Below are 144,179 nucleotides of genomic sequence, written 5' to 3'. Positions count from 1 at the left end.
AATGTTTGAATACCTAGTCATGCCTTTCGGACTTTCGGGGGCTCCCAGTGTGTTTATGCAATTAATTAATGAGGTTTTGCATGATTTGCTATTTCGGGGGTGGTGGTATTTCTCGATGACATCCTTATTTACTCTGAAACCATGGAAGAACATGTGCGCCTAGTGCGAGAAGTGCTCCAGCGGCTGCGGGAGCACAAACTATATGCTAAGGTGTCCAAATGTGAGTTCCACCAACCTTCCATTACATTTCTTGGGTACGTGATTTCCCACCAAGGGTTAGAAATGGACCCCGCAAAGGTCCAGGCGGTGCGGGATTGGGAACCCCCCACTACCCGCCGCCAGCTTCAGCAGTTTTTGGGATTCGCCAACTTTTACCGCAACTTCATTCCCAACTTTGCCCAAGTTGCGCTTCCCCTCACTGCCCTGTTGCGTACCAAGGACAAGGGGGCTAGCGCCGCGCTTCCCTCAGCCCGTTTGCAATGGTCCCCCCAGTGCCAGCAAGCTTTTGAACGTTTAAAGCTGCTTTTTTCATCCGAACCCGTGTTGGCTCACCCGGATTGCACCAAGCCTTTTGTGGTGCAGGTGGATGCCTCGGATGTGGCCACGGGCGGGGCCCTATTGCAGAGGGATGAAGGGGGGCGGTTGAGACCATGCGCCTACTTCTCCAAGAAGTTTTCCCAGTCCGAAATCAACTGGGCCATTTGGGAGAAGGAGGCGGCGGCGGTCAAACATGCCCTCACCATATGGAGGCACTTTTTAGAAGGTGCCGAGCTGCCGTTTGAAGTGTGTACCGATCACAAGAATCTCGAGGCTCTCAAGGGAGCTAGAAAGCTCAACGCCAAACAAATTCGGTGGGCCCAATTCTTCGCAAAATTCCGGTTCACCCTCAAGCATGTCCCTGGCAAAGAGAATGCCCTAGCCGACGCTTTGTCACGACTTCCCCAGTATCGCAACGATTTCGATCGCCCAGTCGACTCCCTGTTCACTCCCGAGCAGCGAGGGGAGGTTCCTAGCTTAGCCGTCACTACCCGGTCCCAAGCCCAACAACCTGACACCCCCCCTACGCTCAAAGGTATCCCGGAAGCCTTTCAACAGCGGCTCCGGGACGCCTCCTTACAGGAGGAGGAGCACCATCTCCTCCCCATGGGCTTGGAACGAACCAACACCTGGTGGGTGCAAGGGGGAAAACTATATGTCCCATCCTCCCTTCGTAAAGAGGTATTGGGACTTGTACATGGTGCCAGGTTGGCGGGTCATTTTGGTTTCATAAAAACTCTTCACCTGGTACGGAGGCAGTTCTGGTGGCCCGGTATGAGATCCGATGTAGAGCTGTACGTGCGCAGCTGCCCCACTTGCGCCACAGCTAAAAGACGGATGGGAAAACCCCCAGGGCTTCTCAAACCGCTTGAGAACCCCTCCCGTCCCTGGGAAGTCATCGCCATGGATTTTATCACCGACCTACCTCCAAGTCGGGGAAAGACGGTTCTCTGGGTAATCACGGACCTCTTTTCCAAACAGGTCCATTTCGTTCCATGTGCAGGTCTTCCTTCAGCCCAGGGCTTGGCTAAACTGTTCGTCACACACGTCCTCAGGCTACACTCGATCCCGAGGAAGGTCCTCTCCGACCGGGGGGTCCAGTTTGTTGCCAAATTTTGGCGAGCCTTCCTAAAGCTAATGGGGGTGGAGGAACAGGGCCTTTCTTCCGCCTATCACCCCCAGACGGATGGTCAAACTGAACGAGTAAACGCGGTGGTAGAATGTTATTTGCGTTGCTATGTAAATTTCCACCAGGACGACTGGGTCGACCTGCTGCCATTTGCCGAATATGCGTACAACAATGCGCCTCATTCCTCTACCGGCTTTAGTCCCTTCCAAGTAATATACGGGACGGAATTCGGTCCTTTCGGTTCCGCTCCCGTCACGCCAGAGCTCCAGTCCACCCCTGATCTTCAGGAATGGATTCAGGTAGTCAAATCTACCTGGCCATGGCTGCTCAAGAATCTTGAGAGGGCAAAAAGCAAGTACAAGGAACAGGCAGACAAACACCGGTCTCCGGGATGGGAACTTAAGGTGGGAGAGCAAGTCTATCTGTCCACTAAAAACCTCCGCTCTCTGCGTCCCTGCAAAAAATTGAGCGACCGTTATGTGGGACCTTTCCCCATTACCAGAGTAATCAACGAGGTTACCGTGGAACTGGAACTCCCCAAGACCCTCAAGGGGGTCCATCCAGTCTTTCATATAAGCCTCCTCAAACCTTATGTGCCAGCTCCCCAGTTCCACCCCCCTCCCGCACACGAGATTCCTACCGTGGTAGGGGGGGATACCCATTTGGAAATATCCAAGGTTTTAGATTCCAAATGGAAGAAAGGGAAACTGTTTTACTTTGTTCGTTGGAAAAACCTTGGGTCCGCTCACGACGAGTGGGTGGCCGCACCCCACATGGGCGGCCCCTCGCTTGATCCGAGAATTCCACCTCGCTTATCCCGATAAGCCTCGCCCTCTCGAGGACCCTGGAGGGGGGCCTTAAGGGGGGCAGAATGTGAGGGTCTCTGTCTATGTGTCTCTGCTTCCCATCACCTGCTTTGTTATCAGTGAACTCGTAAAAGCAGTTCACACCTTCTGGTCTCAGGCGCCAGGCCTGATTGCCCCTAGTATCTTCCCCCCCCGCTGTTCTTCCTGTCAGTACTCCCTCAGGCCGATGCGGCCTTGGAAGTGTGATAGCTTCACCAGACTTCCTGGGACTCGTCTGATGTTTTGTATTATGCCAAGCTTGTAACTTCCCATAACAATAAGTGTGAACCCCAGTGCCCCAGTGCCCTGGAGTCAATATATTCTGTAAACCCGAATAGCCCCTCACTTGCAACTTTCTACCTGTGCCTGTCTCATCTCCTGATGTCTTCAATAAATCCTTTGTTTCTTTATCAACGTCTGAACATTTGATTTGGAGAAGTAAACTCAGAGAGAGGGGATCTCTCACACTTACCCTCATGAAACGTCAGAAATGGGGGATTGCATCTAACGGCAGCTAATTCACCGACCCTTCTTGCAAAAGTGACAGCAACTAAGACTGCTTTTTAAGACACATCAGCCAAATCACGAGTGGCCAACGGTTCGAAGGGGGCAAGCATCAATTGAACCAAAACTAGACTAAGGGACCATGGTGGGACTATGTGGGCCTGGGGAGGAAACATATTCAGCATGCCCTTCAAAACTTGTTTGGATATCCTATGAGAGAACACTGTTTCCCCCTCTATTAGGGCATATACAGCTGGAATCGCCACTGAATAAACCTTCAGGCCCGGTACTTTTAAAGATGGGCAAAGGGCAAGAGGAAGGCTTGAAACCCCAAGTTTTAGCCCCCGCCCCCAAGTTTCCATTTCAGCTGATAGGACAGACGTGTCAAGCATACTCCAGCCTCCAGCAGTACCCTTTGAACCTCCACTGAAAAATTTAGTCCAAAGGAAAATGTCCAAGCGTAGTCTGCGGACATCGTGGTAAAAATACCTCTCCTCAGTAGTAAGTTCGGCAACTCCAGAAAGTGTATGGAATGATTTCTCACTAGCTGCCTCAGAATTGTAGACCAACGCTGGTGGGGCCCAAAGGGTGCTATTAATATACAATTGGCCTTCTCTAGGCATATTTTGAACAGGACCTTGCCTATAACAGGGAATGGTGGGAACGTGTAAAAGAGCACTCCTCACCACGTGATCTGCAAAACAGCCTCAAGAGACTGAGAATCGATTCCTGCTATGGAGCAAAACGGGGGGCTTGGTGTTGTCCCTGTTGTGAAAAGGTCCACATCTGGTAGTTCCCACAACTGGAAAATAGGTTGGAGGTAGGTGTCGTGAAGAGACCATTCGTGTTGTGATAACTGGACCCTGCTCAATACATCTGCTCTTGTGTTTGCTGATCCAGCAACACAGATGGCCTATAGCACCATATGGTGTTGAGAAGCTCATTCCCAGATAGTCATAGCTTCTCTGCAAAGACTCACTGAAGCAGTACCAACCTGTTTGTTGATGTAGTACATTGCTGTGGTGTTGTCCGTGAGGATTTGCACGACTTTGCCCTGTAAGAAAGCTGCAGAGGAAACAAGCACATAATGCACAGCATGCAACTGAAGAACATTAAAGTGCAATTTACAGTCCACATCTTGCCAAACATTGTATACTAAAAAATCGTAACAGTGAGCTCCCCAGCCATCTAAGGAGGCATCAGTAGTGGCAGTATCCTGTGGCAAAAGAGGTTGCATTCACCAAGCTGCAGAGAGGTACAGAATAGAAGCTCATAATCAAAACATTAGCTCCTCTCTCCTCCACCCCTCCCTGGATTCCTGGTTTTAGGAAGATAGATCCAGAAAGGTAGAGACTAACAACATTAAAAGGCTGATTTTAAAGGAAATGGGTGTGCCACAGAATCTGATTGTTTTGATGCACAACCTGTGCTCTGCACAAGAGGCTACTGTCAGGACAGAATATGGAGAAACAGAATAGTTTCCAATTGGCAAAGGTGTTAGACAAGGCTTTTTAAAATCTCCCTGACTCTTCAATCTGATGCAGAACATATCATAAGGAAAGCTGGATTAGATTTAGATGAAAGTGGAGTGGATATTGGAGGGGAGGAACATTAACAACTTAAAATATGCCGATGATACTTTACTGGCAAAAAATAACAAAGACTTGAAACGACTACTGGTGAAAGTTAAAGGAGAAAGTGCCAAAGAAGGAATACAACTGAACATCAAGAAGAGAAAAGTAATGACTACAGGAGAATTATACAACTTTAAGGTTCACAAAGAGGAAAGAGAAATAGAAAATTGTTCAAGACTTTCTATTCCTTAGCTCCATCACCAATCAAAAGGGAGACTGCCGCCAAGAAATCAGGAGATTAAGAGTCCATTCCTAAAGGGGAGGGAACTCCTCTGGAGCTGGTGTGCCTTTGAGCCGGCGCCACCTTATCATGGAATAAGGTGGCACCTACAGTGGCATGGGGGCAAGCACGTCAGCCCCAGGGTGCTGCCGGGCTTTCCTGGAAGGCTTGGGGGGGGGTGTTCCCAGGGGGTGGGGCTGCCTTTAGACAGCTTCCACAGCCCTTTTGCCCTGGGAACACACCCTTGAGTGGCAGTGGAGCGCTGTACCACCTTCTTTGCAGGTGCAGCCCTCGCTGTCTTCCATGGGGCATTTCCCCCCTTTTAAAAACCTTTTTAGACCTTGCAGCAGCCAGGAAGCCTCTGAGGAGGCAGTGTGGCTCCGCCATTTCTGGCCACCACGGATCTACGCCCCCGCCCTTTTAGGATTGTGCTCTGAGACTAGGAAGGGCAGCCCAGGGTTTTTTCGAAAAACAACTGGCGAGAAGCTCCATGGGCATAGTTTGAAATTGCAGTGATGTGAGAGCTGCTCTAAGACTATAAGTCTTATCTACCTTATCTTATCTATCAGATAAGAAGATCTGAGATGATCTTTTTTTATCATTTTATACCACGGGGCTGATTTCATTTGGGCAATTAGATGGCTATCAATTAGAGCATCTTCCTTGTAAATCCATTCCTGTAGGTCTAAATTATTCCCTGTGGGCTGGAGCATGTCATCTGGGATGATAGTGGGAAGTAATAATTTAAAGGAAATCTGAACACTCTGTAACCTTGTTGTGAGGGTCCCGATCCAGCTGTGCTAACTTCGCAAAATCACTTGCTCAGACTTAGATGCAGAAACAAAGGATTTATTGAAGGCTTCAGTTGAAACAAGGCAGACACGGTCAAAAGTTACAAGTGAGCTTTGCTATCAGGGTTACACAATATATCTCCTACGGGGCACTAAGGTTCACACCTCTATTGTGGGAAGTAGCAAGATAGATGGGTACAACACAAACATCAAACGGTCCCAGAGAGACTGTTAGGGCTATCAGATCTTCAAGGCCGAATCTGGCCTGAGGGAGTGAAAGCAAAAGGCACGGCAGGGGAGGGGAAGGCGGCACCTGGGACTGGCAGATATGGCGCCTGAACCCAGGAAAGCGTAGGAAGGTGTGAACTGCTTTTACGAGTTCAAAGGGGACCGGGGAGAGAGATAGACAAAGGGGAGTCAGAGATACATGGCTCTCACACTTGTTTTGCAATAACTGAAAACTACATTATTTATTGTTATTTAAGTTAGACTTTTTCAGTGTCTTTAAGATGATAAACTGAGTCTGGGCTTTAATCAAAGGAAGACCACATTCTGCCCTCATCAGTGCCGCAGGTGTTCCTTTTGGCAATGCCAAAATGCCCCGCAGGAACATATTTTGAGTAGTTTCTAGGCTGGATAAGATTTGTTCTTTCCACCCCCAAATTTCAACACCATACACTGGGTGAGGGATGACTTTGCTGGTGTAAAGTTCAACTACCGGATCAATAAGAAATCCTCCCCTGGTATAATAAAATCTCATGATAGCTCCTATAGTCTTTAAAGATGAGGATGTAGTGATTGAGGGCAGTATTGATAACTTTTGTTAGCCAACAAAAGTTGGATCCGTTAGCTTCGACACTATGTCGTTTATATACAGATTGAAGAGAAGGGGCACTAAAACACACCCGTTTTACTCCGTTCCCTGTTGAGATTTCATTTGTTAGTGAGCCACTCTAAGTTTTGCATATGTATCTGAATGAAGCTCCCTTAGGAGAAGCAACAGTCTCCTAAGGGAGAATCCTGTTGTAACCCATGTCGTTTTGTCAAACTCCAGTAACTCGTTGCATTTCTTTCATAGGGAACTTCACTCCAGACGTAGTCGCGAGTTTAAAGTTTTATTAAGAAAGCCAGCGAGCTCAGTAGATCCATAGAAACATAAGGCCAGAATACAGACATGAGAACTACCGGTACATTTATAGGATACATACAAAGGGATTGATTCAGTTTAGAGCATAACACAAAAGGACGAGGTGCGGCAGATCTGTCTTAATTGATCGGATACAAGGTTTCAGTAAGAACAGTGTCCACCGGTAATTGTCCATTAAGCCCCATACATGAAATTGACAAGTGAATGGCAGGGCAATCTTCCGTGCTCCCAGGCATTGTTCTGCGGCCCCTGGTATCATACTAGCGAATCTCAGGGCGGGTTCCCCTTGAGGTACAGCTGCCGGGCGTGTGATAGAATGCAAATGGAACTAACCTAAACTCCATTTTGTTTTGACGAAGAACCATCTTGTTTATCCGGGGTCGACTGCAAGCCCTAGCTGACACGTTTGCACGTTATTTCTATTGGAAGGTTTGTACTTTAGGGCCTTGGGAGCTCACCGAGCAAGGGCATTCAGTAAGGTTTCTCCCATATTACTTACTGCAAGAGCTCCATCCCCTCGTCAGTCTGGCCTATAGTAGGAGAGGGAAGGTCCGGAGCGTGACTGTGGGAATTGCCAATTTCCTTGCAGGTGCGTGATGAGCCCAATGAAGGAGAAAGGGTATATTAGAATTTCCCCTTTAGTTGTTGTTATAATGAAAGGGTTTAGTAAGCTGTTGGTTGAGCTGTGGTTAAAGACGTGGTTTAAAACTCTTTCCCCTGAGAGCGAGCGCAAGCCTGGCCTGCAGCAGGAGAGGGGAGGCCCGGAGCTTTAACCGAGGGAATGGCCAATTCCCTGCAGGCCCAAACCAGAGAAAGATCTAGAGCAGCAGCAGAAGAGAGGGACAGATGGGGAAGAGGCAGCCGGGCACTTCAGGCTGACATTTTGGACTTTCTTTTCTTTGTACGGCTGGCCGTTTGCTGTCTGCCATTGTCCTGCGTGCCCTTCCTTCCTGAAGGGCACTGGAGATCCCGGCTTCCTTCAATTCGTAGCCGGTGTTCATAGCCATTACGATAAGAGTTTTACTTCTAGTTGTATGATAAATACTTTTTACCCTGAACGCTTTCCCTTGTTTGAAGCGATTTTATATTTGTTTACCTGGCCACGAGGGTGCTGCATTTACTGATTTGAAGCCTTCCCCCACCCCCGGGGAACTCTCCCAATGGGGGGGGGCCCGCCTCTGTCGCGGCGCTTCGGCCGGCTCCCTTTTCCGCGCGCCCAGCCAGGAGTTGGGGGGCGTCGCACCGCCTGGCCCTCTCCAGAGTGGGAGCTTCCCAAAGACTTCAGGAAGGCCAAAGGACCCTTCCGCGGCGACCTGCGTGTGTGAACGTGTGGGGCGCCCCCCCTCACGTGCATGGGAAACCCCGCGGGCTTCAGCGCGCCCCCCTCCCCCCCGGGAGTCAACGAAGGGCTGAGAGAAGAGAAGCGCCCCTCGTGGGCACGGACGGCCTCTCTCTCCGCCGGAAGCGCCTCCCCCCACGGGGCAGCCGCCGCCGCGCTCGGGACGCGTTTCCCGCGCGCCGAGGGCGGTCGCGCGGCCCGTGCTTGTGACGCGTCGTCGGATCCGCCCCTCCGCCGGAAGCTTCCGAGCGAGAGACCGAGCGAGCGAGCGCGCGTGCGCGGCGGCCGCAGTGACGCCTGCGAGCCTCCAGGGGGAGCCCGCGGCCGGGCCGCCGCGGCCCTGGCTACGGAAGCCGGCAGGGCCAGTCCCGCGGCCGCTCCCCCCCCGCCCCTCGCGCGCGCGGCCCGTCCCGTCCCGTCGCCGGCCTGCCGGGTTCTGGCGCCTCCCGTGTTGCTGCCGCCGCCGCCGGTCCGCGCGCGTCATCCGGGCAACATGGAGACCGCCGAGGAAGGTAACGGCCGAGACCCCCCTCCCTTTTTCTGGCGGGTGGCGGGCGCGGCAGTGGGGGGGGGGCTGGGCGGCGCCCCGAGGCTGTGGGGCGGAGCGGTTAGGGACACGGAGGGGAGGGGGGCTGCGAGGAAACGTTGCGCGTGAGGCGGGGGCGAGCGGGCCCTGTCGTCCCCGGATTTGAAAACGGGGCCCCCCGCGCTGCGTGTGCGTGCGTGCGTGGGGGGGGGGCTGGGTGTGTGTGTGTGCCGCGGGGGGGCGCTTGTGGTTCCGGCAGAGGCGGGGGCGCGTCTCTCTCTCTCTCTCCCTCCCCCCCCCGCGGCTCAACCTCCAGCCACAGAGGCTTCGGGGGGGGGCGCGGGCGCTGCAGCCCCCCCCCCCAGGGCCCCACACGGGCGGCGGCGGTTCGCGTGTGCGATGGAGCCCGGGGGAGGGGGGGGGGAGAATGACAGCCTTCTGTGTTCAAAAAACCAGCCTCCCCCCCGCTTTGCCAGGAGAGCTCGCATGGGAAACGGCTCAGGTTTTCAGGTGGACAGACCTGCGTATCAAGCTTGATGGTATTCAGCCTCTTGAGCTCCTTTTACTTCTACAGGGCCGTTTTTTCTGATAAGTAAATGATACCCAAATTATTTATGATAAACAATGCCCCAGGCTACGTGGTGGGATTCGAAGAAGAAGAAGAAGAGTTGGTTTTTATATGCCAACTTTCTCTACCGCTTAAGGGAGTCTCAAACCGGCCTACAATCCCCTTCCCTTCCCCTCCCCACAACAGACACCCTGTGAGGTAGGTGGGGCTGAGAGAGCTGTGACTAGCCCAAGGTCACCCAGCCTTTTTCGTGTGGAGGAGTGGGGAATCAAACCGGTTCTCCAGATTAGAGTCCCCCGCTCTAAACTACCGCTCTTAACCACGACACCGTGCTTGTCCAAGGACGCTCTCACTTTAGTAAACTGACCCCAGGTTAGCCAACACATGCATAGAGAGTAAAACATTCTGAAACCAGCAGCTGGTTGTGGTGAGGAACAGAAGAAGGTAGTTTATGGCAGCCTTTTAACCATGAATTCATAACTGAAGGTAGAAAATGCTTTTCTTGCTTTTTCACACAAAGAAGATACAGTAGACAGAACTGGAGAGAAGTAGGCTACTTATCCTTCCTTCTTTTGGGGGCTCCAAAACAAATTGTACATCTTTGTAGTTCTGTCTTGGTAGGAAACAAAACATTTGAGGTTTCCTTGCCTAAGTTAATTTCTCTTATCCCGTCTTATTTCATGATAAATATCAGTCGTAGGGCTTAATGCCTGTTCATTTAAAATTAACTTTCTAAACCACTGCCTTCTCTCTCTTATAGTCACCATCTGTTTTTTTTTTTTTTTAAAGGTTTTGCGCAGGGCTGAAAAGATCTGGAAAATATCCAGCATCTTAAAATCTTTATGGATCTAAGAGCATTTTTATTTGACTAATCAAAACTAAAAAGTACTCAGTGTCAACTTAACGTGCTGTATAACCATCTCAGAAGTTTTTCCAATAGTGAAAAGTGAGTAAATTAAAATCTTTGATTGGGCTTTAAAAAATTGCTACAGTGCACTTACTGAAGAAAACTAGTTGCAATTTTAAAATTTCATACTTTGACTCATATCCATTCATGTGGTTACTAATAGCTTTTTATGAAACACTGCATTTGTAGATATGGAAATTTTTTTGTAAAAACCATTTCTAGCAAGATTCTCATCACGGAAAATTTTCTACTCCATTTCACTGCCTTAGGGAGCAAGCCTAAGCAGGTCTACTCAAAAGTAAGTCCCGTTTCATTCAGCCAGAGATGATTTTTCACGTGCACTTTCTCCCCACACTTCTTTTAAGCTCAAGTTCTCCCCTCAGTTTGAAGTAGGCGGCCTGTGAGGTAGGTCAGGCCGGTGTGACTGGGCTACAAGGGCACAGAGTGAGCTTCATGCAACAGTAAAGGAATTCTGAGGGCTCACGTGATGAAGAAGCAAACATGTCAAAGTCAGAGGCCTGGGCAAAGGTGTGGTTGTATTTAATAGAAACAGTGAGCTGGAAGGGACTGCAAGGGGACGCCTGTGGCCTAGTGACAAGATTTGCTTGCCTTTAAGGCTTTTCAAAATGTCATATGCATAGCTGTTTCATCAGCTGTTCTGCAAAACCTCCCACTGTGCTCTGATGATCCATCTCAGGACTCCAGTCCAGTCGACATCATGGAGATCCTGTCCTAAACTTGGGCTGTGAGAGAAAGAATGGGAGGATTGAGTTTGACCCCCAGCCTCCTCCAATCAAGATCCCAGTTGATTTTTTAAAAATTCATTTACCTCATTTATGCCCTACTTTTCTCCCAATGGGGACCTGAACTGGCTTACAACATTCTTCCCATCTCCATTTTATCCGCACAACAACTCTGTGAAGTAGGTTAGGCTGAGTGTGTTTGTCTGGCTCAAGCAAGCTTTCATGGCAGAGTGGGGATTTTAACATTGATCTCCCAGATCTTAGTCTGCCATTTTATCTTCTACACCACGCTGGCTCTGTTTTTTTGTACCTGTGCGCAGAAGTGAGGTAAAGAAGACTTCAGGTATAGCCATAAATTTGGCAAAGCTGCCTCTTTGTCACCTGTTTGGCATTGGTTTATAATATTTAGAGTTCTACGCATATTATCGACTGGCGTTTAGGGATGAAACCAGTCTTCCTTGATATAATAGTGAATAAATTTATTAAGTCTGGCTGCTAAGAGTGCAGTGAATATTTTTGAAACTGAGTTTCTTTTACAGTCTGCTGCCATTATACATTTTCTCCTCCAGGGAGATAGTAATATGATAAACCTCAGGCTATACACACAAAGATCCCAAGACTTGTGAAGTATTCTGCTCAGAAGGTTTCACTTTCATTTTAACTGCTTGCCCCTCTCTCCTCACACTTAGCTCCTTGTGCAGACCTGTTCCATTCCAAACAATCTTCTATTCATTGAACTTGAAACTTAGCACTAAAGAGGTAAGGAGTTGATTCTGTGTACGTAGGTTTGCAAAGGATCAATAGTCTTTTTCTCAGCTCTGTGCGTTTATTTTATAACATTTTTGCTGTGAAGAAGAAGTACGTTATCTCTGCAGTCACAAATTCACAGTTTTGAGAACTGCAAAACCAAGCATCTGTGAGAATTATCTTCCAGATAGAAAAATGGCCCAAAATAATATTACAGAAACTTCTGGACTCTGCGTGGGTTAATGGAATTAATTTACCAAAAAAATTAAACATTGCATAAATATACAGCCTCATGCTACATAATTAAAAACTAATCCTTATTTCATGAGGAATACCCTTTGGACTATAATGTATCTTAAATCGAAAATTATCTTTAGATAGATTTTTCTTCAAAAAGCATTTTATTTTAAAAAATCATTTATTTTTTTAAGAAAATCATTTATTTTTATCCACCCTGCTATGTATGAACCTACTCAAGAGTTGTGGCTGGCCTGAAATTGTGTCTCGACAGGGAGCTGGTATCTAGAAAAAATAGGAAAAATCCAGATTCCCCTCAAAAAGCCTGTTGGTAAAATGCTTAGGGAATTTTTAGCTGAGTAGTACTGACCTGAATAGCCCCAGGCCAGCCATATCTCATCAGATCTCAGATGCTAAGCAGTGTGAGCCCTAGTTAGTATTTGGATGGGCAACCTCCAAGGAAAACCAAGGTCGTGAGGCAGAAGAAGGCAATTGCAAACTACCTCCAAAAGTCTCTTTCCTTGAAAACCTGAAGGGGGTTGGCCCATAAGTCAGCTGTGACTTGATAACAAATCTCTCTCTCTCTCTCTCTCTCTCTCTCTCTCTCTCTCTCTCTCTCTCTCTCTCTCCCTCCCCCTCCCCCTCCCCCTAGCTACCCCGATTGTTATGATATTGGTGTAGTGGTTAAGGTGTCGGACTACAATCTGGGAAACCTAGGTTCGAATGAGAGCTGAGGCAGCTGTGGTGTGAGTCACAGCAGGAGGCAGAGCTGCTACAGAGTTGTTGCTGAGAGAAGAGGGGAGGGCTTGTGTGACTGAGGTTAATTGCTGGCCCTGCCCTCAGCTGTTGGTTGTTAAGGGGTGGGGCTGAGAGCCTTTAATTAACAAGGCTCCTCTCGCCAGAGGCAGTGCTGTGGCATGAGTTGGAGCAGGAGACAGAGCTGCTAAAGGGTTTCAGGTTCTCCGCATCCGTCATTACCCTCGTAGTAAATTCTTTCACTCTAGAAAGACCTTGATGTGTAGGTCTAACCTGAAACCCTTTAGCAGCTCTGTCTCCTGCTCCCAGTCGCCTGCAGGGAGTGTACCATGTTTGTTTTCCTCCCTGAGGACAAGATGGACTTTACCTGTCAGAAGTGTAAGTTGATAGGGCTCTTAGAGGACAAGGTTCAGAGCCCGGAGGAAACGATTCACACTCTCTATGATATCAAGGAAGGAGAGGATTTTATTAACAGAAGCCTCGAGGCCCCGCATAGGAAAGGGGAGATGATTCAGAGGGACAACAGTGTGGTTGCCTGCCCTAACAAGACTCCCCAGAGTGCCACAGCATGTCCCCATAGGCATCGAGCGAGATGGCATACAGCGCCATTAGAACTCAGGAATCGAATCCAGGCCCATACAGTGGTGGAAGAGCTGGATCAAACAGCAGAGGCCCACCTGGGAGGGCAGGTCTAAAGGAGCCAAAGGTGCGGGGCTTCAGATGTCTGTGTACCAATGCCCAAAGCTTAGGCAATAAGAAAGAAGACCTTACCTTGCCAACTACTTCCTTCATCAAATGGTGGAGTTAGCTTTGAAGGGCTCAGCCATACTCGACTTAATATTGACCATCAGGCGAAAGATGGTAGATGAGGTAAAGGTGGTGGGGACCTTAGGGGGAAGTGACCATGTCCTCCTAGAATGCCTTTTGCTGTGGGGGACCAAGGAAGTTTGTAGCCACAAGGTCTGTTAGGTTTTGGTAGGGCAGATTTTAGTCAACTCATGATGAGAATCCTTCCATGAGCAAGATTACTGGAATGGAAAGGAGCAAGTGAAGGATGGGCTCTTCTAAAGAAGAAGAAGAGTTGGTTTTTATATGCCGACTTTCTCTGCCACTTAAGGGAGAATCAAACCGGCTTACAATCACCTTCCCTTCCCCTCAACAGACACCCTGTGATGTAGGTGAGGCTGAGAGAGAATGACTTGCCCAAGGTCACCCAGCTGGCTTTGTGTGTAGGAGTGGGGAAATAAATCCAGTTCTCCAGATTAGACTCCACTGCTCCAAACCACTGTTCTTACCCACTACACCACGCTGGCTCTTGCAAGCTCAAGCGCTTGGTATTCCAACAAGAAGGAAACATGGTCGAAGATCCAAGAAGCCAATGTAGATGAACAAAGAACTCCATTATGAGCTAAGGGAGAAAAAGGAAATGTTCAAGAAATGGAGGCAAGGACATACTTCTAAAGAAGAGTATCTGTGGGTTGCTAGGCACTGTTGGTCAGCCATCAGAGAGGCCAAAGCTCAAAGAGCTGAGGCTGGCCAGGGAGGCTCGCTACAACAAGGAAAGTTTCTTTAGGTATGTGAGGAGAAAATGCAAGGGAAAAGAGGCCATAGGGTGAAAATGGAAAAACTCTGACAGAAGACAGAGAAAGCAGAAAGGCTCAATGCCTATTTTGCTTCAGTTTTTACCCTGAAAAAGAGAGCGGGCTCATCTAGAGATGATAGTAGGAAAGTCACAGCATCCTGGCTGCAGGTTGACATGAACAGAGAGGTAGTTGAGAAGAAAATTCTTCCTAAGATTGCATTTGCCTTTTTAGCTATCGCACCACACTGCTGACTCATGTTCAGTGTTTGGTCTGCTAAGACCCCAAGATCCTTTTTGCCCACATTACTGCTGAGACAAGTCTCCCCCATCCTATAATTATGCATTTGATTTTTCCTACCTAAATGCAGAACTTTACATTTATCTCTGTTGAAATGCATTTTTTTGGTTTTAGCCCAATTCTCCAGCCTGTCAAGATCATCATGTATTTCTCTAGTATCATCTGCAAATTTAATAAGCATCCCCTCTATTCCTTCATCCAAATCATTTATAAGGATGTTGAACAATGCAGGGCCCAGCACATCCCTGAGTAAAGTATTATTTTGTTTCTTTGTTTGCTGTATGAGTAGTGATTGATTGATAGATAGATAGTGTCAGGCCTTTGCTGCTAACTGGATTAAAGGCTTGACAGGAACAGGCCAGCTTCTGGCCACAGACTACAACCTGGATTCACATGCCTGTAAACTCTGTGTACAGTTTCCTTTTGCTCCTAATAAAGTCTTACTACTTCAGGATCACCTGCGTGAATGCGTTTGCTTACGGGATGCTAGGGACAGATGCCTGCATTCTAGGGACAGCCTGAGCCTGACATTAGGCTCGTAATCCCATCCTTTTTTATTTTAAATTTCGACGGTCTTCGGGCGGCGGGGTCACCTTCCCCCCCCAATGCCATGGTGGGGGATTTAGAGGACATTCGGCAGCTTCTCCTGGCCGCTGCCGAGCTGGACGCCGCCAAAATGGCTGAGCGGACCACTGCCAAGGAGGCCAAGCGGGCCGCCGCCACAGAAGCCAAGTGGCGCGCACGAGAGGAGACCGAGCCGCTCATTGAGGAGAAGTTCGGACGACCCACCGGGAATGGGGCCCCCGGAACCACTGAGGCGGGAACCGTCGGCAACAGCTCGGTGTCCCTAGAGGGGAAGCTTTTGGAACCCCAACCGGGCCGACCTCTGCTTCCGGAGGTGGACTTGTCAACGAGTGAGACCAGGTCCTGAGACACTATACCCCAACCCTCTGGCTTCTTGGATCTTTACGCCCAGCCATGGAAGCACAACTCCCGAGAGGAGATACCTTCCAGGCTCCGCAAGTGCCTGCTCCTCTGCAAGCGCCCGCTGCTCCGCCCGCTCCCCAGCCGCAACCACCAGCTCCGCGGAGGGAGCGGCGAGCCTCCTTTGATGACTCCGGGGACAAGCTCCCGTACTTTTTGCTACAAGTGGACGGTTTCATGAGGGAGCAGGGGACTACGTTCGCATCGGAGGAGAGTCGGGTGCGATACATGGTATCGTTACTGGACGGAGAAGTGGCGGCCTGGATGGTCCAACAGTTCGACCTTCGTTCCTGTGCGCTGCGATCCCTAGATGACTTTATGTTTGCGTTCAGAAGGCACTTCGAAGATCCCTACCAGAGCAAGCGAGCTAAGACTGCTCTCTTGCAACTTCGCCAGGGATCCAGGTCAGTGATGCAGTATGCGAGTGAGTTCCAGTTGCTGGCAAGCAAAGTTGTGGACTGGAGTGAAGCCACACGGGTGCAGTACTTCCGAGAAGGACTGAACTCTGAGGTGCTCCACTGGGCTTTCATGCAAGGAGACCCTCCTGATCTAGAGGGGTGGATTCTGCTGGCGGTGGAAAATCGCCAGCAGATATTGCACTTATCTAAGCAACGAAAAGCGCAAGACTTGGGGCCGCGGCCTGAGCGAGCAGCCCCGAGAGGGGGCTCTCGGCTGCCTGGGAGGTTGGCCGCCCCAGCTACGGAGAAAGTAAAGCTGTTTCAGAGCGGGGCATGCTTGGTTTGTGGCGGAATGGGACATTTCGCTGCCGCTTGCCCTTCCCGCCCCGAGGGGCTGCCAACGGCTCCATGCTCAACCAAGGAGGAGGAGGCGCGGCCCGGAGGCAAAGAGCATCCGAAGAGTGACGCTCCCAGAAAACGAGGACCCTCCGCTCTCAACCTCGCACCGACTAGCCGAGAGGAACATCATACCTCACAATTCGATCCAACGGGGTCGCAGATTACAAATGTGCCGGGGCCGAGCCAAGACAGCATGTCAACCTCGGAGGAGGAGGAGGCATGGAATTGCCAGCAAAAAACGTCCCCGGTCTGCTGTAGAAGGGGCTCCTCAGCAGACCGCTACCAACCAAGAGCAGGGAGCTCCAGTGATGGTGAGAGACATGGGGGAAACCCTATTTTTAGACGTTGTCCTCCAACGTTACAAGAGGGGGCCTCAGGTTTCTGTGGAGGCTTTAGTTGACTCTGGGTGCGCACGAACTTTAATCAGTGAGGAGACTTTCAAGGCTTTAAAAGTGAAAGCGGTGGACCTTCCCCAAGCCATCCACTTCCCTCAAATGGATGGCAGTGACTTTAGGGGAGGGGGCATTCACCAGCGCACAAGCCGAGTAGCGTTGGGAGTTGGGACTCACTGGGAGCAAATGCATTTTACAATAGTGCCAAACATCCAGTACTCGGTAGTACTTGGAGCAAATTGGTTACAGGGACACACTCCCACAATAGATTGGGTGGTTCGGACCATTGCCTTCGCTCAGCCGCAGTGTGCCTGACACAGGAGGGAAGTAGCCGTGCGGGGGTGCACTGCAATGGCGACAAAAGATCGGGATCCTAATCCTATCCCTCAGCAACTTCCCATTGAGTATGCTCACTTTGCAGATGTGTTTAATGAAAAGGACTGCGATGTTCTACCCCACCACCGCAAAACAGATTGTGCCATTGAGTTGGTGGGGGAAGGCAGGCTACCCAAGGGGAAGATTTACCCCATGAGCCCAAAAGAGAAATCAGTGCTTCGGGACTTTTTGGACAAAAATATAGCTTGTGGTTTCATCCGGCCTTCATAGGCACCTTGCTTGGCGCCCTCTTTCTTCGTGCATAAGAAAACGGGGGATCTGCGCCTGTGTATCGATTTTCGTAGACTCAGTGCAATCACCCACACTAATGCATACCCCATTCTACTGATTTCAGATCTGCTCAGCCAATTGAAGGAGGGTCACATCTTCACTAAATTGGATTTGGTTGAAGCTTATTACCGTGTTTGAATAAGGGAAGGCAACGAATGGAAGACGGCCTTCTCTAGCTGTTTTGGGGTGTTCGAGTACCTGGTTATGCCCTTCGGCTTAAGTGGCACCCCTAGTGTCTTCATGCAAATGATTAACGAGGTGTTACATGACCTTCTGTTCAAAGGGGTGATTGTGTATCTAGATGACATTTTGATCTATTCAAAAACTCGTGAAGAGCATGTAAAATTGGTCAAAGAGGTGCTGAAACGCCTCCGGGACAATCACCTATTTGCCAAAGTGTCCAAATGTGAGTTCCATCAGGACCCCCTACCTTTCCTGGGGTCTGTAATTAGGCACAAGGGCCTGGCGATGGATTCTGACAAAGTAAGGGCGGTTTTGGAGTGGGGGCCACCAACCACGCACAAACAGTTGCAGTGGTTTCTCAGGTTCGCCAATTTCTACAGTGTGTTTCTCAATAACTTTGCACAAGTGGCATTGCCCTTAACGGACCTGTTAGAAACAAAGGGGAGAGGGAGCTTCTTAGCTCTACTTTCCGCCCGGTTGGATTGGACCCCTGAATATCAACAGGCTTTTGACACTCTAAAGAAACTATTTACTTCGGAACCTATACTAAAACATCCGGACTGTGAGAAACCTTTCAGTGTTCAAGTAGATGCTTCTGATATGGCTATGCGGGGGGGGGGGCACTGCTGCAAATGGGAGAAGCGGGACACCTGCCAACAATTCTTTATTACGAGCCTTACCTGCGCGTAAGCAGTCAGCTTCTTTTATCTGCCTTTTGCTCCTAATAAAGGCTTACTACTTCAGGATCACCTGCCTGAATGCGTTTGCTTATGGGTTGCTAGGGGCAGACGCCTGAGCCTGACAGACAGACAGACAGACAGATAGATAGATAGATAGATAGATAGATAGATAGCGGCAAGGTCGATACAACTGATGTCCCTGACCCATCTTTAAGGCCTCATGATATCATGCATAGGGTCAGACCAGTGGGCACGCCTCGATGTCAGATAGTAACAATGGTTCCTTTGTCCACATCAGCAGGAGTTATTAGAAAAGAGGAACAAAAGGCTCTGGCTTCCTCTAGAATTCAAGAAGAGCCTGACCTGGTCTTGACCCAATGAACCAGAAATCACCACAGAGACAGTCAGAATCCAAGCAGATGGCTTTTACTGGTCAAACAGGTATTACAGTGCATATAGAATAAGATGACAGCTATGAGGGTCTTGCTCGTTAGTTGGCAATATAAGGCTTGAAAAAGGCGGGTGATTATAGAACACACAAAGCATAAACAGAGCACACTTTCCCAGGAGTAGCGTTCCCAGGCTTTGGTATGTGAAGCTGTCCTTGAAGTCTGGACGGTTCAGCAAAGGAACAGAGGCAACAGAGAAACCGAGATAACAGCCTGACATCCTGCTCCCCTTAAGGCCCCCTCCCATCCTGCAAGGGGGCTGGTCTGTCTGGGTAGGCAATGTGGAAGGCGTTGACGAGCTTGGGGGCGGAGACATCTCGTGCGCGAACCCACTCATCATAGGCAGGGGGGAAGTGTTTCCAGCGAACTAGGTATTGTAAAATTCCATGGTGAATACGGGAGTCTAGGACCTTGGAGACCTCGAAATGTTCTCCCCCCCCACCATTATGGGCTGCTCGGGAGGCAGTTCTGGATGCCATTGCGGAGAAGCAATATGGGGTTTCAGGAGGCTGATGTGGAAAACGGGGTGCACACGTCTTAAGGTTTTGGGGAGAGATAGTTCCACTGTGACAGGATTTATGATGCGAGTGATAGGAAACGGGCCAATGTACTTAGCGTTGGGCTTATGGCACGGTCAGGTGGAACGCAAATTCTTGGTGGATAGGTAGACCAGGTTACCTACTTGTGGATCCCCACCGGGGGACCGATGCTTATCGGCTTGTGCTTTGTATAAGCGCTTGGCTCGGGCAAGATTGCTAATCAGCCAGGGCCACGTAGTGCGGAGGGTGTGTGCCCAAGAGGCAATGTCGGCATCTCCCTCCCCTTCCACATCCTTCACAGGGGGGATAGGACCGAAGTCCTGTCCATATATTGCATAAAACGGGCTGAAACCAGTGGACTGATGTACAGCATTATTGTAAGCATATTCTGCAAAAGGTAACAGTTCTACCCAGTTATCTTGGTGGTAATTGACATAACAGCGCAAATAACATTCAAGTACAGCATTAACACGTTCGGTCTGGCCATCCGTTTGGGGATGGTATGCACTAGACAATCCCTGCTCCACCCCCACCAATTTGAGAAAAGCTTTCCAAAACTTTGCAACAAAGCTACTGCCGCGGTCGCAGATTATTTTGCGCGGAAACGAATGTAGTCTAAAGACATGTGACACGAAGAGGCGGGCCAATTTCTGAGCGGAGGGGATTCCTGCGCATGGAACCAAATGTATTTGCTTGGAAAATAAGTCAGTGATAACCCATAGTACAGTTTTTCCCCCGCTGAGAGGGAGATCCGTCATAAAATCCATAGCAATCACTTCCCAGGGTTTGGAGGGTATTTCAAGCGGTTGCAGTAGTCCTGGGAGCTTGCCTTGAGATCGTTTGACTGTGGCGCAAATAGGACAGCTGCGAATAAAAGAGTCAATATCAGAACGCATTCCCCCCCACCAAAACTGTCTGCGCAACAAGTGAAGGGTTTTTAGAAACCCAAAGTGCCCTGCGGTTTTCATTCCATGGGCCAAGTGCAAGACGTTTTTTCGGAGCGCTTTGGGTACATACAATTTTGAGTCTTTGTACCAAGAGCCCCCTTGTTCAATAACACCAGGAGGCAGGGTTTGATTAGAATGTTCCATAAGGCAGTGTTCCCGCAGGGACTTTATGAAAGAATCAGAGACGGGAACCCCTCCCCTCGTTTAAAATAGTAGTCGGAGCAGGTAGGGGGGTTGGCGAGGGGGAAACGCTTACGTGTTGCGGTGCGTAGACTTCAGGCAGCCGGGCGGCCGGTTGAGTTGGAGGAGTTGGAGCCGGAGCCATCGTGGTGTCCCGTCGCGGAGGTAGGAGAGTAGCCGGTAGGGTTGGAGGAGTTTGCCCGCTGGTGACTGTGTTGTCGCTGGGGCAGCGTTTGGGATCGGGTTTGTACAGCCAATACGGGCAGGGCTTCTCTTTGTGAGGGCGTAAATAGAGAGTCTGTTGGCCGATCGAGTTTTGCTGGGTATTGAGGCAATCGGGAGAGAGCATCCGCGAGAACGTTTTGTTTTCCTGGGACATGCTTCAGGACAAAACGAAACTGAGCAAAGAATTCCGCCCAACGTTGTTGTTTTGCGGATAATTTATGGGTTCCTGTGAGAGCGGCCAGATTCTTGTGATCGGTCCAAACTTCGAAGGGGACTTTGGACCCTTCCAGGAACTGTCGCCAAAGGGTAAGAGCATGGTGAACAGCTGAGGCTTCTTTCTCCCAAATAGGCCAGTTCAATTGGGAGTGCGCAAACTTCTTAGAGAAATAAGCGCAAGGATGAAGGAGACCATTAGGTCCTTTTTGCAGCAGGGCCCCCCCCATAGCTACGTCGGAGGCATCGACTTGCACAATGAACATTCGATTAGGGTCTGGGTGCCGTAGCACCGGTTCTGATGTGAAAAGCCGTTTGAGAGCTACAAAAGCGGCTTGGCATTGATCAGTCCACAGTATTTTAGCGGAGGGCAATGTGGCAGAGTTTTCTTTACCTTTGGTTTTTAGAAGGTCGGTGATGGGCAGTGCTATTTGGGCGAAGTTTGGAATAAATCCGCGGTAGAAATTAGCAAAGCCCAGGAATTGTTGTACTTGCTTGCGGTTGGAGGGAGGTGCCCATTCGAGGACGGAACGGACCTTGTCCGGGTCCATGCTAAGGCCATGGTGGGAGATTATGTATCCCAAGAAAGTTATTTTGCTTTGGTGAAATTCGCATTTAGCCAGCTTTGCGAAGAGTTGGTGGGTGCGTAGGCGGCGTAGAACTTCTCGGACCAATGTGACATGCTCGTCCATGGTTTTTGAATAAATGAGAATGTCGTCTAAATAAACCACCACTCCGCGGTACAGCAAATCATGAAGGATTTCATTGATGAGTTGCATGAAGACCCCCGGGGCCCCTTTTAACCCGAAGGGCATCACAAGGAATTCAAACATTCCAAAGCAGCTAGAGAAGGCAGTGAGGGGTTCGTCCCCCTCTCAGATGCGGACGCGGTAGTAGGCTTCTACCAGGTCCAATTTAGAAAAAATACGTCCTTCTTGTAATTGTCCCAAGATATCTGAAATTAATGGTATAGGATAGGCGTTGGTTTGAGTAACTGCATTGAGTTTTCGGAAGTCAATGCAGAGGCGTAGGTCGCCCTCCTTTTTTCGGACAAAAAACGCGGGGGCTGAGTTGGGAGCATTCGATGGGCGAATGAACCCTCTGACAAGGTTTTTGTCCAAAAAGTCCCGAAGCACAGTGCGCTCGGAAGTGCTCATTGGGTAGATTTTACTTTTGGTTAATGTGCAGTCTTTCACCACTTCAATTGCACAGTCGGTAGCCCGGTGAGGGGGTAAGGCATCACATTCTTTAATGTTAAAAACATCCACGAAGTCTTGGTATATTTCAGGGAGGGCTGGTGTTGATGGGATCTCGGAGAGTAATGCCGGAGCGGGTGGAGACAGCATTGCAACTTGCTGTTGGTGTTGATCGCATTTAGGATTGTTAAAGGAGATTGTGTTCGTGTCCCAATCGATACTGGGACAATGACCTTTAATCCAGTTAATTCCCAGGACCACCTCGAATCGAATAGGGGCTATGGTAAAGTCGATTTGTTCCCAGTGGGAGCCAATTCCCATCGCCACCCCTATAGTGCGATGATCAACTGGACCCCCTTTGAAATGGCTCCCATCCATTTGGGCAAATTGGATGGGGGCTGGTAAAGCCTCGGACTCAACTTTGAGTGCTGCAAATGTGGCTGCGCTTATGAGAGTGCGACTGCAACCAGAGTCAATAAGTGCTTTAACGGGTAGTTGGGGGCCACCTTCGTGATGTTGTAGAATGGCGTCTACATAAACGGTGGTTTCTACTTCCTTTACTTTAGTGGGAGCTGTCGGTTTAGCAGGAGAATCTGCAGAGGTCTGTGGAGACGCTCCACTCACCACAGACCGGAGCCGTTTTTTGACAAATCAAGGGGAGATTCTAGGTTTAAAGCCGGAGAAGTCCATGGATTCTCTTCGTCCGAAGAGGGAAAGTTGTCCCCCAATGGGGCACTTGTAATCCGAGACCCGGCTGGGTCAGTTGATGCAGGCAGAACGGATGAGTCTCCCGCGTGAAGTGCAGAGGGTGTGGGTCTTCCCGGCGCTGCGCTGTGGGTGGCCGCGGTGCCTCTGCGTTGTGGTCGTCCCCTAGCTCGAGTTGCCGTGCTGGGACGAAAGGGTTCAGGGCGGTAAGGGCAGACCGCTGCAAAGTGGCCCTGTTCCCCACAAATGAGGCAGGCACCCCTTTGAAATCGGGTTTCGCGATCCTGGAGTGGACGCGTCGGCTTCCGTATAGCGGGGGGTGGTGCCTTGGGCTGGGGCTTTGGGGCGCTTTTCTCCTTGTGTTTTTGGCGGACAAGGGAAATGAAGCGCCGGCGGCTTTCTACTTCTTCGGCTAATAGAATCCAATCCTCGAGAGTATCGGGATCGCCCTGCATGTACGACCAGTTCAGGACGTCAGGGTGTAAGGCTTCCCTGAAATGGTGAATTAGGGTGGCCTCGGGCCAGCCCACAATTTTGCTCGCCAGTCTTTGAAATTCATCGGCAAACTCTCGGACTGGAGTAGAGCCCTGTCTTAGTTGTAGCAGTTCGGCTTTGGCCCGTTCCCCCAGAAAGGGGTCCTCAAACCTCCTACGTAAAGCAGTCATGAAATTGTTGAGGGAACGGATAGAGCGGGATCGGGTGTCGAATTGGAGCACCATCCAGTCGGCCGCTTTGCCTGTCAGAAGGGAAGCTACGTAGCGCACCCGGCTGTCCTCGGTAGGGAACAATTGTCCCTCTTCTCGCATATAACTGTCCACCTGGTGTAAGAAACAGGGTAGAGCTTCAAGAGATCCATCATACGTAGTTTTCAACTTGAGCTGTTTCCAAGGACCGGGTATGGGTTGACCCGGTTGCACAGGCTGACCCGGTTGCACAGGTGCTCCGGGTGCAGGTAGAACGGGAGCTCCGGGAGGTGGAGGTGGTGCAGGAGGTTGGACTGGTCCCCCCTGACCCGGGACGGGCTGTGCTTGGGCTATCAGGGCTTGCTGCAACTGCCTGTTGTCCTGCAGCATTTGTTCCATTAACTCTTGGAGTTGATCGACACGGTCGGATAACTCTCGATTCTGGGCTCGTAACAGGTGAACATCCTCTCCTGGGCCGCCGGTACGATGAGATTTACTTGTCCGGAAACTCGTGGCCCATTGAGAACTGTCCCCATATAAGTCCTCGTCTGCAGACTCTCCGGAGTCTTGGCGTCGGTCTGCAAGGCGGCGTGCGCGTTGGGTCATGCGCGACGGGACAAACACCGGGGAAAAAGACAGACCTAACGGAGGGCCGCTCTTTACAGTGTCCTTAGGGTGACCGCCGGTCCGCGCACGATCCGCAGCCAACTGTAACTCCTTATCCCTTGCGGCTTGGGCTTCGGCCGCCGCCTTAGCCGCTTCAGCAGCTTCTTTATCCTCGAGAACCTTTCGGGCTTCGAGTTTCAGAGCTTCAGTTGCGGTAACGTGCGGTAAAAGTTCTGTTTCCAGGAGCGAGAGTATGGGGTCGGGTTCCCCGCCCAGCAATGGTTGTATCCGAACCGCGATAGCGGGTGCGTCGGCCCCAAATGTCGAGGCCAAACGTTGGGCCAAGGTGGCTACCGTAGTATCCTTTGTACAATCCGCAAAGAGGAGGGCCGTATGGACAGCGACCCGCTTGGCTTCAGCTTGACAACTAGCTGCATCGGGTATCGGAAAGACCTGAGGCTCCTGCCATGGTACCTTTTCCCAGGGTAGTAGGGGCCGTGAATGGGAGAGACTCACGGGCAATAAGTTCGTCCAATAATCCGGTTAGTACCTGTAAGTCCTCAGTTGCCAGCCGGGCATCATCCAGCAACTGATCAAAATCCTGGAGATCTAAACGAGTATTAGTATCATCCGAGGTTAACATCCAGAGAACTTTCACTAGAGATTGCCACTGTGTCTGTACTAGTCCCTCCAAGCGGCAAGCCTCTAGAGTAGTCCTAAAAAGTTCAGCGACTATGTCCTGTAGAAGGGTAGGATCCCCACATGAGCACAGGAAGTAGCAGTCCCGGTTCACTCGGAGAGCGACCTCCGAGTGGCAGGCGAACCCTCCAGGGCTCTAGCCTGACTAGGGGATCGTTGAAGAAGAGTTGTAGTGATAGCTGTCATAATGTCAGCTCTTGACCCAATGAACCAGAAATCACCACAGAGACAGTCAGAATCCAAGGAGATGGCTTTTACTGGTCAAATAGGTATTACAGTGCATATAGAATAAGATGACAGCTATGAGGATCTTGCTCGTTAGTTGGCAATATAAGGCTTGAAAAAGGCGGGTGATTATAGAACACACAAAGCATAAACAGAGCACACTTTCCCAGGAGTAGCGTTCCCAGGCTTTGGTATGTGAAGCTGTCCTTGAAGTCTGGACGGTTCAGCAAAGGAACAGAGGCAACAGAGAAACCGAGATAACAGCCTGACAGTGGACCAGAGCCAGCAACAGTAGAGGTCAACAGTACCTCCATGAGCCACCATTACAGACGTTTTACAGATGCCAGCCTCATAGGCTGGGAGGCAGCACTACTAGATCGGCCTGCCCGAAAAGAATGAGCATCAATATTCTGGAGCCCAGGGCTATCAAGAGGGCACTGCTGGAGTTCCAGCATCAAATTAAAGGTAGACATGTTCTAATCAGGACGGACAGCATCTCGGCCAAGGCGCACATAAGCAAGGGTCCTCCTCCCTACACTGAGAAGCCAAAGGCATCCTGTCATGGGCCGAACCCAATCTGCAGTGAATATGCGCAAAACACATTCCGGGAGTCCTGAATGTACAGACTGGCTGAACAGGCAGACCATAGACGACAACTAGTGGTCCCTAAAACAGGAGATCTTCCAGTTGTTGTGTGTGATCAGTACTCTGACAGTGGATTTGTTTGCTAGATGCTTTTTCTCCGCTACTGATCATTCCAAAGGCATTGAGGAAGATACAACAGGAAGAGGCATTGGTCATTTTTGTGCCTCTGGACTGGCTCTGCAGACCCTGGTTCTTGTGTCTGATGGAGCTGTCAATACTAGAGCCATGGCACATCCCGGTGTGCCAGGACATGCTTCAGCAGAGACCTCTATGACATCTGGATCCAAAGTGGCTTTGGCTGACCACCTGGTTATTGAAAAGAACCTGTTGCTAGAGCTGGGATATAATCTTGAGGTAACCAACACGATCCTAGCCTCTAGAAGTGTATCTGCCAGAAGGATCTACAACTCTACCTCAAAGGCCTTTGTCAGATGGTGCTAGTGCAAATGCGTGGATCCATTAAGATCAGGCTTGCCTCACTTGCTAGCCTTTTTACAGGTTGGCGTACACCAAAACATCTAAGCATCCATCTTATGCCGACAAGTGGCAGCTATAGCAATGGTCAACCCTCATCTGGCTGGCTACCCCCTGATGAAGCATCTGCAAGTCATGTCATTTCTCAAAGGGGTACCTCAGACCAATCCTCTGACCATCCAAAATTTTCCCACTTGGAGGTTGCACTTAGTACTTTCAGCCCCCTTCAAGCCTTTATGGGAGGTGTCCTGGGCAGGCCAGCAGCCCCCAGGACTCCACGACGCCCTGGCACCTACCTGGTGATCCGGAGGGCCGGGCACCGCCGCCAGGAAGAAGGGGGACAAGCCACAGCCCCAGCCGCCGGCTTGCCCAGAACCCGCAGGAGACGCGGGAGCGTTGGGGAAGCTGGGCGGGGCAATCTTGGGGCCACCGGCGGCTTGCTGCGCCAGCCCCGATCCAGCCGCAGCCCAGCTGATCAGCGGCCGACCGAACGCCGCACCGAGGAGGATGGCAGTGGGAGGAGGTGGGTCATGCCGTGCTAGCCCCGGTCAACCGCAACCCCGCTGATGGGCGGCGAAGCGCACACTGGAGCCAGGGAGCCGGGCGGAGCCGCCAACCGGTGATTCGGCCACGTAGGTACCACCCCTGCCCCATCTCCAGCCCAGATGACGGGTGGTAAAGTTCGGATGGGGCGGGGACGGGGCTACAGGGTTGGAGGAAGGACGGACCCAAAGGACGGGCAGGTAAGGCCAAGCCCTCTTTATGGCCTCAGGGGAGAGCACAGGGGGGTGGGTCTAGCCGATGGCGAGGCGGACCAAGGGTGGAGGGAAGGGATAAAAGCCGGGGTGAGCGGAGGCCAAGGGGGAGAGTGAATGTAGTGGCTGACTATTGGCTGTGTGACTGGCCAGGAGTCAAGCTGGCTACGACCGACGGGGAGGACAGTTCAGACTCCCCGTCGGACTGGTCTGAGGCCGAGGAAGCTCCGGCACCGGCCGGGTTGATGGATTTCTCGAGGCTTTTGAACGCACCACCGAGGCTGCCAGATGGCCTTGTGACAGGTAGTCCTTCACTATCGGTCCGTATCTGGCCGGGGAGGCCCAGGTGGAGTTAAAAGCCCTGCCCAAGGAAGACAGCGCTAACTATGACCAACTTAAACCGGCAATATTGGATCGTTACGAGATCTTGCCGGACTCCTATAGGCAGAAGTTTAGGTTGATGACCTGGAAGAAGGGGGGCCGCCCCCGGGCTTTCGTAACAGCCTTGCGGGATGCCGCCTATCGATGGCTAAAGCCAACGGTCCCCGAGAGCAGGGCGATAGTGGATCAAGTCTTGCTAGACCAGCTGCTTCAGGTAGCACCAGCCCGTGCTAAGGAGTGCCTCAATTACAACAAAAGTGGACAGCCCTAAACCAGCTGGACCTTCTCCGGAAGCCTGAGAAGGAAGGCGACGGGGGGGGGGGGGCGAAGGTGGTGGAACCCTGCTTCACCTGCTGCCAATGGGGGCATTTTCGCAAAGACTGCCCCCTCATGGAATGCGGCCTAGGCAGGGAGGAGACAATGCAAGTGTCGGCGCCTGGCCAACCACCCCCACCTTAGCCAAGGTGGAGGTGCTAAGGAGGCAGGTGCCGGCCCTGTTGGACAGCGGGTCCTCTATTTCTATGGCCCTCACAACGTTGCTGCTGGAGGGACTTCCCGTGGTACGGCTAGCCAGAGTGGCTTGCTTTCACCAACACGTGGAAGAATATCCGGTAGTCTGAGTAGAAATACGCTGGGCCAGGCAGGCATATGTCGTAGAGGTAGCCCGTTTCCAGGTCCTGCCCCGATGCTGATTGGCCAAGACGCCCCTTGTTTTCAAGACATGATATGAGCCCTGACCAGCGAGGACCAGGCGGACCAGTGGGCTGGGCCTATTGAGGCCGTTGATCAGGAGCAACCTGGACCATCCCACGACCCTCTTCCTGCCTAACCAGGCGATGCACCAGGGGACCCTGCGGGTGAGATCAGGGAGAGATGGACCAAGGAGAATGCCTTTCTACAAGCCAAAGCTGAAGATGTCTCCCTGGCTGCCTGTAGGGGCATGGTAGCAGTAAGTGATGGGGTCATCATTGATAACTGGCGGGCTGGAAGGTTCCCCCACATAGTAAAAGAACAGGAGGTCTGGTACCGTCTGACGGGTTGGCCAGAGAGGGTCCTAAGACAACTTTTAGTGCCCCAGTAATTTAGAGAGCACGTGCTGCAGTTGAGTCACGACCACTCCTGGGCCGGGCACCAAGGGATGAAGAACACCCCGGCCTGGATTGAAGCCCGATTCTTTTGGCCCGCCGTATCTAAGGACGTCAAGCGATTCTGTCGGTCATGCCCTCAGTGTCAGAAGCTCGGGGGAAGGGGTCCCCCACGGGTCCCTTTGAACCCTTTGCCAATAATCCAGATGCCTTTCGAGAGGATCGCCATGTATTTTATAGGGCCCTTCCCACGGACTCCACGGGGATTTCGGTTTGTGCTAGTCCTGTTGGACTATGCAATGCGCTACCCAGAGGCCAACCTCTGCGTACGATGCAAGCCCCGGGTGTTTGCCGCGCCCTAGTGCACTTCTTCACCCATGTCGGGCTGCCCAGGGAGATATTAACGGACCAGGGCACCTTGTTTACAGCAACCATGACACGGCAGCTGTGCAAGACCCTAGGGATACGTCAGGTCTTTACGTCGGTGGCCCATCCTCAGACCAATGGGTTGGTAGAACACTTTAATCAGACCTTAAAAGCGATGCTCCAGAAGTTCGTCGGCAATAAACCCAACCAGTGGGACCTAAACCTAGTCCCGGTCCTCTTCGCAGTCCGAGATATGCCGCAAGCCTCCACGGGCTATGCTCCTTTTGAGCTATTGTACAGCCGTTGGCCGCACAGGATCCTAGAGGTAGTGGAGGAACAACGGGTACCTCGGGAAACCACCCCGGGCCTGGAAGTTCCTGAGTACATGCAGCAGCTCAAGGACAGACTAAAGGTGGCACGGGAACTCGTGGCTTGCAATTTAGGACAAGCCCAGAAGGCCTACTATGACCGAGGGACTCGACCCAGGTCCCTGTCAGAGGGGGCGCAGGTGCTAATAAACAGCCGAGCGTTTGGGCCCGGCAAGGGAGACCGATGGCGGGGTCCGTATGAGGTCCTGAAGTTAATGGCCTCACACCTACGAGGTAAAATGTGGCCCCACTAGGCGGCAATGCAAAAAAACCTACATAAATGACCTTAAAGAGTGGCAAGCCAGGGCTCCCGATGACTGGGCGTGCCATTTGGGCGAGGAGCCGTTGGAATTGACGGAGGACGAACCTCCGTGGGACCCCGAGGCAAAACCCAATGACCAGCCCCAGATTGATGGGGGTCTGTCCCTGCTGCAGAAACAACAAGTTCAAGAGCTGCTGTGTCACCTACCCCGGTCTTCTCACAGAGCTCTGGATGCACGTCCTGGGTAACTCACGCCATCAGGACCCCTCCCCAGGGCAAGTCGCCCACACTCCCTGGTGTCCCATCCCTAGGCAACGATGGGAGGCGGTGCAGAGGGAAGTAGAGAAAATGCTGGCCATGGGTGTCATACAGCCCTCCCACAGTGCGTGGCGTAGCCCGGTGGTTTTAGTACCCAAGCAGGATGGGAGTGTAATATTCTGCGTTGAGTGCAGGGAAGTCAATAAAATTGCCCAGTTCGACACATACCCCATGCCCTGCGCAGACCTCATCAATCAGTTGGGAGCAGCCCAGTACCTCTCTGCCATCGAATTGACAAAGGGCTACTGGCAGGTTTCCATGCACCCCGGGGATGAGGAGAAGATGGCTTTTGCAACCCCCGCTGGCCATTCGGGTTGCATGGGGCCGCCGCTACCTTTCAGAGGCTAGTGGATCGTGCGTTAGCCCAGTGTCAGGGGTATTCGTTGGCTTGTATCGATGATAGTATTATTTTTAGCCCTGATTGGGAGTTACACTTGAAGCATATCAGCTCTGCATGCAGCTGGCCTCAAAGCCAACCCCGACAAGAGCTGGATCGGGTTTCGTGAGCTCAAATACCTAGGCTACCTAGTGGGGAAGGGGCAATTGCGGCCCCTACCGGATAAAATAAGCACCTTAGAGGAGGCCCCACAGCCGCTGACCAAACAACAGCTCCGGTGTTTCCTTGGCCTCGTGGGATACTATAGCCGTTTTATCCCGCACTTTGCCACAAGAGCCAGTCCGTTAACCGACTGTCTAAAGAAAGACCAGCCAAACCTTGTGCGGTGGGGGGAAGCCCAGGTGAATGGCTTTCGGGACCTCCGCAGAGCTCTCTCCCAGGGCCCGGTGCTGCGTAACCCTGATTTTAGTTGCCCCTTCCTGGTCCAAACGGATGCCTCAACCTCTGGCTTGGGAGCGGTCCTCGCTCAGGAAGTGGAGGGAACGGAATTTCCTATCATGTTCCTCAGCCGTAAGCTCCAGCCCGCAGAACGACGGTATGCCATGGTGGAATTGGAAGCCCTAGCGGTGAAATGGGCTGTTGGAATCACCCATCAATCAAGATGCCCTCCTTACCTCAGAGCAGAAGGATCCTGCATGGAAAATAATCCAAAATTCGTTTTTCCTGTAGCCTCATCCTCTCAGCTGTTTGTCACTGCCCCAGGGCTGTAGCACAAAGGACATATTTTTGGGTAATCATGTTAGAATGCATGAGCAGGGGACCATCCAGAGTTTGCTTGGAGAAACTTCAGTTAATTTTCACAAAACCCTGTCTCTTGTGCTGTCCAAATTTGCTTCACGTATTTTAACATTTGCTTCGTGTATTTTAAAAAGCTGTAAAAGTGAGGAATTATCTTTTTGTAGCTGGTACAGTGTGAGCTAGAAGTGCCAGTGTGTTGAAGTGGTTAGCGTATTAGATCAGGATTGGGAAGACCCAGGTTCGAATCCCCAGTCTACCCTGGAAGCTTGGGGCAGAGATAGACACTCAGCAGCTTTGAATCCCCATTGGGAAATGAAGCACATAAATAAATAAATAATACCTGGTTCAAATCTTATGTCACAAACTTATTGGGTGGTCTTATTTAGGGCTTCATTTTCAGCCGTAATTTCTTTTAATGAATTCATGAGTAGTTGCGTGGACCAAGCTCTGAGGTATGATTTGCCGATTCATTAGTATATTAGTAATTCGAGCGCTGAAGCTTTCCTGGTGCCTACCACCCTGCCTTTTGGGCACCCAGGCAACACATTAATTTTTGCCCAGGCTCCCTTGTAATGAGAGGGTTGATCTTTTGAAATTGTTTTTATAGTCTGCTCCTAGTGTGAGGCCTGTACTTATAAGAATCATTTCTGGTTGCTGAATGTTTTATTCTGTTTTTATGCTCTGGCTAGGTTTTTAACAGTTTAGTTTTTAGTGTTTTATTATTTTATCATGTTATCGTGAGAGCCAGTATGCTGTAGTGCTTAGTGTTGGACTAGGACCTGGACAACAAAGTTTTAAATCCCCATTCACTATGAAACTCACTGGGTAACCTTGGGCTGTTCACTTTCCCACAGTCTAACCTGCCTCACAGGGTTGTTGTGAGGGTAAGATGGAGGCGCAGTGAACCACGTATGCCACCCTGAGTTTCTTGATGTAAGGAAGGGCAGGATAAATATGTGCTAAGTAAACAAATGTTTTGACTTCTAAGCCACCGTGAGCAGGTTCTTTGGAGAGGTGGCCCATGCACATTTTCTTAAAATATAAATTGAAGACAACATTTTAAAGGTTGGTTGCAACAAAACATCGGTGTTATCCTCTCAGGTGTAAAAATGTCATGCTTTGCTGTTTTATCTCATCATGTCATCCATATTGAGATTCATTACTTTTCTGACACCAAATGACTTATGTGTACATCTAAGCTGATGTTTGCTCAGCTTAAAATAGCTCTTATAAAAATCTAGATTGTTTGTGCAAGGATGCTAACATCTTTTTTTCAATTTTGAATAGGTAGATTTTCCTGTCAATTTTAGACTGTGGGAAGTATGTTAGTCAAGTATGGTGCTTGTCAAAAGCCACAATTGCTGCCCAGCTTTGCCCCTGTAAATATTTCCTCTCTGTTCTGAGTTTACATGTAAAAACCCTTATCAATAAGTTTTGCTTCTGGCTGGTTCTTTTCATAACTCCTAATCCCTTTTTTTAATTAGATGGATCACTCTATTGTCTTTCACCCCAGATAACACATTTATTTTCCCTGCGAGATTCTGCCTTAACAGTAAAGCTCCTCCCAAGCAGCTGCGTCACTTTTCTTTTTCGTAGAGCACTATGAAAAGTACTATTGGCAGCGCTGGTCAGGGACACCACGGACGCCCAGCCTCTTGAAATGTGGGTGTAATTAAAACTTCCTAGTTTGATTCTGGGTTGCTGATACTGGGCTGGTTTTGTATTCAACAGATATATGCCGGGTATGTCGATCTGAGGGAACTCCCGAGAAGCCTCTCTATCATCCGTGCGTATGCACTGGCAGTATTAAATTCATTCATCAAGAATGGTAAGCTTCCTTTCCCTGTGATACTTGTCCGTCTCTGTTTAGAAAGCGACCTGTGTGTGTGTGTGTGAGAGAGAGAGACTAGGCACAGTTATAAACGTTAGAGCAGTTGAGTAGGGAAACAATACTTTGTTTTTTCTCTTGCTGAGTTGCACATTAGTGGCTTGTATAAAGTTTCACCCCAGATTTTACAAGATAAGAAAAACTGTGATTAAGGGGTTGTATAACTTAACAAGCTTTCACACAAGCAGGGGCTTAAATATCAAGGAAGCAGCCAGATGTCACAGGGGAAGTAAGAATGCTTATTATGCTGGTCTCATCCTCAGATAGTCAATGGAGTGATTCAAGGGGTCAGTGGAAATCTCTTGTCTTTATAATTACCACATGTAAATGGTTGTGATTTATTTACTTACAAGGGTTACATTGTTAATGCAGGTATGTATTTCACTCTTAACGTTTACATTTTATACGATTAGTTCATATTTACTGTGGCCAGAATCCAAAGAGGCTCTGGAGAGTGTTGATTTTTCTGGCAACGGCCCCTTGACCGTTGTGGATTGCTGCTCTGGAAGGTCCTTCGATCTTTGGGTACAGCTTTTCAGGCACTGTGGGGGCAGTGAGAGGGCTGCTGCCAGAAAGGAAAGGTTGACCCCCCCTTCCCCATGTACCTGACCATTTGGAAGTTGCCCTCCCCATGTGTTTTTATAACCCCGTTTTAGCAGCTGTGCTGGTGGTTTCTGGAGAGCAGAAGTCCTTGATCTGCAAGTTCAAGCGCCACAAATGTGCTCACTGCCAGTGAGGAGGTGTTTAAAGAACCTGCTTGCCTTTCCTTATGCATATATAACTGTTTAATGGTGCCTTGTCAGAAAAAGATCCATATGTTCTTTTAAAAATATATTTTACTAATTTTACTTATGCTTTTGAATGGCAGAAATTTTTAAAAAGTTACTACTTAAACTGTGAATACATTTTAGCAATATATCTTTTAATTGCAGCTTAGTTCAGTGGCTCAAACACAGCAGAAAAGAATACTGTGAGCTATGTAAACACAGATTTGCTTTTACACCAAGTAAGTATACAGTATGAATTTGTGTTCTGTTTTGCCTTTATGTGTTTGCCTTTATGAATGCCTGAAAACACAGAAGGAATTTATCTGGATTTGTAGATTCCTTGCAATTGCGCTTGCACCCAGACAATGAAACCCAGAGGCAGTCTTAGTGATTCTGGGGCCCTGGACAAAGTCAAGGCTGGAGCTTCTCGCACTCCCTGTATTTCCATGCAGCCTACTGATTTTAGCCTGCCTCACAGGGTTGTGGTAAGGATAAAATGGAGAATGGGAATGCATGACATGTGGCCTGCTGAGCTAAATTCTGCTCACCAGCCACGTCCCTGACAACTCCGGTGTGTTGCCTTGGGCAGATGGTACAAAAAATTGAGGCTTATTGGGCTCCCGAAGCCATGATACAAGTCTGGGGGTTGTGTTCAGGTTGGTTGCCACAAGGCATTCATGCCCCTTACAGCCCTTATTGTCCGGAAGGGCAATTTAAATTTTCAGAATAGGTATGAAAAGCAAGGACACTGTGCATTATATTTCTGCAAAGCAACATGAACAGTCTGTTTCTGAAATCTACTGCTACGAGAAAGGCCAGTATACATCCTGTGAGAAACAGTATGCCAGCCTACCATTTGCACTTGCCATTTCCCCCTTCCCCCACCCCGCCTTGGTTTTTGAAGCTGGAACCACACTACTTAGGGAAACATTTATTTGGAAATACCATGGAAACAGCGTAATCTAGAATTGTAAAGTCCCCTGATCTGGGAGAACTTGGGCCAGTCTCTCTCTCTCCCTCTCTCCCTCTCTCTCCCCCTCCCCATCTTTCCCCCTCCCCCCTCTCCCTAACCTACCTCATAGGATTGTTGGTAGAGTAAAATGGAGACGGAATGCCACCCTAAGTCCTGTGGAGGAAAGTCAGGATTGAAATGGCCGTTTAGCTTAGTAGTAGAGCACCTGCTTAGCAAGCAGAAGGTCCCAGATTCAGTCCTTGGTATCTTCAGTGAAAAGGATTGAGCTATAGGTGATGGGAAAGACTCTATCTGAGACAATGAACAGCGGCTGCCAGTCAGAGTAGACAGTACTGACTGATAGACCTCAGTATAAGGCAGCTTCTGGTGTTTGCTAAAAAAAAAAAAAAGCAAACCCAGAATAAACACAAAAAAAGAAGCACCCTGTACCTATCCGCTTTACTTATTGTGCCCCCCCCCAAGGATGAACAGCCCCCTCCAAATCATGCCTAGGACTGTATCTTGAGTGAAGGGGAGGCTTCAGGACGGGTGGAACAGGGCTCAACCTCACACAACAAAAGGCCAGAGGAGGGGCAGTAGGGAGACAAAGGCAAATCTTAAGGAACAACCAGGAGGAATGGGCACCTCAGCAGAGAAAGGGGCAAATATGAGGAAACCTCATCAGAAAACACATGCTTGGGCTGGACAGGCGCCTGCCGCCTGCCTGTCCAGGGGCCTGCCAGCCACAGGGCCACAGCCGCCAAGAGCTGCAGTCTCTCCATACACTCACCCACCTCTGTGCAGCCATATGGAAAAACTGCGGCTCCCCCAGGCCTCTCAGGAAGATCTGCGCATTTCCAAACCCTGCAGAGCAATGGAAGTGGAAAAGCAGGGCTGCCGCTGTGTCCCTCTCCTGCTCTGAAGCCCTCCTCTCTGCCACTCTAGAGATAAGGGCAGCAGGAGTGGGAGTGAGGTGGACAGCTTCAGCCTGCCACTGTCCAGCAGGGTGGTGTGAGGGACGGCTGAAGCTCCACCCCACTCCCTCCTGATGGCCACGCAGTACGTGCAGATACACCCTCCCCCCACCTCGCAGCTGGTGGCTGCCTAACTCCCAGGCTGTCCACGGTGGCAGAGGCAGCACAAGGCCATGATTGCCCCATAATTAAGGCCGCCCCTGATGAAACCCGAGGAAGTCAGGTCTCATGCTGTTTGGCCTCTGGGAACAGTATGGTTGGCCAGGGCTGGCTGAAGTTGGACGGTATAAGAAGCCTCTTCATGTAAAGGGCTTCCCATATAATACAGCATTTTGTCACCTTGATACTAGGAAAGATAGTTAAACCTGACCTGGCAGCAGTTTTTTAAGTGAACCACGTTTTGTGTACAACAGTTTTAACTAGCCTAAGGGATGTCTGTGCCTTTTCTGCCTGTCAAAGACGGGGCTTCCGGCCTACCATGTCTTTGGAAGGATGATTTATTTCCTCTGCCCTAAACCTGGGACCCTGCAGCTGGTTGACAGATTGTACCCAAAGAGTGTTGGTTAATGGTTCCTCATCCACTTGAAGAGAAGTGACTAGTGGAGTTCCTCAGGGATCTGTGCTGGGCCCTATGTTGTTCAACATCTTTATAAATGATTTGGATGAAGGAATAGAGGGGATGCTTATTAAATTTGCAGATGATACTAAATTGGGTGGGGTAGCAAATACAGTAGAAGACAGAGCCAAGATGCAGGATGATCTTGACAGGCTGGAGAAGTGGGCTAGAACTAATAAAATGCACTTCAACAAAGACAAATGTAAAGTTCTGCATTTAGGTAGGAAAAATCAAATACATAATTATAGGATGGGGGAGACTTGTCTGAGCAGTAGTGTGTGTGAAAAGGATCTTGGGGACTTAGTAGACCAAACACTGAACATGAGTCAGCAGTGTGATGCGATAGCTAAAAAGGCAAATGCAGTCTTGGGCTGCATGAACAGAAGTATAGCGTCCAGATCACACGAAGTGATGGTATCGCTTTACTCCGCTCTGGTTAGACCTCAACTAAAGTACTGTGTTCAGTTTTGGGCACCACAATTTAAAAAAAGATGTAGACAAGCTGGAACGTGTCCAGAGGAGAGCAACAAAGATGGTGAGGGGTCTGGATACCAAGTCCTATGAGGAAAGGTTGAAGGAGCTGGGTATGTTTAGCCTGAAGATGAAAAGACTGAGAGGGGATATGATAACCATGTTCAAGTACTTGAGGGGCTGTCATATTGAGGATGGTGCCGAGTTGTTTTCTGTTGCCCAAGAAGGTCGGACCAGAACCAACGGGTTGAAATTAAATCAAAAGAGTTTCCGTCTAGACATTAGGAAGAATTTTCTAACAGAGCGGTTCCTCAGTGGAACAGGCTTCCTCGGGAGGTGGTAAGCTCTCCTTCCCTGGAGGTTTTTAAGAAGAGGTTAGATGGCCATCTGTCAGCAGTGCTGATTCTGTGACCTTAGGCAGAATCACTAGGTGTGTGGGGGAGGTAGTTGTGAATTTCCTGCATTGTGCAGGGGGTTGGGCTTGATGACCCTGGTGGTCCCTTCCAACTCTATGATTCTATTCTATATCTCCTTCTGAGAGTTTGACCAGTACTGGGTTTGGACTCTTAAACATGCAGCATTACACAACAAAAAAAGCAACAGGCTTTATTGAAAAGACTAAAGAACAGGTTCAGGCTTAAGCATAAGAGAAGAATAAGCAGGTGCAATAAAATAACAACTCTAGCTTCCTAAGATACACTTTCAGGCGTGAAGGCAAGCAAGTTACAACATCTTCAAATCAGCATAAGTAACAAAGCAGCAGGTAGGAGATGCAGCAAGGTGGCCCCTCACTGGTCCGGATGTTATCATTGGGCCATGGTTGGAAAACTTGTGCCAGATGGTTGTAGGCTACCTTTACAGGAAACTGGACCACTGACCCCCCACCACCACCAGTATAGGCCAATCAAGAACGTGATCAAAAGATGGTTCTCAAAGAGGAGCAAGATTTCCCCCTCCCATCTGACATCACTGAGAACAGTTAAGTCAGATCGCTTTGAAATTCAGAGATGCGACCTCAAGCTTTTCATAGATTGGGAACAGCGGAAGTGTTATTCTTTAACACTTGGATGACATATCAGGAAACAGGCTATTGCTTTAAATTTATGGCATGGCCAAACCCTAATGTTTAAAGTGTCAGGTTGATTAATACAGAGGTGACCATTTCTCTTTGGCATTAGACAAAATTAAGTATTTACACCAACTTTTTGATTTAAACTGATCCTTGTGTGTCATGTCTATTTTATTGGGATAGCTGATCTTGGAGAACTGTTAGGATGTTCTTTGTGAAAGTATCTAGGAATGCTGGAAGGGAAACTACTTGAAAGCAGCTCAAGAGGGCAGGAAGAAAACAAAAAGCAGTCTGATTTTACCTATTCAAGATTTTATGATTGTAGGTGAGAGGAGTTGCTTCCCTATGACTGGCACTAGGCTCCTTTCCCTCCCCCATGAATGTATTAGATTTCAGTTTTCTGTAGCAACTTCCAAGTGTGTAAAAAGAGGTCTGCTAAAACCACCTTATACCCCATGCAGCAGTGAAACAAGGGGACATTTCCTGGGTCTTTGAAAAGTGTTTCCTTTTTATAAGCAACGTTAGCAAAACTTGGTTGTTGTTTTCTTAATGCAAAGGAACCAACAGAAACAGCCACAGCAGCATCTCTCATGGAAGCGGCTCACCTTCAGGGATTAAAAACCGCAGTGGCAGGCACTGGTTGGGAAGGGAAGCTGCCGCCATGAGCAGCACTCTGGTAGTACGAGTGGCTGAAAATGGTGCCCTGGCTAAACTGGCAAAATGACAACCTCTCCCTGAGGAGGGAGCTTTTGCATTCTCTTGGCTTCTGCAGGGCTTTGTCATGGCAGGAGAAAATGATAGGACCAGAGCCCTCCATCTCCAGGGTCAAGATCTGCCTGATTTGTTTTCCTGTCACTTACAAAGCTTGTAAATGGAACAGGTGTGCTGTCGGGTTTCACCTTGGATGCTGTTGCCATGTTCTATTTGCTGCCTGTGTGTGAACTCCGCATCTGTACAACAGTTTTTATAGTCCTCTTGTCAGCCTTGGTTCTTTCTCCCAGCCTCATGAGTGTGTCTAGTTAGGGATTCATCTTGCCTTCACTTCCTTATCTCAGATTGGAGAAGTTGAGAGGTGCTCACAGTAATTTCAAAAAAATGTTTTCCTTTCTTTTCTTTTATCCCTTAGAAGCTCCTTGATCCATTGATCTTGAGCAGCATATATCTAATGTTTGAGGGATATAAGGACTAAAACAAATCTTACTAATAACAATGTAGCCTTGGGACCCCTGTAAATAAATGTTTTAGAAAATCCAATATAACTCCTCCGGCTTATTTATTATGTGTGGTAATGTTCCATTTATAATCCTTTCATGTTCTGTGACTGTTCCCCCCCCCCCCCCCCCGTTAGTTTATTCCCCAGATATGCCTTCCCGGCTTCCAATCCAAGATATATTTGCTGGACTGGTTACAAGTATTGGCACAGCAATACGATACTGGTTTCACTATACGCTTGTGGCCTTTGCATGGTTGGGGGTCGTACCCCTCACAGCATGTAAGTACTGCTTTTTATTTTGATATGGTTTCTAATGCAAGGGCAGTAGGGATCGCATGGTGGCTGTCCGTGATGATAGTGGCCATCAGCAAGGTGAGATCGCTTGCTGCAGAAGCAGCAGTTGGGCCAGTCTAAGATATGAAAAGCATCCTTGCTACCGGCCTCACCTGGGCTTGTGACGCTGACTTCAGAGACAGTCGCATCAGTCCTTGAGTCATTCTTGCCTTCCTTTTGACCCAATGATTGTGCGGCTGGCTGCACAGGGGAGAAGGCCGGGTTGGCAGTGAGGAGGGTGTGGCAGCGCTTGATGGGGAGGGGCTATTGCCTTAAAAGTGGCACTGGTGGATTTCTTGAACACGTGTTTAAAATCTCGTTGGCTGCTATAAAACATTAGATAATAAAAAGTTAGTGGTGGTTGGGTGGCTTCAACCTGCTGCTTCTTTTCACAGCTTCTGCCAGGATCCTATAGCAAAAATTTCCTAAATAGTATGCCAGTACTTCTGTGTTGGTTGCTCAAGAATTCTCTGGGTTAGCTTTGTTTTCTTTTTTGAGTGCTAGTAAAAACTGGATTAGGGAATATAATTGAGTGTGGAATAGATAAGGTCATTTGATTGAAATGTGATTATCCATTGGAATCCATGTAAATCCATCTCTTTCAATGGAAAGGTGTAATGATTAACAAATTGATGAGAGTTGGAACTTCTGATATTTATTATGAGTCTTCGGATGTCATGAACAAACACAAATTTATCATAACAACCAAAAACCTGGCTCACTCTGCTCGTGTGCTCTGACCCTCCTTGTTTCATCCTCTGTGGCTTAGCAGTAGAGCATCTGCTTGGTGTGCAGAGGGTGCCAGCTTTGTTTGGTGTCGTGATCTTGCAGTTGAAAGTATTGGCACGGAGGAGGCCTTGGTGTTTCCAATTAAAAGGACCAGGGAGTGGTTGATGCAAAAGACCTCTGCTTGAGAGCTCCTGTCAGTCTGAGTAGACAGTACTAATCTTGATGAATCAATGATCTGATGCAGTGTAAGGCAGCTTCATGTGTGGAGTGCATTTGAAGGCTTCCTGCGTCTGAAATGCAGTGTGTGGCGTGTGGAGTGCATTTGAAGGCTTCCCTACAAATTGAGTTAATTTGTAGGGAAGCCCGTGGGCACTTGGATTCTTTCTCCACAGTTCAGAGTTGGCGTTTTCTCCACAAACCAGAAACCCAGGTTGTGGAGAAGGCACCAACTCCCATATTTCCAGGTTCCTGCACTTGGACCTCCTAACAAGTTGAAGTTAGGCTGAAGATATCTGAAAGCAGGAAGTTTATAGTCATGCTGCATGTATGAGGAGAGGGGAGGAAGGAAGGGACACAGAAGCATAACAACCCAGATTAATTCCTGACCTGAATAAATTTCGGCTTATCCATGCAGTCCAACACACACATCTTCCAGCCCCCCCATTCTGTGAAATAAAAATGTCTTTGCTTAAATGAGAGCAAATTAGAAACCAGGGGAGTGTTACACAGAGGAGTGCCACTGCTGGAAAACCTCTGGTCTAGGAGGGCAGGGGCACAGGCCAGGCCTTTGGATGCTGGCCTTGACTGGCAGGCGAGTCGGTATAGAAGCGGGTGGTCTTTCCTGGTCTGGAAGGCTTCAGCACTCAGAACTAGCACTTTGATTCCTCCTCCCTCAGTGTACTAAAAGTGTAACTTGAACAGAGGACTGGTATAGAATGAAACACAATCCAGCGATGAGGGTCAGGCTGCTGGAGCAAACAGTCTTCCCCACACACACCCATGGCTCTTCTGAATTCATCTCCACCCTCACCACATCCATGTGACCTTCATTGACCATGGTGAAAACAAACCTCTGGATACTCCTTAACTCTCAGAACTCAGGTTTTAATGAGCAGAAAGTTTGAATTTTCCTTTCTTCACTCTTTAGGCCGTATCTACAAGTGCTTGTTTACTGGCTCTGTGAGCTCACTACTGACACTACCATTAGATATGCTGTCCACGTAAGTATTGGCTTCCTGTAAGTGTATTTCTGTGCTGTTGCTTCTGAAATCAAATCGGTTGCTGCCCCAATTTCTCAGAAACTAGAAAACCAAAACTAATTATTCCCCCAGATTATGTACTTCATTGAGTAACAAGAAAAGTGGTGAGTGCGAGTACACATGAAACGTGTGACAGTTTTTGCTTTAAGCAACCATGTTTCTGTATTTGCCTGTCTTTAAAGGATTGCCATGGACTGATTTCAGCAGGGCTGTGTCTGTTTCTTTTAAAAAAACTGAGCAAAACATGTAGGATTTCTGCTCCAGTTGCCTTAGTTACCTACCCTGCTCTTTGCCAAGAATCCTTTCTACTTCTGCACTTGATAAAAGTACCTGATTATTTTGATATTGATCAAATCTGCGTATTGATCTAATTCAGATTTCTACTTACTATTTTTATGCATTCATTGCTAGCCACCTTGAGGGGCTAAGTCAGGAAAGTGGCCTATTCGGTTTTAACTAAACAGAGTACATTGAAATCAAATAGACCCCTATTAAAATCAAAGTTAAAAAAAAATGGCACCAATGCAAGGTTCCAACTTAACGTACAAAGTAAAATGTTATTAAAGATTATTGTTTATAGTTAATTTCCGTATACATGGATGGTATCTGGAGTCTGCAGTGACTTACAGTGTTGGTTCCTTTGGCATCTTGCCATCCCCAAGCTCAGGAATCCCCAATGTTTTTGAGCCCATGGGTACCTTTGGAATGCTAATGCAGAGTGGTGGATGCAGCCACAAAATGGTGGCCCCAAGAGACAGAGCCAGCCTCCAAATTGCCACCACAGGAGACAGAGCCACACACACAGAGTGCAGGGGACAAGAGGAGTAAAAAGTATACTGGGAGAGAGGAATGAGAGAGAGAATAAAACCAACATGGTTGATGGCAGCTACCACAGAAACAAGATTATTTTAATCGGCACAGCCAGTCACATCTCAAGCGGCCAGTCCGAAGCCTCTGCTTTGGAGGAGCCTTGTCCACTTCCTAAAATACTTCAGAGGTGCCATCTGGTGCCCATGAAGATCACATTGGGGGCCCTTGCCCTAACTCATGCATGTCTTTTGTTTCAGCAGAAATCTTCAGTTGGTATAAATAATAAAAACAGTTAATGTTTTCTCCTCTTTCTTGGTCCTGATCTGTTAGCATAATAAGTGCTGTCCCCCAGAGAACTCTTAGATCATCCAACACCAATCTTCTGGTGGTCCCAGAAGAAAGGAACCCTTAAAGAGTTCCGCAGGGCCTGCAAGACAGAGCTGTTCTGCCAGGCTTATGGTTGAGGCCAGTAACGGTTCCCTTCTTTATAAATGCTGGCCTCCCTAACCTTCCACTGCTGCTTAATTTTCCACAGCTACCTCCCCCTCTTTGCTATGCTTTTGGGGAGTTACCCATCTGTCCACCTGGCTGTAGCTCAGATGCTGTGATTTAAGGGCGCCATCAGACACATATGTCCTTTATTTAATTATTTTAGAGGGATATTTTAGTGATGGTTTTAAGATGGTTTTATCTTAATGTATCGTGTGTTCATTTGGTTTGTGAGCCACCCTGAGCCTGGCCTTAGCCAGGGTGGGCAGGCTAGAAATGTGATCAAATAAATAAATTACCAGATCAGATTCATTACATGAATAAATAAGGGAAACATGAAAATAATTATTTTAATAGAATTGGCATGAAGCTCAAGAGACAACAGACCACAGCAGTTGAATTTTAAATAGCTGAAGGCTTCCACACTATGAAGCTGGAGAACTTGTCTCTGTTCACAGCGTTGTTATCCTTAGAGGCCTTAGTTAAGTGAGGGAGTTTGTGGAATGCAGAGGGCTGCTGGGGAAGGAAACACTTGCAATAACACTTGTAAATAATATGTTGGCTGTTTCTTCACTAGAGAGAATTTACTGGCAGACTGCTTGCAAGGTTGTTTTGTGGTGACATGCACACTCTGTGCGTTTATCAGCCTGGTATGGTTACGTGAACAAATTGTCCATGGAGGAGCACCGCAGTGGCTGGAACAAAACCAACAGCAAGCCATTAATGGCATTGGGCAACAGAACGAGGTAATATGTCACTCACCTTACCAGTTGCACCTTTCAGAATGATTTTTTCTTTTAATATTACCCATCACTTTCTCTCCCTTCACCTTCCCAGATTTGGAAATGTTTGTAAAATCAGTTAGATTAAGACACGTAGTCTGATGTGCAGACCATTGTTCTGGAAATAGCCTCGTGGATGCAACTTGGATTTGACCCAGGAGTTTGCTACAAATACCAGTTCTACATTCAAGTGTTGATCTGAACCATTATCAAGTTAACACCACAATCCCAAGCAGAGTTGCGCCCTTCTAAGCCCATTAACTTCAGTGGATTTGGAAGGGAGTCCATCTGTTTGGGACTGCACCATAAGTGTCTTGCAGAATTACTTTGTCCAGTAGGCTTGATTTCAGTAGGCTTGGTCTGGTGTAACTGCAGAGGATTACACTTTTAGGATCTTGTGGAATTTGGGAAATTGATCTATCAGCTGTGGTACTGCAGCGTTCACTGAAGTGTTGTCAGGATAAACTCTTGTAAGATTATGGTTTTCTACGTGAAATTAACTTACCTTGAGAAGCTGGTGTTATAGGTTACAGGTACCTCAATGCTCTGTTGTGCTGTCTCCTCGATTTGTACTATTTAAGTATGCTTTGTGCTTTTCCATTTCAGCAACTATTCATACAGTGAGGATGAGAGGAATTTGCATGCCTTGAAGATTTTTTGTTTAACAGTCAGTGAGACATGAATCTTATAGCTTATACTGTGTGGCAGCACAACAATAGCGGACAACCACTGATTCAGCAAAAGTCTGACAAAAGCTTCATGCACACAAAGCTGTTATATTAGAGCATTGCATGCAGTAAACTACTACTTTAGAATTTCCAAAAGTGAAGTTTCCTGGCTTTCAAGGAACTGTCTTAATAGGTCTGCACATTGCTACAGATAGATATTTAAAAATTGGCATTGGTTTGGATCCTTTAAAAAATGCATGAAGAAGTCAGTTTGTGAAAGGTGTTTTTTTTTTGTTTTTTAACCAAATCCCACTGCCCTCCCCGGTTGTTTCATAAGGATTGGGGGCAGATGGGAATAATGTGGGATGGAGGGGCTGCCGCCAGAGAGGAGAATTGGCAGAAATTGCCATTCCCCTTATGTTAGCATGCCCCTCATGCAAGCGATGGGGAAGGGCGATTTCTGCTGATTTCCCCCTTCTGTCTGGAACCACCGATGTTGTATTCTGTGATGTCCTTAAGAGCCCCAAGATTCTTGGGGTGGTATCACTGGGAACAGCAGTAGGAAGAAACTACAGTTCATTAGGACCCCAACCCACTGATAACTTTTCATATTGCAGGTTCTCAGGGCATAGCAGAACCCTGAATTCTCCTGGACTTGCTTTGACTTTTCTCTGTGCAGGTTCAGGATGTGGGAAATGGAGGAGCTGAAAATGCTGCATTGGACCAGCCTGCAGACCAGCCTGCCGAGAATGCAGTTGTGGGTGAAAACCCAGAAATCCCAGAAGAACAACCAGATGAGGAAGAGGAAGACAATGAAGATGAAGAAGATGTAGTGGTAGAAGACGCAGCAGATGCAAACAATGGAGCACAAGGTATGTTTGCCTGTTAGCAGCAATATTTGTACCTCTTTCTAGAGCTGTATTTGGGCACCTGCTAAGGACATACTGGTTGACCCAGGCTAAGGACATACTGGTTGACTAAGGCTATCTGATGAACACATTTTTATATGTGAGTTTAATTTGTAATTGTCGTGTGTTTATTGTCTGTAAGTTTCCTTGAGTGCCTGTTTCCTAAGCACTCTTAAACACAGACTTTCACCAAAAGCTTTAGGGGGGCTCATTTTTTTAATGCAAGCCTAGGTTTTTAAAAAATGCATTGTGTTAGGAAGGATTTTTTGTGAACAAACAGACTGTGGTTTTTCAGGATGGCTGTTTAAATTTAACCAGCAGACTATGTAGCTGACCTTTCTCTGAAACAACCATCATGTTGTTTTTATTTTTGTTAGAACACCTTTGGGGCTCAAAATGGTCACAAGAAGCCTGACTAATTATGCAAGTTGTGTTGTCCTGGTCAGGTTCTTCCTCTAGCAATCTTAAAATGTTAATTATCTGTTTAGATGACATGAACTGGAATGCTTTGGAGTGGGATCGAGCAGCAGAAGAGCTTACCTGGGAAAGAGTAAGACATATATTTCAGAATTTCTGTCATGCAGAATTAAGGTAAAGGTAGTCCCCTGTGCAAGCACCGGGTCATTCCTGACCCATGGGGTGACATCACATCCTGACGTTTACTAGGCAGACTATGTTTTCCAGTTTGCCAGTGCCTTCCCCAGTCATCTACACTTTACCCCCCAGCAAGCTGGGTACTCATTTTACCAACTTCGGAAGGATGGAAGGCTGAGTCAACCTTGAGCCAGCTACCTGAAACCAACTTCCGTTGGGATCAAACTCAGGTCACGAGCAAAGCTTTTGACTGCAGTACTGCAGCTGACCACTCTGCGCCACGGGGCTCATGCAGAATTGGGGTGCCCTAAATGATGACGATCTGCTTTAAAAACCAATTGATGATGATTTTTCATACTTAGACTTCAGTCAGACACCCTTGTACCTGCCTCTTCCACTTTCTGTGTTACACTTTTATGGGTAGCCTGGTGGCTCTTTTTTAACAGTAAAAGCAAATTTTGGGAAGGCAGGATGTCCCTGAGGAGTGGAAAAAGCCACTGGAGGAGTGTTTGTGGTCGGGGGTGGGGAAATAGGCAAACAAACTGCAGTTCCCCCTCTCAGTTCCTCATTTGTTCCCCTCCCAAAGCAGCTTTTCCTCTCTTTTTTTAAAGCCCTGTTACATATGCTTATACATAACATGTAGCCTGAGTCCCTGTTGCTTGTATTGCTGTGTCTAGTATTTCACCCCTGTCACATTTGGGCTCAGAGAAGCTTTTGTGAATAAGGGGCCTGTTTGGGCATTATCTACCCCACTGCCAGCACCACAGACATGTCTGGTGAGATGGGAGGCAGTTCTGATGCTCGCAAACTCCCTCTTCTCTTTACCTCCCCATGCAGTGAAGATTCTGTCTGAACCCGAACATTCTGTGACAGTTGAATTTTCCTGGCCCTGAGTGTTGCCCCTGCATTCAATTGTAGCCACAGTAACATTTGATGATGATATTTTGGAAGTAAGATTAAGGATGCATGCTGGGTCCAGATAGCTTTGAGGAGTAAAAACTTTCAAAAAGGGAAAAAATGAAATTTGAGACATGTTACTATTTGTTTTTCCAAAAGAAAACTTATTTGTCTTGGTTAACCAAGCAACTGTGTTCTTATGTTTCTAATTATAATTGCCTAAAGTACATTACATTCTTCGCAGAATGCAGAAAAACCATGTGTAGGTTACTTGGATTACTGGGGAAAATACGTTACCTTTGTGAGTGGACAACCCCATCATTTGAACTATGTAGTCATCAAGGATTCTCTCAGCTAAGAGATAATTTGTCCCTTTCTTCTGTTTGCCCTCTCAGTTTTATTAATTTACTCCTGAATACCGTATTTTTCCGTGTATAAAACGATGTTTTTTTCTTTAAAAATTGGGGGTCTTATACATGGAAGGTCACCGCTCTCTTCCCTGCCTGTCAGCTGACAGGCGGGGAAGAGCCCAGTCGCCCTGGCCAACTGGCAACCGGCCTTCTGATGGTCCCCGCCCACCAGCTGATGGGCGGGGGGAAGAGAGTGGGTGGGGAAGAGCCCAGTCGCCTTGGCCAGCGTCCAGCCTTCCGATGGTCCCCGCTCTCTTCCCCGCCTATATTTTTCCGTACACGCCCCCATGTATAAGACGACCCCTGATTTCAAAAAAATAGGTGTTGTCTTATACGTGGGGGCGTCTTATACACGGAAAAATACGGTATATAACTTTCTGCATCTGCTATTTAACCTTTATTTACTGTACTATAGTAATGCAAGAGAAAACATTCAAGTAGCACAGTTCTTGCAAGTAAAACTTGTGAAACTTGGGCCTCTTCTAAATTTTCTCTACCGTGAGGGACGCCCCAGATCACTTGCCAACTGTTTGTTAGGTGTGTGTGTGGAGAATTTCCCATGCAGCAGCAAACAACCTGCTGGTGGATACTAAAGATATTTTTTTGCATGAGTTCAGCTCATTCCCATCATCCATCTGCCTCTTGGCAACAAAATCTACCTGTCCTTAAGCAGAATCTAGACCAAAGGACAGAAGCTCCCAGCTGCTACTTGCAGAATTTTTCCCTGAGACAGGGAAGGCCTTGCTGCTGCTTATTTTCCAGCAACGGTTCCTTATTCCTGGAATCTCACTCCTTGCAACTTTCTTGTAAGTTCTTGTGACCTTTTGGGGGGGGGGTATCTTGACCCACAATTTGCTAACTTCATTTCAGAGGGTAGCCATGTTGGTCTGCAGTAGAACAGTTAGATTTGAACCCAGTAGCACCTTAGGGACCAAAAAGACTTTCAGGGTATGAGCTATCAAGAGTCAGAGCTCCCTTCATCAGACACACCTTTGAGAACTTGTGGCTTGTTGTCTCAGCTGTATGGAACAGATGTAGAATCTGAGAAACTGATGACTAGCGGTGAAGGACAGGATTAAACAGTCTTGTGCCTATGTGCTAACTAGGCACTTTTGCCTAGTCATCTCCTCCAGATTAATCTGAGCCACTAATTACTGCTTCCTTCTCATATACTCAGGACTCCTTGCTCAGGAATCCAGCTATGGACTCCTTGCTGTCACTCATGGGCAGGACACCTGCTTTCTTCTCTTCCATAGGTGAGGGTGCCAGATACGGAAGCAGTTATGCCACCCTTAACTTTATATCTCTTCCCACAGCTGTACAGCTTGTTCACACATTAACTGTCACAGTGTGTGTATGTGTGTGTACTTTTTCATGGTCTGATCCTTTAATGGTAATATGGGTTTGATGAAGAACACATTTCTATCATTTCTATCTCACATTCTTGCTGATGTTTGACTTTGAAACTGTGGTAGAATTGCCACAGTTTACTAAATGAGTGAACAATCCGTGGGAGTGATTGTAAGATGAAATATCTGCTTGGTGTTTAGGCCCCATACAGTGACTTGTGGCTGTTTTGCATTGGCGAGCTGGTATCGTCCCCGGTCTGCAAATGCATTGCTCACTTCCCTCAGTCCTTGAATGCTTGCTGATTCACTGGTGTGGCATTATCTGAATCTGCAGCTTTTGGCCTCTCTGACAGTTGTTATTAGGCTTCTTTTGCAACTAGAATGTAGTGTGTGATATACGTTCCTGTGAAAGGAAGAACACAGGGTTGTGGAAGTGGTGGTGAGAATTAGTTCCTTGAATCTGGGGAGAATGTTGATGCTGGTGGAGACGCAGAAAAGAGCATCCATTGACTTTAAAAATCCTCTTGTTTCTAGATGCTTGGTCTTGATGGATCCCTGGTTTTTCTAGTAAGTGAACTTTTACTGTATTAAGCGTTCACTGTAATAGGATTCTGTCTGAGAGCAACTCTCTGTGTGTCTTCATCTAGGAAATAGAATCCAAATGTATGTTAAATGCCAATGTTTAATTATATGTGACCATAGGGGAGTGAGCAGTATTGATGGGAACTCTGTAAGAATTTCAAATAGAGATGACAATACTCAAACCGATTTCTGTTCCCCTTTCTCCCCTCAGGAACATGTCTTCTGGGTGGTGTCACTAAACACACTATTCATACTTGTCTTTGGTAAGTGACTGTATTTGCAGATAACTGCTGAGTGTGTGTGCTCAAATTAAAGTGGTGTTTTCTCTTGACAAGATGACAGTTTTTAAAAAATTAAGTCCCACAATTCACTTGCACAGCTTTTTTGATAATCAGTGGCAGCCTTTGATTGCCAACTAAACTAATCTTGACAGCAAACCCTCCCCCCAAAAGAAAACCCTAATATGATGAAATATATCCAACATTCCTGTGTTTTCCAAGGACCTGTGGAGCATGGTAACTCTGGGATGCATCCATCTGGCTTTTTTGCTGGATTCAGTTCTCCTCTACCACAGCTCCCGTCCCACATGGCTTTTGCCCATGTCAGTCCCATACTCCCCAGCATACCTTTTTTGGTGGTCCTCTCTCACCATTGGAAAAGCTGGTTGGATCTAACCCAGTTGCCTTGCCCCCTGCAAAGAAAAAGGGCAACAAGACATGGCAACAAGACAAAGGTTTCTTGCAGAAATGTAGCCATTTTGTTATTGTTTAAGAACTTTCTTTAACAGACATGTGCTCTGCCTTTTCTCAGCACTTGAGCACACTTCCCCTGCAGCAGTGTCTGTCCCTTGCCCAACATCTGTGTAAGCAGGTCAAGCTGCTGCTGCTACTGCCTCTGGATTCAGTGTCGTGGTAGTGGGAGGCCCACCCGTTGAGGCCCCTTGCAGAATCCACCTCTATTGGGATTGCTATTTGATTATTACAACACATTCCTGGGAGAGAAGCAATTCTAAGTAACACTGTTATGGGTCCAAGCCAGTTATCGTTGAAATCCTTACATTCACTGTAAAGAAACTGTTTTAACAGAAATGTACAGGGATAACAATTCTTCACAAAGGCCTTCTGCAATAAAAGTTTTCTGTTGTCTCCAGAAAGCTTGTAAGGAAGGGGATAAGTGTAGGTCGGGGGTTTGTGTGTGTGTGTGTTGTGTGTGTGCCATCGAGTCACAGCTGACTTAGTGTTTTCAAGGCAAGAGATGTTCAGGGGTGGGTTGCCATTGCCTGCCTCTGCCTCATGACCCTGGTAGTCCTTGGAGATTGCCCATCCAGATTCTAACCAGGGCCGACCAAGCTTAGCTTCTTAGATCTTTTTTATTTTTTTATTTTTTTATTATTTTTCAAACTTATTCTCATTCAATTGTATCATTCCAATCATAGTCTATAATATGAACAATTTCTATCTTATCACTATATATATATATATATATATATATATATATATAACTTCCCCTCCTCTATCCATTTAATATCTTTATTTCTCTCTTTGTAATTAAAGCCTAATTCATTATAATAACCCACATTTATCATTTTCTTAAAATCTAATCTTTAACTTTGGTATCTTAATTACTTCAAACAATCTGAATTAGATCAAAACATATCCCTTAATATTTCCCAAGTTAAGTTCATTTACACAGTATGTTGTCCATGCCTCCCATTCTCCCACAAATTCCGTGTTTTCCTTTTGGTTTTTTAATGCAGTAAGTCTTGCCATTTCAGCCAGTTCCATCATTTTATCTATCTAGGCAGTCTTATCTGGTATCTCAGACATTTTGTTGCATAGACCAGTCTTGCAGCCGTAGTGGCATGTATCAAAAATGATCTCTGAGTCACTATAGACTCAGACTATAGAGTCTGGTATTATACTTAGCAACATCATTTCCGGTGTTTTAGGGATATTATATTGTACTATCAACCTTAATTCGTTGTAAATCATATCCCAAAAGTTTTTTGCCTTTTCACACAGCCACCAGACGTGGTGAAAAGAACCAACTTCTTCTTGACATGTCCAACATTTTGGTGACATTGCTCCGTACATTTTGGCTAGTTTCTTTGGTGTCAAATACCATCTATAGATCATTTTATAAATATTCTCTCTCAATGATTGTGAAAGTATGTTTCATATCTTTCGACCAAAGTCTTTCCCATTTATTCAAAGGAATATCATGACCCAATGTCTGTGCCCAAGTTATCATCGTTGGTTTGATTTGATCTTGTTCCGTATATGGTATCAATGACATCTTATACATTTTTGAAATTAAATGTTCACTATTTTCCAATAACATTCATTGAAAAGTTGATTTATCTTTAGTAAAGCCAGTCTTCATGTCTTGTAAATATACTGATTGTATCTGATGATATTGAAACCAAGTCATATATTCCTTCAATTTTCCATGTTCCTTTAGGGCACATTTATTATCTTTCCATACCAAAAGGTCTTGATTCTTGACAAATTGAGATGGTCTCAATGGTCGCAATGTTAACATCTCTTGTGCGGAGATCCATAGAGTTGTTCTAGGTTCTAAAAGATGTTTGTACTTTAACCAGGTTTTTATTAATGAAGATTTTATAATATGATGTTGAAAAGTCTTGTGGTTTTTAAGTTTATCATACCATAAGTAACCATGCCACCCATATCTGTTATCGAAACCTTCTAAGTCCAGTAGCCGGTTGTTCTTTAGTTGTATCCAGTCTTTTAGCCATACTAAGGCTGATGCTTCTGCATATAGACTAAAATTTGGAAGGGGAAATCCTCCTCTTTCTTTAGCATCAACCAAATATTTATAGGCAATTCTAGGTTTTTTCCCTTGCCATATAAAATTCAATAAATCTTTCCTCCACACGTCAAAATATTTTGTTTGCTCCACTATTGGTAAATTCTGAAATAAAAATAGTAACCTTTGTATTACTGAAATACGACCCAAAAGTGAAATATTTTTATTAGACCATGATATCATATCTTTTTTAACTAATTCCCATAATTTCACATAGTTATTCACCATTAAGTCTTTATTTTTATTTGTAATTCAAACACCTAGGTACTTTACTTTGTTAGTTTTCTCCCATCTAGTAATGTCCACAAAATCTTTTTGTTCTTCTTTTGAAAGATTTTTAAGTAAAGTCTGAGTCTTATCTTGGTTTATCCTAAATCCTGAGACTTCTCCATATTGCTTCAATAAATCTAATAATTAGTTTATAGACTGATTTGGATCATTCAAAATAAGTAGTAAATCATCTGCAAAGGCTCTCATTTTAAATTCTTGTTTGTTTTTTTAAAACCGTGGATTGCATCTAAGGTATTTTACAACATAAAGTTTCCAAAGTCAAAATAAAAAGCAAAGGTGAAAGCGGACATCCTTGTCTAGTTCCTTTTTGTATTTCACAATTTTCTGATATTGATTCATTTACTAAAATTTTAGCTTTTTGAGTATTGTATATAGCATCTATCCTGGTCCAGAATCTTACACCAAAGTTCCTTTTTTCCAAAACTTTTTTCATATATCCCCAAGAGACCATATCAAAAGCTTTCTCTGCGTCCAAAAAAATAAAAGCTGCTTTGTGTTGATTATTCTGTTCATAGTATTCCTTTGCATCCAATAAAATCCTCAAGTTATCTTTTATCTGTCATCCAGGAACAAAGCCCGCTTTTTCTTCATGAATCAAAGTTGTAATATATTGCTTTAAACAATTGGATAAAATAGAAACATATATTTTGTAATCCACGTTTAGGAGAGATATTGGTCTGTAGTTCGTTACTCTTTCCAGATTTATGGATCAACAATGTATAAGCATGTGACCATGTCTCTGGAGAAAGTCCTGTGTCTAAAATTGTGTTGCATACCTGTAAGAATGGATTCTTCAAGTCGTCCTTGAATAGTCTATAGAACAAAGCTGTAATTCCATCTGGGCCTGGTGTTTTATCTATCTTCTGTTTAGATATTGCATCTTCTATTTCTGTTGTTGTAATTGGAGCATCCATAATTCTACGCTGTTCAGAGGATAACTTGTTGACCTGTACACTGCTCAAGTATTTATCCATTTTCCCCCCGAAATAAAATCCTTTTGATATAATCTAGTGTAAAATAGTTCAAATTCTTTCAATATATCAGTTGTAGTATAAACCGGTCCTTTTGTAGTCTGTATTTTACTGATTATCTTCTTCTGCATGGAGTCTCTTAATTGACTAGCTAAAGATTTGCCCGGGCGATTTGCATGTTCAAAGTATCTCTGTTTTGCTCATTTCATATTTTTATTCATTTCCTCCATAACCACCAAATTTAATTGATGTTTAGCAACCTTGATCTTTAACATAATATGCTTCCTCTGATTTTCTTCAATTTCCAAGATATGTTGTTGTTCTAAGTTTTGTAATTCCCAAAGTATGTCATTTGTTTGTTGTAGTTGTTTTTTCTTCCATGCAGTATTCTTCTGAATCATAAATCCTCTTAACACTGCCTTAAAAGCATCCCAAATTGTATTCAGACTAGTTCCTCCATTCATATTGATCTCAAAAAAGTCCTTAATGAGAGTGTGTATTTCTTTTCTCATTTTATCATCTCTCAAAAGTCTGTCATTTAACCTTCATCTGAATGCTTGTCTATTATTCCATTCCAAAGAGATTGGATTATGGTCTGAGAAAGTTCTCGGTATTACTTGTACCTTACGCAGTTGTGTAAATATAGATTTGCTCGCCCATATCATGACTATTCGAGAGTGTGAATTGTGTCTTGCAAAATAAAAAGTAAATTATTTCGATGAGGTATTCATTGTTCTCTCTCTGAGTTCAGGGGACATCTTCAGTGATGGGTGTTCCCGTTCCTATGCTCAGGGAGAGGCAGGATCTTAAACTTGCAGCTTCCCGCCCTTGTCCTGCAACGCCCCCTAACATCCAATTCTATTCCTGCCTCACAGGGAGAAGCTGTGTCGAGAGCGAGCTCTTGAGCTAAGCTTCGTGTTATAACTTCTTAATTCCATTCTAAACCCCTTCTTTCCAACATTTTTACCTGTCTCTAGTTCTAATTCCTGTTCTTACTTAGTGTGTGTCTTAGTAGTCTTTTAACTCTCTGTCTGACTGCCTAACCTTCCCCCCCCCCTTCCTCCGCCTCTTCCCGACCGAGGAAAATGGCGGACGCAGAAAATCACTCTGGAGAGGAGATCCTCTCCGGAGATGAAATCGTTGTTGAGGGGATCCTTCCCCCGGGAAAACGCAAGATGGCGGATCAAGGAGGGGAAAAACAAAGAAAGCGCCGGGAAGCAGCCGCGACTAAAAAACGAAAGCTGGCGGAGGCGGCAAAGGCAGGAGCCAAAAAAGTGCACGAAGAGGAAGCTGCCGTCGTGTCCCCCCGTTCGGCCCTGGGCTACGAGGGTGAGGACGAAGGAGAAGGAGATCCTGCTACAGGCTCCACTGAGGTCTCGAATGCGGGCACAGGAGGTGGTAAAGTACCTTCCCCCTTTCCCCTTTTTTCGGCGGGGGGGGGGCTTCAGAGAGGAGCTTGATTGATATTATGAGAAAAGCCCTGAGGGAAGAATTTGCCTTTCTTGGGGAACCATCTCCCCAAGAGGCCTGTGTTATCTAGGGCCTCCTCCCCCTCCAGGAGTTCTCTCCATTCAGAGCCCACTTCATCTACCTCAGGCAAGCCTTGGCCTACCAAGGCTGCCAGGAAATCCCATTCTGTAAATCCTCCCAGAACCAGCCAAGAGGATTTCTCACCAGATGAAGCGGATGAGAGGGAGGAAAGGGAATTCTCCTCTGAAGAGGAGCAGGAAGGGGCGCAGCCTGGTCAAGATCTCCACCCTAGGCTGTTTGCAGGGGAGGATTATCAAACCTTCTTATCTAAGGTCATGGCGGCCCTTGATCTCCATGAGGACGAGGACACAGAGGCCATAAAAAGCAAGACTAAGTTTAGAGGTTCCAAGGAATTTTTTACCAGGCTGCAATCTAAGTCTTTAGCAGTGCCCTTCCCAGAGTACTTTGAGGACTTGGTTAAAGCTGAATGGCAAAAACCAATGTCAGGCAAGCAGATACCAGCATCCACGAAAAGGCTTTATATCTTAGAGCCCAGGGCCATGTCATTGTTGCAGGTTCCTTTAGTGGAGGCACCTGTAGCTGATTTACAGTCTTCAGGATTTATTTCCCAAGATGGAGGGGGGGACATCAAAGATACCCTAGACAGAAAAATTGACTACGCCACGAAGAAGGCCCATGAGTCAGCAGCCTTGTCTATCCAGGCTTCAGCAACTGCGGCCCTGGTGGCTTGAGCTAGTATCATGTGGGTGAGAAAAATCATTGATTTAACACCACAACAGAACAAGCGTGTTCTTAATGGACTCAGCAGTCTACTTAAGGCTTCCAATTTCTTGGCAGATGCTACCTTGGACGCTATGTCTTTCTCGGCCAGATCTCTGGCGGCTTCCTCTGTTGCTAGGAGAGCCGCATGGATTAGGGCCTGGTCAGCTGATAGTGGATCCAAATCTATCTTACTGGGATATCCTTTTGAAGATGATCGTCTTTTCGGACCAAAACTGGACGACATACTTATAGAGACGAAGGACAAGAAGAAGGCCCTTCCAAAATTCATCAAGAGGGATGGAAAACCCTCTTCCTCCTCTTCCTTTCGTCCCTTCAGGACATCGCATTTTCTTCAGAGACCCAGACCAGACGGTAGGCGTCACAACTGGAGTCAACCCAGAGGATCATTCAGACGAGGATCCAGATTTAATAGAGGATTCCAATCCTTCAACCAGGGTTCAGACAAGTCTGGCCGATTTGGGGATAAATCCAACAAACAATGACTCCGAGTCCAGCCCGGTGGGGGGGAAGACTTCAGCTATTCGCAAAAACTTGGGGACTATCAAAACCGGATGTTTGGGTGCAGAATACAATATCCCAGGGCTGCGAAATAGAATTTTACAAAGAACCCCCAGATCGGTTCTTGGTCTCCCCCGTCCCTCAGAATTCAGAAAAGGCTCTACGCACGCAAAAGGCCATTCAACACCTGTTAAACATCCAGACAATAGAACATGTACCCAACTCACAACAGCACAATGGGGTCTACTCGTTTTTCTTCACCGTGCCAAAGAAAAACAAAGAATGGAGAGCCATTTTAGACCTCAAATTTCTGAACCGCTTCGTGTGCAAAAAACGCTTCAGGATGGAGACCCTCCGTTCAATCGTGGAGGCGCTGCGTCCTCAGGTCTTCATGACATCCTTAGACCTGAAGGAGGCTTACATGCACATCATGATTCACCCACATTTCCTCAAATACCTGAGGTATTTGCGCACCTGCAGTTCAGGGCGTTGCCCTTCGGGTTGACTTCAGTTCCGAGAATATTCACCAAAGTGTTGGTCACTTTGGTGGCTTCATTGAGGGAACAAGGGATTCACATCTTTCCTTACCTCGACGACATACTAGTGACTGCACCGTCAAGGTCATTAGCCAGCCACCATACAGCCATAGTCATCAGAACATTGCAACAACACGGTTTCTTGGTAAATTTGGCCAAGAGCTGCTTAATTCCAATGCGGTCCATTCACCATCTAGGGGCCGTCATAGACTTAGCCCAGGGCAGCCTTTTTCTTTTAGCGGACAAAATTTCCAAGTTAATTACACTGACAAGAACCATCATAGCCTCCAGGAGGATAGGACTCTCATCTTTAGCGAGATTACAAGGCCTCATGGTGGCGTGCATAAGCGTGGTTCCATGGACACGTCTTCATATGCAAGATCTTCAGTGGTTCCTAAAACCATACCAGCTCCAGATTTCCCAGAAGAGGAATCCTCTCCTCGTCCTTTCTTGTCAGGTCAGGGACAGCCTACAGTGGTGGGCCAAGAGATCCAACCTCAAAAAAGGTCTGCCATACTTACAAGGTCAGACGACATAAATCTTCACCGACGCCAGCCTAGAGGGATGGGGAGCTACCCTTCACCATCACCTAGCCACAGGGACGGTGGAATCAGAACGAGGCGCGATTACACATCAATCGACTAGAGCTACGAGCGGTTTACAACGTGCTACTACAATTCCAACCCTTAATAGAGAATCAACATACTGGTGAAGACCGACAATGTGGCCACCAAGGCCTACTTAAACAGACAAGAAGGGTCGCGTTCATCCTCCCTCCACGCAGAGGCTCTGAAGATTCTTCACTGGGCGGAAAAACATCTAGCGTCCGTCAAATCGGAGCACATCAAGGGAGTGCAAAACCTTCAAGCAGACTGGCTAAGCCAGCAACGAGTGGACGAGGGCGAATGGTCACTCAACAAGGGGACGTTCCATCTACTTCAAGCAAAATTTGGCCACCCAGAGATGGACCTGTTTGCATCACATGAAAACAAGCAGATGAGCAGGTTCCTTTCACTGTTTTTCCACCCCGAAGCGGAGGGAGTGGACGCACTGGAGACCCCTTGGCCACGGGGACTACTTTATGCTTTTCCACCTCTCCCAATTCTCCCCAAGGTGCTACGGAAGATTCGTAAGGAGAAGGCTCTAGTTATACTAATCGCTCCACATTGGCCTCGTCGTCCGTGGTTCCCAACACTAAAAGAACTCTCAGTACAGCAACCATGGGAACTACCTGTAACAAGGGACTTACTGCACCAAGGGCCCATTCTACACCCGGATCCAGCGTGGCTAAAACTGACCTCCTGGGTCTTGAAAGGCAGCGGTTGTTAGACCTGGGTTATTCTCAAGAAGTCATCTTAACCATGTTAGAGGCCAGAAAACTTTCTACGAAGCGTATATATAACTTTACATGGAAGGCCTTCATGCGATGGTGCAACAGAAAACATCTAAACCAGTGGTTCTCAACCTGGGGGTCGGGACCCCCAAGGGGGTCGCGAAGTGTTTTCTGGGGAGTCGCCGCCACTGTCCTGGGACAGCCCCCATCCCGGGCTGTCCAGGACTAACCCAGACGCCCTGTAACCCTGATCCGTCCGCGAGGGCAGGGAAGACCCCAAGCAGAGAGGTGAGGAACTGGCCGACCGACAGCCAGAAGGAGCTGGGCTGCAGAGACGGTGCGGCGTGCCGCCGCACACCAGCTGTAGCCCCACTACCCAGCTGAGAGGTGGGCGGGCCAGCCCTGGGCGCGGTCGCACCTGCGCCGGGCGGATGATGCGGCAGGATGTGTGGGAGGCCGAGGAAGCTCCCCTGGCTCAGCCAGTTCAGGTCTTGGAGGAGAAGAGGGCGGTCCCCCTTGAGGCCGCTACAGCCACATTGTTTTTACTTTTAGCCGTTCTCGGGTGGGGCGGGAGCTTCAGCCTGGAATCCAAGTGCACATGTCTGTAGTGTGGCTTTGCTTTTCTGCCCTGAGTCATCAGTTCCGCTCTGGCAAGGCCAAGGGGGAGAGAGTCGAGGTGCATGCGCAGTTCGGGATTTCCCCCTCGAGCGCGCAGGTTCGGTGAGGCGCAGAAGGAGCTGTGACTGGCGGAGGGGGAAAAAAGGCACGAAAAGTCCGAGCAGGATAAGTGGCCCTCGGCTCTTTCCTGGCCCTTCGCTCTTGTGAGGTGATTAAACGGAGCTCTGCTTTGAGGGATAACTGCAGTTCTGTGCACAAGCAGTGTCCCAGTCACAAGAGAGGGGGTTTCCTCGCGAGAGCCCCGGCCTGCTTGGAAGAGTTTTTGGGGAGAGAGGGGAAGACAAGGAACGCAGTGCATGCTCAGAGGCACTCTTTACTCCGTGCCAGGAAAGGTTGCCGCGCCACACAATCACAGCCGCTGCGCAACAGGTGGTAGTACCTTGTTTGTTTGTTTGCTTGTTTGTTTTAAGCTTTAAAATTTAAAGTAATTATATATATGGATACCCTGGACTGCCAAAAAAACAAATGTGTTTTCTTTATCCGATTGAAAATGTCATTAATGCAAATTTATGCAAATGTGACGAGGGTCGCAGGTTACTTGGCTATTGTAAAAGGGGGTCGCGACTCAAAAAGGTTGAGAACCACTGATCTAGACCCTCTCACCATTTCGATGGCCAGCCTTCTAGCGTTTCTTCAGGACGGCATAATTCAGAATTTGAAACCATCCACGCTACGGAGGCAAGTGGCTGCAATAGCCACAGTAGTCACCCACCTAGATGGATACGCAAGCATCCGCATATAGCTTCTTTTCTAAAAGGGGCGTCATACCTATCGCCACCAACTGTGCACAGATTTCCTACATGGCGGCTCAACCTGGTACTTAACTCGTTGACTGGGCCTCCTTTTGAACCTTTGAGAGACGTTTCACTTTCCTTTCTAAACATGAAGGTTCTGTTTCTTGTGGCAGTGACATCGGCAAGAAGAGTGTCAGAATTGGGAACACTCTCATCAAGGGACAGTCTATGTATTTTCCATGCTGACAAGGTTGTCCTTAGGTTAGACCCGACCTTCACGCCTAAAGTAAACACACATTTCCACAGGCAACAGGAAATTATCCTTCCCTCCTTTTTCCAAAGCCACAGCATCCAAGGGAAAAGAACTGGCATCTCTTGGATCTAAGGAGAGCCATTCGAATCTACATCAAGCGTACTAAGTCTTTCAGAAGGTCTGAAGCCCTCTTCGTCTCCATATCGCCTCCTAACAAAGGGCTCAAGTTATCTAATGCCTCCATCAGTAGAGGTATTCGACAGTGCATACAGTTATGTTACCATCATTCAGGCACTCCATGTCCACAAGGGATTACTGCGCACTCAGTTCGTGGAGCAGCGACGTCGGCGGCCTTCGACTCACAAGCTTCTCCGTCAGAGATCTGCAAAGCGGCCACTTGGTCAAGTCTCTCAACGTTCGCAAAGCACTACAAAATCGACGCGTATGCTTCAGCAGATGCAGCATTTGGGAGAAGAGTGTTACAGCAAGTAGTGTGCAGCCGTGATCCCACCCAGATGGAGCAGCTTTAGAAGATCCCATCGCTGAAGATGTCCCCTGAACTCAGAGAGAGAACAGAGCCTTGGCTTACCTGTGAGGGCACCTTCTTCTCTGAGGGAAGGGGACATCTTGCCCAGGGCAAAGTAAAAAAAAAAAAAAAAGAGGATGAAAGAAAAGAAGATAAAACAATACAGTAGAGGGAGCGTGAGACTTGATGATTCACAGCACCTGAGAAGTGATGGGCTTGTCATCTGATCAAAATAGGTTCCCACTAAAATAGGCAACTAACACCTTGTTGTGTGTTACATGCATGTCGTTTCATGTGAGGTCTCGTCAACAAGTTGTCTTTTAGGTCCGAGTTGGCGAGCCAACAAGTTTTTTGACTGTGTGTATTTGTATTTGTTCTGTTTAACATGTTATGTGCTTCCTGTCTTCTACCTGCTTTGGAAGTCCTCGAATTGGATGTTAGGGGGTGTTGCAGGACAAGGGCGGGAAGCTGCAAGTTTAAGATCCTGCCTCTCCCTGAGCATAGGAATGAAAACACCCATCGCTGAAGATGTCCCCTTCCCTCAGAGAAGAAGGAGCCCTCACAGGTAAGCCAAGGCTCCGATCTCCGTATGTCTTGTATTTTAAATTCTTCAGTAAGTTGAAAAAAGGTCTTAGGAAGGCAGCCTTCCTTTTCTTCCTTGGCCATTGATTTCTTGTCTATTGCACTATCTATAACTCCATTGAAGTCCCCCATTAACAACATTTGTTCCTCCACATGTTGTAATAAAACATCATGAAGGCGCTTATAGAATTGTGCTTTCCCCTCGTTAGGTTCATAGATCCCTACCACCAATGTCTTTTGTCCAAGTATTTTAGCTCTTATCATAAGTATTCTGCCCTCTTCATCTTTGTACACTAATTCTGGAGCAAATGAAGCCTGAGCATAAATAACTAGTCCTTTAGTTTTTTGTTTTTGCTGATGAAATGAAGGATTGCCCCAAAGATTTCCTTTCCAAATATTTTTTATCTTTCTTGAAAATATGAGTTTCCTGCAAATATATCAATGAGTACTTTTGTTTTTGTAAAAATTTAAAAATCCGTCCCCTCTTTACTATTCCATTCAAACCATTTACACTCCACGAAATAACTTTGGCCATGTTGTCAGAGTTTTAACATAATAATTTTATAATCCGCCTACTGCTCCTTTTGCCATATCATCATCATCTTCTTCTTGACTTAAATCTTGCTTCTGTTCCGGTGTAAGGCCTATAAGTTCCTTCCTGTATTTTCTCAAAAATTTCCCAACGTCGTCTTTTGTAGTAATTGTGTACTTCACATCTTTGTAAGTAAATGCCAGTCCTTGTGGTAGCAACCACCTATATTTTATTCCACTTTTTCTTAGAGATGTTGTGAATCTTTGAAAATATTTCTTTTTGACATCAGGTGTCTTGGTATATCCTTTAAGAGTATCAATGTATTACCTTCCAAAACTATTGGATCTTGATAGTGCTGTTGCATTTTTATGTCTTTCATTCTGATGTCATAGAAGGCTATCATGACCTCTTGCTTTTGCTCTTTTCAGTTTAGGGGGCAAGGGCATCCTGTAGATTCTATTGATTGCATGGCTTAGCTTCTTAGATCTGACTCGATCAGGCTATCGAGGGGTTATCCAGGTCAGGAGGGGGGAATCTAAAGGTGTGTTTAGCAATGAACCAAATGTTATGTGCTGTGGTGAATCACTAAATGCTGAATTATTACTGCTACTTGTGTAGTAGACTGAACGGGATGAACACAGAAATATTTCTATCAACCTGGTGATAAATTATCAGTTTTAAGCCATGTTACGGTAGGAAGGGGCAATAGTGCCTTTCCTTGGGAGGAAATTCCCTTAGACCAAGGGTTCTCTGGAAAACACTCTTGTAACCAGTCGTGACCACTCAGGACCTCTTGAGCACATCTAGAATGACCCGCTGAGAAGGTACTTTCCTAGCGCAGAGCTGGAGCAATAACGAAGCAACAGGGTGGAAACCCTGGAAGTTACCTGATAACCAACTATGTCATTCCTGTGCAGTCTAGCACACAAGGAAGAGATTTAGAGAAATAGCTCAGGGAAATAAATTGTACTAAGCAAAGCCAAAAAAATCTTTATTAAAAATTTATTATAAAAGAGGGCGGGGGGGGGAGGAAAAAGTGGGTTGGGTTCAAAAAAAGTGCTGGAAAAAGGACAAAATGCAGGGGGAAAGCACCCAGTGACGACAGCACAGAGATGTTCAAATAAAAAGCAATACAGTCAAACTAAGTAACAGGTTCCTCAGAGCGTGTGCAGAGTTCCTTGCAGTAATAAGATGTTGGAGGAGTCCTTAACCCCTAACCAACCTCCTGTGGACTCAGTTTCTGCTGAAGAATGAAAACTGAAGACCAGGGAAAATATCAAGATGTTCAGATATGTATGGTCGATGGAATTGGACCTGAGCCAGCCTCCTCTCTAAGAGCAATGAACTGATTTAGTGAGTCCCACGCAGACCCCCATCTTTGATGTCAGAGGCTTTGATGACCAGTCAGAGACGTATAATGTACAGTCCCAACCTTTGTCAGGCATCTAGTAATGGCTCTGAACTTCCATGGCAAATAGGTGGTCTGTTCCAAACCCGATTGTCCTTTGTTCAAAAGGGATTAAGTTTGCCAGGAATGGAAATGAATGGGTCATTCTAATGTAAACCCCCAGGGGTCCAAGATCCCAGACACTCTAGGTAATTCTCTTGACCTAGTAAGGTTTTAGGGTTTCTGTCACAAGCCACACATTAAAGATTTGCCAAAGTGAGCCGACTGTTCTTTTCTTCTTTTTATTCTAGCATTTTGTCCTTATCACATCGGTCACTTCTCTATTGTGGGGCTGGGTTTTGAGGAATACGTAAGTACTTTCATTTTGCCAGTTCAAATTTAAAAAGTGAATGTCTTTTTAATAACAATATGATTCTTCAAATATTTAAATAATTTTAAACATTGGAATTGGAAAATTTCCTGGAAGATTTTCCAATTCAAATTTTCCCAGAAAAATCCACACTACTGCCTACCTCACACAGTGGTTGTGGGGATAAAATGGAGGACAGGAGAACAGTGTAAGCTGCTTTGGTTCCCCAATGGAGAGAAAAGCAGAGGAAATAAGTGTACATGATTGTGCCCCATGGAACTTCCATACAAATAAAAAGGTTTTGTCCTTTCCAGGTTCAAGCATCTCATTTTGAAGGCCTAATCACAACCATCGTGGGCTACGTGCTGTTGGCAGTCTCACTGATTGTTTGCCATGTATCCTTTCATAAGTACCTGCTGGCCTCTGTGGTCACTATTTGATCTATGGATGCTCGCTATAAAAATACATTATTCCTAGAGGTGTTGTGTTCTGCTCTGCCCCTTTGAGGAAAATATATGGTCGAATTGGCTCAGGGATCTTTTAACTGTGCCTAAGAGGTTAGGGGCACAATTCAGACCCTTCCTTTTGGAGCACAGTTTCTTCCCCACCCTTTCACTGTATGCTTTAATTGTAGTTAAGTGCTATATCAGCACCAGAGTTCAGATAATCGACGTACGCTCTTAATAAGAATTTGAAACCAGCTTCAAACTCTTCCTTCAGAGGGGAAACTAATTAGTCTTAACCATAGTTAATTGTAGTACAGGTGTAAAATTAAAGATTTTGGGTGGAGGCTTAGTTTGTTGCAGAAAGAGCAGCAGTTGAATGGAGGAGATGTGTGATGCTGCTGTTAACCCTGCTGGTTCTATAATGACTGGGTATGTCAGGAACTGTGTTTACACTATGCCTGTTGTCCGTGCTGAGCAAATCAACCGGATGAAGCGAGGAAAAGCAGCGAGGCCGGACTTGATCCCCTTAGAGCTTTTCCTAGTTAACCCCGAATGGTGGGCTGCCCGTTTGGCCCCCACTTTTTTCGGATATCAATCAAGCAGCCGCCATTCCGGAGGTCTGGAGGACAGCTACACTCGTTCCAATACACAAAAGTGGAGACGCCAGCAACCCTGGGAATTATAGGCCGATTAGTCTCATTGCCATTCCGGGTAAGATCTATACTGCACTCCTTTTGGAGAGGCTCCAGGACTGGCTTGACGAAGAGGCTTATCTCTACCCCGAGCAGTGTGGCTTTCGACAAGGTTTTTCCACCATAGACCATTGTCTGATCCTCTTCCAGTTGGCCTCTAAGTGTTCTCTTTGTCCAAGGGGATGCTTATATGTGGCCTTTATGGACCTAAGGGCTGCGTTCAATTCCATCCCTCAACGCAGACTTTGGAGGAAATTGATGAACACTAGTATAGACCATAGACTTTTGGCTCTGATTATGGCTCTTTACTCTAGAACATCTGCCTTAGTGCGGGTCGATCCTATTGGAACACTGACGGACCCATTCCCAGTTCAAAAGGGGGTAAGACAGGGATGCCTGCTTGCTCCCTCCCTGTTTAACATCTTTATTAACGATCTGGTGCCACGTCTCAAGGAGGGAGCTAAACACCCCCCCTTATCTTGCTGGCCATCCCATATCACTTTTACTGTATCCGGATGATGCGGTTCGTCTATAGGAAGCCTGCATTGGCCATTGCTGGGGCCACCAAGCTTGTGGGCCCATGGACTGCTGAAGAGGCATGGATCCAAGTGCCTGAGCAGACGTAGAAGGTTGGTTTGGAGCCGAAGGCACAGGAGGCAAAAACATGGACTTTGCCAAATCCAAGTCCGAGACAGAAAGATCAGGAAAAGCCATCTGGGAACCGGGAGACTCGGAACCTAACTGTGGCGAGGAGGTTCTAGGAGGAGGTGGAGTAACGGATTCCTCCAACCCAGCCGGATCCGTAGTGCTTGGAACAGAGGAAGCCGCAGCAGCGGTCTTAGAGGGCTTCGCAAGCTTCTCAGGCTTATCTAAGTGTTTTGTCTTGCGCTTAGCTTTCTTGCCCACAGGTTCAGTGGCGCTTTTCTTGGGAGCCTTAGAATCGACAGAAATAGTGCGCTTGCGCTCAGAAACAGGAGGATCCAAGGCCATGGAACCAACGGGCTCCAATGTAGCCAAATGCTCACGCCCGGCTGAAGAAGTCGAAGCTGGCGTCTTTGAGCCTAACAAAACTTTTTCATAGAGCCAAGACTTGAGTTTGTCTGCTCTGGCATTTCTAGCTCTGGGTATGAAGAGAACACAAATCGTACACGCGGCCATACTATGGCCCTCACCCAGGCAATAAACACAAAGGGTGTGCTCATCGGACTTTGGCATCTTAGAGCCGCACTTCTGACATTTTTTGAAGATCGCGGCATCCGAAGACGACATTTTAAGGTTTAAACGTGTCCGGTAGAATGAAATTGGAAATACTTCACCACAGATCAGTAAGAACGACTAGCGAAGCTGGAAAGGTCCTTTCCCGAATGGCGGCAGAGAAAGAACTGAGGGAATACGGGGGCGCTCCGTTTCGGCGGGAAAACGGATGTGTGCGCAGACGGAGCGGCGCCCCCTATTCTAGCCTTTAGAAGCTATGGAATCTTCCCGGCGGCAGGCCTGCGCATGCGCAATCCCCCCAATGTGTGCCTGCACAGAAGACCTTGGACAAACAACAGTTACAGGTAAGTGAAACACTGTTTTTTTACCGCCTGTACCTCCAGCTCCGAACCAGCCTTCTACTTCGGCTCAGCAGCCTGTGGTTCCACAGAACTGGTGGCCCCAAAAATGGCCAATGCAGACTCCGGCCCAATGGAACCCTTATATGATGCCTTGGTTCTCTCCTGCTTATCAGCAACAAGCAGTTCCGTGGTCAACTTCGTTCCAAGCTCAGCCTCCCGTTCCAGGCCCAGCTGGGGACTCTCAGTTTTCAGCCTGTGGTAGTGGATCGGACTCTGACAAGGATTCAGCACACTACCGTTCCGATGTTGGGTCCGAGACTCCCTCGGATCCATCGCCTGACGAAACCTTTAGTGGACTCCCGATTTCTCCTAATGAGGATGTCCGGGATTTTGCGGATCAGATGGTGCACTTGGCTAAGTCCTTGGAGGTTGACATCACCTCTTCTACCCCTAAGCCCAAAGAGAAGATTTTGGTGCCGATCTATTCTGACGCTCCAATGACCATTTCGTTGCCTGTCCTCTCGGACTTTATGGACAATGCTAAACGAGTTGGGGAGAAACCCTCTACTGAGCGCCAGGCGAACCCTCCGGGGCTCTAGCCTGGCAGGTGAAAAGAGAGAAGGGTTCCTGCCTTAATGTAAGCACTTGCGTTCACTGAAGTCCAACAGCCATATCAAGAGACAAAAGTCCAAAAGAGTTGGTTTATTGGTAACAGATATGCAGAGCTTAGAAACCAAAAGGCACCCACCATCACTGGCTGCTCAGGAGGCAGTTTGGGATGCCAGTTCGGGGCAGTGACATGAGGTTTCAGGAGGCTGACATGGAATACAGGGTGTACACGCCTCAAAGTCTTAGGCAGGGTCAGTTCCACGGTTACTGGGTTGATTATTCGAGCAATAGGATACGGACCCACACACTTGGCACTGAGTTTGCCACACGGGCGGGTAGACCATAGATTCTTGGTGGAGAGGTAAACTACGTTAAAGTTTGGGCTGGGGGAGCGATGCTTATCCGCTTGAGTTTGGTATTTCCGTTTGGCTCTTTCCAAGTTCTTGACCAGCCAGGGCCAAGTAATGTGGACAGCTTGGACCCAAGACTCCACATCCGCACCCCCCTCCTCCCCAGAAACATCAACCCGGCCAACGGGACTGAAATCCTGACCATACACAGCATAAAAAGGACTGAAACCAGTAGATTGATGTGCAGCATTGTTATAAGCGTATTCAGCAAAAGGTAAAAATTCAACCCAATCATCCTGATGGTAATTAACATAACGCAGATATCATTCTAAAACAGCATTTACTCGTTCAGTTTGTCCATCCGTCTGGGGGTGAAACGCACTTGACAACCCCTGCTCCACCCCCACCAACTTGAGAAAAGCTTTCCAAAACTTGGCGACATAGCTCCCCCCGTGGTCGCTGATTATCTTACGCGGAAAGGAATGTAAACGAAAGACATGTGACACAAAGAGGCGGGCCAACTTTGGGGCGGAGGGTATACCAGCGCAGGGAACGAGATGTACTTGCTTGTGGGTGGAGGGAGGAGCCCAATCGAGCACAGATTGTATCTTAGCAGGGTCCATGGTGAGGCCCTGGTGCGAAACTATGTAATCCAAGAAAGTTAGTTGTTTCTGGTGGAATTCACACTTGGACACCTTAGCATAGAGTTGATTGTCTCTGAGACACTGTAACACTTCCCTGACCGGAGCAACATGCTCATCCATGGAATTAGAGTAAATAAGGATATCATCAAGATAAACCACCACGCCCCGATATAACAAATCATGGAGGACCTCGTTAATGAGCTGCATGAAGACCCCCGGAGCCCCTTTTAATCCAAAAGGCATCACCAGAAATTCATACATTCCGAAGCAGCTAAAGAAAGCTGTGAGGGGTTCGTCTCCGTCATGAATCCGGACTCTAATCTTCGACTAAGTCCAGTTTGGTGAAAATGCGCCTCTCCTTAAGTTGTCCCAAGATATCCGAGATCAGCGGGATGGGGTAGGCGCTAGTTTGGGTGACTGCGTTGAGTTTTTGAAAGTCAATGCACAAGCGCAAGTCACCCGTCTTCTTACGGACAAAGAAAGCGGGGGCTGAGCTGGGAGCGGTTGATGGCCGAATGAACCCTCGAGCAAGATTTTTATCCAGAAAGTCTCGCAGTACAGCGCGCTCGGAAACGCTCATAGGGTAAATTTTACTTTTAGAAAGTTTGCAGTCTCCCACCACTTCAATCGCACAGTCCGTTCTGCGGTGGGGGGCAATGCATCGCATTATTTCACATCAAAAACATCCTCAAATTCTCGGTATTCATCGGGTAATTGGGTTGACGGCAGGGCATCGGAGGCTAAGGCCGAGTCGGGTGGAAGGACTACCGTGACCTCGTGTCGATGCTGTTTACAAACAGGGTCGGTAAACGTAATAGTATCAGCCTTCCAGTCTATGGAGGGACCGTGCCCTTTGAGCCAGTTGATTCCCAGAATGACCTCGTATCGGATAGGAGCTATGGTAAAGTCTATCTGCTCCCAATGAGAACCAATGCCCATCGCTACTCCCCGTGTGCAACGGTCGACCGGACCCCCTTTAAAGTGGCTGCCGTCCATTTGGGCGAATTTGACGGGAGCCGGTAGATTCTCGGACTTGACTTGAAGAGCTGCGAAAGTGGCCTCATTGATTAAAGAGCGCCCGCAGCCGGAATCTATGAGTGCTTTGACATGTAACTGGGGGCCCTTTTTATAATGTAACAGTACGTCCACATATTTTCGACTTCACTCACCATAACAGGAGCCTTGGGTTTTGCAGAAGGAGCTGCAGGGGTCTGCGGGGATGCTCCACTCACCACAGACCATGTCCATTTTTTGACAGGTCAAGAGGAGATTCCAGGTTAAGAGCTGGGGAATCCCAGTGATGGTCCTCGTCTGAAGAAGGAGAGCCGTCCCTCAATGGGGCACTTGTAATCCGGGACCCTGTGGGGTCAATAGGCGCAGGGAGCCTGGATGGTTCCCCGACATGAAGTGCAGAGGGTGTGGGTCGTCCCGGCGCTGCACTGCGGGTGGCCGCGGTGCCTCTGCGTTGAGGTCATCCCCGAGCTCGGGGAGGTGCGTCCGGTCGAGCGAGTTCTGGACGTTGAGGACAGGCTGCTGCAAAGTGGCCCATAATACCGCAAATGAGACAGGCTCCCCTCTGGAATCGGGACTCGCGATCCAGAGGGAGCCGTGTTGGTCTCCGCGGGCTGGGAGCCGAAGGTTTGGGGGGAGGTTTCTGACTGCCCCTCTCTTTGGTCTGATTTCGGACTAGGGAAACGAAGCGCCGGCGGCTTTCTACATCCTCTGCCAGTAAAATCCAATCCTCAAGGGTATCTGGTATAAGACCAGTTCAGAATGTCCGGGTGCAAAGCTTCTCAGAAGTAGTGGATAAGGGTAGCTTTGGGCCAGTCCACTACTTTACTCGCGAGTCACTGGAATTCATCCGCGAATTCCCGAACCGGAGAGGAGCCTTGCCTGAGTTGCAAAAGTTCTGCTTTGGCTCTCTCTCCCATGAAGGGATCCTCAAAGTGCCTCCTCAAGGAAATACCAAACTCAAGCGGATAAGCATCGCTCCCCCAGCCCAAACTTTAACGTAGGAGACTTGGTTTACCTCTCCACCAAGAATCTACGGTCTACCCGCCCGTGTGGCAAACTCAGTGCCAAGTGTGTGGGTCCGTATCCTATTGCTCGAATAATCAACCCAGTAACCGTGGAACTGACCCTGCCTAAGACTTTGAGGCGTGTACACCCTGTCAGCCTCCTGAAACCTCATGTTGCCGCCCTGAACTGGCATCCCAAACCACCTCCTGAGCAGCCGGTGATGGTGGGGGGGAGGAGCATTTTGAAGTTGCCAAGATCCTAAATTCCTGCTTACATCAACGGTTCTCTTCAATACCTTGTTCGCTGGAAGCACTTCCCTCCTGCCTATGACGAGGGGGTACGCTCCCGTGATGTGTCCGCCCCCCGTTTGGTGCACGCATTCCATCATGCCTACCCCGACAAATCAGCCCCTCGACATGGGAGGGGGCCTTGAGGGGAGCAGAATGCCAGGCTGTCTGTAAACACCTCGCTTCGCCTTGACTTCAAGGCTGTTTTCTGGCGCAGCTGCCAGTTGCTTTGCTTAGCTTAGTTTCCCAGGGTCTGAGGTCCGTGGGAGCTTGGTATTTCCAGACTGCCTCTGTAATCATGATGTGGCTGCAGTTCTGTGTCTGTAATTCTCCGTATAACCAAGTGTGCCCCCATCCCCCTTCGTTCCTGCCTTAATGTAAGCACTTGTGTTCACTGAAGTCCAACAGCCGCATCAAGAGACAAAAGTCCAAAAGAGTTGGTTTATTGGTAACAGATATGCAGAGCTTAGAGACCAAAAGCGAAGCAAAGCAATTGGCAGCTGCGCCAGAAACAGCCTTGAAGTCAAGGCGAAGCGAGGTGTTTACAGACAGCCTGACATTGTCTTTGCTCCCTCATGTAACTATCTACATGATGCAGGAATCGGTGCAGAGTCTCAACCGAACCGTCATAAGAAATCTTCAACTTGGGTTGCCTCCATGGGATTGGGGGTGCAGGTGGGTCTCCAGGAATTGGTGCCCCTGGTACTCCCGGTGCACCCGGTAGCAACGGTAGGGCAGGGACTCCTGGCACAACGGGTCCTCTGCCGGGCGCAACGGGTCCTCTGCCGGGCGCAACGGGTCCTCCGCCAGGAGCAACGGGCCCTCCACAAGGAGGAACCACTGGCGCAGCTGGCTGCTGTGGCGGCTGTTGTGGCTGTTGCTGTGGTGGCTTCTGCGGCGTAGCTGGAGCTGGGGCAACGGGCACGGTTTGGGCCCGTTGTCACGGAGTACTAGGGCCAGTTGGTCTTGTAAGCACGCCACCTGTTCCATAAGGTCCTGATTCTGGCTCCGCAACAGAAACACATCGTCGCCGGCACCGCCAGTGCAGTGGGATTGGCTGGCCCGTAGGTTAGTAGCCCAGAGTGATTCCCCACCGTATAGGTCCTCCTCGTCGGAATAATCCGGTACATCGGATAAAGTTCCCGCGAACCTACTGGCGTGTTGGACGCTGCGAGATGGGACGAAAGTCGGGGAGAACAAGGAAAATCCATAGCCCCCAGTGTTTCGAGGGCATGTGCCGAATCGCTCCCGTTCGGCGGCCAAACATTCCTTCTCCTGTTCAGCCTGAGCCTTGGCCGTGGCATCCACCACGGCCTGCGCCTGATCTTCAGCCCTCTTGCGTTCAGCCAAGGCCTGGTCGGCCTCAAGCTTAGCGGCAAGGGCTGTGGTAACCAGTGGGAGAGCCTCCAGTTCCAATGTCAAGAGGAGTTCAGAGGGGTCGGTAAGATCCAGTATCGGCTGGATCTGCACCGCCAAGTTTGCCGAACCAGCACCGAAGTCAGGGGTCAGATGCTTTGTGATTTCAGCCACAGAAATCGTGGCCGAGGTCTTGCCCTGGAAGAGCACAGCCACCCGTGTTGCCACCGCTTTTGCCTCCACTTGGCAAAGCTGGGGATCCGGCGTGGCTGGAGTCGCCATGTCTGGCGATGCAGGAGGACGGGTCAGGACCCCTGCCTGATCCAACTGCATGTCACTGGAGGTTAGTCCTGCCAACAAGCTAGTTAGCAACTGTAAATCCTCCGCCGCCAATCGAGCGTCCTCCACCAACCAGTCCAAGGTGTGGAGGTCTTGGCGGGCACTGGTATCCGCAACTTAGGACGTCCAGGGAACTGTTGTGGCTAGAGAACGCCACTGAGCCCGAACAAGTCCATTCAGGCGATTGACTTCCGTGTCAGTACGATGTATCTCGGCTAAAACATCCCGTTCTTGGTCCGGGTCGTCGTCTGCCGTCCCCAACGGAAGGAACCAAGGATGGGAGCCTTCCAGGGCTCCGGGTAGGAACCCACCACCCGGGGAGTGATTCTGCTCCCACCCGGGTCCCGGGCGAACCGCACGGGGCTCCAGCCACGGGTAGGTAACTCTGAGAGCACCGTCCCAGCTCCTTTGTGAGCGCCAGGCAAACCCTCCAGGGCTCTAGCCTGGCAGGTGAAAAGAGAGAAGGGTTCCTGCCTTAATGTAAGCACTTGTCTTCACTGAAGTCCAACAGCCACATCAAGAGACAAAAGTCCAAAAGAGTTGGTTTATTGGTAACAGATATGCAGAACTTAGAGACCAAAAGGCAGGAACGAAGGGGGATGGGGGTACACTTGGTTATATGGAGAATTACAGACACAGAACTACAGTCACATCATGATTACAGAGGCAGTCTGGAAATACCAAGCTCCCACGGACCTCAGACCCTGGGAAGTTAAGCTAAGCAAAGCAATTGGCAGCTGCGCCAGAAAACAGCCTTGAAGTCAAAGTGAAGCGAGGTGTTTACAGACAGCCTGACACAAAGTGGAAAACATCTATAAGATCCAGCCATCTGAGTGCAAATTCTTGTTCTCGCATCCTCCAACCTCATCAATGATAGTAGTGGAGGTTCAGGCTAAACATCGCCAGAGCATCAATTCTACTCCTGTAGATAAAGATAGCAGGAAAATTGATGTCCTTAGCCGAAAGGGCTATTCTGCTGACGCCCTTGGGTTCCTTATAGCCAATTACCAGGCTTTTATGGCTGCGTATCAAGGTTACTTATGGAACCGTATGAGTACGTTTATGGAGTTTCTACCTGAGGAGCAGAAATCCTTAGCCAAAGTTGTGATGACTGAAGGAATTAAGTTAGCCAGCAACCAAATGAATGCGGGAAGGCATGGTTCGGATTGCGCAGCCAGGGCTATGGCTGCCTTTGTATCTCTCCGAAGGTTTTCTTGGCTCCGTTCTACCAGCCTATCCCAAGATGTAAAGAATCACATCGAAGATTTACCTTTCGATGGTAAAACTTTGTTTGCTGACTCGACTGATGAGGCGTTGAAGCAATTGAAGGCCCAGAAACAGCCAGCCAGGTATATGGGGGTTTCAGCACCACCTTCTACCACTTTCCAGTGGCCTCGTTTCTCCTATAGGGATCGCCAATCCCAGAATCGTTGGCCTCGTCAGGGACAGAACCAGCCCTCATATTGGCAGAATAGGCCTTACCAACCCTATCAACCTTACCAACCGTACCAGAGCAGGCGTAGGCCCAACAGACCTCGCAATCGGGAATAAGGCCGCTTCACCCAAGCAGGGCCAGAAACCTGCTTTCTGACTAGAGGTGGAAGGGATACCCTCTATGGTTCAGTTTGGTGACCGCTTGGCCCCTTTCTTGCAGTTGTGGCAGGCTATTACTACTGATACTTGGGTTCTCCACATTGTTCAGTTTGTTTACTCGTTGGAGTTGGTTTCATTGCCCTTCCTGAGGTCTCCTCCACAGCCGTCTCCTCTGCCGCATCCTGCTTTGGGGCAAGCTTTGCAAGAACTGGTCGTGAAGGGAGCAGTTCAATTTTTACCTGTGGACTCCCTGGGTTCTGGGTTTTACTCCAGGTTGTTTTCAATTGAGAAAAAAGATGGAGGCCTCCAGCCCATCCTCGATCTCAAGTGTTTGAATAAGTTTTTAGTCATTAAAAAGTTTTGAATGTTAACTGTGCAACATGTTCTCGCTTTATTGAACCCTGATTGGTGGTTTACCGTTATCGATTTGAAAGATGCTTATTTCCACATTGCAATTTCTTCTGAGCATCGCAGGTACCTCCGTTTTGAGGTGGGCGGCCATTACTTCCAGTACTCTGTACTCCCATTTGGCCTTTCTACCGCCCCACATGTCTTCACCAAGTGCATGGTGGTAATTGTAGCACACCTTAGGTCCCAGGGCATAATGGTGTACCCTTATCTCGATGACTGGCTTATCACTGCACCCACAAGCCTCTTGGTTCTACTTCATACTCAAACTACTATAGAATTGTTACATTCCCTGGGGTTTTTTTGGTCAATTTTGATAAATCCAAGCTGGACCCTTCTAGGCTTACCCAGTTTATAGGGGTTATCCTGGATTCTTCCCTTGGAAGAGTGTTTTTACCGGAAGATAGACGTTGTGCCATTAGGAAATTGGTTTTAAATTTCCAATCAGTCCGTTTTCGCCCTGCTCATGATATCCAGGTGCTCCTGGGTTTAATGGCCTCCACTACTGCAGTGGTCCCTTACGCCAGACTGCATATGCGCCCCCTACAGAATTGGTTCGTCAGAGTGTTTAATCCCTTTGCTCATTCACAATTTAAGAAATTCTCGATTCCAAGAGCTGTCCTTAGATCACTTACCTGGTAGTCCATGGAGGGGAATTTTGCCTCTGGTGTCCCATTTGGAATTTTTGTACCTACTAAGGTGGTTACCACTGATGCTTCCCTGTTGGGTTGGGGTGCTTGTTGTTAGGACCTCTCCACTCAGGGGATGTGATCCCAATCTGAATCGTCACTGCATATTAATTTGCTCGAGTTACGGGCTATTCGGTATGCTCTTTTCTTTTTTACAGAATCTCTTCAGGGCAAGCACATTCTGCTCCAGACAGACAACACCACCGCGAGGGCTTATGTCAACAGGCAGGGTGGCACGGTCTCCCGGTCCCTCTGCAGGGAGGCCACACGGATTTGGGAGTGGGCCCGCCTGCACAACGTGACCCTGCAAGCAGTACACATTGCGGGGTCCGTCAATGTGTTAGCAGACGATCTGAGCAGGAACTTCACACCTCGTCATGAGTGGTCACTGCATTGGGATTACCTAACACCTCTGTTCCTGCGTTGGGGGTTTCCCGATGTAGACTTATTTGCGACCTTGGACAACGCCAAGGCGCCAATCTTTTGCTCCAGAGCAGGTTTCAACGCCGACTCCATAGGAGACGCCTTTGCAATCCCATGGGACAAAGGGCTGTATTATGCCTTCCCTCCCTTGTCCCTTTTGGTGAAGGTCATCAAGCGTATCCAACAGTGCAGAACTCACTGTATCTTGGTTACCCCATTTTGGCTCTGACAGGTTTGGTTCCCAACCATTATGACACTAGCGCGGGGCATCTGCCATCTGTTCCCTCTGGCTCCCGACCTGTTGTCCCACAGGGGCACTCTCCACCCAGATCCCGACAGGCTCCGTCTGACAGCATGGCGGATTCTGCCGCAGGAGTGACTTTTCCCGCGAATGTGTTAAAGGTTGTTCTTAGTTCTAGGAAGCCTTCTACTTGTTATTCCTACACTTGTAAATGGTTCCGGTTTTCCCAATGGGCTAAGGCTCAGGGCTTGCGACCCCATTCAGCTCCTTTACCTAAAGTTTTAGAGTACTTGTTAATAGGGCTGTCGATTTGGTTCGGCCCGAACCGAAAAACAGCCGAATTTCCCCTGATTCGGCGGTTTTTAGTTTGGGACGAACCGAAATCAAATATGGCGGGAAACCGGGGGAGCCGAATTCAGCGAGTTCGGGAGTTCACGAATAAATCCGGCAAATTCGGGGCCGTCAGTAAGCAGCATTCTCCTCCCCCAGCCAATCGGTGGCCAAGCTGGGTGGTCTTCTGGCCAGTCAGTCAGGATTGAGTACTGAAGGAATGCTGCTGCACGGCCGGGCCGGAGAGAGAGAGAGTGAGAGAAATCCTCGTGTGTGTGTGGGGGGGTGCTTGTGCACATTCGCTCCTTTCCGTGGCTGCAGGGGGCGCATTTTTGGGGGTACAGACCCCAAACTTTCAGTGGAGCTTCTGACAAGCCTTCTTAAGAGATCCCCGAAGTTTTGTAAACATTGGATCAGGGGGTCCTGAGATATGGGCTCCCCCCTTTTCTCTTTCCGTGGCAGCAAGGGGTGCATTTTTGGGGGTACAGACCCCAAACTTTCAGCAGAGCTTTAGACGAGCCTTCTTAAGAGACCCCCCAAGTTTTGTAGATTTTGGGTAAGGGGGTCCCGAGATATGGGCTCCACCCCTTTTCCCTCCCCCCCTTTTCCATTTCCGTGGCTGCAGGGGGCACTTTTTGGGGGGTGCAGCCCCCAAACCTTCAGGATATCTTCAGATGAGCCTTCTTAAGAGACCCCCCAAGTTTTGTAAAGATGGGTTCAGTGGGGGCAGAAATATCGGCTCCCCCCTTTCTCTTTCCGTGGCTGCAGGGGGTGCATTTTTGGGGGTACAGACCTCATACTTTCAGCGGAGCTTCAGACAAGCCTTCTTAAGAGACCCCCCAAGTTTTGTAAACATTGGGTCAGGGGACCCCGAGATATGGGCTTTCCCTTTTTCCCTTTTCCCTATTGGGATGAATGGATCACCCGATCCTGTAGTCATCTCCAGAGCAAAACGTCCCATGCTTAAATGGAATCGTCTTGGATTACCCAGTCCTTCTCCCAGACCCTCTTGATGGAACAGAAGACAGCCACAGTAAGACCCCTTTGGGGGCTTTAATCTATACTTTTTCTCCTGTGTGTGTGTGTGTGTGTGTGTGTGTGTGGGAAAGCAGAGTCTGTGTGTATGTGGGGAGGGAGCAATTTCGGTGGGTGGGTGGGGGAAGCCAAAGGGGGCTTTTGCCCGTTCTGCCTGGGGTGTGTGTGCCCCCTCGAGTCTCTCTCTCCCTGGTTTGAGGGGGGGCTTCAGTTGTATGTCCTCAGGTTTTCCCTCATTCATACGACGGTTAGGTCTATTTTGATGCTTGCTAAAACTGGTTTTCAAATGGTGACTTAAAGAATGTATTTGCCTGGTCCCGAGTCCCATGCAAAAGGGGAAATTCCAATCCTCTTGCTCATTATGCATAGCTAGCTGCCTCTGTCCCTTTCCATGGTTTGCAAACTCCCAGGTGTCAGGTGTTGCTTTGCATGTTTGCAAAGGTGTTGCTTTGCAATTGTGTTGCTTTGCAGTTGTGTTGCTTTGCAAACTTCTTAGCACCTGCCCCGCCCTTTGCATGTTTGCAAAGGTGTTGCTTTGCAGTTGTGTTGCTTTGCAGTGTTACTTTGCAGTTGTGTTGCTTTGCAAACTTCTTAGCACCTGCCCCGCCCTTTGCATGTTTGCAAAGGTGTTGCTTTGCAGTTGTGTTGCTTTGCAAACTTCTTTGCACCTGCCCCGCCCTTGCTCTCATCAGCTGTTCTATTTTTGTAGGATTCTTGTTTGTCTGATAAGTAGGGTTGAGTCTCTCTAAGTTCTGGGGCAAAACTTGTTGAGATTCCCCCTTTGAGAAACCTCACACAGGAAAAAGTGTGATCCCAGTGTTGTTGTATTAGTTCAACTAGATGCCTGTTTCAGAATCTCCTGGTCTAAATGTTCCTTCCTGTGAACTTCTCCCCTTCCTCCAACTGGCAGGGCACCAAGTCAGTCCTTTGCTTTTCCTTGACCATATCATACAGGGCTTGGCTGCACTTGTCAAATTCCAGAGATCACGTCGCTTGCTTGGGGTGTGCTACATTGTTGTCAAGGTAATACAAGTCTTAAAAAGCAGATTTGTTTGTAGTATAAAATATCATTATTCAGTAGCAGTACAGACTAAATAAAAAAAATGTTGCCTTTTTGTCTCTGAAGGTGTCGCTATTAGTGGTTGTAGAAATTGGCGTTTTCCCACTCATCTGTGGTTGGTGGCTAGACATATGCTCACTGGTAAGATAAGCATTTATTGGGCAGTAGCTGTATTATATTCCATTCTAAAGACAAAAGTTATGCTTGAAGTTATGATGGCCCAGTATTTAAAGTCGGAACAATAGTACATTTTTGTGCATAAGGGCATAGTAACTATTAGGAAATTACTGTTCCTAAAGGCCTGCGCATTAGCTAGATTTGCTGAAAACACATCTGCCACTGGGGGAGGAGGATTCTTGCTTTGAGTTCTTACACTTTAAGTACTTCATTTTAAAGTCTTCATTTCTGTGTTGAAAGAACATTTTGCATGAATACTATACAAAATCAGTTCTCAAATAGTAACACAGCTTCTCAAATAGTAACACAAAAATCTTGTTATATAAGATCTTGTTGAGGAGCTGCATGCCTTTTCTTTAATACTAAATGCCTGTTACAACTGAATATTTGCAACTATATTATTGTAAAAGATTGTACAGTTCTGCCTGCTGTAGAGTTCTAGGTTTTGCTTTCAGTGTTTCATATGGTTTCTCCTAGGAAATGTTTGATGCTACTTTGAAGGACAGGGAGTTGAGCTTTCAGTCTGCCCCTGGTACAACAATGTTCCTCCATTGGCTAGTGGGAATGGTGTATGTCTTCTATTTTGCATCCTTCATCCTCTTGTTGAGAGAGGTAAGTTTTGTCTAGGCTGCAATTTGCTGAAAACACATTTGAAAAATCCTGTCAAATCAGTTCTGTGACTTCTTGCATTTGACATGCTGAAACAAACCAAAAAACAGAAACAAGTCAGACTCCTGCTGTGCAGATCTCTGCACGTGGCTTGCACCTGAGTGTAGATCACAGAGTTGGCTGCTGGATGTACAGTCGCAAGGAGCCATGCCTTGCCATACTGTTTATTCATTAGATTTATACCTTGGGCTTAGGGCGAGCACATTTATTTATTTATTTATTTATTCCAGCAAAATAAATACTCATACGATGCGAATCAACATCAAAACATATAGATAAAACTTTAAAAACTATACACCTATCTAAAATTCAGATGGTGCCTCCATTCCAAACTAGCACCTATAGTCGTCCCCAAGAAGGTGGTTGTCTTAAGGATGGCACTCAGAAAAGCCAGTAGCTACCCAGAGGACTACAAGCCCAACAACAAAAGGGCTACGGGGATGGAGAGGACTTAAGCACGTAAAAGGAAAGGGAAGGGAAAAAGAAAGGGGAAGGAAGGGAAGGGAAAGGGGGGGATGAGAGGTCAGCTAATCCACATAACCGTCACAGGCCTCAGCCATATGCCTGGTGGAACATCTTTGTCTTACACTCCCTGCAGAACTGAGTTCGGTCCTACAGGGCTCGGGTCTTGTTTGACAGAGAGTTCCTCCAGGCTGGGGCCAGAGCCGAAAAAGCCTTGGCCCTGGTCGAGGACAGCCAAATGCTTCTGCGGCCAGGGATACCAGATCGCTGTTTCAGAGAAGCATAATGCTCTCTTGGGGGAGATGGCCTACTCCACAAGAGTTTTCACTGTGCAACTGTGGGTGAGAGGTTGGGCTGCATTTCATACTGCTGCTGGGAGCTGGATGTAAGTGCTGCAGTGCCTCACAGTATGTTTTGCAGAGTCTCTGTGCTCTCTCTGCCATTGGCTGAGGGGAGAAGAATGTGTCTGGCAAATCTGGGAAGGGAAGGGGAAATTTCACACATCAGAGACAAGGAGGGCAGAGCACAAGCATACATGATACATCTCCAAATAATGGGGACAGAAGATCTACATTGAGAGGATTTGTTAGTCTGTGTTGCTAGATGTTGCATGCAAATTGCACGTCATAACTCATATTGTGTGTTGAGGCACCATTTATCTACAGTTAGGCTACATTTATCTTCTCGTTGTGCTGGATTAGCCCATTGGTCACTATTATTGTACATTTACTGTACTGTTCCGTGACATAGAGCAGGAGTCGTCGTCCTGTTTGTGGCTTCCTAGAGGCACCTGGTTGGCCACTGTGTGAACAGACTGCTGGACTTGATGGGCCTTGGTCTGATCCAGCAGGGCGTTTCTTATGTTCTTAGGAGTCCAGTGATACCTTAAAGACTAAAAAAAATAATTCCGTTGTAAGCTTCCTTGAGTCAGAGCTCACTTCACCAGTTGCTTTGGAGATGCAGCGACCCTAATGGATTGTAAACTCCAGTGACGGATTTCTACCACCTATGAATATGATGTGGCCGTATTATACATATTTTGAATGGGAAGGTTCCCAGAAATGTAGAGACGTTCACTATGATGATTGCTGCTTAGCGCTGTTGCACGCCATGGTGTCCTCAGTGGTTCTGCCAAAATGCTGGGAGAATGTGAAAGACCTGCCCACGTGTCTGCTCCACTGTCGTAACCCCCTGTACGCAGACCCATCCTGAGTTGCCGTACCTTTCGTTCCCATTACCAACCCCCCAAGCCAAGCTTTGGACTGCTTCTTCTGTACATCACTGAGTCGCTACCTCTTCCCCCCCTCCTCTTCCTCTGCTCTCCCCACTTTGCCAATACCTGTGCATCTAAGTCTAAAGCTCCATTAAGTCGTTTCCCCATGGCCAAACAATCTATTGTCATGATGTGGAAGTGGCTCCTTTTGGGGCAGGTAATGGAGAGGGAGATAGTGTTTTGGCTGGCCTTCATGCCATGATGAAAAGTAATTGAGTCTGTACAGTTTCTAAAAATAAAAGCTGAATGATAGGAAAACTTTAATTTCAAACCTTTTAATCATTCCACTGTCAATGTAGCTGCCTATATTTTCCTTTCTAGTGTCCTTTTCCTTTTTTCAGGTACTTAGACCAGGTGTCCTGTGGTTTCTGAGGAATTTAAATGATCCAGACTTTAATCCAGTTCAAGAAATGATTCACTTACCTATTTATAGACATCTCAGGAGGTTTATTTTATCAGTGGTAAGCATTTCTCCAGCTTGTTGAAATTATGGTGGTGTTATTACAGCTACTGTTTGTTATTGTTGATGTTTGTTTTTCTTCACTTATTTGTAATCCCCTTTGTGGAAGAAACTCTGGAGTAGTTATAGTTTTAGGTGCCCAAGACACTAATATTATCCCAAATGCTGTGTGTGTTAAGTACAATCAAGTCGCTTCCGACTCATGACTACCCTATGAATCAATGTCCTCCAAAACATTCTGTCTTTAACAACCTTGCTCAGGTCTTGCAAACTGAGGGCCGTAGCTTCCTATGTAGAGACAATCTTGTTGCATCTTCCTCCTTTCCTGCTGCCTTCAACTTTTCCTACCATTATTGTCTTTTCCAGTGACTCTTATCTTCTCATAATGCTATTTCCCAAATACAATTTCATGCAAAAGGATTGGATCTTTCAGGAAACATTTTTTTTAAAGCTTAAATTTCAGCAATTATAAAACTATCTATACTGCAGCTCTTTTTCCTGGGTATTTGTTGGAATTGCTGTGCTTTCTATTACTTAAAAAATAGTTGTGAGCCAGTCATTTTAATGATGCCACAATAGGGTGCTTTTTGCACTCTTAGCACTGGAGACTATCAGAGTCGAGCAGAAATATCTCATCTAGAAAGAAAATAGTTACTTTTTAAAGTTCACTCTGTATTTTGCAGGTCATTTGGGTAACTGGAAAATACATAATATATGTAATAAGTAATGTAGCTAATATAAGTAATGTTTCCATTGAAACTAAATTAGTTTCTGAGCTGACATGGTCCAAACGATTTCAGAGGCTGAGGCACATTGCAATCCCAAGCTCCTGGCCGCTTGCTGCCCATGAGTGGTTCCACGAGCTTGGTCCCTGCGGCCAACCTGTGCCAGCTTTGCTTCACGGGCAGGAGGAGGCCCTTTCCCCAAGCAGGCAACTTGTTTATGAAGGCTTGAAAATGCAGAGGATGGGAGGAGCTGATACGGGGCAGGGAGTCCAGTGAATGTGAGGAATAAAATCATCCATTAGCAATAGGGAGAAGGGGATCAGTGCTTGTTCTAGAATACAGCTCTTCGGGAAAGTGGGAATGTTGTATGTTAATGTACAAAATGTACAACATCCATTATGGTATTTCTTTCTTGTTGCAGATTGTCTTTGGGTCAATTGTCTTGCTCATGCTATGGCTTCCTATACGAATTATCAAATACCTCCTGCCTAATTTTCTCCCTTACAATGTAATGCTTTACAGGTAAGATTACTTCCTCAATTTTTTTGTATCTTCTGACTGCAGATACATTTTTCTATGCTCATATGAACTGCTAGAGTGTTCCCAATGCACAATATGTAATTGTGTCTACTTGATTGTAATGGCCTTTGGCTATATACAATAAATCTGTTCCTACCTACCTACCAATGCACAATATGTTGTGTTGATTTTTTTTAATCTATGTTTTTCTCAGTTTTTACATATGGGAAGATTGAAGAATGGTAGAATTGTTTTTTTTTTTAATATAAGTTCTGCTGGAACAAAAGATGCTCCATTAAAGCTATCATTTGTAGGATTACTGAACATGTTATCCAATTTTTTTACTTTATAAACTTGTTTGAGCCCTTTGGATAATGGGGTATATATATTTTTAAACACCCTGCAGTACTTTTCCATGTAACTACAGAATTACTTGGCTACCTGTGTGTGTGTGTGGGGGGGGGGGGAAATCAATCAATAATTATTTAATAATTATGCCTCTGTAACGTCAGTGTTGAGAGGGTAGTTTCAGGATCTCTTTTCCTCTTTCCCACAGTGACGCTCCTGTGAGCGAACTTTCCCTCGAGCTCCTCTTATTGCAGGTGGTCCTGCCAGCGTTGCTTGAACAAGGACACACAAGGCAGTGGCTGAAGGGGCTTGTGCGAGCCTGGACGGTCACTGCGGGCTACTTACTGTAAGTGCAGGCTTAAGCATTGTCTTGGGTGGAATAACCTAAACGGAGCATTAAGTGTTTGCAGTTAAATAATGTTCTGATAGAGTTCAAATGGTAGAATAGGTGAGACGTAGTTTAGAAAGTCTAGTTTGTGTAAATCAACAGTTGGAAGCTATCTTTTGCTATTGTCTTTCTTCACTGCTGTGGTTATGTGAGTATAGAATCTGTTAGTTCATTATTGATTAGTCCTTGACTTTTCAGTTGTCATTTTTAGTTTATGGAGCTCATTCCCCTGAGAGGCTTGCCAAGGTTGTTCCTTGAGGTGGCTTCGTTTTAGGCAGCCAGACCTGATTTCCTGCTGTTGAGCAGGATGTGTGGACTTTTTTCTCTGTTGCTGCTCTCTTAACTGATCCTCTTTTAGCCGCTTTGGGGTGATGGCGCATGTGTGTGTTACTTGGTGGTGGTATTCACCCTTCTGAACAAATGCCTTGTGCCTTTTAGTGTGCGTGGAAAATAGAGATGTGAAAGCCTGGGGAGAAAAAACAGAAGAATTCTGGGGTGGGGGGAGAATTTTCTTTCCTGTAGCCATTTTTTCAGTTTTCCTGGAGGTTTTGGGTACTGAAAAAACCTCCTATTAAATATTTTCTCTTTTAGAATGAGTGAAATTTTTTTAAAGGCGCACAGTCACAGTCGCCTTTACTGGCATAAAATCAATACAGAGAGTGACTACATAATAACATAAAATTGTTGCAATTAGGCATAACTGAGGAGCTTAAAACAGCAGTAAATAAAGAAATGCTAAAGTTGATAAAACCATCTAGTTAACTTGATGTTGAACTTTCACAGCAACTCTCAGGAATTGTGCCGCATTCTCCAGCATATTTGGGCGAGTGATGGTTCCATAGAAAAAGAACATTAAGGGCATCAAAAGAATTTAACTTATTTGTCAAAATAGGACTTAAAACTTTACTGCAAATTACTATATAGAAATAGAAAAGAACGTGTACAATTGATTCAACGCAGTTGTTACCACAAGGGCAAAGTCTATCTGAGAGGGGTTTTTTCTGAAATCTTCCTTCCAAATTCGCAGATGGCACGATGTTAAATCTAGCAAGGGATAAGGCTCTGCGTTGATGTGGATCATAACGATGGTGCAAATACGACACTGGCTGATATGTATTGAATTGGATCCCTAAACTTAACAGAGAGCACGTTTTGTTGGCAGCACTATTGAGGTTTTGAAATCCAATCTCTAATAGTCTGTGTTTTATTGTTTGAAATGCTTCTGTATCCGAGAGCGTAAGCAATGAAACCAATGGTAAACCAATGGATTTAATTTTACTCTCAATATAAACTAACCAATTAGAAAAAAGCGGTTCCAGAAGCATATAGTGAATGAGGGAGGAGGGCTCAGCCTTGAAATATAGGTGTAGACAGAATTGGACAGTGATAAGCCACGCTCCAGTTTCGAATGACACTTGACCAGTTTCCAAGCACAAACTTGCACATGGAACAAATGTGAAGATTCAGACATTATCAATCACATTTATTCATGATGTGATCACAGATCTTAACAATTCGACTACACCCTAAAAAATTCACACATGTGGAACATAATTAGGCATCCCCAGTATTTTTCAGAGAAATTTGGCTTGAATACATTTTATTGATTGTTCGACTTCTCCAATCCATATTGGGATGCCGTACAACAGTTGTGAACTTACTTTGGCATTGAAAACCTTTAGTGCAGCAGGTATGTATGGTTCCCTCAAAGAAAAAACGAGTGATATCCAATGTACTGAATTCTGCTGGTTTTGTTACAAACTTACAGTTAGTTTTCCAGCAGGCATTATATTGAAAATAAATGCCAAGATGCTTAAAATATTTAACCTGCTCTAATGAATTACCACCCTGACCTGGATGGCCCAGGCAAGCCTGATCTCGGCAGATCTCAGAAGCTAAGCAGGGTTAGCCTTGGTTAGTATTTGGATGGGAGACCACCAAGGAATACCAGGGCTGCTGTGTAGAGGAAAAGGTAAAAGGTAAAGGTCCTCTGTGCAAGCACCGGGTCATTCCTGACCCATGGGGTGACATCACATCCCGACGTTTACTAGGCAGACTTTGTTTGCGGGGTGGTTTGCCAGTGCCTTCCCCAGTCATCTTCCCTTTACCCCCAGCAAGCTGGGTACTCATTTTACCGACCTCAGAAGGATGGAAGGCTGAGCCAACCTTGAGCCGGCTACCTGAAACCAACTTCTGTCGGGATCGACAGGTCGTGAGCAGCGCTTTTGACTGCAGTATTGCAGCATTACCACTCTGCGCCACAGGGAAGGCACTGGAAAACCACCTGTTAGTCTCTTGCCATGAAAACCCCAAAAAAGGGGTCGCCATAAGTCGGCTGCGGCTTGACGGCACTTTACACACACAGACACACACACACACACACTGAATTACCACTAATTTCCCACCTGAATAGTTTCCAAGACCTTGAAAACATAAGTACTTTAGATTCCGCATAATTCCATACGAGTCCATCAGTAATGCAGTATTCCTGACAACGGTTCAATAAACGCTTCAGGCCAACATTTGTACGTGACAGTAAGACTGCATCATCAGCGTATAACAAAAGAGGGACATGAATAGAACTAAGTTTAGGATAATGGCCATCAACCCCTCTTAAGGAAGGGGCCAAATCATTTAGAAATAGGTTGAACAGATATGGAACTAAGATGCAGCTCTGTTTAACCCCTATATTGATGGTGATTTTGGGGGTTAGCTTGCCAATGGGGTGCACTTAACTTGACAACTTGTGGAGGTATATAACCTTCTAATAAGAAAAAGCAATCTCCTATCAATATTAATTCCAATTAATTTGTCCTATTATAGATCTCTTGGTATGGAATCAAAGGCTCCCTTCAGATCCAGGAAGGCTGTATATAGCTTGGTTTTTCTAGAATATTTAATAACTAGGTGAGAAAGAACAATACAGTGATCTAAAGGCAAGGTGGGCATGCTGTAGACGCAGAAAGCTCTTAAATACACTTCCGTATCTAGAAAGGTAGCTAATTTTCATGTGGGGCTTTCATTGCTTTTCAGCTGTTGCATACCTTCTTGTTGTCCTTTTGACCTGATTTATGGTTAGCCTTGTGGGTTGACCTTTTCGCCTCTCTCAAACCACTGTGCACATATACCCACAAATTGGATAAGAAGAAGCTTACTGCCCTACCTTGCTGGAGGGGGGAAAAAGCAGAAGAAGGTGGGGCAGAAATCACACCAAAGCCTCAGAGGAAAACTCTGCAAGTTCCTTTGAGAACCGAGCTCTCGTTAACCAGATAGCAAAAATTAAGGAACACGTACTAAGATAGCGTAGGGTGCATCAGCTTGCAGTTTTATCTTAAGCATTGGGTATAATTGCAGTTTTGCTTATAAAAAACCAAGTCGTTTATAACTTTTAAATTCCATAAATATGTCAAATGTTGCAATTTTATATGCTAAGTACGTTATAAATGAAGCTGTTTTATGTTGTTAAAGCAGTACATTAGCTTAGGTGTGATAGGACAGTAAGTAATTTCCCCAGAATTTGTTTTTTTCCCATGGCTTCAAAATTTCCAGGAATTTTTCGTTTCTAGTGGAAAGACAGGAAGATAGGAGCCCCGTGGCGCAGAGCTGGGGGTAAAGGGGAGACGACTGGGGAAGGCACTGACAAACCACCCCATAAAAGCAAAGTCTGCCTAGGAAACATCGGGATGTGACGTCACCCCCATGGGTCAGGAATTATATTTTAAAATATCAGACAAGATATTTTAAAATATCAGAATGAAAATCTGAGCCTTTGAGACACAACTGTGAGGGTTCCAGGTGGCGTCTTCACTATCTGAGGCTGCATTTAGGTGTCACAATGATCTCCAGTGGAGCTGCGGTGTACGGGAGTGGGGCATGTTGCTATGCTTGTGCCTCGTGTTCCTCCTGTTTGAACCCAGCTCTTCCCACCCCCCGGCTTCTGAATGCAGGTGCACTTGTGAATTGGAGTTGGAGCAGCCAGATACTGGCTTAATCATGGCTTAATCCAGGTTTAGAATCCTGGATTACACCAGCTCCAATTCATCAGGGTTGTGGGGTCCAGCGATTGTTTCAGATCTGGAATCCTTAATCATATGTCAGGGAGGGAGGGAAGTGTGCAATATTAGCCACCGGCCACGTTTGTGCATGTGATTGTGTTCTTTGTTCATAAAAACCATAGGCAGTTTTCATACATTCTTAAATATTGTTCCAGGGATCTGCATTCTTACTTACTCGGAGACCAGGAAGAGAATGAAAACAATGCCAACCAACAACCTAACAACCAACCTGCTCGCAATAATAATGCCATTCCAGTCGTGGGAGAAGGTCTTCACGCAGCCCACCAAGCCATTCTGCAGCAAGGAGGACCTGTGGGGTTCCAGCCTTACCGGAAGCCTTTAAAATTTCCACTCAGGGTAGGTGGTTTTAAAATGTCCCCCCCCCCTTTGTACATAGCACAGCTCATTGGATTCTTAAATGAGGCGGTTAAAGAACGGGAAGGCGCCTGGCGAGGATGGGATTCCCCCCGAATTTCTTTCTTTCTTTTTTTAATTTTTTATTGCTTTTATAATGAAACATACAAAATAATAATAATAATAATAATAATAAAATCATAATCCAATACAACAACAAAAAACATAAAATACACAAAAACATATACAGAGCACTAATACGCTACTAATACATTATTGTTTACTATCTTTACTTTTAGAAAAGCCTATAGTCCCCTAAACCCTACCACCCACCATTGTGCCCTTCACCATTGGACTTCCGGCGAAGTGTTATGACAGTATATAAAAACTTATTATTATAATCATTAATTAAAAATCACATTGAACTATAATTCATTAACTATACCTTTAAAATCCATTTTTGCCAATTTATCCCAATATGCGGCGGCCTTTAACCATGTATGTTTAAATTCATCCATATCTTTACCATGTAAAGAATCTGTAATTTTGACCATCCGCATATACATTCATAGTTTTTCTCTCCACTCGTTAATTGAAGGTTTATTTATTTGCTTCCATTTTTTAGCAATTGTAATTCTTGCTGCAGCAAAACTGTATTGACATATGACTCTGTCACCTTTATCTAAAACTTTTTTTGGAATACCCAATAAGCAAAAGGCGGAATCTTTTTTTATTTTTAGTTTAATCAGATTATTAGTTTCATTCAAAACTAATCTCCAAAACCTCCTAATTTTTTTGCAGAACCACCAAACATGCATAAATGTACCTGTATCTGTTCCACATTTCCAACAAAGAGCTTTATCATCTTTTTTCATTTTACTTAATAATACTGGAGTTATGTACCATCTATAAAACATTTTATATAAATTTTCTCTTATTTCATTCGTAATAGTAAATTTAAATTCCTTTTTCCACAAATTTTCCCATATCTCCAAATCTATATTGTAACCTAGATCCCTCATCCATTTCACCATCACTGGTTTAATCCTTTCCTGTTCTAAATTCATTTCTATAAATGCTTTATAAATCCTTCCTATCAATCCTTTATTACCCTTTGATAATATAATCTCAAATTTAGATTTGGCTTGATTAAAACCTAACCTGTTATCTTTACTAAATACATCCCTTAGTTTATAGTACATAAACCAATCTTTAATTTGAAGTTCTTCTCGAGATTTCAACACCCATATCCCGTCTTTATATTTTATCATTTCTCTATATTTATTACAATCCAAATTTAAATGTGCACCTCTTCTCATAAATGCTTCAATGGGGTTAATCCAACCAGAAGTTTTACTTTCAAGAAAACCTTTATATTTATTCCACGGGAGTAATAATTTTTTCCTAATAATATGGGAATTAAATTCTTTATTTACTTTCTCCTTCTCATACCATAAATATGCATGCCACCCAAATCGCAGTTTAAATCCTTCTAATTCTAATAACTTCGGATTCTCTACGAGAATCCAATTTTTTATCCAGGTGAAACAAGCTGCTTGATAATACATTTTCGAATCCGGCAATCCCAACCCTCCTGTTTCTTTTAACTCTATTAAATTATTATATGCAATCCTATGTCTTTCTTTACCCCAAAGAAACCTCAAAATATCTTTCTTCCAATCTTCAAATATCTGAACACATTTCACTATTGGTAAATTTTGAAATAAAAAAAGCATTTTAGGTAATAACATCATTTTAATTACTGAAATTCTTCCCCACAATGATAACGGCATTTTTTCCCAACTTCTCAAATCTTTCTTTATCTGTTGCCATTGATTTACATAATTGTATTGAAATAAATTAAGATTATTATTCGATATCCATATACCTAAATACTTGACTTTATGTTCTATATTAAATCCCATCTTTTTAATTAATATTTGTTGTTGTGAGAGAGTCATATTTTTAACCAGTATCTTAGTTTTAGTTTTATTAATTTTAAAACCTGAAAGCTTTCCATAAACCTCCAAAATTTTATTCCATCTGTCAATTTGCTCAATCGGATCAATCAAAAAACATACTAAATCATCAGCATATGCTCTAACTTTATATTGATTTCTCCCTATTCGTACACCAACTACTTCATTAGTTTTTCTAAGATTATTCAATAACAATTCTAATACTAAAACAAACAGCAAAGGGGAAAGAGGACATTCCTGTCTCGTTCCCCTTTGAATTTCAATCTTCGGTGATAATGATCCATTTATAATCAAATTGGCAGATTGTTGAGTATATACACTTTTTATAGCAATTTTAAAATTCTCACCAAAATCCAAAAACTCTAATACCTTGATCATAAACTGCCAATTTACATTATCAAATGCTTTTTCCGCGTCCAAAAATATCATAGCTATCGGGGTTGTATCTTGTTCCGCATATTCTAAAACTATTACCACCCTTACATTCTGACTGATCAATCTTCCTGGTAAAAATCCTGCTTGGTCTTCATGTATTAATTGATTTAATACCCTTTTCAGTCTAGTAGCTAAAATTGCAACAAATAGTTTATAATCAGTATTTAGTAATGAAATCGGTCTATAATTTTTAACTTCCGATATATCAGAATTTGCCTTTGGTATTAGTACTATGTTTGCTTGTTTCCATGTTTGAGGGATAATACCCTTTGTCAATCCTAAATTCATCACCTCCATTAAATAGGGAATTAACTGGTCTTTAAATACTTTGTAATAAGATGCGGTAAATCCGTCTGGTCCTGGGGATTTATTTAGTTTACTTTTACTTATTGCTTCTTCTAATTCTTCTTTAGTTACTGGAGAATCCAGCAATTCTTTATTTTCCTGTGTTATTTTTCCCCAATCCCATTTAGTGAGATATACATCCATATCTATCTCTGAAACTACATTTTTTCTATATAAATTTGTGTAAAATTCCACAAATGTTTATATTATCTCATCTTTAACTCTTGTTATCTTGCCCTTCCTTTTAATTTGAGTTATTGGTACTTTTTTATCTTTATGTTTACGTTGCCATGCTAGCATTTTACCCGGTTTGTTAGCATGTTCAAAAAATCTTTGTTTATTATACATAACTTTCCGTTCGATTTCTTCCGCAATTAAAAATTCATATTGATGTTGCCACTTTCTAATCTTATCAAGCTGTTCCTGTTTAGATATTTTATCCTGCAATCTACTAAGCTGTCGTTCCCCTTGTTTTATTTCATCTAATATATGTTTTTTCTTTGTCTCCCTTTCCTTATACCATCTTGTATTTTGTTGAATTAATAGTCCTCTAATTACTGCCTTATCGGCATCCCAAACTATATCTTCCCGGGTACCCTTACCTGTATTTTCATTAAAATAATTCTGTACATCCACCTTCAATTTATCCACTATTTTAATATTTTTTAAAAGAAAATCATTAATTATCCAGGGTTTATATCCTCTATCTCCTATTTTAATTTTTACTGATACCGCATTATGATCTGATAACACCTTAGGCAAAATCTCTGAGTTTTCTGATCTACCTATCAAACCTTTCGAAAGCCATAACATGTCTATCCTGGAATGTGTAAGATGCCTCTGTGAAAAAAAAGTATATCCCTTCTTATTACCATTTGTTAATCTCCAGACATCAAACATATCCCATTGATCTATAAGAGCATCAAAACCCCCCGGTAATTTACCTTCGCTTTTTGCTTTTTCCCAGACCTATCTATCTTAGGTACCATTACTCCATTAAAATCCCCCATCCATATCATTTTTTCTGTAGCATATTCAGCTAGTAACGTTGCTAGTTTGTCATAGAATGCTTTTGATTAATGTTAGGTGCATTCGGGGATTCCCCCCGAATTTCTTAAAAAACATGAAGAATGGTGGGTCCCTTTTTTGGCAGCTCTGTTCATATTCCAAAAGCCTGGGCAAGGGCGGTGGTGGTTCCTTTCTTTAAGAAGGGGAAGAGAGACAATCCCAGAAATTACAGCTCAATTCGTTTATTAAGCATTATTGGTAAGATTTACGCAAGACATTTTTTGGACAAGTTTGCAATGTGGCTTGATCAGGAGAAGATCATTGTACAAGCCCAGGCAGGTTTCAGGGAAGGTAGAGGAGCAATGGATCACTGTATAATTCTCCAACATCTAATAGAAAAATACAGTTCTAAAAAACTGTCTTCGCTTTATGCCACTTTCGTAGACTTTAGGACCGCCTTTGACTCAATTTCAAGGCCCTGGTTATGGGACAAGCTGGAAGAATCTTCTATAGATAAAGAGGCTACTTTTTTTAATATGGGCATTACATTCGCAGACAGCAATTAGAGTAAGGTGTAATAGAAACGGGAGCCTTACAGAACCAATTAAAACCTCTAAGGGAGTCAGACAGGGCTGTCTACTTGCCCCCTTGCTGTTTTCTTATTACATCAATAACCTAGCCAGTTACCTGAACTCTGAGGAATTTCATCCTCCTAAAATAGCGAGGCAAAGTATTCCGGTTTTACTTTATGCAGATGTCCCCTGTTGGGATAAAAAGAGCACTGGCGACCCTGGCTGTCTGTTGCACCAAGGAATCACTTACAATAAATGAGAGGAAAACCAAAGTGGCAGGGCGTATGGGAGCCATCGAAGAAGGGAAGCCTGGGCTTTAGATGGGAAAAGAATCGAACAGGTCAAGACATCTAGATATCTGGGAGTGACCTTCCAGGAGAATGGATTATGAGTGGAGCACCACAAACAGGTTGCGATTCTTGCAGAGAGATCATCTTATAACATACTAAAATTCTTTTGGACAAAAAGAGCCTTCTACACTCCGGCGGCTCTAAAACTTTTTCAGGCTAAGTCAATTAGTCAGAAGCAATATGGGGCAATGCTGGGTTCGTCTCCATCTAGTTACGTACCATTAGAGTAAGTTCAGTCCAAGTTCCTTAGGGCGGTTTTACAAGTGCCACATTGCGTGTCAAATTCCTGGATACGATTAGAGACAGGTATACTAAAGATAGAGGCCAGAATTGCCCTTAGTTCAATTTATTTTTGGCTAAAGGTACATGGAGGAGCCCCATGGCGCAGAGTGTTAAGCTGCAGTATTGCAGTCAAAAGCTCTGCTCACGACCTGAGTTCGATCCCGACGGAAGTCGGTTTCAGGTAGCCGGCTCAAGGTTGACTCAGCCTTCCATCCTTCCGAGGTTGGTAAAATGAGTACCCAGCTTGATGGGGGTAAAGGGAAGATGACTGGGGAAGGCACTGGCAAACCACCCCGCAAAACAAAAGTCTGCCTTGGAAACATCAGGATGTGACGTCACCCCATAGGTCAGGAATCACCCGGTGCTTGCACAGGGGACGTTCACCTTTTTAAAGGTACATGGGACAACAGAAGGGCTTCTGCCGCTACTTATATATGATAATGTTAAATCTAGATGGTGGATGCAGACCGAAAAAAGAATTAGGGGTCTTGGCTTTTCTCCTCAATCCTTGATGGAGCTAAATAAAGAGCAGGCAAGGCAGACAATCAGGGAAAGGGTCTACGATACGGAACGACAATTAGAGCTTATGAGTTCCCCGGCCCTCCTGGCCCTAGTCAGAAATAGATATATTTTAGCACCAGCAGAATATCTGTCCTATTTAGAGCTAAATAAGCAAAGGATAGCTTTTACACTTGCGAGATGCTCTGTCTTGCCTTCAGCAGTTTTGGAAGGAAGGTATAAGAAGCTACCAAGAACCGAATGGGGGTTCGCGTGCAAATCAGATGAAACTAAGACTGTAGGGCATGTCCTGTTTAGGTGCACCTTTTATGAGGAGGATCGCCTTACGTTGATTTCCCCCCTCCTTAGTAAAACTGCAGGCAGATCCGAAGAAGAAAGAATTAAGAACCTTTTATGGGAAGTGAACTCTCAGAGGTTAAAGCACGTATTCAAATTTTGTTCAATAGTGATCAAATGCCCTGACCTGGATGGCCCAGGCTAGCCTGATCTCATCAGATCTCAGAAGCTAAGCAGGGTCAGCCCTGGTTAGTATTTGGATGTGAGACCACCAAGGAACACCAGGGTTGCTGTGCAGAGGAAGGCACTGGCAAACCACCTCTGTTAGTCTCTTGCCATGAAAACCCCCAAAAGGGGTCGCCATAAGTCGCCTGTGACTTGACGGCACTTTACACACACAGTGATCAAAGGTTGAATACAATTAAGAATGCCAAATTTTAAAGTGTCACAATTAATGTTTTATTTTAAGATTTTAAATTAAGATTTTAAGATAGGAACTGTTTTAATTCTGACATATTTAAGTGCTTCTATTGCTTTTATTTTAAATCTATGTATTGTTATTGGCGTATGCCGTATTAAAAATTTGATGTGATCTGGATTCTTAAATGTTGGTTAATGCGCATCATGGTTGCATTGGGTTCCGGAAATAGTTAAAGACTAAGACAGTGTGTTTGTGGATATTTAAAGCCCACTCTTCATTTTTCCACGTCCTTGGTTCTGATTCCTTTGACATGCCCCCCCTTGGCCATTTCTGAATAATCAGTGCTATGTTGATATATAATGCAAAGGAACACGGACAGAAAAATTGCTTAAAAGATTGTGTGACATTTGTTTATGATGTGATTGCCGTCTTGGGAAATTTATTAAGTCACTTCCACGGTGAGGGTTTTTTTCTTGGTGGTTGATGCAGGTCTAGGAGACAATAAGTTGAGCCTCAGTCCAGATAAGGTGGCGTTTCTGTTGGGAGGTGGTTCTGTGAGGTGGAATTCACTGCACTGGGATTATGTTTGACCTTAGAGTAGGCTTGCAGCTCAAAGGCGGGGGAGGGGGGATAGCATCTGTGGCCCGAGGAGCTTTTCCTATCATGGACCAATGTACTTGCTGCAGCCTCTCCTAGACAGAGATTGCCTGGCCGTGTAACATGAAGGCTAGGCTACATAACTGCATTGGGGCACAATATCATTAAAAACTGTAGAAACGTCAGCCAGTTCCGTATGGCAGCTAAATTACTGAAGTAGCCAAGTTGATCATATCATGCTAGTAGTAAAAGATCTGCGTTTGCTGCTGGTATTTTTCAGATCTTAGTTCATGGTGCTGGTGTTTACCTTTAAAGTCCTAAATGCTTTGGGACCACAGTAAAAGGACCACCTTCTCCCATATGAACTCCCCCCCCCCCAGTAATCTGCATTGAAGGAAGTTTTGTACATTCTCCTGCCATTTGAAATTGGGGGTGGTGACCATAAAGAGAATCTTTTCATTGGCAATGGTGCCCCATGTATAGAATGTCTTCCCCAAACAAATTTGTGCCAATTAAGACTGTCTTTATTCTCAGGAGCTATTATGGATGCCTTTACTTGTTATTCATTTAGTTCATTTACACCCCAGTAATGTAGTATTTATACCTCAGTAGGAACCCAAAGTCCTATATGAAGAAGACACAGGAATCTCAAAGGAATCTACTTTCTTCCTGTCAGCTTTCTTCATTGTCCAACTTTCACACTCATACATAGTAATGGGGAAAGACAATGGCATGAATTAACTTGATCTTGGTGGCCAGTGATACCTCCTTAACACTTAAAAAACTTTTCTAGCTCCTTCATGGCTGCTCTTCCCAGTCTCAATCTCCTTCTGATTTCTTGGTTGCAGTCTCTTTTTCGGTTGATGATGGAGCCAAGGAATACAAGTCTTGAACAATTTCTATTTCCTCATTGTCAGTCTTAAAGTTGAGTAATTCCCCAGTAGCCATTACTTTTGTCTTCTTAATTTTCAGCTGTAATCTTACTTTGGTGCTTTCCGCTTTAACTTTTACCAGTAGTCGTTTCAAGTCTTTGCTATTTTCTGCCAGTAATGTGATATCATTGCCGTATCTCAAATTGTTCATGTTCCTTCCCCCCGCCCCATTTTCACTCCATCTTCATCTAAATCTAATTCAGTCTTCCTTATGCTGTTTTCTGCACATGGATTGAAAAGATGGGGAGATAAAATACATCCTTGTCTAACACCTTTGCCCGTCTGAAATCATTCTGTTTCTCCATATTCTGTCCTAACAGATACAGGATACAGATTGCACATGAAAACAATCAGATGCTGTGGCACACCATTTCATTTAAAACCAGCCATAGCCTTTCATGATCCAGGTAGTTAAAAGCTTTGCACACAAGCTGATTTTCTTCTGAAATTCTCTCGTATGCTCCAGTAACCACTGCAAATTTGCAATATGATCTCTAGTGCCTCCTCCTTTTCTGAATCCAGCTTGAACATCGGGCATTTCTTGTTCCCTATATGGTAACAGTCTTTGTTGTAAGATTTTACTTTTTTCATTATACAAATACATAGACACTAGCATCTGAGTAGTTTTAGTACACAGCTGGGTCATGCTAATCAGGCTGACTACTCCCCACCTATTCTCTTTTTCTCTCTTCCCTGTTGCTCAAACCGAATCAAATAATATATAAAAGATAAAATTAAATTAAATACGGTAAACTTGAGCTGAGGGATTAACCAAAATACCTTTTAGTATAAGATAGGTTCAGCATGGTAAATTCTTCCTGTTGCTTCAAGGTTGAAACAACCAAGATAATTATAATTAAAGAGAAGGGGGGGGGACTTGAAGGTCTCACAAATAATTTGAACAACCCCCAAGGAGTATTTATGAATCAGGTATAACAAAATAAAATAACTACTCACAAGGACTAAAATTAATAAAAGGAATGTGAATGAAAAGCAAGAGCACCCCCCTGAAAAGGGCCCCAGGCTTGCAGAAAAATCTGAAATCTAAAAAAAAAATACAAAACATTGGGGAGTTTGAAAATGTTGAAAATGATAAAAGGAGAGCCTGTAGCCCCGTTATAATTCTGGGCGATCTCCGGGCCTGGGCCTGGCATCATCCTCTCTGTGACTTTGATACCACCAGACTTGCATGACTCAACTAGGCCTGGCTGCTGGCGACTGTTCCACAGCAGCCCCCTATGAAGGCCAGTGTTGTGTACCAGATAGAGCTTCAGAGTAGGGCCTGGGAGACCCAGGTTCAAATCCCCATCTTGCTGTCGAAGCTCCCTGGTTGATTTTGAACCAGTCACATCTTTCAGCCTAACCTATCTCACACAGTTGTTGTGCACATGAAAAGGAGGAAAGAGGCTGATGTAAGCTGCTTTGGTCTCCACTATGGAGAAAGACTGTAGTTTTCCAAGGTAGAAGCTGCAGGGTGAAGGGAGGAAATGGAAAACTTAAGACGGGGACAGATAAAAGGTACGTTATTGAGAATAGGAGACAAGAAATAAGTGGATGGAAGATGGAAGTGTTACCTATCCCTTCTATGCTGGGGACAAGAAGAAACCAAGCAAGTAATCCAGCTATAAATCCAGAGAGGTATGAGTTTGGGGAGTGAGGCTGAGTCCAGTTGGTGTCAGAACCCAAGGTGTTCCGTCACCTTGGAATGCCAACACCTCACCTTTCCTTTACCTTTATCCCTTAGAAGCTCCTTGATCCATTCATCTTGAGCAGCATATGTCTAATGTTTGAGGGATGTAAGGACTGAAACAAATCTTGCCACTGACAATGTAGCCTTGGGATCCCTGTCACCAACAACTCACCATGTTGCTTGTGTGGACCAGGTCTAAGGGTTCAGTAGCCATGTTTTTAGTGTGAAAAGTGAAATATTTCAGAATTTGGCCCTCATAGTCAGAAACTTTTAATATACTTCCTCAGATATCAGGATTTCCATAGTTCTAAGTAAAATGGTCATCAGTAGCTTCTAATGCACAAAACATATTACACAAATATGTATCCTATGATTTGAAACAGAAATATAATTGCTTTTTGAATGGTCGAGTTCATCGTGCTTTTTCTTCCTGTGTATGTATAAAGCTCTTAATTCTTCCTCTTTGTTTTTGTGCATTGCAGATATTTCTGTTGATCGTTTTCATGTGTATAACACTACTGATTGCAAGTCTTATCTGCCTTACATTACCAGGTATGAGTTGCTAATTAGCAAGCTACTTCTTTTATGAAAACACCCACATTTGTTTTTACTTAAATTGCTTAAACTGCACAAGATAAAATAGGAAAATTCTTTGTTTTTGTTTTTTTAAACTTTGCATCTTCTATTGTGCTGACTTTGAACACTAATCTCTTTTCATAAATCAATATCTAGCCCAATTTTATTTCAGGTGAAATAAAAACAATTTTCCTTTTGGCATCTCACAAATTCATATTGATTTTTGGGAGTGCTGGTATGTGGCTTTCTAAAATACCATTGATACCGCAAAGCTTTTAGGAATTCCTTTAAATGGAGATCAAAGTATTTGCCATCTTGCAATCTCCAGACAATGATAGGGTCAAAGATGAGTTGTTGTTGGAACTGCTCGTTATCTAAAGCTGAAATTGTGTATGCACTTAATTAGCAATAAGCCATATTGTACTCCAAATGTGTTGCTTCTGTATAAACATGCAGACAGTTGGGTTGTGTAAATACGTGGAGTCCTAAATCTTAAGTGTTGGATCCAGTAGAAAACTTCTCTTGGCAGAAGGGGGGAGTGATTTTCACTGATTCTCCTCCTTATGTTGTTCCTAGGGGGGGGGTCTCCTGTCCCCCAGAAGTAGCATGGTGGGGACACTTCAGACAGCAGGAGGCGTAGGTAGGCAGAGATATTTTCTATCTGCTGATGGAAATCCATTTTGCATAGGAATAGGATCCAGTCTATTAGTCTAAAATAATCAAATAAATAGATGATCATTACAGTGTGCCATTTTATCAGTTCTGTACCTCTGCCATGCATATAACTTACTGCTGTTCTGGTTTATTTTAAATACTCCTGTTGACATTTTCTGTCCACAAATCGAGAGAATTCTGAATCTGGTATCTTTGAACTCTAGAAAATGAGAGCAAATTTTAGACCTTCTTCTTACTGTTCACCCTATGTCAACTGGCCGTGTTGTCTTGGAGTAGCTAGGGCACTCAGCTGCAGAATTACAGCACAATCCTATACAAAGCTACACCAGACAAAGTGCCTGATTAAATCCTTGGACTTAGATTAAAGTAGCTTTGGAGTAGCTTTGCACTATTAGAATTATTTTGAACAGAAACTGGCAACATCTATAGTGTTACTTAATGCAGGAGAATCATAGAATCATAAGAGTTGTAAGGGACCACCATGGTCATCTAGTCCCGCCCTTCACAATGCAGGAAATTCACAACTACCTCCCCCACACACACCCAGTGATCCCTACTCCATGCCCAGAAGATTGCCAAGGTGCCCTCCCTCTCATGATCTGCCGAAGGTCACAGAATCAGCATTGCTGGCGGATGGCCATCTAGCCTCTGCTTAAAAACTTCCAGGGAAGGAGCACTTACCACCTCCCGAGGAAGCCTGTTCCACTGAGGAACCGCTCTAACTGTTAGAAAATTCTTCCTAATGTCTAGACGGAAACCCTTTTGATTTAATTTCATTTGATTTAATTTGATTTGTCAGCTTCTAGCAAAATCGAAAGTGAGAGTGCTCCCCTCCCCTCGGGGCATGCAGCCTTCCCGCCCAAACGGTCACATGACCCAGGGGGAGGGAGCACTCTCCCCTCCAGTTCTCTTTCTGCCGTCACAGAGAGAGAACCTGTTTAGCTTCTGCTCTAGCAATGGAGTCTAAAAAGGCTCCTCTTTTCAAAAACTGTTGTACATGCAGTACGAAAATGGCGAAGACAGACACTCATCAAGATTGTCTTCTTTGTCTGGGAGAAGGTCATATTTCTTCCACTTGCAAAAGTTGCGCCAAACTCACGACGAAGCCTTGAAAGGTCGCTCGTCTCGTCTACTCTCTCATCTCTACAAGGAGTCTCTCTGCCCAGACCCAGGAGCAGGCCCGTCCAAATGTTCCCAGATCCTGAAGGTCAGGTAGATGATCCAGGCCCCTCGACAAAAAATCCTCGCCGGGGTGCGGGAGGGACGTCCAAACGGGACAAATCTACCAAGGCTCCTACCTCACAAGTTATTAAACCGGCTAAGTTCATCGCCCCAGAGTCGCAAGATAACCACAGCCGCGGTTCTTCTTGGCGCCAATCTCGTTCGAGGTCGCCTCGGCACCGATCCCCGGCTAAGTCGCCTCATCCTTTGGCGTCTCTTGCCTCCAACGTTGCAGGACGGCAGTCGATCACTATCGAGGACTCGCCTCCTCATTCCCTGGCTACCCGCTCGGCTCCTATCCCGAGCAGGGCCCAGGAAGAGAAAGAGCTCTTCAGCCAGCATCTCCTTCATCTGTAGAAGGATGTGCCTTTACTGCCGGAGAAATCCCCTTCATATCTCTGCATTGAGACTGGATATGGGTCTGCGGTCACAGTGGGCCAAGGTGGCGGTGATACTATGCAACCCCCTGGTGAAACACGCCAAGGCTCTCGACACACTTCGACCGCTAAGAGTCCTGCGGTATCGAAGCAGGGGTCAACTCAGCACCAACTCGACCCCGATCGAGACTCCTGACACCGATCACGGAATCGTGCTTCTTCCCATCGATGTCGATCCAGATCCCACCGCTCGTCTGTCCACCAAAGTCGATCTCGATCCCATCGCCTGTCCGTCGATCGCAGTCGATCCAGATCCCATCGGCCTTCCATTCATTGGAGTCGATCCACATCCCACCGCCTGTCCGTCCATCGAAGTCAATCTTACAGCTCCTGAAGCCCGGTTAGCCATCTGCACCGACACTCTTCTCGGTGCCAATCCGTCTCTCGACGCCGCTCCTACTCTCGGCGTCGATCTACTCCACCTCGGTGTCGACACTCTCGGTGCCGACACTCTACCACGCCGTCATTGCGCTCGGAGTCGACATCAGGCCATCGCCGCAGCCGATGGTCACGTAGCTGCTCGTCTTCGGAGAGGTCTTGTAGACGCTGGCACGACCATCGAGACACCCGATCACCATCTCATCGTTGGCACTGTCATTCATCAAGCTATGACTCTCGACGCTGTCTGTCTCGACATCGTGAGGAAACCCGACACTCTTTGAGAGCAAGAACGACCAAGGCAAGAGTCACATCGGGAAGTCGCTCCGTCTAGATCTCCTTCAATGTCAAGAGACATTGATCATTTAGAGGTTGATGTGGCTATGTCCCAGGACTCGGACGGGGAATCCTGCACCTCATTGGCCTCTCCCGAGGACACTGTGGGGGACACAAAACCAGTTTCCCCTATGGGGAATGTCCATATGTACGTGGAACAATTTATCTGCATGGCAAAAGCCCTCAATATTGATTTCAGACCTGACGACTCTGGTCCTATTGATCCTATTATGGATATCCTCCATTCCCCTGATTCTGGGCCTGTAGCCCTTCCCATGATAAAGAGCATCTTAGAGGTGGCTCATACTAATTGGGCTAAACCTGCTTCAGTCCCCTCCTCTAAAAGGGTGGAGAATCTCTACAAGATTCGCAAGGAAGGTGGAGAATTCTTATATCAACACCCCCCCCCCAACTCCGTAGTGGTTGAGGCGTTGCCCGGTAAATACAGGTCAGGGGCACACTCCTCCCCTCAGGATAGGGAAGGGCGAAAGCTTGATGCCTTAGCCAGGAAGGTCTGTGCGTCAAGCGCAGTCGGCCTTTGCATATCCAGTTTCCTGGCCGTTATGGCCAGGTATTAATATGCCCTTTGGGACCGGATCTCCCCACAGATCTCTGTCCTACCAGAGGAGGCCTTCGGCCAAGGCCATACAGAATGAGGGAATGACTCTCACTAGACAGCAACTCACGGCGTCACGCCATGTTTCTGATTCATCTAGTAAGTCCATTGCCTCCTCCATAGTCATTAGAAGGCATGCATGGCTCAGACAGTCTGCCCTACCATATGACACTAGGTCATGGATCGAGGATTTGCCCTTCGAGGGTACCTCACTTCTTAGTGATCAAACTGACACCTTCCTCAACCACCTAAAGAAAAACAAAACAAATGCTAAGTCCCTGGGTATCACACCTCATGTACCTGTCTTTAAGCACAGATATTTTGGCCGACAAGCCAATCAGGCTTCCCGCCTCTACAGGTTCCAGGGTGCTTTCCACCAGCAAACCCACTTCCGTTCCTCCTTCCCTAATGTCCAACAGGACAGAAAATTTCCAAATAGGCTTAGGCCCCGTAAGGGCCCCAGGATGTCTCCTGGCCCTCCCAATAAGCCTAAACAGGCGTGACTAGAGGTTCCTGTTTGCTTTACAGACCGTTTGTCTGCATTTTATGATGTTTGGTTTGCAATCACCGACGATGTTTGGGTTCTGAAAGTAATAAAGGTTGGATACTTTATAGAATTTGAAACACTGCCTCCATATCGAGCCCCGGTGTGCTTTACCTCGCCTGCCCCTGACCTACTTGTACAGGAGATACATAACCTCCTATCCAAGGGGGCTATTTCAGAGGTTCCGTCTCATGATCAGGCATGCGGGTATTACTTCTTTCTTGTCGACAAAAAAAAGGGTGGGACGTCCTATACTGGATCTCTAGGGAGTCGATGAGTTTGTAAAAACCAGGAAATTCCGTATGCTTTCGCTCCCTGAGGTAGTTCCCCTTTTAGACGAGCGTATGTGGTTTGTGGTATTAGATCTTTGTGATGCATACTTTCACATTGCGATCCACACTGAATGTCGATTTTACCTACGCTTCGAATGCAATGGAAAACACTTTGAATATGCTGTTTTACCCTGCGATCTATCTACGGCCCCAGGACTTTCACCAAGTGCCAATCAGTCATAGTGGCGCACCTTGCCCTAAGGGGATGCGTCATTTTTCCCTACCTAGACGACTGGCTGGTAGTGGGCACTTCACAGCAAGGCCTGGTCACACAGGTAGATCTGATCCTTTCGGTCCTTGATAGTTTGAGCCTCATGGTCAATCACACCAAATCACGATTAGTCCCTTCACAGGTTCAAGATTTCATTGGGGCACATTTAGATGCCAAACAAGCCAGGGCATTCCTCCCAGAACAAAGATCCCTGGCCATCCAGAAAATGGTGTCTCAGTTCACTAGGAACAGGTTTCAGATGGCTCACACAATCCAAAAGCTGTTGGGCCTCATGGCCTCTACCACGGCTGTGGTGGAGTTTGCACGTCTACAAATGCGCCCCCTCCAAAACTGGTTTCTCCAGGCGTTTAAGCTCAATGTAGACCCACAATACAAACGGTTATCTATTCCTAGATATGTAATAGCTTCTCTCACTTGGTCACTTGACACTAACATCCTTACAGGCATCCCATTCCATCGCCCTTCCCCTCAGGTACACCTTTTCACTCACGCTTCCCTCTTAGGATGGGGAGCGCACTGTCGCAACCTTCGAGCCCATGGCACATGGTCTGTTCTTGAGTCCAAATTACACATTAATCTCCTTGAGCTTCGCGCTATCAGGCTTGCTTTGTCTTCATTTGCAGGACACCTGGAAGGCCATCACATTCAGGTCGCTACGGACAGCTCCACCGCCCAGTACTACATCAACAAGCAGGACGGCACAGGGTCCATTTTGCTCTGCAAGGAGACCATGGGAATGGGCCATAGCTCACGACATCACGCAAGTCGTAATTCACATTTCCGGCACCAACAACACGCTCACCGACACCCTAAGTTGTCATCCAAATGAGGCTCACGAACTCACTGTAGATGCCCAGTGTCTTCGACACCTTTTCACACTGTGGGGCAACCCTCAAATAGACCTGTTTGCCACACATCTCAATTCAGTGTGTCCACAGTTTTACTCAAGGGCAGGGGCGAGCCCAGGCTCATTGGGAGACTCCTTTCAAACAGTCTGGAATGGGACCCTGTTCTACCTATTCCCGCCATTTCCTCTACTCCACAAGGTACTGGTCAAACTGAAACGGGACAAGACCGATGCCATCGTTGTCACCCCCTTCTGGCCCAAGAGGTTGTGGTTTGCAGTACTCATGTCTCTGGCTCACGGGGAATACATCCTGCTTCCCAAGAATCCCTCTCACTCCCCTCCCAACATCCAGCTAGCGGCATGGAGGATACGGGCTTAGGTCAGTGGTCTGACAGAGTGGCTAGGGTTTTGTTACACTCCCTCAAATCATCGACCCGTCGTTCCTATGACGCTAAGTGGAAGCGGTTTTCCATGTGGACCGCTGATAAAGCTCTTTCTCCAGTTGTGCCCCCTGTCGTGGGTTTTTGATTATTTACTTTCCCTCAAAGATGTTGGACTATCTAATTCTTCGATTAAAGTTCATTTAGCTGCAATTTCAGCATTTCCCTTGAACATTGACTCATTTTCAGTTTTTTCACATCTGTTGTCAAAAAAATTTCTAAAGGGCCTTACCAACCTGTATCCCCCCGTGGCTCCTCCCGTTCCTCAGTAGAGTCTCTCTAGTGTTATCTCAACTCATGAGACCTCCCTTTGAACCCTTGGCCACCTGTGAGCTCTCCTTGCTCTCATTTAAAGCAGCCTTTCTGGTCGCCATTCCCTCGGCTAGAAGAGTCAGCGACTTCTCGGCCCTTTCCCACTTCCCATCGTTCACTAAATTTCATTCGGATAGAGTGGTGTTAAAACCCAAGATTTCCTTTTTGCCCAAAGTTATCTCATCCTTTCACCTTTCCCAAGACATAGTCCTACCGGTATTTTTCCCGATCCATCCTCTAATGCTGATAAAGCATTGCACTCCCTGGACGTACAAAGGGCGCTCCTTTTTTACGTAAAAAGAACATCAAGTTTCAGAATAGACGACAATCTATTCGTGTTTTTTGGTGGCCACCGTAAAGGGCATCGGGCCTCCCCGCAGACCCTTTCTAGGTGGATAACTTCGACTATCAAATTGGCCTACGACCTTGCCCATAAAGAGTGTCCATCCATGATTAAGGCTCATTCGACCAGAGCGTATGCGGCATCAGTCGCATTTTCTTCCAGAGTCGATCTTCAGGACATCTGTAGAGCTGCCACCTGGTCCACGCCCTCCACATTCATGAAGCATTACACCATCGACATGGTTTCCGCCAGAGAGGCAGCAGTGGGACGTGCCATGTTGCAATCGCTATTTCGGTGAATGTCCCACACCCACCATCCTGGTAAGCGAGCTCGCTATTCTCCCAATGTGGGACTGCATAGAAGCCACACAGACGAAAAACAAGAGTTTCACTTACCTGTAACTGTTGTTCATCTGGTGGTCTTCTATGCAGGCACACATCCCTCCCTCCTTCCCCGCTGTGATTCCGTGGCAGCAGGTGGGAGAACTGGAGGGGAGAGTGCTCCCTCCCCCTGGGTCATGTGACTGTTTGGGCGGGAAGGCTGCATGCCCCAAGGGGAAGGGAGCACTCTCACTTTTGATTTTGCTAGAAGCTGACAAATCTTATCCATGGCTGGACTGCTCCTGCGCAGTCCCAATGTGTGCCTGCATAGAAGACCACCAGATGAACAACAGTTACAGGTAAGTGAAACTCTGTTTTTCTTTAATGCCAGGAGTAAAACGAAATCAGTTGCTTTGGAATTACAGGCTGGGATTCAGAGTGCTGCTGAGGCTCACACTAAGGACTTGTGCTGTCCCTTTGAATCTTTTTTTTTTGGGGGGGGGGTGCTGTGCCATATCCTAAATGGCTTTGAAATTTGCATTCCGAAGTGGCCAATCATGTTCTTTACGGATGGGAACAGGGGCAGCTATTCAAGAAAAGTGTATGGTCCCCTTCAGCTTATTCTCCATGGTTTCTGGTTTACATCATTTCACAAAACACACTCACTAAACTTTTCTGTTTTTAGTTTTTGCAGGCCGTTGGCTGATGTCTTTTTGGACAGGGACTGCCAAAATCCATGAACTGTACACAGCCGCTTGTGGGCTGTACGTCTGCTGGCTGACCATTCGAGCAGTGACTGTGCTCGTCGCTTGGATGCCACAAGGTCGCCAAGTAATTTTTCAGAAAGTTAAGGAATGGTCCCTCATGGTAAGTTGTTGGGGAAATTGTGCTGCCGAAGTTTGAGAAAAGCCTTTGCCAGATATGTAGAGAACATTAATCTAGTGACTCATGTCACATCATTTCCTCCCCTATTCTATTCCTGTGGCAAAATGAAAGAATTCAGGAGGTCAATTAAAAAGAAAGCTTTCCCCAGAGTCTGGAAATATTCTCCAAATATGAGCAAGAAAGTAGGAAGGAAAGGAAAGACCAGAGCTGGGGGTTCACTTTTAGGAGGGATATCAGGTCTTGAACCTGTTTGGAACTAGTGTCTTTCGAGCTCTAATCCAGAAGCGTGGAATCTGGAAGAAGTTACTTAATGTTGAACTCACTCAGCAAATATTTGGAAGCCCACCCTCCTTTTATTCCAGAAGAAAGCCCTGCCATGGAGAATGTGCCCCTGTTCTGAGCTGTGGTGAACTGTGCTTCCAGTGAAGCCTTAATTAAAACGACCCATTAAGAGGGAGGGGCTGCCTCCTGCTTGAGAGTCTGGTACTCTGTGACTCCCTTTGAGCTGGCTCCTGTTGTGAAAGAGGTCTTATTTGGGGACTTAGGGCTGTAGGAGATCCATTGGATCCTTCCATGTCTGGGCCTGTGTAGCAGTATTTTGACATTATGTTTACGTCCCTTGCTTTCCCCTTTAATTTCAATCCTGGAAGAGTGTAGACACAAAGGGCTTACCTATTATGGCAGTGTGAAGAATTTAAACTTCCTCTCTCCCCCCCCCTTTTTTAGATCATGAAGACGTTGATAGTTGCGATATTGCTGGCCGGCGTCGTTCCACTTTTGCTCGGACTTCTCTTTGAGCTGGTTATTGTTGCTCCTTTGAGGGTTCCCTTGGATCAGACACCTTTGTTCTACCCTTGGCAGGTCAGCTACATACTTCTTCATTTGTCTCAGGTCATTGGCCTTCTAAGCCACACAGCAACGGCTGGCTCGTGTCATCTGTTCAGATAATCAGCGTCCTGTGGGCATCCTTGTAACTGAAGGCATCTTGAGCAATGTATAGGATTATATTTCTAAAGCAGGGGTCCCAACCTTTTTGAGCCTGTGGACACATTTGGAATTCTGACATGGCATGCTGGATACAGCAATGAAATGGCTGCTGCAGGAGGTGGAGCCAGCCACAAAATGATTGCCACAGCTTAGCTTCAGTACACAGAGTAGATCCTTGTGCTGTTGCTTTGGCGGTAGCTTCCACCCCATTTTAAAAAATCTGCACAGCCAGTCAGAACCTTGCTGAGCAAAAGCCCTACCTCACCCCACCCACTTCCTAAAAAAAACTTAGCAGGCGCCAGAAAACATGTCGGCAGGCGCCAGGGTGCCCACAGGCACCACGTTCAGGACCCCTCGCTTGAAAAGAGAATATAGACGCTGAATGGTTTACTGTGTGATATTAAGAGTTGTCATTAGTGTAATCTTCTCAGAGGTGACTCAAGATACTTGCATCTGTCCTGTTTATAACAGCTAGCTGAAAATGAAGTACCTTCTGATTAATCTTGAAGAGTTTGTTGAACTTCAGAGTTGTATTATTTTTCTCCAGTACTTATTTGCCTGTACAAGGGGGAGGGGATGACCACAAGTCTGTTTCTCAAAATTTCCTGACCATGAGATGTCTCTTAGCTGTCAAGTTGTGATTCATTATGGATCTCTATATGTTTACCTGGCAAGCCCTTAAAAAAATAGTCTTGCCCAAATGTGAGTAGTAGCTAGATAGCAGAATTTGTGTTGCTTTGGTTCCAGGGATGGGTTCCATTCAGTAAAAGGTGGCTGGAAAATGTTTCTGTGTGTTTGTCGGCATCCTCCCTTAGCTGATAGATACCTGAAGTGAATATCAGTTCTGCAACAGGATCCCCAGCTAGTGCAAAAGGAATATTGAGGACAGGACATATTTCTTGCATTTTTAGTAGGTTCTATATTCAACCAAAAGAGTCTTGTCCTCTGAAATGTAGATTTAGAGATTTTTTGAGATAATATCTCACAGATGACATATAACAATTTGATGATATCAGCAATCATAAAATTTAATTGTTAGATGATTTTTTAAATCCTACTGTTCTGGAAAGTATCTCATTCTGTTTCACAACCCTGTCCCTCACTTAAAAATGTTTCTGGCACATCTTTTCTTAATTAATGCTGATCTGTGTTATAGTGAAGTCAGGGGCCTGCTGCTATCTAGTTGTATATGGGGTGAGGCTTTGATTTTTGTCAAGTATCTACATGTTTGTAATCAAGGCTTGGGGTTTTCTTATTTTGTGTTCAATTAGGACTGGGCTCTTGGTGTTCTGCATGCCAAAATAATTGCTGCCATAACGCTGATGGGTCCCCAGTGGTGGCTTAAAACCGTTATTGAACAGGTAAGAATTCTTGGTTGTCTTAAATACTCTTAGAACTTTGGATCTTTCTTCTGTTGTTTAAGAGCCTGCCAGATATCCCCTAAAATGCTCAAATCATTTCGTATTTGAAGTTGCACATTTCATTTTCAAGCTACATATTCATGGTCATTCATTTATAAAACAGCACAAGAATGGGATAAGACACTGGATTAAGGTGCCACAATAAGTGGAACAGACCCATGGGATCCAACCCCATTATTGCCTGAGGAATGTAGGGTGAACAGTTCACTGAGAATATCGCTGACAAAAGGAGACAGCAGCTCCTACAAATTCTTATCATTGTAGACCAAAATTTGTACTTTGCAACTGCCTGTTTTTTTTAAAAAAATTATTTTATTAAAAGAAAATAAGAATATAACAATAAAAGAAAATGGAAATATAACATTACTAAAATACTCATAATACTAATTCTTGAAAAGAAACTAAAACCATGCTGCTAATATAACTAAAATATTCATAACAATTAACCAAGGAATACTCTATTTATCTAAAATCCGCATGGTTGTCACTTCCCTCCCTCTCTGTGATTAACACATTGGAGTGTTTTTTCCATCTCTGAAATTGTTACATTCCAGCGAGCGTCCAGTTCTTCTGTGTGTTTGTCATTATTATAATACATCAGCTTAATTAAGGCGTAGGTTTCTTTAACCTTATCAAGCCAATTATTTAAATCAGGGAATGTATTGCTTTTCCAATATCTCGCAAGATTTGTTCTAGCAACTGTTAGTATATGGAAAAATATAACTCGAATAACCTTTGGTTTATCTGGTAAATAATTCAATAAAATTGTTTCCGGTCTTGCTGGAATAACAGTTTCAAGGCCACTGGATATTATTTCAATCCCTGTCATCCAATATATTTGGGCTCTACTGTAGCTCTACCACATGTGTAGAAAATCTGTACCAGCTGAATCACAATACCAACTTTTACTAGAATTTTTATCCTAGTTACACATTTTTTGAACTCTGCTTGGGGAAAGATGCCACATACGTGTCATCTAAAATAAATTTTCTCTGAATGCAAGACTTATTGTAAAATTTAGACCTTTTGTGAGTATAAAGTTCCATTTTTTTCATCCAACTTATTACCTAATTTTTTATTCACTTTCTCTTGAAAGGGGGATTAATTGTCCTATTCTTCTGTACTAATATTCCATATACCTTACTTACAGAAATTTTATCTGATTTTAATAATTGTTCATATTCATTAAGAGTTCTGGGTATCAACTTACCCTTCTTCATTAATTGTACTAAATAATTTTTTATTTGAAGATACTTAAAGGGGGCCAATACTTTTTTTACTTCCTCTGGGATCTCTGTGAAAGAGATTATTTGTAAGTTTTTAAACCAATGTAAATACTTATCAAACTTTTTTAAATTATATTTAATCCATAAATGTTTGCCAGTATTATCAGCTGTCATATCTGCCGTTACTGATGCTAATAATGATTTCCCTACTATTAATCTATGATTAATCTGACCCCATGTTCCAGTTAAGGTATTTATAACTCCATTATCATAATCATAATAATTTCCTTTATATTTTTTATCGGTCCACAGCCATTTTCCATCTGGGAACCTCTTAAAATCTTGTTCCAAAGCTACTGAGAAAATATTATCTTCTGGAGCCAACCAATCCTTTAAGCTTTCTATTTTAGCAGCTAAATAATACCAATAAAAATTCGGATATCCCATTCCTCCATTCTCTTTAAGCTATCCCTTCTTACTCATGCTTTTTTGTTTTATCCAAATAAACCTGTTACAGATTTGTTGCCATTCCATAATAATTTTCTTTGGAATTTCAATAGATTTTTAAACAACAAAATTAACTTAGGTAACGTTTTCATTTTGATTAAATTGATTCTTCCAAAGTCTTTTATTTCCTATAAAGGTACCATATTTGAGTTCTCTATATCTGTTAATATCATTACTATATCATCTGCATAAAAACTAATTTTGTATTCTGATCCATTAATACTAACTTCTTTTATAAATCTATTATTTTTATATTAATTATTAAAGGTTCTAATGACATGGCAAATAATAAGGGAGATAAAGGACATCCTTGCTGAACCCCTCTAGAAATATTAAAGGGGACTGATAAATCTCTATTCAGCTTTATTTTTGCAAAACAATTGATGTAAATTAACTCCACGCACTTCTGGAAATTACAGCCGAATCCAAAAGAGTTAATAGTCTCCTTCAAGAATTTCTGTTCTACTCTTACTTTCCTTAAATTGGTTGGTAACTGCCTTTGAGGGATAAATCCATTTTGATCCATTGAAACATATTTTCCAATAATCTATTTCAGACTTTTGGAGAGGATTGTGCTAAGTAAACTGATTGGTCTGTAAGAACTCGGAAAGGTGGGATCCTTCTCTGGTTTCAAGATGACAACCACCATACTTTCCGACCAGGAGTCGGGGAGTTTCCCCTTTTAAAAAATATCCTTGATTGCGTTCCATAATGGATTTTTGATTAGATGAAAAAAGACTTTATACAACTCTGAAATAAAGCCATCCGGGCCTGGAGCGTTATTTGGCTTTAATTTGTTAACCACTGATTCTAATTCCTGCAAAGTTATCTCTTTATCCATTATTTTTCTATCTTCCTTTTTATAACTTAGGGATCTTAATTTCCTTTAAATACTTTTCAATTTTATTTTTATTCAGCTGATCAGAGATATATAAAATCTGATAATATTGATGAAATGTTTGTAATATCTTTTTATTGTTATAACTAAACATACCACCCCCTAAATCTATTTTTGTTATATTTTGTCTAGCTTTGATTTTCCTTACTTTATTCGCTAATAATTTCCCAGCTTTATCTCCATTTTCAAAATATTTTTGTTTTGTAAATAACATCTGTTTATGGATAGATGTAATATCAATTTGGGCTAATTTCAGTTTTTCTTTTTTAATTTCCAACATTATTTCCTTATCTAATTGTTTTTTGTGCTGCTCCTCTAACCGTCTTATTCTCTGTAAACAATCCTGTCTTTCTATGCTTCAAGAAAGCTGATTCACTTATCGCCAGACCCCTAAAGTACACTTCAGCGGCCTCCCAGATACTTAAAGCAGAGCTTTCTGGTTGTTTATTTATTTCAAAAATAGATTTGGAGATCCTTTCCTAATTTCCCTTTTACTTTTTGATGATTTAAGAGCGTTGTTTCCTATTGTCTGTAGTTAGGCTTAAGTAAATTGGGGCATGATCAGCGTAAACCATATTACCTATAGTTGCTTCCTTAACCCTATTCATGATTGAGTTAGAAATCAAGAAATAATCTATCCTTGAATAAGACTCATGAGAGTTTGAAAAAAAAGTAGTCTTTCTCCATAGGGTTATGTTCTCTCCACACATCAATGAGCTGAAATAAATCAATACTGTCCCACATCAATTTACCCAAGGAGGTTTGCCTTTTAGTGTTCTTAAAACTTTCTTTATATCTTTTATCTTCTAAATTCATTACAGCATTAAAGTCCCCTCCTAGCACTAAGTCTCCCTCTACAAAGTCTATCAATTGCTTATGTAAATCATTATAAAATTGCTGCTGTTGATGGTTAAGAGCATAGATATTACCTAAAGTTGTATTTTCCCCAAACAGTTCACCCTTAATGAACAGAAATCTACCTTCCTTATCTTTTAAAATCTGTTTTATGATAAACAATGGAGTTTTAATATAAATGGCTACACCTTTGCTTTTCTCTGTAGAAGAAGCTGTATATAATTTGCCTAGCTTTGTATTATCTATCAACAATTCTTGATTTATTTTTAAGTGTGTCTCTTGTATAAAAATAAGATCTGCTTTTTCTCTGACTACCTGATAAAAGTTTTTTCCGTTTGCATGATTCATTTAAGCCATTTACATTGATAATAACTTTAGCAAGCCTTTAGTTAAGAACCTATTTGTTAAGACCTTGTTCACATCCTTGGATTTGAAAGATCATTTTCTATAGTGTTATCAATGTCCCAGCAAACACATGAATTAGTTTTTACAGATTTAATTAACATTTCTAGTTCCAAAGGGCTAACTCCATGGTTTGCTGCCCTTAGTTCCCCACGATCTTTATGACCTGATTGTTGCATCCTAATTTCCATGTTCTCTTTGTATATCTTCAAGGAGTTAAATATTATAATTAATTCTTCATGCATCCTCTTCAGTCTATTCAGTACCATTCTTTGTTCCATTTTAGGTAATTTCTCAAATGAGTCCGACACATTCTCTTCCCATGGGGATAGAGATGCTAAATTCAGCTCAGTTGGACTTTCTTGTGTTATAGGAGAAGATGACGTGGCATTTGTAGTTTCACCTATTTGGTTCAGTCTTCCATTTTTAGATCGATCCTTCTCCTTGATACGAATACTTTGCTTTTGATTAGAGTATATGTCTTTGAACACTCTTTGGATCCATATCCCTTAATTGTTCATCGTATTTTTATTCCTGTTAATAAGATTCGATATCTTCCTCATTTTAAAGTATAATATCAATCTTAGTTTATTATAGTATCTTGGTAGATATTGTACATAATTTAAATCAATATCACATGTTGGAATATTCAAGATAATACTTAAATGGTTTACTATTATTTTCTTATAGCTCCAGTTGGGCATAAAACCCCTTAATGGGGAAATTGTCAAAGCAATTTGATTTTGTTGAAGCATTCTAGAGGTTTGACTATCCATGTTTAATCTCCTTTCTTTTTTGGGGGTGCATACATTGTCTTGTTCATTGTCTCAAACTTTCTCCTTTTGGGATCTTCACTGAATAATTTGATTTGGTTTTCCATGGATTCCAAAATCTTGAAGATATGCTGTGTTGTTTCACCAGTAAGAAACACTGATCTGCCAGAAGGTTAAGGGTTTGTTCGTTTTGTAATTCTTCCTCTAATATTTGAGCAGAGTGGTCTTTTTGTTCTATCCCAATTCCTTCCCAATCTGTTTGGGTGCTTTTGTCCAATAGCCTTTGATAGGGTTACAAGTCTGTAGATTTGCTTTGATGATTACATATATCCCTTATAGCATTGATTTGGGTACCAGAAGGGGCAGGGGAATCAGAATTCAAAACATCAAAAATATTACTGATTTTCTTAGTATCAGTCAATTTCTGACTGTGTGAAGTGCTTGGTGAAGTCTGATTATTAATCCAGCCTTCTAAAGTTACCTTAGAGTTCTTTTTCGCCTGTTTCTGCAGGGTGGTGGTGGTTGATATTAGATTTTTGTGGAGAACATAATCTTTTTTCCCTTATTTCTCACAGCTGTTATCTTGTCCCAGTGGGTAGTTTAATCCTAGTGCTGCCAACAATTCTGCCACATGTTCCCAGTGATCAGTTGTCTATACTTCAGCCAATCACTGTCTCTTTAAATTGGCTGCCTTTCTCGCTGCCTTATGTGCTCATGCATTCCATTTCCCGAAGCTTAACAAAGGCTCATGCCAGAGTTGGAGAAAAAAAAGAAGAAGCAAAACAAAGGGCTCCAGTGAAAATACTGTTAAGTTCGAATAATATAGTCCTGTATAATTTCTTGTTCAGCTCTAGCCTGTTTTCCAAGAGTTATTTTGAACTGTGTAACCGAGGCTTATCATTCTTCACAGCCGAAGCTATCTCATGCTTCCTAGCTGAATGGCAGATAGCCAACACCAACTTCTTACTCAGTCAATTATAACAGGCAAGGAGCCGAAATAATGAAAATATAAAACAATACTTAAGCAGAGCTCTTTCGCTGTGCTGTGTCCTCTGCAACCGGAACCGGAAGTCCCCCCTGCACCTGCTTGTTGTTATTAACACTTTCACCATTCTGCCTCTGGACTGATACAAATTCATTTCAGAACACTTTCATACACACTTTCTGTACAGAAAGATGGCCATCTGTTCTTTTTGTCTAGACCCCCATTCTCCTCCAATGTGTACTATTTTTTGAAAAGTCCACAAATATGAATGAAACCTGCTGAATCATTAAATCTCTAGTAGGCATGCAGCTGGTTTTGTCAAATTTGTTCCTGAAAAGTCAAAATACGTAAAATATCAGTTTTGTAGCAGTCTAGTTGATCTAATTTTAGTGAGAATGTAAACTTACCTTCTTGGTAATCACTCCTAGACTGTGGAAGTCTGTTCCCCAGAAGATTCATGTAGCACCGTCTTTTAAAACCACTCTGATGTTAACTGAAGATTATCTAATTGGAAGGACTTTGAGTAGTGCTATCCCTTTATGTGTTCTGCTTTTATGCTGACACTATTGTGTTGTATTTTATCTATTGTATTGGAAACAGCCTTGGGTGTGCTGATTTACAGAAAGGTGGCTTAGGTAGTTCCTAAATAAATTAATACTTTAATAATATAGTCCAGAATGTCCCCAGATTTATATCTTCTTTTAATATTTTTCTATTTTTAAAGAATTCAATATTGGAAAAAGTCATAATACCAAGAAGCAAGATTTCGTCCCTATAACAGCATTTGTTACTAGCGTTTCTAATACAAGTTGCCCAATATAACAGGTATTTCTGTCCATTAGAGAACATCTTACCTCCTGTGTTAGCTGTAAATGATTTCAGTAATCAAATTCAATCCAGGTTTTGTAGTATTTCCACTCTGAATTGTGAAGCTGGTGCTGAATTCTTAATTTGTTTCACTGCTAGATCACTTATTTGGAAATATTTGAGGGAAACCATTGAGCTGGTGCTTTTGTTATTAACCAGGCTATAAGGTAAAATATTTCCTCAGTTAAAAAAAAATCCCCTACAGATCAATCCTATGAGTGTTTACTTGTAGATGAGACTGACTATGTAGAGTCACTCTACATAGCACTCTCCTTGCCAAGCACTTGGCACTCTCCTTGCCAAGTACGCATAGGATGATGCTTTTTTAATCTTCTGCTTTGCATAGATCTCCACATGTCCTCCAGGAGATTCACAAGGGGAGATTGTAGCTCACTTTATTCCTTTCCTGTTAACTTCACTTCATAGTTAGCAAATAGAGAGTGCTTGAGGAAATAGTTCTTTCCCTCTTCTTTATGTATATTCGGTAAGAATTTCAAAGAACCTTTCAATTTATTGTATCACCCCATTTTTGTATCAACCCCAAGTTAGCAAATAGAGAGTGCTTGGGGAAATAGTGCTTTCCCTCTTTATGTATATTCGGTAAGAATTTCAAAGAACCTTTCCATTTATTGTATCACCCCATTTTTGGCCAGGTTTCAACCAGGGTGACATTGCTATGAACTGTATATAAACTTAAACTTGGAAATTACAAACCTCCTTTTCACTTTGTTTAAGCCACCTTTGAAAAAAGTGGAGTATATATTAGCAGACAATGGAACAAAAATGATACATTTTGAAGAATTTTACTAAAAAGTGCACATATTAAAACAGAAATTTATATTGGCAAAAAATTAAAATCTGCTCTTTTTTTGTATAATGGGAGTGATTTAACTACAGCCTGTCATGGGCCCTGCCTTGAGAGCTGAGGACTCGGAGGACTCTGAAGCTGAAGTGGAGGAACAGGTTGCCTCTGGGCCCTCAGTACCTCCATTGCAGCCAGTAGCACAGGAGCCTGAAACAACGCAGCAGGAACCACAGCTAGGCAGGGAGATGGAACAAGGGCAGACAGAAGCTACTCTTCCCCCAACCCCTGCAGTGGAAGCTGAGAATGGCAGCCCTCCAAGCTCACCTGAACCTGATAGGCGTATCAGGACTTGGCAGCATGTGGTTCTGCAAGGTAGAAGGAGAAGTGCTCACTTGGAGAGGCTAAGCAGACAGAGAACTGGTGCTGAGTCGTTTCAAGATGAAGCCTAGCCTGGAAGTTCACTGACTGATAAAGGCAGTGCAGGCGTGCTTTCACTTTGCAGAAGCAACCATGTAGTTTCTCTGTGTTCCAGCTACCGCTCATGATTAATCTCTCCGGCCGTTGACTCCTGCCTGCTTTGATGACGCCTCTGACTTCTGACCTTGGTAGACAGCATAATCTTCGTCACCTGCTCCGAAAGGGGCTAGATACCTCTCGCACGTCTGAGGACTGCGGGCACCGCCCGGCCCTTGGCCTACGCCGGCACACAGCCACAGTTTGCACTTTAGCTTCATCTTTCACTTTATAGATCCCCACATCAAATGAAGCAAATCTCCAGTTTCTTTCCTTAGTTTTTAACTGAAGCCCAATAACCTCAGTCTCGTTGGCCATCGCACACAAAGCCCTTCATGGCTCTCATATGTGCAGGGCTGCCTCTTTTCCTGTGCTCCGTGACAACAGCTCCGCTCATCTGATCAAGGCCTTATGGGGGTTACGCCTTGCAAATAAGCAAGAGCAACAACTCCACATATATGTGCTTTTTCCGTTGTGACCCCACAGTATGGGATGGCCTGCCTGAGGAGGTCAGGAAGGCTCCCACTCCTGGCATTCTGCAAACAATGCAAAACTTTATTATTCAGGAGGACATTTTTACAAAGGTAATAGAGATATACTGTAACTGGTTCAGAAGATGCTTTAAAAGAAAGGAAAAGAGACTGTGAACTCTACTACTGTGTATAGTACATACTATCTGTTCCTATATGTATTATCCTACTACATAATTTCTGCATTGTTTAACATGTTAATACTTACACTTTGTTTCTTCTTTGTTTATGATTTCTGCTTGGAATCAGGTTTCTGCAATCTTTAGTCCCATTATATTGCTTACTGGATTTCCTATCCTGTGGATTGCGTTGATTTACACTGTTGATTTACACTGTGTAATGTGCCTTGAGTATCAGTGAAAAGGGGAAACATTAATAAATAATTAAATAATCTTAGACAAGTTAATTAATATGCCAATGTACTGCAACACCTGTTTACAAGGTGTCTAATTTCTCTCAATTAAATGTTAACTTCTGCATTTAACCCCAACATCTTTATGTTCATCTTCGTGGCCTCTTTGCAGTCACACATGCAGTCCCACATGTGCAGGCCAGCCTTGGAGATGTTTAGAAAGCTTCGCTTTTAGCCCAGCAACAAGGATTGTTCCCCCTCCCCTCCAGCAACGGTCCTTCCCGCCCTTTCGGACACGTGACGGAGGGGCGGGGAGCATTCTTCCCTCAGTTCTCTTTCTGCCGCCACGGTTAGAGGATGACTTTTAGATTGCTTTGTTATTCTATCGGATTGTTCTTTGTCGTTCTTTTGTTCTATTTCTCTCTTGGTTCTGTTATGGCACTTTTCAAAAAGGACAAGTCCTGCGGGACCAAGATGGTGAAGTCAGACGAGCACGAGGACTGCCTTCTCTGCCTGGGTGAGGGACACATTCCATCCATAAGAACATAAGAAAGGCCCTGCTGGATCAGACCAAGGCCCATCAAGTCCAGCAGTCTGTTCACACAGTGGCCAACCAGGTGCCTTTAGGAAGCACTTGTCATGCCTGTGCCCTCTTCACCCCTAATGCCCGCAAAGACTGTGATCTGAGGCTTAAGGCTGCCCTTTGGGAGAGGGCCATAAATTTTCCCGGAGTTCAGGATGTAGGGAAAAACAGATCCAAATCCCCGTCTTTGCCTCCCCTTCATTCCACCAAAGGCCTCTCCTCGAGCTCGAAGAGGTCAAGGTCTGAACTCCCCGGGGAATCCTCTACAAAGAAGAAACACTCATCATCTTGCTCCAAGCATTCAAAGAAGTCGAGCTCTAAGCCTGCAGTTGGTGGGCCGGCAGCTTCATCAACCTTGAAAGGGGCATCATCCCCCAGAGGTTTCTCAACTCCGATCGTTCGGGGCCGGAGCCCTTCGCCCTCTAAGGGGCCGATCCCGATGAGCCAGATTGACGCTGACTTCGTGTTGGTGCTTGCTCTGGTGGTTTGTTTAAGCCTACTGCATCTCCAGACCGACACCGGGGCGTTTGTCCCTGCTCAGGAGGTTTGCCCATCAACTCTGTGCATGGAGCAGTCTTCCGCCACCGGAGAGCATCGCGATTCTCCACCTTCACCACGACGCCAAGATCAGGATCGTGAGGCCACTTACTAACGGAAGCCAAGGACCCCTTCACCAACAAGGAGTGGTTCCAGGATGTTCTCATCGTCAGACGACAACGCTGCTGAAGCTGCTTATGGACAGTTCAACCCCAATGAGCTGCTGGGTGCCCAATCTGGAGCCTTCCAAACGTTTTGCGGACTATCACTGTTGCGATGCTGATCAGGCATCAGCCCATTGGGGCCCCCATCCTCCATGGGGCTTCTGCCAGTACGAGATTCAAGCTTGGGCCCAAGGGGATTTCGGCTATGCCCAACCTCATCTGCATAGAGCAGCAGCTTCCACCATGCCGCTGTCTCACTCGGATCTGATCCTTGACTTCCTGTCGGAGTCGGAGGAAAGATACTCTGAATCTGGTCATGCTTCGCTCCCGTCACCCGATGATGTGGTGGGAGACCGTTCACCAGTTTCCCCCACAGGGGAAACAAAAGCCTATTCAGGGATATTGAATCGCCTAGCTAAGGCGTTCAGGCTCAAGGTCAATGCCTCAGACCCAATCCCTGATGACCCCATTATGGGGGTTTCTCCTCGGATTCAGGTCCGATGGAGTTCCCATGGGTCAAGGGCATGTGCCAGATAGCAGATAATTTATGGCCCAAACCTGCCTCCAATGTGCCTTCTGTGAAAAAGATTGAAAACCTTTACAAAATAAAACAGGAGGAGGCTGCCTTTTTGTGCCAACATCCTGCCCCAAACTCAATAGTCACTGGGGTCCTTGCCTCCAGGGGTCAGGGGACTAGTCATTCTGCCCCCCCCCCCCCCGAATAAGGAGGGCAGAAAGCTCGATGAGATGGGCAGAAAGATTTATTCTGCAGGGGCCCTGGGCCTCAGGGTCTCTAATTTCTCTGCCCTAATGGGGAGGTACCAGATATTTTTATGGGACAGGGTGGCTAACCTACTGTCCTCCTTGCTCCCTGACAAATCTCAGGAGGGAAAGATTCTCTTGACAAAAAGTTCTAGATTGGGCAAGTACCAGATCTCGTTGGTCTGGCATGTTGTGATGCTGCCAGTGGAACAGTGGCGGCCAGTGTTGTCCTTCACCGGCATTCATGGCTGCGTTCATTGAACTTCTCGGGTGATACTAAGGCATCAGTAGAGGATATGCCCTTTGATGGCAAAACCCTTTTCAATGAAAATACCGACCAGTGGCTTGACACCCTTACAGCTAAGGCCATTGGCATTACTCAGCCCAATCCTCCCACCTCCTTCAAGCAGAGGTTCCCTTACAGGCAGCAAAGCTACCAAGCTAGGCCTTACAGGTTTCAGCCTTATGGTTACTCTCAACAGAACTCATCCAAGCCCTGTTACCCTCAACAACAGTCCAAGCATTACCAACCCACGCAGAAGGGTGGCAAAAAGGGCGACAGATCCCCTGACCACTTCTTCTAGTCCAAAAAACCCTCTGCATGACTAACCAACTTGTCTGTGCCTGCCAATGTAACCTTTTTAAGAGGTTAAAGTTGTTCTTTGCTAATTGGAGTTGCATTTCTGTTGATGGTTGGGTTCTTTCTATAATTAAAAACAGTTACTGTCGAAGGCTTTCACGGTCAGAGTTCATTGGTTCTTGTAGGTTATCCGGGCTGTGTAACCGTGGTCTTGGAATTTTCTTTCCTGATGTTTCGCCAGCAGCTGTGGCAGACATCTTCAGAGTAGTAACACTGAAGGACAGTGTCTCTCAGTGTCAAGGACACTGTCCTTCAGTGTTACTACTCTGAAGATGCCTGCCACAGCTGCTGGCGAAACGTCAGGAAAGAAAATTCCAAGACCACGGTTACACAGCCCGGATAACCTACAAGAACCAAAAAACAGTTACTTTTGGGAGTTTTATACTGTTCCTCTGTGTGGTTCTCCTCTCCCCCCTTGGGGCCCTGACCTCCCTCAGTTCTGTAATGAAGTACACTCCCTCCTTCAGAAGGGTGCCATTGTGTCAGACTCAGGCTTCCATCCCTAGCATCCCATAAACAGACACGCTCAAGCAGGTGATCCTAAGCAATGCTAATTTATTAGGAGCAAGAAGACAGATTAAAAGAAGCTGACTGCCTCTCACGCAGGAGAGGCTGCTAATGGGGTCTATGCAGGTAGGTTACAGTATAAAAGCATTGTAGACAAAAAAGTATTTTTAAAATGTCTCTGAAACCTGACCCCATACTTAATAAATTCATATCCGTGAGCAAGCACCTGGGATGGACTGCTGCTGGATCGAATGTACAAAAGAAAACGTTCATGTCGCAAGGACCCAAAAATTCGTTCTACCTTAATAAGATCTAATGCAGGTGGGTTAGTTTTGAGGAGAAATGCCAGATGATTTATGGCCCATCGCCTTGTCAACCAATTTATATGTCTTCCTTGATAAGGGAAGACATTAACAACACATTTAGAATCATAAATTAGTGACGCAGGGCCTTTTGACTTTCTATCCAGGCCTTCCAAGTTCATTTGTTGGTTAGGACTCAATTCCAAAACTCTGCCTTTATCCATACTTCTGGTCTTCGTCTGCTTCTTTTTGAAATTTTGTGGCTCATTTTTAAATGGGTAGCTGGATTCCTTTTCAGAAAGAAAGTCTATTATCAAGTTTCTCATAAATTTTGTGTAGAGACTCCGCAATTAATTGGGACTGAGTTGCTAGAAGACTCATTTCATCAGCTCTGCTAGGCTGCTGCTGTGGAGATGGGGAACACAAATCTTGAGTAGCTGCTCCATTATCAGAGTCAACTGTTTGTTCCAAGAGGCAGACACTTTCTTCCACAGCCAGGCACTCAAATCTGTTTGCATGCTGAAATGGGGCAAAAAAGTCCTCCAACCTTGACTGTTTACACACAGGCGTTTTACAGTCCTCTTCAAAAGGGTAAGCTCTTTTAGGGCCCATTTCCCAACGTACAACTCAGCTCCTTTGAGTTTCCTTTGCCTCTCTCACTCTTCTATTCCAGAGCTCCCACTTCACTCATTCGAAGCAAGCAGCACCAACTCAACAATAAAATCACAGAATGTCCGGCTTGGAATGTTAGAGATGTTACAATTCTCTTTGGCAAATAGCCAAACTTCGCAGACCCAAACACGGCAATTAAACAATCAAGCAATCGTACAGGGAGTAGGTTGCTTAAACGGCCAGCCGTTTCAATCCTTCTTCTTATCCAAAAGAGCAACAACTTAAAATTAGGAAATGATCAAAGCTCCCAAAATAAAACAACCGTTCAAAAGAGCAATTTTAAAAAGTTTAAAAGGTTTAAAACAATGTTAAAACTTATCTCCAACGGAGCGAAAAATCTTGCATCCAACTTCCACAAAAGCCGGAAGTGCCTCCCTAAAGCACACAGTGATCAGTCAAAATTAAAACAGATTAAAAGAAGCTGACTGCCTCTCACGCAGGAGAGGCTGCTAATGGGGTCTATGCAGGTAGGTTACAGTATAAAAGCATTCTAGACAAAAAAAGTAAAACAAAGTGAAACCACAGTGCAGTAACCATGAGATAACGGTTCCCAGAGAAACGAAGACATAACACGGGCACATCTGTGATAAACAGGAGAATCAAAACAGTACACAGGATTTGCAGCATGAAAACAAAACCTTGACCAGCAGCCAGAACCTGGCCTTGACAGGAAGCCAGCCTCTGGCCTGCAATTGCCAAAGGTGGCAAAGACCTGACACATTGTTTGGGTACCTCCTGCTGAGGGGTTTTATTCCTGTTACTTCTTGATGGATAAGAAGGACAGAGGAAAGAGACCCATCATGGACCTAAGGGCTCTGAATAAGTTCATAAGAGCCCGCTCCTTTCAGATGTTGTCCATACCAGAGATCCTTCCCCTTCTCCAACTGAATCTGTGGTTCGCAGTCCTTGACCTCAAGGACACTTATTTTCATATTTCCATACACCCTCAATGTAGGAAATATCTCAGGTTCTCCTGTAACAATGAGCACTATCAATACACGGTGTTGCCCTTTGGTCTTTCCACAGCACCACGGGTCTTCTCTAAAGTGGTATCAGAGGTTGTTGCCTATCTGACCTCACAGGGGTGTACTATCTACCCTTACCTAGATGTTTGGCACTTAGGAGATTCCTGCCAGACATTGACCACCCAAGTTGCCTTGGTGCTTAATACTCTACAAAAGTTAGGCCTAGTGGTGAACCTTGCTAAGTCCAGGTGGTACCCTCTCAATCTATTGAGTTTATAGGATCTGTTTTGGATTCTAAGGTGGGCAAGGCCTTCTTGCCCCAATCTAGAATCAACTCCATAGTTCGCCTATCTTCTCAGTTGATCACCTGCAGGTACCAACCTGCGGTGAAGGTGCAAAAACTCCTAGGACTTATAGCCTCTACTACAGCAGTGGTGCCTCTGGCCAGACTCCACATGAGGTCTTTAAAAAATTGGTTTATTCGTTATTTCAAGATGAATGTGGATCCACAATGGCGAATGTTGTCTATTCCTTAGAGAGTCACCAGGTCCTTACAGTGGTGGCTGGACTCTGACAACCTTCTAAAGGGCATGCAATTTGAGGTTTCCTCACATGATTATTAACTGTTTGCTGATGCCTCCCTTGGGGGTTGGGGTTACACTATCAAGAACTATCAGTGAAAGGAAGATGGTCTACAGCAGAATCAAAACTGCATATTAATATATTGGAGCTCAGTGATATACGCTCTTGCTTCTTTTTCAGAACTTCTCGCCGGCTCCAGCATCATAGTGGCCACCGACAACACAGCCACAAAGTATTACCTGTGCACGCAGGGAGGCACTGGCTCCATGTTCCTTTGGTGAGAGGCCATGCAAATATGGGAATGGGCCATTGCCCACGATGTGTCCCTTTCTGCCATGCACATTGCGGGAGTCTCCAATGTAAATGCAGATGTCCTCAGTCAGGATGTCGCTCCACACCACGAGTGGTCCATACAGGATGTGTATCTCACCCCTGTCTTCATCCAGTGGGGCACTCCAAGCATAAACCTATTCGCAACGTCCCTCAACAACAAATGTCCCACCTTCTGCTCCAGGGCAGTGGGGGACTTGGGGTCCATAGGGGACGCATTCCAGATCCATTGGGGGAGTGGCCTCATGTACGCTTTTTGACCTTTCCCTCTACTGGGAAGAATGGTAGCAAAGATACACCAGGACCGGGCTTGCATCATTTTGATCGCCCCGTATTGGCCCAAGTACCTGTGGTTCCCCCTTCTGTGAAAGATAGCGAAAGGGCGGTTCCCACTCTTCCCTCCACAGGAGGACCTACTGTCGATGGGCAGCGTTCACCACCATGACGCGCCCTCCCTACACTTGACTGCTTGGCTCATCCTACAGTAGACCAATGGTCTGATAGGGTGGCAGAGGTCCTGTTGTCTTCTAGGAAGCCCTCCACTAGGCAGTCTTACATTGCCAAGTGGACTCATTTTTCTTAATGGACAACTGTTAATGGCATCGCCCCTGATACTTGTTCCCTGGTCAGGGATTTTGATTACCAGTTATCCCTCAAGGATGAGGGCCTTTCTAATATATCCATTAAGGCCCACCTGGTGGCCATCTCAGCATTCCACGTGAGCATTGACTTGGGTTCTCTATTCACACACCCACAATGCAAATGATTCCTTAAGGGTTTAAATAATATGTATCCCCCGGTGAAGCCCCCTGTGGCTCAATGGAGTCTATTGTTGGTTCTGGCCCAATTGATACAGAAGCCCTTTGAGTTGATGGCTTCCTGCCCCCTTGACCTTCTAATCCTACAAGACGGCCTTCTGTAGGGTTGGGGATTTGGCGGCTCTGCCCTTTTACTAAATTTCACAGAGACAAAGTGGTCCTGAGGCCCCGTCTGGATCACTTGCCCAAAATTGTGTCCAATTTCCATATGTCCCAGGATATTGTTTTGCCTGTGTTTTTTCTCAACCCGCAATCTCAGGTAGATAGGTCCCTACATATGTTGGATGTCAGGAGGGCCCTATTGTTTTATTTAGATTGCACACATCAGTTTAGACAGGATACATCTTTGTTTGTGTGTTTTGCGGGGTCTAACCAGGATAAGAGTGTCTCGGACCAGACATTGTTCCGGTGGGTGGTTTTGGCTATTAAAAGGGTCTACTCTGAAGCAGGAAAGCCATGTCTGCTTCCAGTCCATGCACATTCGACGAGGTCTCATCCCTCTTCAGCTGCCTTTGCCTCCCATGTGGATCTGCAGGACATCTGCCATGCTGCAACGTGGTCCATCCCTTCTACGTTCGTCCGGCACTACCTCTTGGACGTTGATGCTAGAGCAGATGCTGCTGTGGGGAAAGTGGTGTTGAGTTCCATTCTATAGTGACCAGCTTCCACACCCACCTCCACAGTAGGTGAGCATGCTAATCTCCCATGTGGGACTGCAAAGAGGCCACGAAGATGAAAACAGTGTTGCTTACCAGTAACTGTTGTTCATCGAGTGGTCCTCTTTGCAGGCACACATCTCTCCCTCCTTCCCTGCTGTGGGCTGACTCACTGGTACCGCGGCGGCAGAAGGAGAACTGACGGAAGGATGCTCCCCACCCCTCCGTCACGTGTCCGAAAGGGCGGGAAGGACTGTTGCCGGAGGAGAGGGGGAGCAATCTTGGTGCTCGACTAAAAGCGAAGCTTTCTAAACGTCTCCGCGACTGGCCTGCGCATGCACAGTTCCCATGTGTGCCTGCAAAGAGGACCACTCGATGAACAACAGTTATAGGTAAGCAGCACAGTTTTCCTTTCCAGTCCTGAAGATGCCCATCATGTGGCCGCACAATTAATGTACAAACTTCCTTCATGTAACTTGATTTTTGTGTTGTTTCAGGTGTACGCAAATGGCATTCGAAATATTGACTTACATTTTATAATACGGAAACTTGCAGCACCTGTGATCTCTGTCTTGTTGCTTTCTCTCTGTGTACCTTACATCATAGCTTCTGGAGTTGTACCTTTACTAGGTGAGTAAAAATGGGCATGCAGATTTCATCATCCAGAGCCTCAGTTTCAGATGAAATGGTGGAAATGCAAGATTGGGAGATTTGTATCTCACTTTTTATATTCAAGAATATAGAAAACAGCTTATGAAACTTTAAACTTCCTTATTGTTTAAAAATGGTATGGCAATGGTAGTCGTTCTGTGGTTCATGGAGATCCACATTAACAAGAAACATCAACCAAAAGAGCCATGTGCCTACAGTGTTCCCTGTCCATAATGCCACCGAACACCCAGAGACTGTACGATACCTTTTAAATTTCCAGCGTTCCTCTGAGCATGTAGGCTTGTCTTTCCCTTTCCTTTTTCTGGAGACCAAGCCCTGTGAGAAAGGGCTGAGGGAATTGGGAGTGTTCAGTCTAGAGAAGAGGAAGTTGAAGGGGGGACATGATTGCTCTTTGTAAGTATTTGAAGGACTGTCACTTAGAGAAGGGCAGAGAACTGTTCCTGTTAACAGCAGAGGATCATAGGACTCGCAATAATGGGAATAAATTACAGGTGGGAAGGTACCAGCTGGACCTTAGGAAGATTTTTTTTTTTTTACAGTGAGAGTAGTTCAGCAGTGGAATCAGCTTCCTAGGGAGGTGGTGAGCTCCCCCTCACTGGCAGCTTTCGAGCAGAGGCTGGACAAACACTTGTCAGAGATGCTCTAAGCCAGAGGTTCCCAAACAGTGCTCCAAGGAGCACTTGATGCTCCACAAAAAAACTCCTAGTGAAGAGATTGGAAAGAAAAATACTACTGTCATTCGGTTTAGTATACAGGTGCTAGGTGAAAATTAGTGCATCTTGATGAATTCCTCTCCTGAAAAGTGCTCCATGACTCAAAACGTTTGGGAACCTCTGCTCTAGGCTGATCCTCCATTGAGCAGGGAGTGGACTAGATGGCCTGTATGGCCCCTTCCAACTCTGTGATTCCCCACCAGAGCTGAACCTTATCCAGCCCTTGTGTATTGGGAGTGGGGAGGAGATTAAGGTGGCTGAGATGGAGGGAACAGGAACTTCGGCTTCCCATGACAGAAACCTGCTCCAATCCAGCATTGTAAAGCCGCTTTTTGCAAGAAGTGGGGGGGGGCACTCTCTACTTCTCTCACTCAGCACGGCAGGTGAGCAAGAGAGGCACTTGGACGAGAGCAAGCTGGCCATGGAGGAAGGGAAGGAAGAGCACCACCATCTCCTTGTGGCCTACTTGTGACTGCCACGGTGGTGGGTTTGCTCTCATTCAGTTTTGGGCACCACAATTTAAGAAAGATGTAGATAAGCTGGAACGTGTCCAGAGAAGGGCAACAAAGATGGTCAGGGGTCTGGAGACCAAGTCCTATGAGGAAAGGTTGAAGGAGCTGGGTATGTTTAGCCTGAAGAGGAGAAGACTGAGAGGGGATATGATAACCATGTTCAAGTACTTGAAGGGCTCATATAGAGGAGGGTGCCGAGTTGTTTTCTGTTGCTCAAGAAGGTCGGACCAGAACCAACGGGTTGAAATTAGTCTAGTTTCCGTCTAGACATTAGGAAGAATTTTCTAACAGTTAGAGCGGTTCCTCAGTGGAACAGGCTTCCTCGGGAGGTGGTAAGCTCTCCATCCCTGGAGGTTTTTAAGAAGAGGTTAGATGGCCATCTGTCAGCAATGCTGATTCTGTGACCTTAGACAGATGATGAGAGGGAGGGCATCTTGGCCATCTTCTGGTCACTAGGGGTGTGGAGGGGGGAGGTAGTTGTGAATTCACAGTGTGGCAGCATATTCTAGTCAAGAAATTAATGCTTTAAATTATTTTCAAAGTTCAGCAATTTAATAGGGCAGGCATCTAGAAGCCACTGCTGCCGTAAATTGCTCCCCCCTAAATATCTAATATGTCTTCCCCAGATTGCTTGCTTTGGCCAGTAGGTGGTTGTAACTTGTTACAATAATGGCTTCCAGAACAGGCAAAGATGGGTTGGGAGGGTTTTGTGCTCTGATTTAACTAGGTGTTTTACCATACTTGTTTTTGGCTTTTGGAAAATTCCTGCTAACCGGGTTCTTTTCTTGATTTAATGCCAAGAACATCTTCGAGACAGTATTTTAGCAGTAATGTTTTACCTGCAACCACTTAACTGGGCCATTTTGCAATATGTAAACTAACTATAAAGAGAAAAGCATCCAAGTAAACATTTTGTCTTAATATGAATATATTGTTATAATTATTGCAAAGGTGCACAAACTGTTATTGTATCCTTTGACGGTACATTTTTTGGGCTTTTAATTTGTTAATAAGGAAAGAATAACTTTTCAGTAAAAATTATGCATTTTAACTCTGTTACAGGACAGTATTTGAAATGCAAATACTTGGTTCTAATGTACAGATTGTCAGCTCTCTCGTACCTTGTTTTCATAGGTGTGACTGCTGAAATGCAAAACCTGGTGCAACGTCGTATTTATCCTTTTCTACTCATGGTGGTGGTTTTGATGGGGATCTTGTCCTTCCAGGTCCGTCAGTTCAAGCGCCTTTATGAACATATTAAAAATGACAAGTAAGTGCCTGTGCTAGCCAGGGTCATCAGGGCTGGGATGTCTACGTGTCCCTTGTTTTTCCAGTCAGTCAAAGCTTCAGGGAGCCACTTGCTGGAAGTGATGGGTAGGAATTGGAGCACTCTGGAAGTGCTTTTCTGGTAATACGTACGATGTCTGAGGCATCTGAAACGACCCTTTTGCTGAGAATTCTGGGTTAAGAGTCAGTCTGCTCCCACTTCTTAGCTCTCCAGGAATTTCTCCAAAACTTGTTAGTGAAATTACAACAGTGGTTGATCTTTGGTCTTCGGTACAGTACCACATTGGGATTGCACCTGCACGTAGGCCTGCCACCTGAGATTTTTTTCTAGCTTTTAGCCTATCAATGGGGTGCCCCTCCGCCTTGGAGCAAGCAGAATGGCTTCCTGCCGAAACCATCATGTGTGCTCCTTGGGTGGCGTGCCCCCTGCCCCCTCAGTTCCCTCTCTACTGCCGCCACAAGAGGAACCTTCTAGTGATTGTCGCCATTTTTCCTAACCGTTCAGGGCGTTCTGTGAGGACTGAGACAGTTTTCCTGGTCTAGTCCCACCTTTTGCTTTTTGTGCTTTATTGCACTCTGTGACACCGAGTCTAGCATGGCCTCCAATGCCCTGTTTAAAAAGCGTACCCAGTGAGGTACTCAAATAACTCACTCCGACGATCATGAGTTATGCCTCATTTACCTTGGAGAAGGCCACAACGTTCAAACATGCAAACTTTGCATGAAATTCACTTCCAAAGCCCTCTGTGACAGAGCTGCAAGATTAAAAGCGGCACTTTGGGAAAAAGCCCCTGTCCTCCTCACCTCCCAACACTGGCTCTGGGACTCCAGAAAGGCCAGTTCCAGTGACATCGGCTGCAAAGCGCCCATTCAATATGGCCTTGGTCTAATCAACCTCCGAAGTTGGTTCCATCATCGGATCTGACTACATCAGTTCCAGCGCTGATGCACTGTGAACCCGAACTGAGGGAGCGAGCCGGCTCAGTACCCCCAGCCAAGGAACATAGACAAAAATCAGACACCGGGGGAGGTCCAAAGAACCGAGGGCACAGAAAATACCAGAACCGTTGCTTCATGCCCATTCCAAGGGGTGCCCCGCTATTGCAGAGCCGGACATGATCCTGGTACCTCCAAGGACACCCTCACCACTGCATTCCTTCTCAGACCTCTAGCTTAACACCCCGCTTGAGTGGAACGCTGACATGGCGTCAATGGCCTCGGAATCAAGATCCACAACATGGAACCAACCAGATCAAAACACCGTTCCATCCTTATCGGCTGATCTAGTTAGGACTGGGTGGACTTCAGCGGCTTAAAGCAGCTCAACCTCATGGGCAGACCCTTGCAGCCCACATCAATTCCAATAATGCCCACAACTCAACCACCTTACACCCAGGTTCCAACTTATGAGGAATTGGGCCCAGAGGATGCTGGACCAACACCCTCAGCTGATAGCTCCAAAGGGCAACATGAGATTTCCCTGGATGATAGAGTGGGAGACACCATCCCACTATCACCCAGAGAGGACTTCCACCTTCATACAGAGTAAATGGTTTGCATGGCCCAGGCGTTGGAGATCGACATCTCCACCGTAGACAACAAACCACAGGACAAAAATTTTAAGTAAAGTCTATACCCCAAGCACAGTATCAAATCAAATTTATTAATACGGTGAACTGACCAATCACATGCCAGCACATCAAAATTTCCAGACTCAGTAGTTTTGAACTGCAGAATCACAGACTGCCCATACAACTAAAGGTGTAAGATCAATAAAAACAATCCCTGGTTAAAATTATTACCTTAAAATTGATAAAATTGTAAAAATATTCTACCGATAATTCTCTAATGAAGTTCTGCGTATTTTAATAGCAACAGCACAGAACTTGGCAATTTGGAGCGTAAGCTGAAGATCTTCTCCTAATAGGAGCTTCTTTGCCTAAAGCTCAACTGACTCTTCAGGGAATTTACCAAGCAGGGGGGAAATAAGCTTTGATCTAACTTCGTGGTAGAATGGGCAATATATCAGTGCATGATCGATGGTTTCAATGTCCCCTGTCCCACATAGACAAAACCTCTCTGATCTAGGGATCTTCTTATATTTCCCTTCTAAAACAGCTGATGGTAGGGCCTGGCATCTGGCAAGGGTAAAGGCCTGCCTATAGTTAATAGGCTCAAGATGAGAAAAATAAGCCGCGGGTGAGACTTAAGTATCTAGACTTATCAGGTACTAGGAAAATGATGATTTTCCAAATTCTGTCTGGTATTCAATGTCTTCCACCCTTTGCTTCAAGATCCTTGATGCTCAGTCTATGCCCATGGCTAACGGTAGGTGGAGAAAGGCCCAGGCAGGCCATTTTATTAAGGACTGTCTTTAGCCATGTTGACTGGAATTTATCCTGTAGAAGCAGGGGTAGTAGTCCTTGAGGGATAAGATTTAATTTATGCCAAAGAATAATGGAAGCAGTACAAACCCTTGCCTCCACCCTCACCAGTCCTGCCTCCTGTCTAGCAGTAGCATTTGATAAGCAACAAGTTAAAATGGATGGCTGCTCTCAAGAATTTAGATTGAACCCACTCCAGTGGGACAAAAGTAGATGAAGGTGGCCCAAGTAAAGTCCCATATGTCAGTTGTGCCAGTGTTTTCATTTGGTAAAGCTTAAGAGCGGCTGAAAAGTAATGCCCTCAGTTCTTGAAAATTTAATGATGTTTAAGGCAGATTTTTGCCTTTCTCTGCTGTGTAATTGCTGTGAGCTTTTCTAGAACCAGAGGCTTGTAAGACTACTCCTAAGTATTTAAACTTGAGTACCTGGTCTATTTTGTGGCACAGTATCTTTCCTGATCTTGGAAGGGCTCTCAGATATTTACACCACCGCGACGTACGGCTGATGTGGAACACCGGATGTACCCCTTGAAGAGACTTGGGGAGTTCCAACTCCACCGTGACGTCGTTGATCACTCGGGTGATGGGAAAAGGACCTACATACTTGTCACTAAGCTTTTTGCAAGGCCGAAGTGAACGTAGGTTCTTTGTGGAAAGGTAAACCTGCCCTCCCACCTTGAGTTCCCACCCCGGAGACCGATGTTTATCGGCCTGGTCTTTGTACTTGCGCTTGGCCCTTTCCAGGTTTTTCTGCAGCCAGGGCCAAGTGGTCTGCACCACCTGTACCCAATCCTGGACCTCCTGCACCCCTTCAAGTTCAGGAGTGATGGTAGGAGAACCAAAGGGCCCAAAGTCTTTTCCATAAACCACATGAAACGGACTGAAACCTGTGGAGGAATGGGGGGCATTATTATAGGCATATTCAGCAAAAGGCAGTAGGTCTACCCAGTCGTCCTGGTGGTAATTGACATAACACCTTAGATAGCATTCTACCACAGCATTGACACGTTCGGTCTGACCATCGGTCTGGGGGTGGTAGGCTGAAGAGAGTCCTTGTTCCTCCACCCCCATGACTTTTAGGAAGGCCCTCCAGAATTTGGCAACGAATTGGGCCCCTCTGTCGGAGAGGACCTTCCTCGGGATCGAATGATACTTCACCACGTGATTAATAAACAGTTTAGCCAACTTTTGGGCCGATGGTAGCCCCGCACAAGGAACAAAGTGAACCTGCTTAGAGAATAAGTCTGTTATCACCCACAGTACAGTTTTTCCCCGACTTGGGGGCAAATCAATGATAAAATCCATGGCGATTACTTCCCAGGGCATGGTCGGGGTCTCCAGAGGCTTTAAGAGTCCAGGGGGCTTTCCCATTCGTTTTTTGGCAGTGGCGCAAATGGGGCAGCTGTGCACGTATAACTCCACATCGGCTCTCATACCTGGCCACCAAAATTGACGCCGCAATAAATGCAAAGTCTTTACAAACCCAAAATGCCCCGCAAGTTTGGCCCCGTGGACCATTCCCAGCACCTCTTTTCGGAGTACTTCGGGGACATAAAGCCTACCCCCCTGCAACCAAAAGGAGCCCTGTCGGTCGAGATTTGCGGGGAGAACCTGCTGATCCGCCTCCCTCAAAGAAGCGTCCCGGAGCCGCTGTTGAAAAGCCTCCGGGACTCCTTTGAGGGGAGGAAAATCCTGGCGGTGGGACTGGGACCGGGTGGTTACTGCAAGTCCCGAGACTTCCCCTCTCTGTTCAGGGGTAAACAAGGAATCTACCGGCCGGTCAAAGTCATTGCGGTATTGGGGGAGCCTAGAAAGAGCATCCGCTAACGCATTGTCCTTCCCTGGCACATGTTTCAGGACAAAGCGGAATTTGGCAAAAAACTGTGCCCAACGAATCTGTTTCGCGGTGAGCTTTCTAGCCCCTTTTAAGGCCTCCAGGTTTTTGTGATCGCTGCAAACTTCAAAAGGGATCTCTGCCCCCTCCAGGAAATGCCTCCAAATGGTGAGGGCATGTTTAACAGCTGCGGCTTCCTTCTCCCAAATGGCCCAGTTGATTTCGGATTGGGAGAATTTTTTAGAAAAATAGGCACAAGGTTTCAGCTGACCGTTCTCGTCCCGTTGCAAGAGGGCCCCCCCCCCCATGGCAACGTCAGAAGCATCGACCTGGACCACAAAAGGTTTTTCACAAAGCCGCTTGAGCGTATCGAAAGCCTGCTGGCAGTCCGAAGTCCATTGCAACCTAGCAGAGGGCAAGGCGGCTCCCGCTCCTTTCCCTTTAGTACGCAGGAGCGAAGTGAGAGGGAGCACTACCTGGGCAAAGTTAGGGATGAAGTTTCGGTAAAAGTTAGCAAAGCCCAAAAACTGCTGCAAATGTCTCCGCGTGGTGGGGGGGTCCCACTCCATTACCGCCCGAACCTTCTCGGGATCCATCTCTAAGCCTTGGTGGGAAATCACATACCCCAGAAAAGTGATGGAGGGTTGATGGAAATCACATTTAGAAATCTTAGCAAACAGTTTGTGCTCGCGCAGCCGCTGCAGCACCTCGCGCACCAGTTGTACGTGCTCCTTCATGGTCTTCGTATAAATGAGGATATCGTCCAAGAAAACCACCACCCCGCGGAACAATAAATCATGAAGTACTTCATTAATCAATTGCATGAATACACTCGGAGCCCCCGAAAGTCCGAACGGCATCACTAAATACTCAAACATTCCAAAACAACTTGAGAAGGCAGTCTTTGTTTTGTCCCCTTCTCGTATGCGGACACGGTGGTAAGCCTCCACCAAATCCAATTTGGTGAAGATTCGGCCCTCCTTCAATTGTGCGAGAAGGTCTGAAATGAGAGGGAGGGGGTATGCATTAGACTGAGTGACAGCATTCAGTCTACGGAAATCAATACACAGTCTTAAGTCTCCCGTCTTTTTCTTGACAAAGAAGGCGGGGGCCGAGTATGGTGCCTTTGACGGGCGGATAAAGCCCCGCGCTAGATTGGTGTCCAAATAGTCTTGCAACACCGCCTTTTCATTAGGACTCATGGGGTAGACCTTCCCTTTGGATAATTTGCCATCCCCCACTATTTCAATAGCACAGTCCGTCTCCCGGTGGGGGGGCAATTCGTCGCATTCCCGCACGTCAAACACATCGGCAAACTGGGAATACTCGCTGGGGAGCTGGGGCAGGGAAGCTTTGATAGAAGGGGCCCCCACGAGGGCGGCTGCGGGAGTTTTAAGCACTCGATCTTTATCATGGAATTCACACAGGTTGCGGGGAAAGGTGAGCGTCCGCTCGATCCAGTCTATGGAAGGATTGTGCCCCAGCAACCAGTTCATCCCTAAAACAACGGGCGCGGCAATGGGAGCAATGGTAAAATAAAGCCGTTCCCAATGCTCCCCTATGGCCATGACGACCGCGGCGGTGCGGTGAGTAACAGGCCCCTTTTTAAAGTCACTGCCATCCATCTGGGAAAAGCGGATGGGTTCAGGTAGCCGCTTTCGCTTAACTCGCAATTGTCGGGCAGCCTCTTCGCTTATCAGGGTGCGGGCACAACCCGAGTCAACTAGGGCCGTAAATTCTAACATGGGCCCCCCTTTTGGCAACGAGAGATTGACCTTTACATACACATTGTCTTCCTGAGCGCTTACCATCAGTGGAGCTCCTTGCACAACGTTCGGAGCGGTCTGCTGAGGAGCCCCCTTTACAGCAGACCGACGGCGTTTTTTGCCGGCATGTCCCAGTCCTCCTCCTCGCTGGAGGAAGCAGACATGGTATTTGTAATCCGTGACTCCGATGAGTCAAAGGTTTCATTTGTAATCCGTGGCCCCGATGGGCCAGAAGTGCCCGAGGCTTCGACCTCGGTGCGTGCGTGCATTGCCGAGGGTGCGCCCCGTCGGCTCGGTGCGCCGCTCCGGCGGCGAGGTTGCCCCTCGGAAGGGGGCTTCTCAGGTTCGGTCGTTGCCAGACGAGACGGTCCCGGACGTCCGGGTCGGGAAGGGCATTGAGAGGCAAAGTGTCCTCTTCCCCCGCAAACGAGCCAGGCCCCGCTCTCAAAGTGTTTGCGGCGTTCGGTCACGGATGGTCCTCCCCCCGAGGGGGGACGAGAGTCCTTCGGACCGCCGGGCCTGTCTCCACGGGTCTTGGTCTCCCGTCCGGTGCGTTGCTGCGACAGGAGCAGCAGCTGCTTTCGGTTCTCGATGTCAGCGGCGTGACGAACCCACCCTTCAACATCGGGAGGGTTACCTTGCATGAAAGCCCAGTGTTGCAATTCCGGGTTCAAACCTTTGCGGAAATACTGCACCCTGGTAGCTTCACTCCAGTCCAAAATTTTACTTGAGAGCGACTGAAATTCGCTTGCATACTGCGTGACCGACTTAGTCCCTTGACGCAGTTGTAGCAAGGCGGTTTTTGCTCGCTCGCCCAAATGCGGGTCCTCGAAACGGTGTCGAAGGGCGATCATGAAGTCATCAAGACTTCGCAGGACCGGGGAGTGGAGCTCATACTGCAGTACCATCCAGGCGGCCGCCTCACCCTGTAGAAGAGACGCCACGTATTGGACCCGGGATTCTTCCGAGGTAAAGGTCCGGGCCTGTTCCCGCATACAAATGTCTACTTGTACGATAAAAAACATCAGCTGGTCACTCGACCCGTCATACGTGATCTTCAGGTCTCGGCGGGGCCGGTGGAGCGGGACGGATGGGAGGTGCGGGAGCCACAGGTGGGCCTGGTTGCTGCCCTCCGTCCGCCGGAGCCACGGGTGGCGTCGGTACCTTCAGGTCGTCCATGGCTTGAGCCATGTCCAGAATCACCGCGTTCATGGCATCCATCCGGTCCAGTAATTCCTGGCGCTCCTCCTGCCAGCGCTGCTGCTCCTCATCCATCTGGTGAAGCAGCAGGGCTTCCTTTCAGGCGGGATCGTCCTCGAACCCCAACCCGTGAACCGCAGTCCGTCGTGACCGCGCGTCGCTCTGCGGGAGCGACCAACCCCAGGGAGACTCTAGCCAGGTATTCAAGCGGGTAGACTTGGGCTTTGTACCCAGACCCGATCCCGAGTCAGCTCCACTGGGCGTCTTCCCAGTCGACTTCCCTTCCGAAGGGGCCGGATCGGGCTGCTTGGGTACGGTGCTGTCCTTCTTGTCGTTGTCATCCCCGTTGCCTGCCATAGCTGTCCAAGAACGGTACAGGAGCAGGACAGCGAGGCAGAAGACTTGCAACTTAATGTGAGGGTTCCCAACCTCCCTGTTCAAACTCCATAAAATGACTTGCTCAGACTGTCATGCAGAAACAAGGAACTTTAGTGGAAGCTTCAGGTTAGTATAGGCCTTACAATGGCAAAGTTGCAAGTGCTAGCAATTTCACAAAGACAGAATTATAACCCCTACAGGGAAGCAGATGTCAAATGTATGTTATGGGAATCTACGAGATAATTGTGCATGGTACAGGAACATCAAAGATCTCAGGAAGCTCGTTATTGCTATCTACACACCAAGGCCATAGCTGGTGGGAGGGAGTCGGAGAGAGCAAGGGAGGTGGATGGTGGGAAGAGACATTCCAACCTGGGGCCTGCTGGACGCAGCGCCTGAACCAAAGAAAAGCAAAAGGCCTGGACTGCTTTTACGAGCCCGGGGGGGGGGGAGCACACAAAGCAAAAGCTTACAGACCCTTACAGAAACCTGCATCAACTCCAACATCAACCAAAAAGATTGAGAACTTCTACAGAATCAAGCAGGACTCAGCAGAACATCTCCAGACGCACCCCCTACTGACATCTATTGTTGCAGGGAAGGTGCAAACGAAGCAACATCAGGGGCATCATTCTACCTTGGCTGACAAGGAGAGCAGGAGACTTCCAAGACTCCCTTGGAAGGGAGGTATACACCTCCACGTCCTTAAATTTTCTCTAATTGCCAACTATCAGACCATAATGGGAGGGGGGTATAAATTGTTTCTTTGGGAGAAACTCTCAGCTCACCTGGATGCGCTCCCAGAAGAGGCTAAATCTCTAGTGAACCTCATTCAGTATGAAACCATTAGCAAGATATCACACCAGACAAGCACGCCACTGAAACAGCTGCCGGAGCCTGCTATAATAATTAGGTGCCATTCGTGGCTCAGAAATTTGGCTCTCTCAATGGACACTAGAGTTCAGGCTGGAGATCTCCCATTTGAAGGGAACACGCTGTTCGCTACTAACACGACAGAATTCTTAACTAATATTAAGAAAGATCACCAAACTGCAAAGTCCCTTGATGTGCTACCATTTGTCCAACAGGGAAGAGACAGTTTCCAGCACCATCAACAGGGATTCCCCTTCTATAGGAGCCAGCGTTACAACAGGCCTTACCAACAACAGTATCCTCAGAATAGATACCAACAATAACAGTTCCAGCAGGCCCAGGCTAGTAGGTGCATGCAGTCCAGCAGACCAAGGTTTGCTCCCAACCCTCACCAATCCAAAGAGCAGCAACTACAGCAAAAATTCTGACTAGGCCATATGGCCACCTCCGAACCCCTCCCATTTCTTGACAGATTGAGTCATTTTGCTCTTGAGTGGAACAAGATCTGTTTGGACATTTTGGTTATGTAAGTTATTAAGAAGGGTTACCTCTAGGGTTGTGGGGGAGGGAAATTGCTAAATCTTGGGTTTATTGGGCTTGATTTATTTCAGTAAACCTAGAATAAGCTGAATACCTATACTGGTAAAGGGGTATTTCAGCTTTATTTGCAAGTTTACTGAAAAAAAATCAGGTCCATTATAGTCTATGGGGATTTTTTTCAAAGCTCCTGTGGGGGCATTTTTGGAGGCAGAGTCACCAAATTTTGGAGGCAGAGTCACGTGAACCCCAAAGTTTGGTAAAGTTTGGGACAGGGGGTCCGATTTTAGGGGGTCTGGGTCACCCCCTCCTTCATAGAGAAGTATGGCAAAGTTTACGTTTCTCTATGGAATAGGGGGTGACCCCTTCTGGACCCCATAAAATTGGACCCCCTGACCCAATCTTCACCAAACTTTGGGTTCCTTGAAGCTACCCTGAAAATTTGGGAACTCTACCTCCAAAAATGCCTCCCCTAGAGCTCATTTAAAAATTCCATAGGGAAGAGCCTGGGGAAAGCCGAAGTAAAAAAACCCTGAATACCTATTAGTCGATCAGCTATCCGGCTTCGGCTTTATTCCCAGGTTTTGGTATTCGGTAAAACCGAAACCCAAATATTGCTGAAACAGTTAATTTCAGGTTTATTTTCGGTTCGGGTTTATCAATATGCACAATCCTAGTTACCTCCTTGAGTTTAAGAATCTCCCCACCTGCATGCATCCCTCAGCTGCAGGGGATAATCCCCTTCCACAGTTCGTTGAACTTCTTAATGATCTCCTTCTTAAAGGGGCTGTTCAAATGGTTACCTTGGAGTTTCCTGTTTGTGGGTTTTATTCAAGGAGCTTTATAGTGGACAAGAAGGACAGTGGCCACTGTCCGATCATTGACCTTAAACGTTTAAATAAACATCTGTTGGTTTCAAAGTTCAGGATGGTCTCCCTGCTGTTATGGAACTCCTTCCACTACACACCTGGTTTGTGGTTTTAGATCTAAAGGACACATATTTCCATATATCAGTGAAAGTTCCTTGGGTTCAGGTTTGGCTCAGACTCGTATCAATACACAGTCCTGCTTTTTTGGTTTAGTCATGGCCCCTAGGTTCTTTACCAAGTACATGGTGCTTTACCAAGTATATGACAGAGTTACTACTTTGTTGGATCAGGGGAATGCTGTGGGCATATTGGTAACATGTGGTTTGGATCCTATTACTCTTAGTTGGAGCATAATTTTCCCGTACCTTGACGATTGACTCATCATAGTCAGTTCTAGGGAGGTACTCCTAATCCAGGTGCAACTGATCACCTCCACATGCACCTTGCTAGGCCTGGTCATCAACTGAGACAAGTACAAACTAACCCCCTCCCAACACACTCAGTTTTTGGGAGCTATTCTGAATTCCACACACAGCAAGGCTTCACAGGGCAGGGCTTTCCTCCCCACAGAGAGGGCGCTTGCTATAAAATCTTTCCTTACATCATTCCTGAGATCCCCTTGGCAACCAGCCGTGGTCATACAAAGGCTTTTAGGTCTTATGGCTTCCACCACTGCAGTTGACCCCACATACTAGATTACATATGAGGGAATTGCAGAACTGGTTCATAAGAAATAGAAAAGGGCAAGAGTCCAGTAGCACCTTAAAGACTAACAAAAATATTTTCTGGTAGGGTATGAGCTTTCGTGAGCCACAGCTGGTTCATAAGAAAGTTCAACCCGCTCTTAGACACTCAACATGGCCACTTGTCAGTCCCCAGGCCGGTGATATGTTCACTAGCATGATGGGGTTGGGAGTCTAACCTACTGGGCCTCCCCTTTGGACACTGGAGTCCGGATGATACACTGATTATGGACACCTCGTTACAAGGCTGGGGAACACATTGTAAGGGCATCTCCATACAAGGGGTATGGGAACCACACATGGGCAGGGGGGATATTAATCTCCTCAAACTTTGAGCCATTCGTTATGCACTTACCTCCTTTATAGATATCTTAAAGGGGTCCAAGGTCTTGATCCAGTCAGACAACATGTCAAGCAGTCTACTACCAGAATAAGCAGGGTGGTAGTACCGCTCTGCAAGGAGGTGTTGCGAGTCTTGAGATTGGCCCTGGTCAACAACATTTCAATACACATCGCAGGGGTGTGAAATACGCTAGCAGACCGCCTCAGCAGGGTTTCACAGACAAACCATAAAAGGTCCATCTAGGACAAATACCTAGTTCCTATCTTAAGAACATAAGAAAAGCCATGCTGGGTCAGACCAAGGTCCACAAAGTCCAGCAGTCAGTTCACACAGTGGCCAACCAGATGCCTCTAGGAAGCCAACAAACAAGACAACTGCACCAGCATTATCCTGCCTGTGTTCCAAAGAACCTAATACAACAGGCATGTTCCTCTGATCCTGGAGAGAATAGGTATGCATCATGACCAGTATTCATTTTTACTAGTAGCCATGAATAGCCCTTTCCTCCATGAACATGTCCACTCCCCTCTTAAAGCCTTCCAAGTTGGCAGCCATCACCACATCCTGGAGCAGGGAGTTCCACAATTTAACTATGTGTTGTGTGAAGAAATACTTCCTTTTATCAGTTTTGAATCTGTCATCCCCCAGCTTCAGCAGATGAGCCCTCATTCTAGTATTATGAGAGGAAGAAAAGCTTCTCCCTGTCCGCTCTTTCCATACCATGCACAATTTTATAGACCTCTATCATGTCTCCCCTTAACCACCTTTCCAAGCTAAAAAACCCTAAGCGTTTTAACCGCACCTCAGTTGCTGTAGCCCCCTGATCATTTTGCTCTTTTCTGTACCTTCTCAAGCTCTGCAATATCCTTTTTTAGGTGTGGTGACCAGAACTGTACACAGTATTCCAAGTGTGGTCTCACCATAGATTTGTACAAGGGCAGTATGATAGCAGCAGTTTTATTCTCTATTCCTTGTCTAATTATGGCCAGCATGGATTTTGCCTTTTTCACAGTAGCCACACACTGGATTGACGTCTTCATCAAGCTATCCACTGTCACCCCAAGATCCCTTTCTTGGTCTGTCACTGCCAGCACATATCCCACCAGTGTATATGTGAAGTTGGGATTTTTTGCCCCAATATGCATCACTGTAAACCCCAAGCAAGTGGGGGTTCTCCTCCTCCTCCTCCTGCCAGCTGGGCCAGAGCAAGAGTTTGGGGAAGTGCACTTGCGGGTCCCTGAGCTGAGGAGATATGAGGAGATGGCGGGTGGTGGTAAGGTGCTCGGTACAGGACATCTCCCCCAGTAGGTGGAGGCCAGTGAGGCACTACAGGGGGCTGGGCAAGAGGTTGGGCTGCTGAAGAATTAACACCAAGATGGAGCCCATGCACCCACACTCCTCTTCCTGTTCTCCTCTGGTTTCTCCATTGCATGCTGAGCCGCTCCCACCTACTCTCCAAGCTTTCCTCCCCTTCTTTCAGCTACTACTGTGAAGTTACTAGTTGCCAGACGGCTCCCCCCCCCCTTATTATTGTCACAGAGGAGAGGAAGATAAGAACGTGAGAACTTGGTGAGGAGGAAAACTTGAGGAGGGTGCAAGGACAGGAGCCGCCATGAGGGAGGCTTCGCAACCCACTTTGGGTCCCAACCCAGTTTGGGGAACACTGTGTTAGAGATGTGAGCAGGGGTAATGCGCAGTGTGTGGTGTTGATATTGCCCATACTCGGTATTTGAGAGTTCGAAAGGTTGACTAATAAGGTGTTACAAATAAAAATGTTTGCTATTGATCAAGCTTGTAGCATACAGTCCTTTATAGAGGGAGCTTTTAAATAATTTTACGTTATATCTGTTGTTAGTATCAACTGGTTTACATAAATTCAGGCACCACCAACTTTCTCTATTCAGTTTAGTGACTACACAAAAAGAATGAAGCTTTTTAAAAAAACAACAACCATGTAAGCACTAATGATCGCTTCTTAAAAACATTTATATCCTAGGTATCTTGTTGGGCAGCGACTCGTGAATTATGAGCGAAAATCTGGCAAACAAGGAATGTCACCGCCACCACCTCAGTCTTCACAAGAATAAAAATGGGTCACTTAGAGTTACTTGATCTCCCCTTGCTTTGGTGTCCTTTTTCGTAGACTGGTCTTCATTCTCTGAGTCTTTCCCCACAATCCTCTCAGCAGAGTTTTTATCTTTTAATTTTTTGCTTCTGTTCTCATGGCATTCGGATAGCAGTTGAGGCTGTGCACCTTTTTATCTGCATTTCCTGAAGTTTATCAGTGCTGAGATCTGTAAATGTGTAAATAGCAATACCCTTATACCCTAAATCCTTGGATTAAAATGAATGTTCATTGTACATCTTTCAAGGAATATTAATTTATTAAATCTAGTTGTCACTTTATTTTGGACTGCTGTTCCATTGACAAATGTGCCACAATACAGTACTGCAGAGAGCAAGATTCTTAACAGGAAGGAGGGAGGGTGTTTTTATTGTGGCTCTGGCCATTCCTAAAAGATGGCTTTTGCACAGCTAGGGGCTCACCAAGAATAAACAAATTGTTCCTTGGGTTTTTTTTATCATTTTGTAAAGCATCAAAACTGTTGTACATTTCTATTGCCTGATAATTTGTTTTCCATGTTTCTAAGTTTTTAATATTGTACAGCAACTGGTAGATCAAGACAAATATTTCTCTTCATACAATTTTGACATTGCTTGTACAGCTCTGAGGCTTTAAATTCCTTGGCCCGAGAAGACAGAATTCTAATTAATGTCAGAGCACGACATCAAAGTTCATTAGAGCTCAGTGGAAGGACTACTTAAATCTTCTAATCGAGAGGTTTATGAGAAGAATGAGTTCCCAGTGCATAAGACTGTTTCCTTTGTATTTATGAAACTAGGGAATTATTTACTCTAGAAAACAGAGGATGAAAGTGAGGAGACAAATTCATACAAGAGGACAGAGGAAACAGAATTCAAATGTGCTATGAAAGATCCCCCCACAAAAAAAAGCAACGTGAAACTTTTTCAAGTTACAACCCAAACCAGTAAAATCTATGGACTTTTTTTACCATGTCACATTTAAAGTAAACATCTGTAATTCTAGAAATGGTCAGCATTAATTATGTTTAGCAGTAATGCTAGAGGCTTTTACTGAATTAGTAGATTGTGGGAAAAGAACATAGTATTAACAGCAGGAAGAGAAAACCAAAAGGAAAAAAATCAGTTATCTTTTCAATAATAGCACCAATCAAGAGCCACCAAATCAAGTTGAATGATTTTTGATATTTTTATGTTATGTAGGCCTATTTCCCATACATAGAAATGCTTTTTTAATGTCAATAGTCACACAAATGCAACAATTCTAAAGCTTTAACTATAGTTCAGCTGTGTGCTGAAAACATGGAATATCCTATTCAGAAACTGACCATTTCCATGTTTATTGTATTAAGAAACTTTAATGCTATGCAGTTGCCCAGCCTGTTAAGATCATGCCCTGAATATCATGTAGTTAATTATGTTTGTTTTGAGTAGGATCCCAAGGAGTTTGTCTGGTGTCTTCTGTCATTGTGCTTGAGAGAGAAAGCATAGAAATGCTGAGAGCTGTTTTGGTTCAGCATTTAGTTAAAAGTTAGTTAAAATTGAATTTTGTGGGGGAAATTAGGGTCTAGATTCCTGACAATCTACGCTCGGTATTCAGGGCTTGTGTCTATTAGAGGTGGGACTGTCTAACCAGAAGTCAGTCATTGATATTTTGCAGCATTACCTCATGTTTTGGCATTGGGCTATAAATGTATTGATATGCTTGAAGTTTATTTTTTTGACAAACGTTTCCAATAAAAAGCATAGTTCATTACAAGATGGCCAAAAAAAGGTCTAACTCACTGGTTTGCAGATCTTGACTTAGAATTTTTCATCAGTCAGATTTCTTTTTCTGGAGATACAATAGTTAATGCAATTCAATATTAATTATGTTGTATGTTTCAGTGCAATATAATCTCTACCCACCCCCAGTGCATTGTCTGGAAACAGGCATTTCAGCTGCACAAAAAATGTGTCCTTGACAGTTTTGCAATTGTGAAAGGAAAGAACAATTTGAAGCAGTCTTGCTACTGGGTTCATGCCAGCACTGCTCTGCTTCTTCCTGTAGCATTTTGCAGTAAACACAGTACTTGTAATTTTGTGTTTTTATCCCAAGCAACCTGGTCTTCAAAGAATATTAAAGTTTGTTAAGAAAAAAGCCTTGGCACTTGCTTTCTCATTACTTCAATTTTAAGATGATTCAGAGCTTTTATCTGATTAAAGAAGTCTCTTGACAAGGTGCTCCAGACAGCAGCTGTCAAACTTTTAAAGCAGCAGATCAATGCAGTGTGTCACTTAGCAAACTGCATCCAGAGCTATTGCCTCTTTGTTCTATGACGTCATTCATGGCTCAAGTCTACTGTTTTGCTAGTAGATACGAGGTCAGAGGATTTGCCTTTTGAGGGCACTACACTGTTTTCAAAGAGAACTGATGAGATCCTCTCTCAAATTAAAAAGAATAGGCAAACAATGAAATCTCTGGGAGTAACACCTACACCACCTACCCAATTGCATCAATGCTCCTCTTACAGACAAAAGTACCCATACCAGAGAGATCGTGGGCCCTGTTCATCGTTTAGGAAGCAGTATCCTGTGCAGATGCCTTTCTCCAACCAGCATAATAGAGCTAAACAAAAGTCTGAACATCAAACATACTCCCCTAAGAAGTCACAGACCCAGCAGTAGGACTGTGCATATCGATACACCAGAACCAAAAATAAACCTGACATTATCTGTTTCGGCAATATTTGGGTTTCGGGTCGATCGAATACCAAAACCTGGGAATTTGCCCGAAGCCGAATTGGTGATTCCCGAAAAAGCCAAATATCTATTTGCCTTTGCTCAGATGTACAGTTCTGTGCTTTCTCCCATTTTTCTATCTTTGAGTGGTTTTGTTAGGGCCCCATAGTTGGGGCCCTTTTGAGATAGGGGCAATGTAATGGGAGCCAACTTGGTCTGATCAAACTAGTCTGGAAGGGTCATTTTAAAAGATGGGGCTCACCCAGTCCCATCTGGAGGGATTATACCCTCCAACTAAAAAAATGCCTGCTTCGACAGCTACTTATTGGGCTTTTGAAGAAGACTCTGCACCCACATGGATGAGAATGCTCCTTCACAACAGCTGCATTGGTCATGACTTCAGCTGGCTCTGATATCACCCCCCCCCAAAAAAAAACCTGCTCTCAAACTGAAGGCTGCCCCGAGTAGAGGCTTTGTTTCCCTGTACCGTGACCATCTCTTGAAATCAGATTTTTGATGACTATAATAAAGGACTATTCACAGGATGTCATTTGTTGTTTTCCGTGTCTTATTTTTCTAGCATTTAAGCCATTTTTTCTCAGTTTGGAAGCTAATTTGTTGTTGTTTTGAAAATTTTATTGGTTTTTATAATATAAATTTTCCATGTTGACAAACAACAATAAAAGTAATATAAAAAACTAAATCATAAGTAATGTTGTTATAGTTATTTAAGTACTTAATAAAATAAAAAATAAAGGAAAATTTGTTGACTTCCCCATCACCTCCGTCCGCCTCTTAATAAAGTATTCTATCCCATCGTGATATGATCTGATCTTAATTATTCTTATATCTCAGTTAAGTTTCAATCACAATATTCTATTAATATAATTAATTATACTTCTTTATGTTAGCAATGTCATCTAGATCAGATTAAAAGGTACTCTTCCATTTTCCCCAGTCCTAGTTCATTTTCACAACATTTCATCCAAGCCTCCCATTCCCCCATAAATTGAACATTGTCCTTTTGGTTTAAAGTAGCTGTAAGTTTGGCCATTTCCACCAGTTCAAACATTTTCATAATCCAGTCTTTTTTCCCAGGAGTGTCTGCCCCTTTCCATTTTGCTGCATAGAGCAATCTTGCAGCTGTTGTCGCATAGATCAAAAAAGTCCTTTGTATTAACAAGTCATCAGGTATCATACTGAATAGCATCATTTCTGGTGTTTTGGGTATATTTTTTTGTACTATTAGTCTTAATTCATTATAAATCATATCCCAAAAATCCTTAGCTTTGTCACAAGTCCACCACATATGATAGCCATACTAAAGCGGCCGCTTCAGCATAAAGTTGAAAGTTTGGTAGTGCTAAACCTCCTCTAACTTTAGAGTCTACCAAGTGTTTGTAAGCAATCCTCGGTTTTTTCCCTTGCCAGATGAAATTTAGTATGTCTTTCCTCCAAGTGTCAAAATATTTAACATGTGATATTATAGGCAAATTTTGAAATAAGAAGAGTATCCTTGGCAAAATATTCATTTGGACTGTTGATATTCGACCCAAGAGTGACAACTTTTTGTTTGACCAAATGATCATATCAGTTTTTATCTTATCCGATAATTTAAAATAATTATTAGTTATCAGTTCTTTGTTCTTCGCAGAGATCCAAATTCCCAAATATTTGACCTTGTTTACTTTCTCCCAACCTGTATATGATATAAAGTCCTGTTGTTCCCTTTCAGTCAGATTCTTGAATATTGTCTTTGTTTTTTCTTGATTAACTTTAAAACCCGATATTCTTCCAAAATCGTCCAAAGTTTCCATCAATATCTTCATTGATTGTGTTGGGTTTTCCAAAATTAACAGGAGGTCATCCGCAAAAGCTCTCAGTTTAAATTCATGTTTTTAAATTTTTAATCCGTGAATGTCCTCCATAGCTCTTATCTTGCAACATAGTGATTCCAACACCAAAATAAATAGTAATGGAGACAGGGGACATCCTTGTCTAGTTCCTTTCTTAATTGAACAATTATCAGACATCGATTCATTCACCAAAATTTTTGCCTGTTGGGATGTATATATGGCCGATATACCTCTCAAAAAGCGGTCTCCAAAATTTAATTTCTCCAAGATCTTTTTCATAAAATCCCAGGAGACCATGTCAAAAGCTTTCTCAGCATCCAAAAATACAAAGGCAGCTGTTTGTTGGATATTCTGGTCATAATATTCCATTGAGTCTAATAAAATTCGTATATTGTCTTTGATTTGTCTTCCTGGAACAAAGCCTGCTTGGTCTTCATGTATTAAATCCTTAATAAAATGCTTCACCCTATTCAATAAGACCGAAGCATAAATCTTATAATCCACATTTAACAGTGAAATAGGTCTATAATTTGACGTTTTTTCTGGATCTCTTCCTTCCCTATGTATTAATAATATAAATGCATGTGACCAAGTCTCTGGGGATACTCCCTTATCCAAAATTGTGTTGCAAAGTAATAAAAAAAATCCACTAAGTTATCACTAAATGTTCTGTAAAATAGCGCCGTAATTCCATCTGGTCCGGGAGTCTTATCCGTTTTTTGCTTCAAAATTGCTTCTTGTAGTTCCTCCTTTGTAATTGGAGCATCTATCAATTGTTGTTGGGTTGTTGAAAGAGCTTTCATCTGTATTGAATTTAAAAACTTGTCTATTTTTTTTTTGAAATGTTATCTTTCTGATATAGCTTAGTATAGAATGAAACAAATTCTTTTTGTATATCCATAGTTGTATATACTGGTCCTTTAGCGGATTGGATTTTCGTTATAATCTTCTTTTGAAATGAGTCTTTCAGTTGGGTTGCTAAAAAATTTCCAGGTTTATTAGCATGTTCAAAGTATTTTTGTTTGGCAAATTTTAGATTTTTATTCATTTCCTTCATCATTATAAGATTCAGTTGATGTTTAGACACAGAAATCTTCATTAATATTTCATTTTTTTCCTCT

At 45.6% G+C, this 144,179-nt stretch overlaps 1 protein-coding gene across 1 annotated transcript; it reads left to right on the top strand.

Annotated features, from left to right (window-relative positions):
* The first annotated feature begins 28,550 nt into the window (after positions 1-28,550).
* On the top strand, positions 28,551-138,619 carry MARCHF6 (membrane associated ring-CH-type finger 6). The gene is made up of 26 exons (XM_056862930.1): positions 28,551-29,187; positions 32,391-32,496; positions 33,489-33,562; positions 38,754-38,897; positions 40,828-40,900; positions 42,816-42,984; positions 44,368-44,560; positions 45,085-45,146; positions 48,381-48,413; positions 48,640-48,691; positions 62,164-62,222; positions 62,537-62,617; positions 76,194-76,262; positions 76,366-76,440; positions 76,954-77,088; positions 79,222-79,341; positions 80,487-80,587; positions 81,141-81,278; positions 85,531-85,732; positions 95,618-95,687; positions 103,430-103,611; positions 104,356-104,490; positions 105,888-105,977; positions 122,766-122,898; positions 125,300-125,435; positions 138,375-138,619. Exons 1-26 carry the CDS (start codon positions 28,551-28,553, stop codon positions 138,463-138,465), a joined length of 3,360 nt encoding a protein of 1,119 aa, XP_056718908.1. The 3' UTR covers positions 138,466-138,619.
* Positions 138,620-144,179: the final 5,560 nt, after the last annotated feature.

The sequence above is a fragment of the Euleptes europaea genome, chromosome 17 (assembly GCF_029931775.1).
Source record: "Euleptes europaea isolate rEulEur1 chromosome 17, rEulEur1.hap1, whole genome shotgun sequence".
NCBI lineage: Eukaryota > Metazoa > Chordata > Lepidosauria > Squamata > Sphaerodactylidae > Euleptes > Euleptes europaea.
Note: the sequence above shows the minus strand (reverse complement) of the source record. Positions and strands in the feature narration are given on the sequence as shown.

Bases quoted from the DNA above. Each gene is read 5' to 3' on its own strand.
- MARCHF6 (XM_056862930.1), top strand. From the start codon at position 28,551: ATGCAAGCCCCGGGTGTTTGCCGCGCCCTAGTGCACTTCTTCACCCAT. The intron at 77,089-79,221 runs GTAAGTTTTGTC...TCCTTTTTTCAG, and splicing joins TCATCCTCTTGTTGAGAGAG to GTACTTAGACCAGGTGTCCT. The intron at 95,688-103,429 runs GTATGAGTTGCT...TTCTGTTTTTAG, and splicing joins TATCTGCCTTACATTACCAG to TTTTTGCAGGCCGTTGGCTG.